Source organism: Dipodomys merriami, unplaced genomic scaffold (assembly GCF_024711535.1).
Source record: "Dipodomys merriami isolate MVZ:Mamm:240054 unplaced genomic scaffold, mDipMer1.0.p SCAF_35, whole genome shotgun sequence".
Lineage (NCBI taxonomy): Eukaryota > Metazoa > Chordata > Mammalia > Rodentia > Heteromyidae > Dipodomys > Dipodomys merriami.
The window spans coordinates 9,218,211-9,362,389 of NW_027205048.1; positions in this window are offsets into that span (position 1 = coordinate 9,218,211).

Here is a 144,179-nt window from a genome sequence, read left to right on the forward strand (position 1 = left end):
TTTTCTTCTCTAACTCTGAGCAGGGTGACAGTAATCCTATGCTTGGTATGTAAGACATTGCAGTGTTTTCTTTTTCTTTATAATAGCAAAGCAACAAGTTTATTGAATTGAAAGTAGAATAGACATTCCATAAAGAAGGGACCGGGAGCTGAGAGGCCTTCCAGAAAAAGCAACATTGTATCATTGGAACATGCTTTCTTCTTACTCTTCCCAGGTATGACCACATTTGTATTAAAATACACATTGCCAGTAATTGCCAAGATAGGCAGAGATGGCCTAAAATGGGGCTGGTGGGTTCACTATTCAATGAAGAGCCTCTGTGGGCATGATGGCTGCCTTTGTTTACTGCATGGTCTGTGGATGTTGGTGTGGAGCCCAGGCAGAGTCATATCCAGACCCTGAGGATCTAATGAGCTAAGCAGAAAATTGGTCCTTACTGGCAAACCCCATGCTAGCCTGGTGGCCTCCTGCCTACACCGGTGTTTTACTTTCTAAGAAACTATTGCTTTTTAATGTTTTCTTTTTCTTTTCTTTTTTTTTTTTTGACCAACATGCATTAATCACTGAATGGGGTTAAATGTGTCATTTCTATCTACGCTTCTAGTGTTCAGTGATCAAACCCCACCTCTTCTTATGCCCCCCCCCAATATTTCCCAAGCTCTGATCAACTTGCTAAGGGAATTATTTTAATAGAATGTCAATTTGGGACTTCTGGCTAAATGTCTATCACCTAGGATGACTTGGGATGCATGATTTTCTTTCTTTCTTTTTTTTTTGGGTCCGGTCATGGGGCCTGAACTCTGGGCCTGGGCACTGTCCCTCAGCTCGTCAGCTGAAGGCTAGCACTCTACCACTTGAGCCACAGCGCCACTTCTGGCTTTTTTCTTTTTGCTTATGTGGTTCTGAGGAATTGAACCCAAGGCCTCAGGCATGCAAGGCAAGCGCTCTACCACTGAGCCACCTTCCCAGCCCCGGATGCATGATTTTCTTTCCTTCCTTCTGTCTGTCTGTCTTTTCTTTCTGTTGACAGAGCTAGGGAGAAAAATCACTGGATATGTTGGGCAAGCACTGTACCAGGGGTTCATGTCCCCAGTTCCTGCTGGGACATTTTTTGGGGGGACAAAAATAGCACCAGCTAATCAATCAGAGACAGTGCTGAATCTTGGTACTGTCTCTCACAGCTCTACGACCTAGAGTAAGACACTTAACATCCCTGAGCTTTGATTCCTATCTCTAGAATTGGTAAGAAATGGCAGCAACTCCCCCTGGGTTGTGTGGTTGAGGTGGTGTATTCAGATTCCCAGCAGAGGGACTGGCACGTAAAGTGGTTAGTAATGGCTGTGAGCATCGCCACTGACCTGTGTTATGCTACGGTAACACACAGGTTGCTCTGCAGACCTGAGGTTAGATGCACCGGTCCCTGGCTGTCTCTGCCCACTGAGGCGCATGCTCGCCTGTTGGCCAGCGCGCCTGTGCAGGCACTGCATCTCTGACCCTGATGTTGGCCACATTGCCTGGGGCAGCTCAGATTTCTCTCTCTCACTCCCCAGGTACCTGCTCCCCCTCGGCACGTTATCACCTTGGATCCTTCTGATGATTGTAGCTCATTCTTACCTCTCCTTCTCCCTCCCCTCTGCCCGTGCTGGCTCTCAGCAGCCCATAATCTTCCCCTCACACTTCATCTGTTGTCCACCTCTTCTCCACACGCCTCTGTGAGGTGTTCTCCCAACTCGCTCCAACTTTCCTTCTTCCTGGAGCTCCCTCTTCCCGGTCCTGTCTTCTCACCCACTCCATCACAGCAAGCCGGCCTCTGGAAGCCTTTTCCTTGCACACCCTGCAAGGGGCCAGCCAGCCCCTCTCTCCTGGGAGCTCCTTGCGCTGAGTCGCCCCTCCTTGGCTCAGCTGGACTGAAGGCGCCGCCATTGCACTTTGCTGGCAGAAGTCTGTGGTGTGGGTCCAGCAGATCAGTCTGAAGCTTTTAAAGAGCCAGCTTGCTACTGGAACCAAACATTGCTTGTGCTTACTAAATCCCAGAAGTTGTCAGTGGTGGAAACAGGGAGCTCTACCTGGTGGGTCTGGCTCCAGTCCTTCACTCTCAATCCCAGACAAAACCCACACTCCGGTAGATAGACTAGTCAGGGTATTGGCTGCCTTTGTTCCCTGCTCATGAGCCAGACGTTCTGGGAAGGCAGGAAAGGAACTCAGGTGACTTCCTCCAGGAAGTCCTTCTTGTCACCTTCTTGGCGGTCTATTAGTGAAATCACTACTTCCTTTTCTTATGATTGTAATTAGTTGTTGACTAGCCTTTCTTTCTTTCCCAACAAGGGCCTCTCTAGCAGGTAATTACTTGAGAAAGACTCGACAAGAATGAGTGAATCTATTAAAGCACAACATAAAAATACAAAACCCAGTAAGTGTGCGCCCCTCCTGTCCTCACCTTCAGCTGGGCCAGAGCTGCCATTAAGCTCCTACAATGGGGACCACAGAAATTGTCAATGTGGGATTTCCTTTGGGAATTCCCCCAGGGTGGCTTTCACAGGTGTCACTCAGCAGGTGACTTTCCTTCTAGTTCTTGCTACCCAGACCTGACAGCAGCCCATCCCTCTGTGGCCTTCCCTTCTTCCTGGCCTGGAAACCAAAGCTGCAACAATATAGAGCTTCTGAGCTGGGCAAGGTGGAAGACAGACAGAGCTATGGGCCATGGGTTGGGTGTGGCAGGGTTCTGTGGGTTCTGGGTCACGCTTCCTAGAGGGATAGGATGACCACTCAGTCCACTGGGATTTCCTGAGGGGCATGGTGGTTCAAATAATGCAAATATCCATGATCTATAAGGCCCAAGTTCTTGCTTTATTTACACGGCTTTCCTTTATCCTCCCAACACAGAGACAAGGTGTCATTATGCCTGTTTTGCCATTGAGAAAACCAGCAAAGGGCAAAGCAGAGACCAAGTCTAGCTTGGGCACATGCAAAGGCCATGACACATGCAAAGGCCGTGCCACACGGGCTCCATGAAGAGATGAACAAGCGAGAGCTGAAGGTACAGGCTACTCCACTGGTGCTTAGATGCCATGTGATGTCATACCGAGGCACTGTTGGCAGTGCTAGGCAGGAAAATGGCGTCACTCTGTCTGCAAGGGATGGACTTGTGTCTGATTCCTGAGATGGAGTCACAGAATGGTTTTATCCCCCTGGTGAGCCAAGGTGGGAACAGGGAAGCCGCTGAGTGGGGATTGAAAAGATGGCCAGTTTGGGACCATTTATTACAGAACCTTTTATTCCACTGGCTCTTGGAGGCCCCATGTCCAGAGAAAGATGTCAGGGCACAACCAACAATTTCATGTATGCCAGGTCTTCCTCCTGACAGTTGATAACTAGATCAAGTACCTTCTAAGCCTTCCTAGCTGTGCCTTGCTTTGTGCCTCAGTTTCTATATCTATACCATGAGCCCAGGGCTTGTGCTCTTGTCAAGATACATAGTGAATGCTGATTAAGCCAGAGAATTTTCACCCTGACTTGTCATTAGCATTTCCATAGCCAGTGGCCTGGCAGGAATGAGGAAGCTTCTTTGATCTCCTGAGTGTATGTCTGGATCTATGTGATTGTAATTAGTTGTTTATTGGCCTTTCTTGCTTTCCCAATGAGGATATATGTGACATATAGGAACTTGAGAAAGACTTATGACAAGAATGAGTGAATCTATTAGACCCATCATGAAAACAAAACCCAGAAAGAGTACTTCTTCTAGGGTGCATTGTGGGTGCTCCATAGGAGGTCTGTGTCTGAAGGCAGCTGAGGGGGAGGGAGCACAATATGCAAATGAATGCCTGCTCAGCCAGTAGGAGTTTGTTTTAAAAATATATATGCAACATCATCAATAAATCTGCTGTCAGCTCTGTGCTTAGCAGCTGAGCAACTTCAGGTACTCTACATCATTTTTGCTAGCTTTAGTTTCCTCTTGACTATAAGGGTTGGGGGAGGCCATCACAAATAAGATACATGTCGATTTCTAGCATGGTATACTGCATATAAAAAGCACTTAGATTAGTAGTTCCTGTCTGCCATCTTTTTTTTCCTTTTGGGGGAGGGACTGTACCAGGGTTTGAACTCAGAGCCTTGTACTCTCACTCAGCTGTCTTGTTCTTGGCTGGTGCTCTACCACTTGAGCCTTGGCTCCACTTTGGCATTTTTCTGGCTAATTAAAGATAAAGTGTTACAGATTTTTGCTGCTGGTGCTGCTCTTGAACCTCAATCCTCCAGGTCTCAGCCTCCTGAGTAGCTTGGATTACAGATGTGAGCCACCCATGTCCTTTCTCCTTCCTCTTGCTTCTTCAGCTTTCCCATCCTGGATAGGTTAAGAAGGTCAGTATGTCATGTCAGTCAGCTATTGGCTGACCTATTTCACTCACAAGAGGTGATCTCCATGTCTGACCATCTGCTTAGAGGAAGAGGACCCTGAAAGACCCATGGGTGGATACAGGGTTGCACAGACCTAAAATGGAGTCTATCAGGGCTGTACCTTGTGTAGGGGAGCTCTAGTCACCCCCAGAAAGATGCTGCAAGCTGCTATGGTGCCACGCTCCTGTCTGCAGCCGGCAGTGATGTCAGAAGCTTGCAGGACCATGTTGGAAGGCTTTACAGTTCCGCCCAGCACAGGACCGTGCAGGTGCTGTCAGAGGCAGAGTCCCTCTGTGCTGGCTGCTCTCCCAGCCCACAGCGATGTCAGCATGGCTTTTTTTCTTATCCATTCATCAGATGCCTAACTGGTGACCATGGTAAGTGAAAATAAACTAAACCCCCAATGGGCATAAATCCTGACCCCATGGGAATATTTATCTAGTGGGATGAAGTGGACAACAACCACTGCTACCAAGAATACAAACACATGACTACATAATTACAGGCAGTAATAAATGTTATCAGGGACATGGACTAGAGGTTAAACAGTTGAGGCAGGTAAGGTGACATTTGGACATTTTGATTTTCTAATGCTTAAGCCAAGAACTAAAGGAGGGGCAGGTAGGACAGACTGAGCGAGAGGGGAATGGCCTATGCAGAGGCCTGTGCAGGAGTCTGTATACGCGATGACTGAGAGAGCACAGAGGCCCAGCACAGGCAGGCCAGAGGACCACAGGCAGAAAACGCAGGAGCCACACAAGGTCTTGAGGGTGAGGGCAAAGTGTCTGCCTGCCAGCCCACGTACATGGGGACATGTTTATTGATGAACAAACAGCTGCTCACAAGACATAGAAACTGAATTTCCCAGAAACTTTTTTTTTAGTAATTTCCAAACTTTCCTGAATTAAAAAAAAATTATTGTAAAGATACTGAACAGAGGGGTTACAGTTACACGAGTAAGGTAATGAGTCCATTTCCTGTTGATTTCCTGAAGTTTTTCTGAAGGGGTCTCGTCAGCATCTATTTAGTGCAATGGGGAGATGGGGAGATGGAAAGGCCCAATCAGCGGGCAAGATCTTGGCAGGAGTATTCTATCAGCCATGTGATCTCACCTATCAGAGGGAGGTGCTGGGGGTGAGGCGGCCACCTGTGCGACCTAACTTGCATGGTGACTTGGAATGCTGAAACCCCAGCACGGGTGTGTTAATTAAGCTCTTGAGCAGCACTTTCTCCTGGCTATAACCACCTTTCCAGGCTGGTAGGTTTCTAGCAAGTGCTGTCATTTGCCTCAGAGAAATAAAAACAGCATAAACCTTAATTTTGAGGCTTACCTACTTGGCATCGACTATGGTTCTCTTAAAGGTTCTGTGATGCTAACATGAAGTAATAAATACCGTGTCCTAAACACATAGTAGGGTCTTAAGCATAAGTTGTTTCCCACCCCTTCACTTTTGTCTCTAGAAAATAGCTGTTCCAAGCAGGAGGGGGGAAATACCCCATATAATTAGAATTATAGGCACTTTTCAACTTGGGTTAGGCACACATTTCAATCATGTTGGAAACACCTATTCAGCACAATGGCTGGGCTAATTATAAATCACTCCTTCTGATTCATTAAGCCAGAGTCCCCAGGGCCCCCACAAAGGTGTGTTCTCCTGGACTAATTCAAGGCCCTCAGTGTCTGGCAGGCCTCCTTTGTCATCCTGGTGTTGGGGGCCAAGCCCGACAGGTGTTCCACAGCTCATTCGGGTCATATCAGGTTCTTCCTGAAAATGCTTAAATTTCAGAAAACACTCTCAATCTCAGGTGAGGTGAATCCATTCAAGGCAAGAGATATTGAATAGGGCTCCTCTGAACGCCACAGGCTAGAATGTAGCTTTCTTTAACAGCAGTGCAAACTGGAGAGATTTGAAAGATAAAGGATTTTCAAGGCTTTTTCTGTTGCACAAGGAGAGGTCTTCCTTTAGAATGGGCTCCTTGGGGTAGAATTGCTTAACCTGACTAGATTCTGTGGCCTCAGATGGTAACTGAGTTGCCCAGTAGGTGCAATCAGGCATAGCTGAAAAAAGTATGAAAAAAACGATAGGAGTATGGTGTTGCATTAAATTGTAAAATAGTGTCTTTTTCAGTGGGATAAAACAACTCCTATTCCTATAAACAGTGTCTTAAATAAGCAAAGCTGTATTCAATGTGAACGTTTCTATTCTTCAGCCAGCCAGATGGATTCAGATGAGTTTATGTTGGTCTTGATATTTCAATTTGAAATGGCCAATTTCTCATATGCAATAATGATGTCAAAAAGAGCATGTTGAGTCTTTGGGGGATATTTTTCCCCCTCACCAATACATCTGAGTAAGTGCTTTAATCAAGACTTCTTGAAGGAGACAAGGACAGCTGTGAACCAGCCCTGGCAGGGATGTGGCTCTTACTGATACGTTGGCAGGCAGTAGACTCTGTAGTCAGGGTGTCCAGTGGCCTGGGAAGGGAAGCCAGAGAGAGTGGACACAGAGTACTCTTTCCGCTTACTCCCAGACCACTCCGTGTGGATTACAGTGTCAAAGACTTTACTGGTGTTGCTTTGTTTTAACCCAGGCCTTTTGGGGCTCCAGTGAGTGAGTGCTCATTTTACCTGAAATTTAGACAGATCTCCACCACAGCTCAGGATGACAGAGAGAATTTGCTGAGTGGGTCTTGGCTCAGGAGTAGACTTCAGCTTGTGTCAGCTAGGTTTGCTTTTCTGTCAAGGGGCTAAGTGAGCTTAGACCAGAGGCAAATAAATAAAACAGAAACAAGAAGAGAGAAGGGACAAACAGCAGGATGGATGAGGAGCAAGGCAAAATATAGAACCCAGCTCTGGGGTCTTTTGACAAAAATGTAAAGGTGTTTCAGTGGTAATGAATAGAAGGCTCTCTTTGTCAGGGATAATCCAATATCCATGTTTTGAAACTGAACCTCAATCTATATTTCACATTCACTCTAGAAATAGGCTCAAGATTACTCATAGAGCCTGGTACCAGTGGTGCATACCTGTAATCCTAGCTAAACAAGAAGCTGAGATCTGAGCCAACCTGGGCAGGAAAGTCCATGAGACTCCTATTCCTAATCCCTGATTAATCAGCAAAAAGCTGGAAGTGAAGCATTAGCCTTGAGCAAAAAAGCAAAGAGACATTGTACAGGTGCTTAGCTCAAGCCCCATTACTGGGACAAAAAGCAGAAGAAAAAAATTACACCTAGATATAGAGAATAAAATTGAAAGATACATTGTAGAAATTATATTTGTGATGTTGGGTAGCAATTGTATTTTTGGTTGTAATACAAAAAAGTATAATCCACATAAGATAAAAATTGCTGAATTTTTGCTAAATTAGGGGGAAAAAACCCTTTAACTATACATTAGGAAAGATATTTTCAAAACACATACCTAAGAAAGGACTTCTAGGAACAACATACATGAGGGACTTTCAAATCCAGATAGATAGATAGATAGATAGATAGTCTGGATATATATATATATATATATATATATATATATATATATATACATATATATATACATATATATATGTATATATATATATATATATGTATGTATATATAGCCATTCCGGACTAGGAACTGTCCCTGAATTCTTTTTGCTCAAGGATAGCATTCTATCACTTGAGTCACAGTGCCACTTCTACCTTTTTCTGAGTAGTTTATCGGAGACAAGGGTCTCATTGACTTTCTTGCCTGGGCTGACTCTGAACTGTGATGTTCAGACCTCAGCCTCATGAGTAGCTAGGTTATAGGTATGAGCCACTATACTGTTCAAAAAGAAATGTACTTGTGAACTTACCTATGTAACTATAACCCTTTTGTATATGACCTTTACAATAAATTCTAATAAAAAGAAATACAGTACAAAGAAGGTCAAAAATGTTGCTCAATATCATAGGAAAATGCAAACTAAAACTATAATTTAGGTATTTTCACACACTTGCTAGAATGGCTAAAAGGAAAAAGCAGACAATAGCAAATACCATCTGAGATCATAGAAAATTGCAGCTCTCATACCTCATAAGTTAGAATACAAAAGGTTACATCCACTTTGAAAACACAAGGGTGGCAGTATCTTTTCATGTTAGATATATACTCATCACTTATTCTACTCTAAGTAAAAGAAATAAAGATCACATAAAAACCATATGTATGTGTTTATGGGGGATTTATTTATAATCCCCAACAGCTGAAAGTAAGTCAAATGTCCCAAACTATGGGATGGGTAATTGGAGTGGATCCATGTAATGTGGCCACACATTATAGGTGTGCCAGGCAGCATCATTTGCTGGATCAATAGGCTGAGAGAGCTCAGCTAAGTGCCTTGTTCCTCGAAATAATGGTCATGAAAAACAAGAACAGGCTGAGAAATGGACTCAGATTTGGGAGGAGCAGGAGAAGGGCATTAATGACAGATAAATAAAGTCTAGGGTTTAACCGGCAGTCATCCAGACCTCGGCTCATGCTCATACAGCTTCTGATTTGGGAGCATTTCAGATTTTGGGTTTAAGGACCTGTGCGAGCTGTATGTCTATGTGGGTTTTTCAGGTTGAGTGACGGTAGGCATGGATCCTGGAACCTAGGAAAGGTGATTCCATGACTCTGAACTCTCTGTAGTGTTGTTGCAAATCTATATCAAACTAGAAAATTAAAAAAAAAATAAGCCTGTCAGGTGCATGGCAGACATCTAACCAGTGTGATTCTTACTGTTCTTTTGAGGAAAAGGCACTGGTAGGAAAAGCAATTTGGGGAGCTGCCGTCTTGGATTGCCAGGCATTTGTAGACAGTAAGAGGCTCCCATAAGCATGATTTTACATAGCAAGTCACCATTGGATGACTTTGAGCAAGAAGGGATGGAGGTATGGCCCAGTCTGATCCTGTCATTGTCCAGAGGAAGAAGTAGAAGACCAAGAACAAGAACCAAGAAGAGGAAGAGTGACAACAAAGCTGAAGTAACAGAAGTAATAGTATGAGTTTAAAAACACACACACACACACCAAAAAACAGTGTAGTAATAGCTGGCCTCAGTGGTTCATACCTGTACTCTTAGCATCTCAGGAGATAGAAATAGAGAGGGATTGAGATTCTAGGCCACATGGGTAAAAATTCACAAGATTCCTTCTCAACAAATACACTTGGGCTTGGTGGTGTGTGTCTGCCATTCCAGAATTGTGGGAAGGCTGACCTCTGGAAAAACGTGTCAGATATTATTTGAAGAATAGCAAAAGCCAAAGGGAATGGCAGTATAGCTCAAATGGTAGAGTACCTGTCTAGGAAACAAGAGATCCTGGGTTGAAATCCCAGTACTATCAACAAAACCAAAACAATGTGACAGCAATGCTGGTGACTCGTGATGCCTATTGTGTTCTGGACACCATGCTAGGTGCCTTTATTCCCAATAATCTTATTCATGGCAGCCCTACAAGATACATTTGACAAAAGACTTTAATTTACATGGGGGGGGGGATTCAAGGAGCTGAAGTCCAGAGAGTTGAAATAACAGGTTCAGGATCACCCAGCTAGCAAGTTGCAAAGCTAGACTTAGAACCCAGGGAAAAGAAAGGGAATGGACACATTGGGATGGTCATTCATAGCAGGAAAGGTGCTAATGACTCCTGAACTTGAGCTCATAGAGTCTTTTAACAATCATGCTACCAGATCAGCAATCCTATCCCGTATTTACCAATGAGGAGCTCAAAGATGAATGTAATCATTGCTACACAGCTGTCAGATGGAGAGCTGGGATTTGAACTTGGATCTTATTGGACTCTAATTTTGTGTCTGCCACCATTATCATCTCATCTATGTATGAGTAGGAGGGGCCAGCAAGGTTAGAATAGAGGCTCTGTCTTCTCGTTTCCCCTTTGGTCTATAGCCAGACAGCTTAGCTTCTCTGTCTAGCTTCTTCTGTTTTATACCTAGAAAGGATGTTTTCTAGCCATCATTCTTGAGGAGTTGGGGTGCCGACCTAGGGCTTCGATGAGACTTGGGATTCGGGATGACAAAGCTACCCATTCTGTAAATTTCCAAATTCATCCAATACGTAGAAGGCATCTGCAGAGTCAGTACGATTTTAACAGATGACAAAATGAGCTGAGGCTGACATCTGATGCATCGGCCGAGCCCTTCCTGTCTGCGACCAAGAGGGTATGAAAAGTAGAACATACATTTAGACATATTGGGGAAAGTACAAAGCAATCATCTGTTTGTATCCTTCTCCCACATGTGGCCACAAATGGAATGCATTGAGAGGTCATGAGAGATCAAGAGATTTAGTGAACTGGACACAATGCAGCTTTGTGATCCGGTTTATTTTCCACTGACAATGTAAAATACAGATTGAGATCCATGAAAAATCCTTGATATTTGGTTTTATAGCCTCAATTCATAAATTCTCCTCATTCATTAGAAAGTGATGTACTATCTACACCCACTTGAAAAGAGCATCCCAAGGGACAGAAACAAGAATATTAAAAAAAAGTTCTTGATCAAAGAAATATTGCTTCTTTCCTCCTTTCACTGAGCAGATGTGCAATGCGTCCAGAGAAAGAAATAGAAAAATTCCTGAGTGATTTATTTGATGAACCTAGTTTTAACTGAGGTTATTGCACGCTTGATATCATGACGGGAGTTATTAGTTTCTAGTTGAAAATGACCAGAGAGAGTCTTGTTCACTTCATCAATATGGCGCATTTATAGGTTGTCAGAAAAGGTGACATCGGTCAACCCTGGCATTTTGTCTTGTAGTTATTTCTCTATTAGATGGCTGCTTGTCTTTATCATGGAGACTTCTGGCTATTTAAGAAAACCCAGACCATGGAAGATATGTCAGTTCTATCCCAGCACATAAGACATTAAAAGCAGATGCACTGCTTAGAAAAAAATGAGTCTTTTACTCCAAGAGGCATCTGTTAAACTCTATTTGCCATAGAAAAATGAAAACAGACTCTCAAATACATGTTTTCTTTTTGTTTCTTCCTTCCTTTTCTTCTTTCTCTCTCTCCTTCCTTCCCCTTCTTTTCTTCCTTCCCCCTCTTTTTCCTTTTTTCTTTCTTTACCTTTCTTCCTTATCAACTTACCTACCTTCCGTTATGTTTCTTCCTTCCTTCCCTCCCTCCTTTCCTTTCCCTTCCTTTTCTTCCCCCTCCCTTTCCCCTTCTCTTCCCTTTCCCTTCTCTTCCCTTCCCCTTCCCTTCCCTTCCCCTTCTCTTCCGTTCCCTTCCCCTTCTCTTCCCTTCCCCTTCCCTTCCCTTCCCCTCCCCTTCCCTTCCCTTCCCCTCCCCTTTCCTTCCCTTTCCTTCCCTTCCCTTTCCTTTCCTTTCCTTTTGTGTGAATACTGGACTTGAACTCAGTGCCTGGGCGCTGTCCCTTAGCTTTTTCCCTCAAGGCTAGCACTCTACCACTGGAACTATGGCTTCACTTCCAGCTCTTTGGTGGTTAATTAGTGATAAAAAAAAAAAAGTTGCATGACTTTCCTGGGTGGGCTGCCTTCAAACCATGATCCTCAGATCTCAGCCTCCTATGTAGCTAGGATTGCAGATGTGAGCAACCACTTCAAATAAACATTTTCCAAAATGCAAGTTTGATTCCTGGAGTTTGTGAGAAAATGATTTTTTAAAAAAAGAAATTAGGGGCTGGGAAGTTGGCTCAGTGGTAGAGCGCTTGCCTTGCATGCATGAGGCCCTGGGTTCGATTCCTCAGCACCACATAAGCAAAAAGAAAAAAGCCGGAAGTGGCGCTGTGGCTCAAGTGGTAGAGCACTGGCCTTGAGCTGAAGAGCTGAGGGACAGTGCTCAGGCCCAGAGTTCAGGCCCCACAACCGGACCAAAAAATAAAAAATAAAAAAATAAAAAAAATAAAAAAAGAAATTAGACAAGGTGGAGGATTCTACAGAGATCTGTTTAATACATTTGCTAATGGCCTTCTGAAAATGTTAACATGATTTTCATTGTATAAAACAAGGACATTTAGGGGCTGGGAATGTGGCTTAGTAGTAGAGTGCTTGCCTAGCATGCATGATTCCTCAGTGCCACATAAACAGAAAATGCCGGAAGTGGCTCTGTAGCTCAAGTGGTAGAGTGCTAGCCTTGAGCACAGAGAGGCTCAGCGACAGTGCCCAGGTCGTGAGTTCAAGCCCCAGGAATAGGGGGGAGAGAAGACAGTTTAGCACACCTGTGAAATTTAAAGAGAACATTCAGCATTAAGAAATGCATAATTTCAGAAAGAAAAGCAAGCATAGCTCCCAGGAGAGTGGAAGCAGGCGGTGACCTTCTACAGCCTGCAGAAGCTGCCATCACTCATCAGCTCTGATGCCGATGACCTTTGGCAACTACAGGAAAATCTAGAACAATCTGTGAGGAGCGAGATTGATATGAAGGTGGAAACTTCTTGTTCTGGCATCTTCTTGTAATTCTATAATGGTTTCCTAGATTGTTACAAGACGAAAAGTAATGATCATGAGCAGGTGGTAGCATTTATCCTGGACCTGGTAGATATCCATTCCTAACTACGTGGGTGACAAGGGGCTATCCTTGCAACAGTCAGTGGAGTCAGTATGAGGACTGCCATGTTACGGATGGGCACCCAGACCCAGGGAAGTGACAGTGTCTCCAGAGACCTGCAGTGGGAGTGGCAGAGCTGGGATTCCCCGCTCTGGTCCTCTGAAGCAGAGTCGGTGGGCCCTCTGCACGCGGATCCCCATTTGTTCTATTCAATTCGCCCTTGGACCCATTTTTCCCACATGCATTCAGAGGTTTTCACCACTCCAAATCTTCAACACCAGGGCAGCGTCTGACCAATAACAGGGACTTAATCAATGCCTGTTTCTACAAAACTGAGAAAAAAAAATGGAAACTTCTAGTTTGGGAAATTTTGCTTCCTGGGTAGGATAGTATGAGCATTAATTGAGCTCACTGATGTAAAGCACCTAAAATGGCCAGCTAGCACAAGAAGGCTGGGATACACCAGCATGGTTGGCCTTATTAGTGTTAAGAAAATCAGCTCACATTGGAGAGAGCTATTTTGTCTGCTGTTGAAGAATTCCCAGCAGCCCTAAAGCTGAACCATCTTGCAAGGATATGGCCACAGAAGAACTTGAAAAACGAATTTGAAGTGACATTTTTTTTTGTCGGTCGTGGGGCTTGAACTGTGGGCCTTGGTGCTGTCCCTGCACTCTTCAGCTCAAGGTGAGCGCTCTACCGCTTGAGCCACAGTGCCAATTCTGGTTTTCTGAATGGTTTATTGGAGATAAGAGTCTCATAGACTTTCCTGCCTGGGCTGGCTTTGAACTGTAATCCTCAGGTCTCAGCCCACTGAGTAGCTAGGATTACAGGCATGAGCCACCAACACCTGCCTGATGATGTTGATTTTATAAAGAGATTATATATCACACCATATATACCACAATGCCCTTTCTCTTGCAAGCAAAAAATAAATTGCTGTGTAATAAAAAATAAATAAAAGTAATTCGCAGACTCTACTTGAAAGGAAGATTCATAAAACCAATCTTGCTTTGATGAATCCTAAAAGGGAAGTGATAAAGGCTTGAGAAATGGATTGTCCTGTGCATAAGATTCCAAGTACAACATTATCTTTATTTTCCAAAGCAGACTTGCATGCTGATATTTAGAAGGAAGCCTCCAGCCTTTACAGTGAATGTGCTGTAAGATCCAGTGTGAAACTCAGCTCAGACATTTGCTTCTCATTCACTTCTATGACGCTATAATATTGGGATTGGGAGCTGGACCGCGTTACTAGCATCAGGGGTATCGTGTTGTTTTCCCAGACCTTTGCTGGCAATTTCCCAAGATGGTAATGAGAAAACGATTACAACAAGATCTGCTTGTCTTTGATTTCTGCACCCTAAATTACAAGGGGTCCGGGGACAATCATTCCCAAGGCACAATCCAGGCACAGATCGAGAAGGCAATGTCCTTCCTGTATTTGGTTTCTGATAACTCCTTGCTTTGTCTGCCTCCCCTGGACAGATGTTCCTCTGAGCAAAGCAGCTACAGCGGCTGAGATAGTTTCTGCCTCTCCCTTGGTCAGGACTGGGGATAAGGAGATGGGTTGCTTCTCAGCCCTTTAGATGAATGCACTCATGGCAAGTTAAGGTTACCATTACGAAATCTCAATTTATAAATGCCTGCAGTCCGCAAGCTTGCATGGTTATAAAGCCGCCATTGCATTTGCCTTATGAGATAATCAGAAATGACCAAACTCAAAAGCACAAGAAAACTTGGGATGAACAGACTCATATAAGCTGATTTTTCCCCCAGCCAGAAACAGACTAATTGCTGGCACACAGTGCCTGTATTCAGGCTCACGGTGATTAATATAATGAGTTTCACTCTGCACTGAGAGGTAAAGAATCTATTTTCCAACTTTGTAGGTGGAAGAAAAAGATAAATAGATTGAAAATAGTGAACAGTTATATATGGCTTGTAATATGCCTGTTGATGCCTCATGTCTGATTGAGGTTTAAAAAAATAATTCCACAGATGATTCTATATTTTAAGAAGTACCTTTTAAAATCTTTCTCTCATATATATATATATATATATATATATATATATATATGCATATATATATATATTTCTTTTCTTCATTAGTCTTTTCCACAACTGGTTCATGAACATGGTTTGTGAACAAACCATGTAGAAAAATCCCTTAGCAGTAAAAACTGCTATCTTTGCATACTCTGTCAAGAAGACAATGACATGCCCCAGAGACTCTGTCACCTGCATACTGTATAGGTCTCAGAGGATGTTTTTATACCCGAATCCTTACTTGAGTAAGATATTCAAAAGCCACTGGGAACAAAGATGGTACTTAATTTTGTTGTTTTCAAGATAGATTCTCAAAGACTAGGTGGCTGTCAAGCTCTGGGTTTTTACTGACAAATAAAAACATCAAAACCAAATCATAACAAACCCATCTTCTCTCTAGCAGACAGGTCCTGAGGGTTGTATCGTTTGCTTGTTTGTTTGTTTTGCTTCTTGGTTCAGAATCTGCTTCCTCTCTCTGTCCACTTTTCAGCTTGTTTTAGTGGTTTTTATTTTTGTTACTGCTGTTTTTTCCCCCTTTCGAGCCAATTTTATTTGCACTTGTGAATGATAATGAATTGGTGCTTTAGAGGAACTTGAACTTCTCAGATAAAAGATGTGTTCACTCTATTTAAGTTGTTAGCATTGACATGATTATCTTCAGAGTTCAGCCTTATTAACTTGACCACTGTTTATTGTCATTGTCACAATGCTTAACTGCAAAGGTCAGAGCAGAACAAAACAACCCAACTGACACAGACAGCGTGATGGATGTCCTTTTGCTGAAAGAGCTCAGCTCATCTGCTCTCATTTCAGAGTGAATGACACAAAACGCTGCTGACGTTAACACCGAGAAATAAAAAATCAAAAAATAAAAAGAAAGAAGGAAAGAAAAAAAGCAAGCAAGAAAGATTTTAAAATGAGGTTGAAAATCTGCAAATTTGACTGGGTATCAGCAGCCTCAAAAAAAAAAAAAAGCCTGTGTCCTTGAGCCAGAAATTCTGCTTTTAATTCTAACTCTGCTAAGGAAGTGGTAAACTATATGTACAGAGAGTTATTTGCAGGGCTGAACCTTTTAGTCAAACTCGACTATGAGGTATTAGAAACCATGTTCTCATAGATAATGCCACAATTCAAAATCAGATCTTCAAGTAATAGTTTCGAACTGCAGAAAAAATCCACGATTTATTACATCAACTGAACATTATTTAAAACTACAAGGAGTGAGCTTTATCTTACAAGAAATTACATATTTGTATGTGGCTAAGAACAAAACCTACAAGGCTTTCTCCATGTTTACCACTGGGTAGAGGAAGGATTATTGTTTATTCCCTCTTAATATTTTGATGTATCTCCTAAAATTGCTACCACAAGTGCCTATTCCCCTTGATAACTTAAAAAAGCCCACAAATCAATAAATGCTATATATATATGTGTATATATATATATATAGATATATATAGATATAGATATATATTTTACACTGGCAAAGCCCTGGTGGTTGTATGTTCCTCTGAGCTACACATCCACAGTCAAGTACATTGACTAGAGCAAATTGCAAACCTGTCTCCCAGCTCTGCAGTTCCAAGACCCGTATACAGTTGTCAAAAGGGAGTCCCATAACATGGCTTTAGAGCTCCTAGCTCTTGATTAATGCCACATGTGCTCTCGTAAGGTTGAGTTATTAAGTGATATACAATAATTGTCTCTAGTCCAAAGTCGACATTTATTCCCCTCCATTCATGCGGCTCTATTTTGGCGTCATTTATCACAACCGCTTTGTAAGAATCATCGCAGTGGGTAGCTTCTCTCGGACCTCCCTTTGAATGCAAGCCGACCTAAATGCCCCGGTAAGAAATTAAATATAATTACCTATGGACTCGCACAGGGCAAATGAGATGGCACTGACTCCCGAAGTGGAACAAGGCGCTTGGGAGGCCCCTGGCCCTCCATCTTCCCCAGAGTTAATTTCCTCCCTCACTTGAGAACGCTACATACAGTGCAGCTTCACAATGACCTGTTTCGTTGGCGGTGGAAAATGATGTCATTTGCAAGCCAGCTTTTCAGCTGTGATATTTTATAATTGTTAAGATGAAAACGCGATAATCCTCTCCCCCCTTCACACCGACTGCAATCCATCTTTAAACCTGTGATAATTCCTAAAACCTGCCGCTTAATAAACTAACAAACCCCAGGCCTATGTGATTTTTATGGGGAGTCAATCTTTGATCAGCCAAGCTGAAATGGGTCTGATAAAGGCCCGCCCTTCCACTCTGGAGTTGCCACTTGAGTGGGTTATTGCGATTTCCTTCCCATCCTCGAGTGCCAAATAAGCAGAAGTCGTCCCGCGCTTCTTATCTCTGTCACTTTCTTCTTGAGATCTCTGTCGCTTTAATCCGGCATGTCTGCTGCTGGTTAACAAGGAAATTCTATGTCAATTATCGCCAACAACTTCCTGCTGCGAAGCAGTGGGGAATCAAAGCGTTTGAGAGTCTTTTCACACCAGAGAGTGGTGCAGGGCCTAATTAAATGGCCCTCATATCCTGCAGCCTGGTGGAGGTCACATGATAGATAGCTAATGAAAGATAGCCTCGTTTTGTGAAGAACGGGCGGGCTGCAGGTGTGTGTCCTCAACCGGGGCTGTGTGGGCTTGTGCCACTTTCGCTCCGTTTGCGGGGGGCTGTGCCCGGGGCAGGAGGGTAGGAGAGGAGTAGACCTCACAGTTGCATCTTTTTCGAGGTGCTCTATGAATGAGTGGGAGAGAGCTGTCAGGGAGAAATGGACAGACATTAACTTCCATGGAGAACATGCCCCTGCCCATGGTGCCAACATGAGATATTTCCCCTCCCGTCCAGGAATTCTCACCTAGTGTGATGCTGCCATAAAACATACGTGTGTAGAAGTCCAGGAGCCTGAGGCTCAAGCCTGTAATCCTAGCTACTCAGAAGGCTGAGATTTGAGGATCCTGGTTTAAAGCCAGTGCCAGCAGGGAAGTCCCGAGAGACTCATCTCCAATTAACTACTCAAAAAAAAAGCAGGATGTGGAACTGAGGCTCAAGCAGTAGGGTGCTAGCCTTCATTGAAAAAGCTCAGAGACAGCAACCAGGCTGAGATGACACCCCAGAACAGGCACTATATATAGATATCTACCTGCATACATATGATTATGCATGCATGTATGTGTGTATGTATGTATGTATGTATGTATGTATCTATGTATATAGATAGATCTGAGTATACTCACATATATCCATATATAGATTTCTCTCTCTATAACCTTACATATAGCTACTCATGTGTATCTATATATACTCATTCTGAGTATAGAGTACATCTAATATACTCTATAGACAAACTAATCTAAAAATATACTTTTGTTTTGCAAGAAATACCTTTAAGAGTTACATGTGTCCAGCAGTTTTGCTTTATCTGCAGTGGTGATTCTCACAGTCTGGTAAAATGAGGTAGGACACCCCCCCCCCGCCCCAACAGTGACAGGAATTAGCTGTGCGTGAAGATGACAAAGGACAGCCCTGGACAATAACAGAACTACCTGTGGTGCTCCAGTAGCTGAACGTGTTCTAAGCCAGAATGTCCAAGGAGCACACATTTGAAACAGCAGTGGTATTTGACTGCCTGAGTCCTTCATACTGGGATTTGAACTCTTGTCCTTGAGCTTGCTCAGCTTGTCTGCTCAGCTGTTGCTCTACCACTTGAAACATTTAGAGATGGAGTCTCATAGACTTTTCTACCCATTCTGGCTTTGAACTTCAATCTTTTGGTGCTCAGCTTCCTGAGTAGCTAGGATTATAGGCGTGAGCCTCCAGTGCCTGGCTCCTTCATTAGTGTTTAATCACTGGGGCAATTTTAAATTAATATTAGTTATAATTTTGGTTTTCTGATTACATCAAAAGGTGAAAAAAGACTCACTCAATAATAGTAGTGTAATTCAGGGTATTCGAATGCTTGATAGCCTTCATATAAAACATTTATGGCAAATTACACATACACCATTTCCTTAAAGGTGGGATGTGGAGTAGTTTTGAAATTGAGAACAATTTATAGTCCCCTGTTTTGTAGCCAAAGATGATTTTAAGATAGTATTTCTTTCACTGATGCCAATGATGCTAGTAATTGGGTGTCTAAATCAGCTGCCTTTATTGTCTGTGGTATCTGAAATGTTTCAGGATTTTGAACTAAGTTCATGAGCAACTACAGAGTTCTTGTTTGTTTTTGTTTTGTTTTGTTTTTAGGTGGTGCCTGCATTATTGGTTAAAAAAAGAAAAGTTCTCCAGGGATCTGTGGGGAACACTCAAATCCAGAGCACCTGGAAAGGAATGTCAAGAACAAGTGAGAAGGGAGGAACCACAATTGGGGGCGCAATCAGCCCTCACAGGGCAGATGGCATTTGGCAATCCCGTCCACGCAGTGAAGCTCTTTTCAGCATTGCTGGTGCAGAGCGCAGTGAATTCCTGGCTGGACAGCAAGCCGCCTCTCTCTGGCACCAGTGGCTCTCAGTAGAACAGGGGCTCTCAAGCGAACTTCATCTCCGACTCTAACTTAAGCCCAGTCACTCTCCCATTTAAGATGACTCAGTGATTTTTTTCCTCTCTGTTGAATGCAGCACACCTCCTCATCACACACAGTACATTTTAGGTTAGCCCTTTGCTTCCTTCAGGACTACGACTGTTATCACTGAGAGTCCTCCATGATTGCCTCTGTTCCTCCTATTTCTGTATTCCAGCAGACTTTCACTGTGCAAGCTCTTTTAGGTCAGAACTTCCTGTATGGGTGCTATTGCTATCGGACCTTTACAAATGAGGAAACTCGGGCAACAACAAGTTAGATTCATTGCTCTCCTAATAACCGAGAGAACCCAGGCTGCACTGGCAGATGTTCAAATGGCAAACACAACAGACTGGCTGCAACAGGGCCAGCTATCACATCTGCATTCCGGGAAAAAGAAATTTAACCATGTGACTGTGTGGCTTCTTCCTGGAAGCCACAATTCCTTCCTCAGGAAAGGCTGGGAAATATAATTGTATTTGTTTATAAAGGAGAATATTGGGTAAGCAGAGGCATGCCATTCTCCTTTATTCCGAGAGACAGCCTCACTCATTGCCAGTATGGCTAGGGGAGCTCCTGAAAGCTTCTTGCTTCTCAGAAACACAAGCTGCAAGTCACATTTCTCACTTCTCCAGGAAAGTGAGGGGTGACTTACGAAAAGGGCACAAACATGGTCACCTGATTGAATTGTCAAAAAAATGAACCCAGCTCAGCTCTGTGAAACTGACATTTGACTATGATCCCATCTGGTCACTGCAGTATAAAAACCATTGAATTCTCATCAAAATGGAAGAGGACTTCTTTTCCAGACAGCTCATTCACCCTCCCTTTGCTTTTGGTGAGGTTCACAAGAAAGCAATAGATTTACATCGTCCCCTCCCCCACCCCCAGTCTCTGTGGTATTCTGCCTCCTCATTCACACTAGAATGTTGATGTCTACACAATCCCAAGTGAGCTTACCCACTGGCTTTTATCTGAAAACAAAACAAAACATTGTGATGCCGTGGATTAGCAATTGTTGCAAACTTCTAAGATGTTTTCTCTTGCGTCAGTTTTCAGTTGATGTCTACCCAGCATTCTCAGCAATAAGACTATTTCAAGGACTACAATGAGAATTTTCTGGAACCCTTGTTTCTGCATTGAGATCATAACCAATTGCCATTCGGATATTTTAATAGTGAGTTGGGCATTGGTAGCTCACACTTGTAATCCTAGCTCCTCAGAAGGCTGAGACCTGGAGAATCACAGTTAAAAGCCAACCTGGGAAGAAAAGTCCTTGAGACTTTTCCAAAAAACCAGCACAAAGCAGAGTCGGAGGTATGGCTCAAGTGGTAGAGCACCACCAGCAGAACAAGCATGAGATCCTTAGTTCAAGTCCTGGGACTTACGAAAAACTGTAAGAATAATAGCAGATAACTATTTGCAGAAAATGTAAAGTTTATCTCAAAACTCTAATTTGAGCATTTCCATTTGAAATGAATAACTGTCATTTTTTTTCTTTCTGTGTGAATAGATGGAAATACGTAAATAGTCACACTGTCAGCTTTCAATAAAAATTTGTTCCGGGTTTGGGAGAGGAGAGGTGAAGGGTGAAATCGGGCCCCACTGTATTGCTCTTTCAACTGTGGCACATTCAGTTAGCATTGAGTGCCAAGATGGCAGAGGAAAATTGGGGCTGGCTCAGCTGTGGGCTGCCCAACTCCCTACTCTCTGGACCTCTGTGTCCTTCTCCCTTACACATGAGATGACCAGAGGATGACAATGGCGCGGGGGCGGGGACAACTGGCAGTTATGGGACATTTCTCCACTGCGGAACATGCTGCACGTATTATCTTATTAGTTCCCATCATAATCCAATTATGTGATTACCATTAGTATTTTCATAATGCTATCTGTGGCCGTTATCTGTCATTCTTTAATAGCTCCTGAAAGCTGAACAGAATGGCATTTCTGTAGCTCATTGCAAGCTGGGCTCAGCCAAGCCCGTTGTTAGTCTCTGACCCACTCCTTCACGTCTACTGTGGGTCTGAGGTTTGGCAGCTGGGCCGACAAGTGTGCCTTGGGTCACAGGCTTCTCTCCTCAGGAGCTTGGAGTTATTCATACGGTGGAAGCATTATTTGGGGGAAAGAGAAGAGAATAAGACAAGCTGGATGAGATACAGACTTGACACTGGCCCATTGTTACTGGCCAAAGGATATCTCCCATAGCCAACCTTGAGTGGAAGGATGAGAAAACATACTCCGTCTTTCAATGAGAAGAAGTGGGAAAGCCACAAAGCAAGAAATGTGGATCCAGGAGGCTCTGCAGTGAATCTCCCACGTATCTGCCTCATGGCGTTGCTGTTCCCAGGCACAAATAACAGTCGCTTATTTCATTACATTCTCACCAAAGCACCATAGAGTAAGGAATCTTCTTGTGCCCATTTCCGAAGTGAATGAGCGAAAGCAGAGAGAAGGCAGACATCTTCCTGAAGTTGCACAGAGCTCTCGAAGAACAGAACCAGAAGCAGATGGGCATCCAATCCCAGAAGGCCAGGTGGAATCAGCCCTCCTGAAGAGGTGCCTTCTGGTTTTGATCATTTATGATGGCTAGGAAGAGTTGATGGTTGCGGGAAGATGGGGGAAGAGTCTTTGGAGTCTTCTTACGGATTTTCAAACTACTTCAGAACAAGAGGTTATATCTCCAAAGTCCAGACTGTTCAAACACGTAGCTGATGGTCTACGCACGTCACAAGAATGGACTCCCGGATACTCTGGAGCTGATGGTTTCCTCCATTTAAGACAGAAAAGACAGTGCAGGAGTAGGGCATGACCTCCTACAGCTGGGAAGCGACCTCTCAGTATGGCCTGGAGGAAGTGTGGCAAACACCAGACCACAGCCCTTCTCCCATTAGGTCAAGCTCTGCAGGGCTGGTGCAGATACAGATGTGTTTCAGGATTTCTGCTTTTCTAAGATTACTTTCTGAGAAATCTTTTTTTTTCCAGATCTCACAGATCCCTGAGGAGTCTCAGCTTAGAGCTGGGAAAACTGTAGGGACATCTAATTAAGAGAGTACAATGTGATATGGGGATTAGTCTAACTTAATAGGGTCAGACCAGGCATTGTTTCTTACCTTTCTGAGTAGAGAACACGTCTTTCACAGAAAAAAAATGCATTCGCCAGCGATAGGCTCCCAGTAGGTCTCGTTGGGTTGGATTTGCACAAAGAGTGAAGTAATAGCCTTTAAAAAGCATGATCAAGGAAAGCTAACGGTCACCTGCCATCCATCATGGGGCCAGCAGAGCAAGGATGCTGAGCAGACCCAGTGCTGAAGGCAGGTATTGCTGCTGCTGCTGGCCGTAGGCAAACACTTCCAGGGAGGAGAGCCCGGGTGTCCGTGGGCACATGGCAAGCTGTCATGGCCACACAATGATCATGGGAATGACCCGTTGACTTTCCCTGGCTCTCTAGGATGAAGGCAAAGACTGCACAAATCACAACGAGAAAATCCTAGTAGCCATCATTTGCTGGCTGGAATTTTGAATTGTTACTACCTTTGTCATCTCCTTGAATCTCCACCATCTTCCCAGGGTGAGGACATTGAGGTCTGGAGATATTGAAAAACTTTCTAAACTTCCTTGAGCAAGCTGGGATGCAACAAACATGCACTGGTCCCCTTGAGAACATAGTACCCACTGCCCCAGTCATTGGAGTTGACCAGCAAAAGGAGGGACTGTTGAATCTTCCAGTACTTAACTCAAATTTGTCTACTTCACACTGGAAGGCCCTTCCCCAGCTCTCAAGGGGAAAGGAAACAGACTCCAAACTAGTGGCTTTGCATAATTCAGGTGAATTTATTTTTTGTTTATAATGTAAGGTTTGAGTGACAGCCATTCTCTCCAATCCCTGTATTCCTGGCCATTTGGTATTACATGATCCAGTTCATGTTGAATCAAAGAGCCCTCATTTACATGTAATTTGTCCCCATGTGGATTGTTAATCTCTTTCTGGGTCTATCTTGTTCTGATGTGACTTTCTCTGGCAATGACATTGTTTAGCTTATGGTATAGTTTAATATTATATATGTGTGTGTACACATATCTATATATACATATATGGAAATATGGAGAGACTATATTAGAGTAGTTTCATAATTTTGCAAGAGAATCCTCAAAATAGTTTGCTCATTCTAAACTTATTCATTCTCAAATAGCTCTCACTCTATAAAACCTCTAAAGTACTTTTATCAACTCTCAAACCTTCAGCAAAATTAGTATCATTCTACTTAATTGCTCTGCATTGCCTTTCTTTTCTTTCTTTTGTTTTCTTTAGGTCCAAGACCAGGTGTTGAACTCGGTACCTGCCACCACTTTCCTTCATTAGCTAGGGCTTCAATTAAAAGAGCCATTCCTCCAACCCTCCCATTGTCTAAGTTGATTGGAGGGCTGTGATTTTATGGTGTGTATGGTATAACTTTCCAGATTTGGGCATCTAATCTAATTTTTTGGGGGGGTCCGGTCATAGGGCCTGGGCACTGTCCCTCAGCTCTTCAGCTCAAGGCTAGCGCTCTACCACTTGAGCCACAGCGCCACTTCCAGCTTTTTTTTCCCTGCTTATGTGGTGCTGAGGAATCGAACCCAGGGCCTCATGCATGCAAGGCAAGCACTCTACCACTGAGCCACCTTCCCAGCCCTTGGGGATCTAATTTTAAGGTCTCCAGTAAGATTTTATAGATTTCTTCACATATATTGTTAAATATGCTTGCCATTTCCATTTTGAAGTTATGTTTTGGTACAGACCCTAAGGGGCTGGGTACCGTCATTTAAGATGTGCTGAGTGCTGGAAATCAATAGTTACTAGGTGGTGCTGCAATCCAGGAAAAGTACACAGTCTGGACCCTCTCATCTTCATTCCTGGAGAATGAGGCTGAAGCTTCTACTTCCAAGCTTCTACTTCCATTGCATCTCTTTAACCAAGAGATGCAATGAGACTCTTACCTAAAGTTACCACCTCCCTGTGTCCGATTCCAGTCAGAAGATAGGTGACAAAGGGATTTGTGCACTGGGAGGGATGACGAAGCCTAATCATCCTGGGCAGCTTGGATCTGCCTCATGTCAGGGACAATGAAGATAATGTCTAGGCTTCGAGACATCATATCTGGTGATAACTATCAATGAGCAAGTTCAGAGTTTAACAGGCAGATAAAGCAAGATAGCCAGGGGCCCGAACACACAGCTATGAGTGTTTGGGTTACCCTACTGTGAGAGAAACTGACATGCTCACAGGGGAAGGGAATGGAGACCCGTTGAAAAGCAGTGATATGGTGAAGACAATCTCCCATCAGTCTCTTGGACAGGCGACTGTAGGTTGTTCCATTAGTCATTTATTTGAAGTCTGTTCTTAATTTTAAAACTCAACAATGACCAGCAACTCCCTACTAGTGTTTACACGAATGACCTTTCCCTGTCTCAGTCCTACCCAAGATCCCATATTACACGTAGTTATCTCTTCAGCAGTTCTATGGTCTTTCTAGCAGTTCATTATTTCCTTGTCTTTCAAGACAAGGAAATATTGTTATCAATTATTTTGTCAAATGCTCTTTAATATTTTTCCTTGATAATCCTTTTATAATTCAGTTGAAATTACACACTTTTTGCAAGAATACCAGAAAAATACTATGGTGTGTCATTCTAACTACTTCACATTTGTGTTTTCTTTAACCTTGATTACTTGATTACTGTGATTTATTTTGGGTTTCTCTACTGGAAAGTTACTATTCTTTCTACTGGAGTTAATCAGTACCTTAGGATATTTTGAAACTATACAAATTCTATTTCTTCTAAAAGTCTTGCCCACTAAATTTAATCATTTTTGCTGATGTATTTAGCATTCAGTCATATCACCAACTTCTGCTAATTTGAAAAGTTTTTAGTGAAATCTCTTATGTATGTATACATTCATGTACACATATATACTCTTCTCAATACACATTCACATGTATATACATATATATACTTACATCAAATGTACGTAATTATAGCTTTACCCATTTTCATCACATATGGCAACTATTTCATTTCCTTGTCTTATCACAATAAACTTGTAAAAGCATTTTGGTAATAAAGATCCTGCATTGTTTATATCATACAAATGAGTATTTTATCATATGACAAATGTGGGTCTGGGGAAAATGACATCTACTATATTTAAATCATTTCCTTCTACTTTCACTTTGTTTGGTTTTTGTTCAAAATGCCTGCTAAATTTCATCAAATGCTAATGTAATAATGTCTTTTTCTTTTTTTATTCATTGACATAATGAATTATGTTGTCAGATTTCCTAACATTAGATCGTCTTCCCACTCATAGAACAAATCTAGCTATTCATGATGTATTAATTTTTAAATTATGCTGGATTTAGTTTGCATCTATAACTATAAAGGGCTTGGGTCTATAGTTTCCTCTCTTGGAATTATTTTATGAAAAATTAGAGTTTTTAATCTGATGTTGAAAAGTAGATTGGAGTGGTTTTAATTTTTTTCCTATGGCTTGGATTTATTGTGATCTTGATTCAAACAATTCCATTTCTAATACTTCCTTTCAAAATGTTTTTCAGGGCCAAACATCTCTACCAATTCAAACAAAACCTCCATCAGAGAGGCTGTGCTTGTGTGGGTGAGAATATGTAGGAACTCCGTATTTTCCCCTCACTTTTTCTGTAAACTCCAAACTGTTCCAAAAAATAAAATTTACTGAAACAATAACTCCACTGGCACACTGTCAGCTTGAGACTCCTGACAAAATTGTGTTTCCTAATGCATTTCTCCAAACTGGGAAAGGACACCACAAATAGAAAGAGCAAAGGGTACAAGGTCAACAGTGGGTCAGGGAAAACTGAGTTCAGTTCCTTTGGATATTAAATGAATGATATGCTAATTATATGCAAAGCGATGCTCATTGCTTGAAGCCAAGAATTGAAGCATTATTTGAAAAAAAAGGCATACAATTACTGTTGTTACTGTTTAATAAAACCTAAACAGACAGCAAATTTACCATGTCGGAGAACATGGCGAATCCAAAAAGTATGTATTCATCAGTTTTCCAACTTTAGAAGTCTAAGACAATAAATATTATGAGTTCAATTTCTGCTAGTGTATAACATTGATTATTGTAGGGGATATGGTTTTTAAAAACAAATTTCTGAGTCACTTAAGTGTTTCTTCTATTTGACCAGTCTATTAAAAGTGATTACACTGAGTGTAAATTGTTTCTTATGGCTTTGTTCCAAGTGTCTTCCATAGTGCATTATGCATGCAAGGGGACAAAGAGGTATTTGTTGAAATGAATAAACAAATCAAAAGCCATAATCCAAGTTAATCAATCATTTTAGTTAGTTGATGTTAGGGATGTATTTGGATGGAAGGTTGTTCACTAAGTAATAAGCTTAAACCATACGAAGTTACCCCTTTATAGATCAAAACTCATTGCCGATTAGCAATTTTATATGATTCCACCTAACATGAAGCTTGTCCAGAACATTTCAGGACCCAGGCTTTATGGAGTATTATTTTACAAGCCCTTCAAATTCCACCCAGTATGGCACTTTTTGGTGACAGCAGTCTTCAGAGCTCAGCTTCCAATAGACAAATCCATTGTTCAAATCTTGACGCTCCCCCACCCCCTACCAGAGTTGTGTGACCTTGAGTGAATTATATAATTCCTCTGAGCTGAAATTCCCTCATCTTATTAAATGAGATTACTTTTTTCCTCACAGTGTTGATAGGCCATTAAACTACTATGTGGAATTAGAACTTACCCTGTACAGGGTAAGTGATTACTAAAGAGTTTCTATTACTAGTATTATTGTTAGTCAATTTATTTTGGGTTCTCTCACACAGGAAAATGATGAGTATTACAACTGGTTGCTACAGCTCTTACTAAAATTTAAGATGAGGTCTTGTGACATGCCCAGGCTGGTCTTGGATGCCTGGGCTCAATTGGTCCTCCCACCTCAGCTTCTTGAGATGCTGGGTCTCTAGGCATGTCATGTCACACTTGGTTTGATTGTATTTGATAATTTATTTAGGTGGTCCCTCTCAAGAATACTCCTCATTTTCCCATTATTTCAACATCAGCTTACAGGTGTCACAATAATATTTTGTTTCTGGACATACCATTTTCTGGAAATATTGACTGGGAGGAGGCTTTTAGCCTCTTTGGGGAGCTGAACATGTTTCTTGAGCCATCCAAGTGAAGGGCACACACCTACGTAGAATGTCATGGAGCTCTTTGTCATTACTATTGTGTGTGTGTGTGTGTGTGTGTGTGTGTGTGTGTGTGTGTGTGTGTGTTTGTGTGTGCGTTGGTACTGAGGCTTTGTCTCAGGGTCTCTACCCTCACCTGGCTTTTTTTGCTTCAGTCTGATGCTCTACAACTTGAGTCACATGTCTAGCTTTCTACCCGTTAACTGGAGAGAAGTACCTCAAGGCTGGCTTTGAACCATGATCCTCAGATCTCAGCTTTCTGAGTAGCTAGGATTATAGACATGGGTGATTATCTAATATTAAACTCACTTCTGATTCTGCATGATAACCTGGCATTTGTTTGAGGTACGTGTGTGTGTGTGTGTGTGTGTGTGTGTGTGTGTGCGTGCGTGCGTGCACGCATGTGTGCATGCACTAAAAATGGGGAGAAACCAAAAACCATACAGAAGAGATTAGGCACTGCATCCTATTTTATTTTAACCTCTATAACTTCATGTAAAATGCTCCATCTTACCCTCTGCCTCTGTTCCCTCTGTCTCTCTTCTGCATCCAGTCTCACACATGAAACCTAGCATGACAGGCTGAAGTGGTCATGGATGGCAGAAGACAGGAACGCTTATGGTTAATAATGTGATGTACACATGCACAGTCATGCATCACTAATGACAGGGTCACATTCTGTGGTTCTCACAATGAGTGAGAACCCAGAGCACACGTACACAAATCCAGATGGTCTAGCCTACCACACTTCAGGATGTATGGTACTGTTCCTATACTGTAGGCCGCTGTTAACAATGTGTCAAGTATTTTTGTGTCTAAACCTGGAAAAGTGTGTTAGTCAAATTTTGGTTGCTATGACAAAATACCTCAGGAAATCAGCTTATAGGGAGGAAAGGTTTATTTTTGCTCATGGGTTCAGAGATTCTAGTCCATGGTGACTTGGCCCTATTGCTTCATGGCTATGGTGGCAAAGTATATCACGACAGGAACACACAAAGAAGTTGGCTTGTTACCTCAGAGTGGCTGGGAAAGAAGAGAGAGGAGAAGTAGATGGGGGTCCTGACATCCCCTTCAAGGCCACACCCCCAATGACCTAACTCCCTTCCATTAGGCTCCACCTTCCAAAGGCTGTGACACCTCCTGGTGCCACCATAGCTGGAGACTCAGCCTTGAACATCCAAGACATTCAGAGATAGAATAATTCCAAACAGTAAAAATATTAGGCAGCAGGATTTTTTTCAGCTCTATGTGAATCTTATACTGTTATATATGTGCTCTCTGGTGATTATTTGGTGTAGGAGGGGTGTCCGCACAGGCTTTGGCCTGTCTGTGTCTCGGTTGGCGAGCTCTCTGTTGCTGATAAAAGAGTCAGTCAGCCTGGAATATTAACTTAGTTGAGTGTTTTTCTTCATTGTGTAGCCTTATTGGTGCATCATAGTAAGAACACACACACACACACACGCACAGCAATATTTAGAATATTCCCTTTAATTTCCTTCTACCAGAGTCAAGAATCTCACTCACTACATTGTCTGCAACATCTGTGTCCATAGAAACTCTCACATTTTCCATCTGCTGCTGCATCCGTCGGGGCAGTGCACACATGGAGAACCAGCCTGGACTTTTCCATGGAAGGCAGCAAAACAGTCAGCAGCATCAGCACATGTGAACATGTTCAAAGACCAAAGTTCTCACACAGCTAAAACATGTCAAGGTAGAGGGAGGAAATGGAGCTATGAGTGAATAAAAAAAGCTATCAAATGGGCCCTTATGGCAGTTGCATGGATAATACATGGTCTGAACTTTCTGGAACCTTTTGTGGCCTGATGCAGCAGAGTGAAAGACAGTCTTTAATCAGAGCTTGTTCCCTGCGCCCCCTCCACGCCCATCAAAGGCAGCCTTGGCAGTGTGGTGGATGATCGATCACCCCAAATTGTTTTTCAACTTGTCTCTTCCTCAGAAGAAAGGGAATATTTGTTTCAATTCACACCATACACCACTTTATGAATATGATTTCAGTCATGATTTCCTATGTGCCTGTGTAAAGGAAAGAGTGGAAATAAAGAACAAAACCAATAAAGACCCAAACCAAAAGCACATGTCTTGAAGAGGTGCACACCAGGCGAACAATGGCTGCTCCACAGATGAATCCACTGAAATGTAAAATATTCTGCAACGCTCTGGCAGCTTTGAAATGCTACACTTTCTACTCTCATCTGTGAATCATCTGAGGGACTCTGCCAGCTCACCAGAAGGGGCCATTTTTCCTCTCTACATTCACACAACTGGAAGTACATATGACTTCCCAGTCAGTGAGAAATAGGATGGAAAGACAACCAGGAAACTACTAAAAGAGGAGGGAGGGGGAGTGAGAGACTGAGAGACAGAGACAGAGACACAGAGAGAAAACACTCTCTTTTCCTTCACCTTTTCCTATGACCCCAGTCACACTGAGTGTACGTCTAGAATGTCAGTGTTTCAGCTACTTTCAAAAAAAGTCATAAATCTATAATCACATCGATGATTAACAACATCAAGGAAGCAATGTGACAATAAAAAGAGTTTAAAGTTCTACACACAAACACATCCTAAAATTTTCCTAGGAAATCCATGTACTTTGGATACTAGTTTAAAGGCAAAGAAACCATGTACCACTCATTTTTACCACTATAGAGAACATGTGTCTCTGGCCATTGTTCTAGTAAATTCCCACTAATGGTATCACTCTAGTGCCTAGAAATCATTGCTTTCTAGGAAATGACAGGGACTCCAGCAGAGTCATCTCATACTGCAAATCTCACACTGTCACGTGAAAGGCATGGTGTTTGAGCTAAATTGGACCTGCCCATCCTTATTAGGTGTGAAGTCACTTCAAAAGCAACTAACTCTACTGTGGCTTAGGCCAATTCATGTGACCAGGAAGTCAGCCAAGGAGGCTTAGATGACCTCCAAGGAAGACCAAGGAACATCTAACAGAATACCAGTGCTCTTGACTGCCACCTGAAAGAGTTGGGTTGCTGCTGTTGGCATGGCTCAGGCAGAGACTGAGGCATGGGCCATGTCACGCTAATGAGTCATATTAGTAGTTCTTAAAACTTAGCTGTGCAATAGAATCCATTGAAGGGAGGGGGAGGACTTTTAAAGCAATTCCTATTTACTGGCTGGACTTGTCTGGGATGTATGTGGGCATCAGGAGATTGAAAACCTCCAAAGAGATCAGGTTCACATCAGGTGGATGTGTGAGAGGCCCAAGGAAAACTCGTGCCTCCCGCATGCAAATTGCATGTCTAGCACTAGGGAATGTTGGCAGATCTGGTTTGGTGAGTGTGGAGAGGGTCTGAGATCTACTTTTCTAACAAGGGATGCTGCTCAACCCGGGAGTTATATATAGAATAAAGAGGATGACTTCAAGTCCTCTTCAACCTTCCAAGTGAGGGAGAGCAAACCTAAATATTTTGAGGAAAGAGAGAGGGGACTGTGAGCAAGTAGAAGCTCACTGTGTACAGAAATCAGATCACTTCCCTTTCCTGAGCGTCAGTTTCTCTACGTGAACAAAGAAGGGATTTGTAAAGTCTGCAGGGTTCCTCCTAGGTCTGCCTCACTGAGTCGCTGCTATGAAAATCTACAAATTCTCTGGAGCAGCACAGAGAGAGCCCCTCAATGCTCCAGCCCCTCAGAGAAAGCTGACCAGCATGCAGCATTACCTCATGGGTATTTTCTTGCAGACTCCTGGGTTCCAGATTCAGACCTGGGTCTTTGCCCCTAGGGACCTGCCTTTGTCCTCATATGCATTCATTTGAGATGGCTTTGAGAAAGCAGTAGGCCACCTTTGGGAACAGGTGTTCATACCTCCATTGATTGGTGCGTGCCTGCAGAGCTGGGGAGTGGGGAACAAACCAGCCTTGCATTGGGGTTTCTCATCCAGACAGAGTGGCAGCCTCAGAAACAGCCCAGGTGAGGAGGTGGTCAGTTCCCCCAGGAAGAGGCATGTGCTTTCTGGAGAGTGCTTTCTGGGGAGGTGACCTTGCTCAACGTGAATGTAGACAGTGGGAAATAGAGTGACCAGGGCGAGGGTCAGTGTGAGCCTTAGGAACAGCCTGAGGTCTGTGAATGGGGTTGTGGGGTGAAGGCATCAGCAGGGAACTGGATCAACACCATGAAAGATGGGTGGAAGGCAAGAAAAGTTTGACTTTCTTTCAATGCCATGGTCATGGGCCCAGGTTAGGCATTCCTTTGGCCGAGAGGCTGACTGGCAGCCACAGAGCAGAGGAGGGAGGCCCAGTCTACAGTCCCAAGGGGCAGCACACTCCTTGTTCCAGCAGCTCAGGGCCGACCCAGTCATGACAGAGAAGTAGAGGCTAAGTGAGCTCATCCCCTGGCCGGGGGGCCATGCCTTGGCTGCTCTCAGCCATGTCAATAGACACTGTGGGACCTTCCATTTCTAGGGTGACCCACGGCCTTAGTGTTCTTGGAGAGGGTTCCCTGGGGTGCCACTATGGGCAAAGCTCTGAACAGACTGGCTGAGGTGGGCATCTCCTTGGCTGTTCCCGGCTGCCGCTGCAGCTGTGGTGCACAGACCTTGTGGGTATAGACAGGGGTACTTATCACTGTATTTTCTATCTCAAGATTCTCTCCAAAGTTCCAAGACGCAAGCTTTTCAAAGCTTGGCTCGCTACAGATGGAGAAACCAAGGGTCCAGACTGAGAGAAGGCTGCCTTTTCTGAACAGCTGAGTGGCCCGCTTTCCTCTCCGGAGAGAATTGTGAGGTGTTTTCTATGTGGCTCCTGAGAACACCTCCGTGGGGTGTACCCAGCTGCCCATAGTATAGGAGGAAAGAGCAGAGTATGTGTTTGTTACCTGCCATCTGATTTTGCTTCTCCTAACCCTAGGGGATGCTAACACTGAGAGTCTTCCAGAGAGATGGGCGGTATTTCCTGCTCTCAGCCCTTACTTCCTCTTAGCAAGAGGAGCTGACTGCAGCTTTGGGAGTGCGGCTTTGCCCTCCCCTCCCCCCTCCCCCAGAACCTAGCAGCATTTAAAATTCAGTCACTGTCCTTCTCAAGCTCCTCTGAGCAGAGACAATCCCATCATTCTCTTCCTACTTGCAAAGGTGTTTAAGATATCTAAATATTTTAAAGGTATCTACGAGGATTGGATTCTTTTCTTAGTGATGGCTTGATGAATAAATGATGCCTTAATTTCAGTTTAATTATTGTCTAATGCTCTCTAATTCATTTCAGATTGATGTTTAACTTCTTTCCAACTTGACAACCTTTCAGGCAAAACTGATCCAAAAAAAAAGAAAGAAAAGCCAAGACTCTTCAACACAAGAACAGATTAGTTGTCTATAGATCTCAATGAAAAGAAGAAAAGAGCTGTTCAAATCCCTAATATTATTTTCTGGCACTCTGTAAATTTAAACTCATCCAAGACACATCTTTAAAAAATATTTTAAAAGAAGGGAGGGATTCTGAATTCAGAGTCTGAGATTTTGTTCTGCCAAGTTCGAGCGTGGAACAGATTTTTACGGTTGAATTCTAAATCCCCGAAAATAGGTTTATTATGGAAGTGTGAACACACACCGATCGCCTATAGCCACATGAATGGCCTTGTTCTCATAATGATTGGATCCTCTTCTTTGTGCTGAGTCAAGGACAGCAAGACACCTCCCTTGGCCTTTTTGCTAATACACGTCAAAGTCAGTTAAGAACTTGTGTCCCTCTTAAGAAACATGTCCCAAAGATTTTAGTAATCCTTTTGGACTTCCGTGTCTCCCTGTGAGGAATGAATCCATCAATGATAGTAGAATCCTTGGTGACATTAGAAATGTACTCGGGTGGAAGGAGACATGGGGGCTCTTGGAGGAGAATTGGGTTGGTGCAGCTGGGGCTACATTTCTTGCCTGGGTAGACGAGAGCAGCCAGGAGCAAGGTGATCTGCAGACAGAAGTGGGAAGGGTCAGTTCCCCAGAAGGCTCAGTTTGAGATACTGTCACATGCCCAAAGTTCAAATGCCTTGTATTCCTTGGGCATGCCCCTCACCGGTCCCCTCCCGCCCCAAGAAGCATCCATACTTATTTTCTGGTACTACTTAACCCCTTCCTTACTACAAAGTAAAACACTTGAAAATGCTATTGCATGGTACATCCACAGTTCTCGTCACTGAATGAAAATGATATTCAGCTGTGGAGTAAGTGCGGCTTGATCAGCTGCAATAGTCAGGCCCACAGCAGGAGCCTGCGCTCCCAGGCTCCACACACTGGCCTCCAACACCTGCCCAGAGCAGTTTGACAGAAGAATGTTTGACATCTGACGACTCAATATAGTCAAGTGTCATTGAGCCAGAAACCTGCTCATTAGAACACTCAATTAATTGGGTTCTGGCTTCCTGATCCCCTTCTCCAGCCTCCAGCCCAAGGAGGATGAGATCATGAAGTTCTTGGCATTTACTGAGTACTTACTGTGTGCTGGGCACTTCTATAAGAGCCTTCGTGTACTGATTCATAAAATCCTCCCCATAGCTCTGTAGGAAGTTAGTGTTATTAGGAATACTAACATCCCCATTTCATATGCAAAGAAATAAGTTTAGCAGAAAGCAGACACACTGCAAGGCAGGGTATGCTGACTGACTTCTTGAGGCCTGCTTTCCAGAGTTTGACACGTCAGAGCTGTGTGGCATTAGGCACATTCCATAGGCTTTCTGTATGTCAGTTGCCAGACATAAAGTATTATTCTGGCAATCAATGTATGATTTCTCGAAAATTTGGTTAGCAGTGTGAAATTATAGCTAATGGTATTTGAGGTTCAAAACAATCTCTTTCATTATGCAAGAGTGTTCTGCATTTTGATTGCTAGACACATTCTGAAATTATCTTTTTCAGTTTATTGCCCAGGATTGTATGCTGTCATAACATTTTTGAAACAACATGTCATATTTCCCAAGGGGACCATGGTGAATCCATATGCGTTCCCCGGACAGAAGTAAGGAGGGGAGGAGCCGGGAGAAAACACTGGGAAGACTATGGAAACCTGAACCTGAGAGTCTCAGAGGGAAGCCAACATGGAGGGAAATAAGAAAGGAAGAAAGTAGATGACGAAGCCGGTAACTGCTGTTCTAAAACCTTGATTAAGCCCTGCCAGAAACAGATCCTATTTCATGGACTTCAGAGTTACATAACCTATGTAAACTTTATCTCCTTCTCTCTCTCTCTCTTTCTCGCCCTCCCTCTATCTTTCTTTCTTTCTTTCTTTCTTTCTTTCTTTCTTTCTTTCTTTCTTTCTTTCTTTCTTTCTTTCATTCTTATATCTAGCTATTTCAAATGGATATCTGTTACAAGAAATCAAAAGAATATGAAATAAGAGCTGGGAAGTTGGCTCAGTGGTAGAGCGCTTGCCTTGCATGCATGAGGCCTTAGGTTCGATTCCTCAGCACCACATAAGCAGAAAAAGCCAGAAGTGGCGCTATGGCTCAAGTGGTAGAGTGCTAGCCTTGAGCTGAAGAGCTGAGGGACAGCGCCCAGGCCCAGAGTTCAGGCCTCATGACCACCACCCCTTGAAATGAATGATGCCATACATTTTTGAATGAATAGTTTGTCAAATATTAGGCCCCTTCCAAATGCACAAATCATCTGATCTGCATCCATCTCCCTTGAGAATCCAGCCTGAGGTTAGGGAAGAAGAGTATCAAGGCTCAATGTCTCGATAATTTGCAACTCCTACCATCTTCTTGTCAGATACAGATTTAGTTCCTGATAGGCTAGAGACAGGGCTTTTGGAAACTCTCTAATAGAAATCTGCCAATCACAGGTAGAGACACAGGTAGAGACCCATCTTCTAATAGATGTTATCTACAGCATGGGCTCAAAACATGAGAGAAGAACATGCCTTCTCCATCTGGCAAGTTATTTTTCAGCCCATTTCCCTCTGCACCTAAACCTTACCACACAAGTGACTGCATATAATGCAGATTTATTAGGAACATGTCTTTGATTTGTTTTCATTTGATATGATTGTGGACTCATGTGTTTATTCTTTTTCAAATAAACCCTGAAAGACCTCTCTGGTGAAATATTATTTTGTAATGACTTTGTGATTTGAATTTCACATTGAGCATAGTAGGCTATCAGAGAAAATGTCACATCTGCATCTTTTGTGTGGTGTGTGGGAAATGTCTAAACTAGTGACAAATTTGGTTAAATGGAGACTCTACACGTAAGAAGGAATGTGCGAAAGATTGTTGCTTGATGTTCAGACAACAGGGGCAGCTTATAAACCGTTTGTTTCCTTTCTCCGTGTTGTAAGTAATATTAGAAGGATCGGAAGTCATGGATTATTTATAAAACACTGCTCAAATATTAGATGACATTTACACAGATAGATTGTAATTTTTGTTAGTTTTATACCATAAGGCAAGATGTGATAGCCACATTTCCAGTGAGTATTGCTTATTTTTCTTTTTGTTGTTAGTCATGGGACTTGAACTCAGGGCACTGTCCCGGAGCTTTTATGCTCAACGCTAGCTAGCACTCTACAATTTTGAGCCACAATACCACTTCTGGTTTCCTGGTAGTCAATTGGAGATAAACGTCTCATGGACTTTCCTGCCCAATCTGGCTGTGAACCAAGATCCTCAGATCTCAGCCTCTTAAGTAGCTAGGATTACAGGTGTGAACCACTGGCACTGGGCTTCATTTATTTTTCATAACCACAAGTTTTGGGGGTGTGAAAGTAGGGACCCCTTTTAGTTTGGTGATGATCAAAAACATCTAAGGAGGGTCATTCAGTCAGTCTTTAGAGTGATGGGGTTGAAATTGGAGCTACAGAGGGGAGGGGAGGAGAAGACAGGGGAGAGGAGAGAAGGGGAAGAGACAAGAGGAGAAGAGAGGAGAGGAGAGAGGAGGGGAGGGGAGAGGAGGAGAGGGGAGGAGAGGGGAGGGGAGGGAAGGGAAGGGCAGAGAAGAAAGGAAGGGAGGAAAGAAAAAGCAAGATAGGAAGAGAAGATGAGAAAGAAAAGAAGGAAGGGAAAGAGAAAGAAGAGCTTCACTACTTGCTTTTCTGTCATCCCATATCACTATGGTCTCCTGGCCTACTCCGCAATCCCTAACCCATATCTTCCTACCTACTAGCTGCCCAAGGTCTCCAGCTCCAACAACACCCTAGGGAGCAGGAAGTCCTTTCTCCCTACACCCCTGGCTCCAGCTGTTTGCTGCAGGTCTCCACAGAGCAGTGGAAGTGGGAGGGGCATCCCTGGGTAGCACTTTCCGCAGGGCTGTGATCTGACCTTGGAACAGGCTGGCATGGGCAGGCTCTGAAGCAATGCTTCTCAGACTTGAACACTGAGTTGTAGGAATCACTCACCAACCTGTTCTTTGTCATGTGGAGAGCAGATTCTGAGCCAGCAGGTGCAGGGCGGAAACACAGGCCCTGGTGTTCACTCCGGCTCCCGCACCCAACACTGAGATAGCGTCAAAGGGCGAGGCTGGTGGGGGAATGGTCGTCTCTCTCTTACTCACTTCTACTCCAATTTATTCCAGTAAATAACCTGGCCCAAGAAACATTTTTGAGTCCTCAAAAGGTGTTGGGCATAGCCGGGTGCTGGTGGCTCACAGCTGTCATCCTAGCTACTCAGGAGGCTGAGATCTGAGGATTGTGGTTCAAAACCAGCTTGGGCAGGAAAGTCCGTGAGACTCTTATCTCCAGTAAACCACTAGAAAACCAGAAGTGGTGCTGTGGCTCAAGTGGTAGAGCGTTAACCTTGAGCTGAAGAGCTGTGGGACAGTGCCCAGGCCCAGAGTTCAAGTCCCACAACCAACAACAACAACAAAAAGTGTTGGGCATGGTGAGATACCGTCTGTAGTTGTACACCCCATCGTAGAGACGAGGCACAGAAAAGGTTTCACCCACTGGCCCAGAACTAGTCACAGAGATAGGACATTTGGACACAATCTGCTGAAATCTGTATTGTGCATCCTTCCTTCAGGAATATTCCAGGTCTTTCTACCTCAAGACCTTTGTATAGTTGTTTTCTCTCCCACATTTTACCTCAGCATTCAGCCTTCAGCTGAATGTTCAGATGTCACTTGTTCTAGAAGCTTTGTTGAGTCTTGCCCCACATAGGGTAACTCTGCTCTGCTTTTCTCTCAAGTCTCCTGTTTCTTTCCGCCATAGGCCCGCCCACTGTCTTCAATTATTCCATCATCATCTATGAAGCCAGGGCTAGGCGCTATTTATTCCCATGCCTTTCACATCATGTGTATTTACCTGATGGATGGATGGGCAGGAGGAGTGAATGAATGAAATGGATTTACAGCCTGCAAATCACCAGTAGGCCACTAGAGGGCAAATATACTCACCACAGGGACTACATATTTCCTGCATACCACATACAGTTGGCATGCCTAAGAAAATACATTCAAACAGTATTGCACCTTTCATACACATCATTGGCCGTCCAACATGTAGAATGAAAAACTCATTTTGACTGTGTTATAAACAATGAAGGTATGGATTTCAAAAGTCCACCATTTAAAAAGAAAAACTAAAAAGGAGACTTGAGATGATTCAGGTTTTCAGGACACCTGTCTATGTAGGTTTAGTCTTCTCTGCTCCACTTTGGAGCAGATTTAATGGCATTCTTTTGTTCCCGTGGTGTGTCGGGCACTTGGGGAAACTGACGGGGATGATCCAGATTTGGAGGCTAGCCTGTGGTGGTGGCTGAACAAGGAGTCACTGGGGCATCCAGGCCAGGATGGCATGTTAGAGAGCCCATGAATTCTCCTAGAAACAGCCTAAGATGAGAATTCAGGGCATATTCCCACAATAACAGGTGGCAGGCGTAAGAACCAGCTCTAACACGCGTGGAGCTCAACCAGCAGTGTCGTGGGGGGGGGGGCTCTAGCTTGTTCCCAGGGGGAGCTCTGAGGATGGCCCGCACCTTCCTTCCAATGGTTCTATCCCCCAACTGTGAACTCTTGACACTCACCCCAACTCCATCCTCTGTCTGCAACTCATACACAGGCACTTCCAGAGCCTGTCACGTGTGGTCAGCTTCCCCCCAGGACTTCAGTGAGAGTCCACGGCGCAAAGACACAGAGTCATGTCACAGGAACCCAGGGAGAAGCTGTCTACTTTAAGGTCATGTGGACCATCATTCACTTCCAGTTGAGAGAAGGAATTTGGGACCGAGGAGCTGTGTGATTGGCTCCTAATGACATTTCTTGCTTTCTTCCCACGTCAGACACCCTCAGACCTTCCCCATGAAGGGAAGCTGCCCAACAAAGGAAATAGTGCAGTGGAGAGAGATCATTATGCTCTCCTCCCTCACAAGTGTGGTCATTTGCCTGCTGTTCCTGTCTCCCCTGATTGTTCAGCAGACTTCTCTGTGGAACATAAACACTAGGGTGGTCCTGACTTTTGTATACCATCTCATGTGAGGATGGACTCGGAAATTCTCTGGTCCTTTATTGCCCTGTCTACGGGAGGCACAGAAGGACACCATACCTCGGTCACCAGGATATTATGAGAAGCGATGCGATAGTATCTGAAAAAACTTCTTTGAGCTCTGAAGAAAAGTACTCTTAGGAGCTCTATAAATATAAGTTATTACACAGTATTATTTTAACCTGGCCCAAGTTTAGATTAGTTGTATGAATCATTCATCAACCTTTACTTTGTATAATTAAAAGCGTGTGCTTCTTGGGATCTTGGGGAGGTGAGTGAAGGTGGAGGGACTGGGGTCGGTGACTCACAGAAGCCATCATCCACTTCCATTTCACAGGCGTGCGAGCCAGCGGCTGGCCGACCTCTGGCCAGCTCTCACCTGGAACATGCTCTCACTCCGCAGCATGGCAGAAGTCTCGCCCCGTGTTTCCCCTTACTCCTACCAGCCTTCCCCAGCACTCCCAGCATCTAGCAGAAGACACTTGGAGAATCCTTCCAGCTTCCATCCCTGCTTTTGCCTATAAAACCAAGCCATGTGTCTGAAACTGAGTTCTGGCATGAAGATGTCCCGTCACTGGTTCTCAGAGGCTGATTCATTTCTAGTGTCTCCATTTGGACAAACTTCCTCTCAACTAAAGAAGCGTCAGTTTTAAAATAAATCCTCCTTCCAGGGCAGTGGCTCATGGCTTGTGCCTGTCATCTTAAGATGAGGATGAGGAGGTTAGGAGGATTGCTGTTTGAGGTCAGCCTGGGCATAAAGTCAACAGATAAAGCTGGGTGCAATGGTGTATGCCTAGCATCCCAACTAGAGGAGGCTTGAGATCCAGGTTGACCTGGACACAAAATGAGACCCCATTTCAAAAATAACCAAATCAAGCCAAGGGCAGATAGCTCATGCATGTAATCCCAACTACCCAGAGGCTGTCATCTAAGGAGCAGAGTTCAGAACCAGCCCGGTTAGGAGACTCTTATCCCCAATAAACTACCCCAAAAGCTGGAAGTGGAGCTTTGGCTTAAGTGATAGAGTGCTTGCAAAGCAAGTGCTTGCTGAGCAAAGGAAGCTCAGAGATAGCACCCAGGCCCTGTATTCATACCCTAGGATGGGTACATGCGTGCGCACGTGTGTACGCGCACGCACACACACACACACACACACACACACACACACACACACACACACACACACACACACACACACACACACAACCAAAGCAAAAAAGGGCTAAGAGTATGGCTCAAGTTTGCCTTACAAACATGAGGCCCTGAATTCAATCACCAATATGGACAAAAATAATAACAACAATAACAACCATGAACTGTCTTTAACATGCATGGAATTGATGGCAACAATCACGAAATCAAGCACCAGTACAGCATTGAGAGCCTGTGGGGTTTGTGTGAGCAGGAGCTATAAAGCACTCTCATCCTGGTATCTTCAATGCCCAGCTCAGCACCTGGCATTCAGCAGAGGCCCCTTAGATTGTTAATTGGGAGAGTGAGCACTAATAAAAAGGGGAAAAAGAAATAGAAACACAATGAACCCAAGGACATCATTAGCTAGGGTCTGCCATGTGTTAGTTATTAGCTATTAGTAGCGTGGGTGGTCTGGGAAGGATGGACGAATTCTTCTGTTAGCATACAGTGGTGTCAAACACTATATTAACTGTCAGGAAGAGTGCTGACGGGGGGGGGGGGGCGGCGAGGGGAGGGGTGTTGGTGGTGGGAAGACTCCAGTGAATTAGACAATGAAGTAGACAATGCCCCAGGGGCCCTGGCTGGTCCCAGCTGCTCATGGACTCAGCAGAAGAAGCTGATAGGACAAAAGGATATCAGGTGAGGTGTGCAGGGAGCATCCACCTGCACAAACACAGGGGGAAGCAGGCTGTTGGCAAATCCCACCCAAGAACTGCTAAGGATGGGTTGTAGAATAACAGGCAGCGGATCACTGGCAGATTACAGGGATCTGTGCAAGTAGCTGCTCTGCTACTTGTTTTTTCTTGAAAGCCTCATGGCGATCTGTTTGCCTAGACCATGGTCACATTCACTTATGACAAAGACATTATGAAGCTGGGTGCCAGTAGCTCATGCCTGCAATCCTAGCTACTCAGGATCTGAGGATCATGGTTTGAAGCCAGCCTGAGCAGAAAAATTGGTGAGACTCTTATCTCCAATAAACTCCTCAGAAAAAGTCAGAAGTGGCACTGTGGCTCAATGGTAAAGCGCTAGCCTTGAGCACAGAGAGGCTCAGGAATGGTGCTCAGGCCCAAAGTTCAGGCCCCAGGACCAGCCCCCCCCTCCCAAAAAAAGACATTATGATTCCATCACAAATGAGCCAAACTGAACAGGTAAACAAATATGTGCAATAATCCCTTTAGTATCTGTTGGAAGAATCAATATCTATGATGAGCTTAATCTTCACTTTTTGCTAATTGTTTCTGTAGGATGACTTCACTTTTTCAAGAATTGCTTTTATATAATTTTTAACTTCAACTGTTTCTCTTCTTAGTTCAGCCTGAGAAATACATGGCTCATTTCCTGGATCCAAACTTTTATCAACTGGTATACTCTTTTCTCTTTTACTTCAAGATTTAGGGGGGTTTTGACCTCTGCCTCCCTCCACCTCCGCAGAGCACCATTTTTAGTGGTTTGTTGTTTAAAAGAAATCAGTAAATCATAAAGGGTCCTTTAAACTTCTAGGACACCAGTTCACTTTTTCAGAAGATCATCCTGAAGAGACAGGGTAAATGAAGTAGAAACACTCATATTAAATTTCCTTTGAAATCCATGGGTTTGAAAATTAAGGGAAAGGGATTGGCAAAACATGTTTTGGTTTTTTGCCGAAACTGAAATGTTTGAAAAATAGTTCAAGATGTTCTTGCACACCCAACAACCTCCATCTGGGATGGTCCCATCTCTACTTTAAATCTATTTTTATATAGCCACTAGGCACACAAAGCAGCTTTCCATAGCAGCCCGAGGGCCACTTTACTGTTCTAAGAGAGAATGTGTTAGAAACTAAAGGATATGTACATCTACAAGGAAGAAGTTCTAGACCAGGTGAGTGTGAAGAAGTACTTCTGCTGAATTTTGAATTAGGACAGCATGCAAAAATGGAGCAAGAGATTCCTTCCCTCTTCCCTCCCTCCGTCCCTCCCTTGTTTCCTTCCTTCTTCCCTTCTTCCCTCCTTCCTTCCTTCCTACCTTCCTTCATTCCTTCCTCCCTTTCCTCTCTCCCTTCCTCCCTCCCTTCTCTTCTTTCTTCCTTCCTCCCTCCCTCTCCCTCCCCCTCCCTCCCTTTCTCCCTTCTTCCCTTCCTTCCCTTCTTCCCTCCTTTCCTTTCTTCCCTCCCTCCCTCCCTCCTTCCTTCCCTCCCTCCCTCCATTTCTTCCTTCTTTTCTCCCACCCATGTACTGTGGGTTGTATGAAGACAAAAGTAATTCAAAGCCAGTCCATGGTCTTAGGGATCTGACCATGTTGTAAGGCTGGACATACTACTACTTTTAGTGGTCTCCCCAGCTGCATACCTCCTGCCGGTCCTGGGGCTTGAACTCTGGGCACTCTCCTGAGTCTCTCTGTGCTCAAGGCTAGTACTCTATCATTTGAACTACAGCACCACTTCTGGCTTTCTTTGAGTAGTTTATTGGAGGTAAGTCTCATGGACTTTTCTGGCTTTGAACCATGATCCTTAGATCTCAGCCTCCTGAGTAGCTAGGATTACAGGTGTGAGCCATTGGCACCCAGTTACTTTTAGTTTTTGGAGGAACCTCCGTACTGACTTCCATAGTGGATGGATTCCTTTCTGAAATGTATGAAAATTCCTTTTCCCCACATCCTAACCAGCATTTCTTATAGATTGTTTTCTTGTTAACAGCCACATTTGAAACAAAACACACATTTCCACCATGTTTTATTTCAAATATCAGAGTGAGAAAATGTGGTTCAGAAAATCTGTGCCTCTCTAGCTTTGCAGCCTTGGAATTCTGGTACTTGGCTGGCCTGGTCTCTGTAAGCCTCTTGATGACATAGAATTTTCCTCCCTCAGCCCACAGTCGGGGCCCTGGAGGTGCCTTTGCCTTGGTGACCGACAAGTATGCTTGCATGAAACTCAACGTTCACTCCAGCTGTTTGGTTATGGTTTGCTTTGGAATGTGATAAAAATAGCTGTTTCCTCCTATTGTACTGCAATTGCCAGTTAATTTGTAGCTGTGCGTTCATCCCATCCAGGGTTGAAAAGCTAGCTGTCCTTTGCATACATGAAAATGGTGCTATTAGCAATTGGGTTGTCATGTGTGGTGTAATATGTGGTTTGGAAACCATTATAGGATTAGAGGCAATTTGGAGATTATCCTCTCCATGACATCACCAGGGGTCGGGGCGGGGGAGCTAAGACCACTGACAGTTACATGCTGTCTGGGGTTCAGACCTGTGGTTGACATACCTATAGGAGAGGTTTTCTGCTGGATTGAGCAAGACCTTATACAAATTATACGTGGGGTGGGAGGAGTGTCTGTATGTGTATGTTCTAGGGAAATTTTATGTTTTTCTTTCACATTACTGAATTACTTGACAGCCTTCTGATGAGCACTGGATTATTTCTTAAGTCCAAAAATGAAAACAGTGAAGGCTATACCTGCATAGGCAGATCTAACTTAAAAGCCAGTCCTTTCTCTATTTCTGGTTTTGGAGGAGAGAACACTTTGCCATAATCTTTTCTGTCATTTGTTCATGTGTCAATAAGGGGCTTGAGGGGTCTCTTTTTGACTTTCCAAGTGGGAAGGGAGGGGTGTCCACTCAGGATTAGCTTCACTTTTGGCCCGAGATCTTCATCTGTCTGGACTTTACTTTCTAACTACCCCTCCCCTCTTCCTGTTTTTTGACCTAATACTTTCTCAATAGATTGAAAGTGGCTGGGAGAGGACTTTCTTCCTGAGTTTGATGACAGATGGAAGGGACAAGCTGAAGCCACTTTAGGGTGCAATCTACCTGGGTTTTATTTTCAAGTCCAAACCTCCTAACCTTTGTGACTTTGGACATGCCAACCTAACTTCGCTGAGCCTCCAATGAGAATGAGAAATGAGAACAATGTCACTTCATCCCAGAACTCTTTCTGACGCTACAGTTCTCCTAGATTCTTCCATGATACCCTTGCATGGGATAATCTATTTGTCCAGCTGTCTTATTCATCCACTGGTGACTCTGTGAGCTCAAGGGCTGTGTAGCTGACATCAGGCACTGTATACTAGACAATAAGCATACCCAAAGAAAACCAGGCTTGTAATCCCTAGCAATTAGCAGCTAAAGGCAGTGGGGGCTGAGAGTTTTAGATCAGCCTTGGCTACTCAGGAAGACCTTTTCCCAAAAAGCAAAAGTATTGGGGTGTGGGGGAGACTAGTGACAGATTTTGTGAGGTTTAAATGTAGTTAACACATGTAAACTCCTAGGACATGCAGGAAATATTGTAGGCATCAAAAAACCTAATTGTCCAGAACTGGTCTGTGAAAGAGCCAGAATCATTGAAGGTACTCAAGAGATACCTCAGGAGGACTGTGCTGATACAAATAACAAACTGTCCATCTCCAGAGTCAATGAAAGAATTCTAACACACCAGACAATCATGTCGCAATAAACCTCTCCATCATGATGATGGGGTCCCCTAGTATCCCACGGAATCATTCCAATGGGGACACCAAACTCCAAAGCTGTCATTTGTAAATGTCCTGAAATGAACACAAGTAAATCAGACTATATGTCAATAACCCTACAGTAGACAGTAATAAGACTGAATGGCTTAGAAACACACATAAAATATGGTTGACTCTTACACATATAATATAGAACAAAAGATACCAGATGCAAAAAGTCCCTAGTATACAATTCCACCTAATAAAGCATGAAGGTAGCTAACGTAACCTATGGTGTCTGAAGTGAAGAGAGTAGCTACTGTGGGAGGGTGTATGTGCTTGGATGAGCACTGTGAGGGGTTGTGCTTCTTGTTCTGAGCATTATTTACTTGGGTGATCACAAGTGTGAGCCACTGACATTCAGCTTTATTTATTTATTTATGTGTTGGTTGTGGGGGTTAAACTCTGGGCCTGGGTGCTGTCCCTCAGCTCTTCAGCTCAAGGCAAGTACTCTACCACTTGAGCCACAGTGCCACTTCTGGTTTTCTGGGGGTTAGTTGGCGATCAGAGTCTCACAGACTTACCTGCCTGGGCTGGCTTTGAACCATGATCCTCAGATCTCAGCCTCCTGAGTAGCTAGGATTATAAGCATGAACCACTGGTGCCTGGCCAACTTTTACTTTTTTAATATAAGATATAGCATAACTCAATGGCAAGTTAAAAACTGAGGAGTCGTGAAAAAGAGCATAGTGTTTACCAAGCAGTAAGTGACACCATTGTTTCTCAAAATGTGAAGTAATTTGAACACAAAGGGTATGACAAACATATTATTCATGAACAGGACTCTAAGTGCCATTTGTTTTTGCTTCCATCTGTGGTCATTCATTCTTACCTATTAATAATTATTTTTAATGCGAATATTTAGGGAGAGCTTACTATTGCTATAATTCTTCCCCTTTTTACAGAGTTGAGGACTGTAGAGTTTGTGTGATGGACAAGGATCTTTTTGAGACAGTAGAAGAAAGTTTCCTCTGCCTTGGCAATGCCCCCTAGGAGACAGCAAGATCCCAGAGAAGAGCAATGTAGTGTGCCTAGGAAAAAGGACCAGAGAAATCTGGTAAGATTTCTTATGTGCCACGTACGGTGTACAAGCAACAGAGAACTCAGGTATGAAGGACCCATTCAGACAGGGCCAGTAGATGCTTCAGCTATAAACATCTGTAGGCTAAGATGAGGTAGACCAGATGTTTCCTGGCTCCCTATTCACTGAAGTTGTTGGGGTAAAATAAGGCCAGAAATTATGTAGTATAGAGAATGAATATTTTAAATATATTAAGTATCAATGTAGTCACTCTATTTCTTTACACTCTTGAATTTAAGGTCTGAGATTCACACCTACTTTGTTGGCAGAATATATCCATTGATAGGGCTCATACCTTGGCACCTTCTCAGATCATATGCAAACCCGTGGATGGAGGGAGAGAGAGAGAGAGAGAGAGAGAGAGAGAGAGAGAGAGAGAGAGAGAGAGAGAGAAAGAGAGAGAGAGAGAGAGAGAGAGAGAGAGAGAGAGAGAGAAAGAGAGAGAGAGAGAGAGAGAGAGAGAGAGAGAGAGAGAGAGAGAGAGAAAGAGAGAGAGAGAGAGAGAGAGAGAGAGAGACGAGACGAGACACAGCAAGAGAGAAAGAGAGCGTGTCTTGGTGTGATTTTAGAGCAGGGTCTGCCTCAGTGTAAGGCTTGTGTAAGGCCATGTGTTTTCACTTTGAGACCATGTATCCCATAGTCCCCCAAAGTCTGCCTTCAGATGTTAGCACTATCAGTTCTTGAATTTTCTGAAGAACCACATTTCATGTGGTTCCCTAAATGTTAGAACTTCTTTTACCCCCAGACCCAGCAGAACACTTTCATAGGGTTTCCATTAAATGACCACAAATAAAATGTGCATCAGACTCTATTTGCGTCTCCCTCCTTTAACAGTGGCATATTCTCCCGCTGCCGGCTAGGCATCAGAGTCGCTGGAGTATGTCTCTAATTTGTGCTGCTCTCGGGAGAAGTATCAATCGTAAGCTATCACTTTCATAAGCGATATCATATCCTGATTGAACTTTGCCAGGGAGTCTAGGGCCACTTGGTGGTTGCATTTGCCTTAGATCCAATTACAGCTGTAAAAGTGGTTTACATTAGAAGTTCTGACTCTAGGATTTGATCATTAAAAGTAGGATAAACCACCAAAAGAATGCCAATTGCTTTCACTAAAAGGATGTAATAGCCCAGAGAATTTCTTTCATATTTCAAATTATGAGAGCCCAGTACTGCCTTCTTCCCTGCAACTGACCTTCATGGGGCTGGTTAAGTTCTTCCTATGGTGAATCTGCTGGGATCTTTTGGTCAGAGATTTTTTAAAAATTTTTCTTTTTTCTTTTTTTTCCCTTTTTTTTTGTCAGTTGTAGGGCCTGACCTCTGGGCCTGGCACTGTCCCTCAGCTCAGCTCTTCAGCTCAAGGTTAGTGCTCTACCACTTGAGCCACAGCTCCACTTCTGGCTTTTTTTCCTGCTTATGTGGTGCTGAGGAATTGAACCCAGGACCTCTTGCATGTGATGCAAGCGCTCTACCACTGAGTCACCTTCCCAGCTTTTTAATTTTTTTAATTAAAAAAATTTCCTTCCCTCCCTCCCTCCCTCTCTCTTTCTCTGGACTTCATATTCAGGGCCTCACACTCACTAGGTAGGCACTCTTCTGATGAGCACACCTCCATCCCTGTCTTGCATTTTTTATTTTGAGATAGGGTCTTGGGTTTTTTCATGTGTCTACAACTGTATTACCATCTATTTTATGCCTTCTGCTTTAGCTGGGATGATAGGGATCTCCACCATGCCCAGCTTCTTCCATTAAGATAATCTTTCCAGCAATTTTTGCCCAGTCTGGCCTGGAGCTGGAGCTAGATCATAGCTTACACCACACCCAACTATTTCTCAAGAAAGAGTCTCACTAACTCTCTGGATTAGCCTTGAATCTTGGTCTTCCCAATCTCAGCCTCCTTGAGTATCTAGAATTACAGACATGAGCCACTGCGCCCAGTTAAGTAGGGTTTTAGTTCTTGAATAATCAAAAAAGGCCTTTTGCAGTCCAGTCTCTGAGACGTGAAGTTTACGGATGTTGTATCTAAAGGTGGTTTTGCTATGTTTTTATTTTTTTCTTTCTAGTACTATAGAGACTTCTAAATGATGGTCTCACATATCTTCCACTCCAACTGAGCTCTTCATGAATGTTATTTTCCTGCCTAACTGCAAAAGCATCTGTGGTCAAGATGCTCCATTAAGGTGGTCCATATGAAGCTATGGATTCTGTGCATGGAAGAAATGGGGCTCTGTACAACCTTTGGAAGGTCACAGTCCTCGCTGGCAGCTATGGCTGCTTCATAGAGCCTGCAGACATATGTGACTTGCAAAGGGCCTTTTCCCCCCTCAAGTTCAGGGTAATTTATGGAGCAACAGTGCAAATCCTTATTGCTTTCTGGTTTGGAGTCTCCAATTGAGCAGAACAATGGACATTATAGGGAGAAAGGTGTGAATCTCAACCTTCCCTACAAGCCTCGTTACCCAGCCACACAAGACTCCAGTTCTGTTGTATCAGTAAGCTGTTCATCTGCTTTCAGAAGATTGCCTTCTGAGAGGACACAGAGAAGAGTGAGCAGTAAAAATGAGGAGCAAGAGCATGAGCAAAATGAGCCTTTCCATATGCCATCTTGCCTACCTCTCCACCTTCGTAGGAAATTCATGACTCATTGCAACAAGTAGGTCTCTCAGACTGACCCATGGTGGGCGAAACTCTTAGCTCGATGTCCTTTGTAGAGGAACCAATGTTGGTTTTCTTTTCTTCAAAAAGAAAATTCACTTTCATAACCAGTTCATGCTGGATTTACTTTAGGGGCACAATTATTTTAAAGAGAAGCCAATCTACAGACTAATAAAGTGGCTCATGGTAGAAAGTAGCTCATAGTAGTGCCTTTGCTTTTCAAAAGAGATTTCATCAGATATATTTGCTGCAAACCGTGTGTGTGTGTGTGTGTGTGTGTGTGTGTGTGTGTGTGTGTGTGTGTGAATGAATAACAAGTCTCATTTAGTTGATTTTTTCACAGCATTTCAAAATCTTTTTTACCTCCCAGATGCTCTCTCTCCTTCCATTTTCCCTCTCCTTCCTTTCTTCTTTTTCTGTGTTCCTGCCTCCTTCCCTCTCCCTTATTTCTTTCCTTCTTTCTCTCCTTCTGTTCTTCAAATTCTCCTTGCCCTCATCTTCTTAATCTTACAACAACTGAAATCATATTCTATCATATACCTTCTAAGTAACATCACTTAAAAACCACAGTTGAGTAGCAATTCTTTGTTACATCCTGTACATAGAAAGTGTAATGACGTTGGGGATGCTAATGAAACTTAAAAAATTTATTTGCCAATTATTATTTTTTTCACCACAGAATATTATTTCTTAGGAAATAGCTCATTTCAGAGAAAGAGACAGACAAGGAATGAGAGTCTTTTCCAGTTTGCTAATAAAACCCTTTATTCTAAAGTTTGACCTATTGCTTCCTACACAAATTGCTGTGACGATACTGAACTCAGCCGGTTGAGAGCCTCACTCTAGCCAGACACAGAGCATCGAAGAAATCTCAGTATGTGCACCTTCTAGTCTGCTTCCTGCTCGCTGAGCGTGGGGAATTCTCATGCTGGTAACAGCCCTCTGGGGGCCTCTCCCCTCATCCAGCGTGACAATGAGGGACTCAAGAAAGCCAAGGAGCCCCTCTCACTTCCCCGCTGTAATGCTGAGGCATTACACAGACAAATCAGGCCCCCCAAAGTAATATGTTTTCACCTCACAGCAAGCAGCGTTTGAGTTCAGGGAGAGGAAATATGTATTAAGAGAGCGGGTTAAAAATCGACATTATCCCAGACTTTCATGAAATCAAAATTATGGCCATGATGCTAAGTTATTATAATGTATTTATTACCAAGATGGCTTTCATATTTAACCAATTTGGCCCATCTCGAGACCTGTTTTAAAATGCACCACCTTGCCCACCTTTCCCATTTTCATATGAAAAACAGGAAAGCAAAAACTAATTTACTCAGAGAGACACAGCGCCTGTTTGCCCGTTTATCTCTTACAGACCACCCCTCAGTCCAATGTTGACAGTACATGATATTCCATTAATCTGCCTAATGAAAATTTAACCAGTGTTATAAACAAATAATTGGCTATTATCCTCTCAAAGATCCCGAATAAATTACTTCTGCTTATTTCCCCCCCCACACTCCCAGTGCTCAAAAGCCAGCCCTTTCTGATGGATGTCACAGGGAGAGGGAAGGGGGGAGGCTCGGCTCCATTCTACTCTGCTGCCTCCCTGGGAGACTGCTGTCACTGTCATGAGCAGACTCCGCTCTGAGAGCACTGGGGGAGCCATCATGAGATGGGAGATGGGGTGGAAATGAGTTAGCCTCATCTGTGGGTCAACACGGGGTCCATCTTTGAAAGTGACTCCCTACAACTTCTTTCTCTCCGTATCTCCCAACTTTCTATCTTCCAGCCTTGCCTTCCAGTCGTTCATTCTGCCTTCCAGAATATATTTCTTCTCTCCCCCATTCCTGCTCTCAATGTTTTGTGTATGTGTGTATATGTGTATAGCTGGACATCAAACTTAGGTCTCATATATGCTAAGCCAATGCTCTGCCACTAAACTCAAGTCTCAACTCAGAGTTCTTAAAGAGTCCCTATCGCCCATTCTCAACTCAGCCACCTTCCCAACATCCTGTCCACATGTTCTATTTGGTGGCTGTGATTGCAATTCCTCAAATGCAGAATCTGATTTAAGCTGGAACACATTGTGGTGGGCATACACTACATGGAATAACTAAAGTATACCACTTCAATAAGGCACAGACTCTGTAGAATTATACTGATTGGGACAAAATTGAGAGGATCTATTTTGTGGTTCATAGTTGCATTACAAAGTTTCACATCAAAGTTGGAACAGTGTGACCCAGGGCAGATATCCACAGGGGACATCAAAACAATGCTTAGGATTCACACTGACCTGCCTTTCTTAACTTAGTCACCTTTCTTCTTTACTAGATTAAAAACTGTTGGTTTTAAGACAAGGTGAATATGTGCATGCATGCATGAATGAATGAATGAATGAATGCAAGCACTCTTGAGGTCCTTTGAGGAAAAGTCCTCTCAGGAGTAAATGGAATAAAACCAGGATCCATATGAAGATTTCATATTATATAATGAATCCCTTTCCTCAAAACCCATCAATTTCCTAACATTTTCCAGTTCCGCAATTTAGGCAAGTTACAAAACTGAACTTAAACACCACTTACATTATTTTAAATGCCTCTTATATCACCGGGTGCCTGTGGCTCATGCCTGTAATCCTGCCTACTCAGGAGGCTTAGATCTGAGGATCATGATTCAAAGCCAGCCCAGGCAGGAAAGTCTGTGAGACTCTTATCTCCAATTAACCACCAGAAAACCGGAAGTGGCACTGTGGCTCCAGTGGTAGAGCTCTTGCCTTGAGCTGAAGAGCTCAGGGACAATGCCTAGGCCCAGAGTTCAAGCCTCATAACCAACAAAAAAATAAAAATAAAAAAATGCCTCTTATAAATCTGACTCCTGTTCATTGATGAGGGTCAGTACAGAAGAACAGATAGTGTGGTAATTCTCACATCATGTTCTCAACTTTTAGAATGAAAAACAAAATCTGGCCCTCCTGGATTTAGGAATCTGTTACTGTATCTGGCATTGAATATCTGATGCAGATGTCTGGTACATCATTAAGAAAGCTGATGTGATGAGAGCTTGACCCTTACTTTGGATCTTCTACAGCTTCTTTGGTTGAGACCTTCACATGTTATCAGCAAAGGGTTAATGTCTTCAAAGCCCCTGGTCTCTGCCTTGGATGAGAGGAGGGAAAGCAGGATCTGGCCTCTGGGTGCAACAACTGGGTGGTTATTCTCCTTCATCAAGAGGATCATTGACCAATGTTGTTCATTCCTTCCTGGGGCCACTTCAGCTTGTAGTTGGATGTTTGACTCTGGAGGAGAGCATTAGGGCTAGAAGTCTGGAATTAGCCTCATTTGTGTTACTTTCTTCCAGAGACTAAGTATCCAGTAGGCAGTGGCTCAGATGTAAGCCTGATTAGGCCTCTGCCCCCGTGGGAAGTTAATATCAGTGGCCAGCATTGGACTGGTGTTTCACACTCTCACTCAGCTTCCTTTATCTTTGCAGTAATCTTTTCACGATATTGTGCAGGAGCTCAATTTCCCCTTTCAACCCACGTGAGAACAGTCATGTGCAAAGCTACATGACAATTCTGAGATAAGGGTGTCACATGGAGATCATGGGGCTACTAGGACTTCAGGACATCAGAGCAGTCCTAGAGAGAGTGAGCTAACGTGGTTGCCTTCTCAGATACTAAGGACCTATGTGGATGGACATCAGTAGACCCATCGAGTTGAGTTAGACTTTACCACAGCTATATTACTAGAGTCAGAAGCTGTAATAGCTATCCATGCCAGAATCCTCCATGAAGGCAAACTTTCCCGAGCTATCTCACAGGGACAGCCCTAACCCAAGAGAGCAGATGTAAAGCATGTGGTCTGATCAGAGAAAGGGGCTGGATTCTGATAGCTCCTATTATGGTAATTACCATTCTGACCCCAGAAATATGTACCCTGCCCTCTGGGATAGTCCAGCCTGACCTAGCTCAAGGCACAATTGTAAAGCAGGTGCGATAATTCCACCAAAGCAGCTTTTGGTGCCCTCAGACCCCACATCTGGGGTTGTAGCCCCAATGAGGCTTTATGAAGCTCAAATCAATAAGAACACAGGGGGAGCTGTGCTCTAAAATGGAGAGAAAAGTCTGACAGGTATTTGACATTGGCTTATAACTGTGGGTTATTTTTTGTCTGTGTCTTTTCTTTTTGGTACTGGGGTTCAAACCCAGGATGTTGCACTTGCTAGGCACACTTTGTCACTGAGCTACATCCCAGCCCTCAAGGTTGACTTATAAACATCTGAAGTTGCTCTATGTTTGACAGACAAGCTAATAAACAGAAGTATGTATTTGGATTGGTTCAAGCTCAATAGAAAAGATCTGGAGTTCACCAGAAAACACATGATTTCCTCTTGTGACTCAAAATACAAAAAGGAGACTGAATGTGTATCTAAGAATTGTTTTCAATGTATATCCTACAAAATTAAGAAGAGTAAGGAAGGGGCTGGGAAGGTGGCTCAGTGGTAGAGCGCTTGCCTTGCATGCATGAGGCCCTGGGTTCGATTCCTCAGCACCACATAAGCAAAAAGAAAAAAAGCCAGAAGTGGCGCTGTGGCTCAAGTGGTAGAGTGCTAGCCTTGAGCTGAAGAGCTGAGGGACAGCGCCCAGGCCCAGAGTTCAGGCCCCACAACTGGACCCCCCCCCCAAAAAAAAAGAAGAGTAAGGGAAGGACTGGAGAAGGGAAGGATGGGTGAGAATGTTAAAAGGGATGACACTGATCCAGATATATTGTATTTATAAACTGCTTTGTTAAGAGGCAAGTCGTTTGTACCAACTACTGAAATAATAAAAAGAAATAAAGAACTTTTTTTTCTTTAAAAAAAGGGTTTTATAAAATCTAATGCCAACTCAGACAGCCTGACCCCAGTGTCAATAAGTCATGACATGAAGCTGCTTACTCATGAAGTTGGAATCCCCTGCACTCGGACACCATGTCCTCCCGTGTCTCCTTCTGTGCCTCAGATTCCCTGGGAGCACAGGCCTCCAAAATGCCCACACTGGAGTTTTCCTCCAGTTTTGGTTTTGGGAACGGAATGTCAAGCCTACATCAAGAGCACACGATGATTGTTCCCAAACCACATGGCCAATATATGTCAACTCTCATCACTTATTTTTATGAGAGGAGTATGTGGGATCAGCATTTTATAATCGTGTATTTATAGTTGTTCATTTAATTTATGCAAATGTTTCATTTATGTAAATCATACACAGATCCGCCATCAGGATATCTTTAGCATGATCGCATGATCAAGATATTCAGGAATCTGACACACGTAATCAGAGAATGTGAATTATTTCAACGCGTGTTCTTTCTGCCGTGAAGTTTATGACATGCCAACAGGCTGGCTTCCTGAAGCTGGGGCTGTAGCATTTCTGCTGGTTCCAAGCGTCCTAGAAGACCAGATCAGGCCAGGTGCTGCAGGACCTCAGCTCCCTTCCTTGCTTCTGCGGCATGAGGTTATGGTGTGTAAACACAATTTCATAGCAATCCCAGGGCTTGGGCCTTGATCCCTTTGTGATAGTGGCATTCTCATTATCGATGCAGACCTTGGCCAAGCACTCTCCCTGAATAATAAGCTTGACCCAATCTATACCATTCATTCAGACTTTCTGACATGTTACTTCAACAGGAGACATTTAAAAAAAATCTCATTCCTAGTTGTGGATAACTTCCAGTTCTGGGACTAAAGGTCACTTATTGTAGTGGTGAAGGGCTGATGTTTGACACCCAGGCTGACAAAGACATGAAACTTGGTGCTGGCAGACCTCCCATACTCTTCCAGAAACCAGGTTGAAGTCTCTAGAATGTTTTATTCCACAGCCTTTCCAATCATCCAATCACAGATGGCATTACTTTTGTTTTTGCTGGTTCTGGGGCTTGAATTCAGGGTCTGGGTGCTAGTGCCCTACCACTTGAGCCACAGTGCCACTTCTGGCTTTCTTTGAGTAGTTTATTGGAGATAAGAGTCTCACTGACTTTCCTGCCCAGGCAGGCTTAGAACTGTGATCCTCAGATCTCAGCCTCCTGAGTAGCTAAGATTACAGGCATGAGCCACTGATGCCTGGCAGCATTGGCTTTTATGATGAAGGCTGAAATGTCATCTTCATAAATGCTGATGTAGATAGCCATCATCTTCCCAGTGCTGTGTTGCTCAGGACCTTTGGCCAAGACAAAGTGCATAAAGAAACTTGATTGGTCCCTACCCCCAGCCTGAGTTACGGTAGGGCAGTTGGGTCCTGGCGACCTTCTATTTTCAGCTCATGTTTTAACATGTTGTTTCTTACCTGTATTATCATAATAGATACAAGACAGCTCTCTGGGTTTTCCAGAGATTCTGGTTTAGAAGACAGGCCCTGGTGTTCAGGACAATGACTGACTATACCTTTGGGATGCCTCCCCCCACCATGCTTAGAAAACTTAATCTTTCTGTGACCTACATGGCTTGTATTTTTTAAAATTAATTTATTTTTTTAATTGTGAAAATACCTTACAGAGGGGTTACAATTACATGGGCAAGGTAATGAGTACATTTCTTATCAAGCATTGTTATCTCCTCCTTTGTTTCCCTTTCCACCCCTTTCCATCTCCCCCTTCTCTTCTCCTCCCCCCTCCCTGCGCCAAAGTTGTAAAGTTCATTTTTCGACATAACGTCTTGTACATCTCATTGTTGCAATGGGTCTACCTGTATCCCTGTTTAAATGATTTGTTTTTCCCTTCCCCTCCACAAATTATACCAACATCAAATACAGTGAAAACAGGGGTTATACCATGGGGGAGGGACATACAAAGCAACAAAGAAATCATCTTATAAATATGTTAGAAACAAGCAAGCAAGAAAAAACATTAAGTCCTTATCTTGGGGTTCATTTTGCCTAACATCAACTTATCTGACCTTTTCTGCTTGTCTCAGACATATAGTAATTATTGCAAATAAGGGAAACCATGAGACCAATGTTACTTTGGGCCTGACTTACTTCACTTAATATAACCTTTTCCAAGTCTTTCCATTTCCTAACAAATGGGACAATATCATTCTTTCTGATGGAGGCATAGAATTCCATTGTGTATATATATCACATTTTCTTGATCCATTCATCTACTGAGGGGCATCTGGGTTGGTTCCATATCTTAGCTATGGTAAATAATGCTGCAATAAACATACTTGTGCTGGTAGCTTTAGTATGGTCTTGTTTGTGATCATTTGGGTAAATGCCCAAAAGTGGGATTGCTGGGACAGAGGGGAGCTCTATGTGGAGTTTTTTGAGGAACCTCCATACTACTTTCCAAAGTGGTTGAACAAGTTTACACTCCCACCAACAATGCAGGAGGGTTCCCTTCTGTCTACATCCCCTGCAGGATCTGTTGTTATTAGAGTTCTTGATTATAGCCATTCTAACTGGAGTGAGGTGCTATCTCAATGTTGTTTTGATTTGCATTTCTTTTATGGCTAGGGAGGTTGAGCATTTCTTTATGTGTCTATTGGAATGGCTTGTATTTTAAATGGGTCCATCCCTTATGTACTTTTCAAATCTGGAAATATACCTAAGTAGGATTCTATACTATAGATTGAATCACTACTATTCTAGGAGAATTTTTGGGGAGAAGTGGGGAGCTAGGATGGTCTCTAGGTCTCCCTGCATGCTATGTAGATACTCTACCACTGTGTTTCACCCTCAGAACCATGCAAACATTTTTAGTCACTTGACCACCATGTAAGTGGTTGAAAAACATTTTAATGCAGTGTCTAACTTACTCCTGGGGTCAAGTGGAGCTCACATGAGCGGATCTTGGGGCATTTGGAAGAAACGACTGAGGACTTCCCTCAGTGGGGTGAAGGGAAGGTTGCTTTACAAAATAGGTGCTCATTGTTTTCACAATACTTGATTGGGAAGCCTATGGTACATGCCTGTGATCTTAGGTCACAGGAGGCTAAGATCAGGAGGACTGTAGCTCTAGATTGGCCCCAGGTAGAAAAATCCTGTGATTTAGTTATGAAGCAACTGGGCATAGTAATGCACACCTATCATCCAACCTCCAATGGGAAGCTGAAAATAGGTGGCTAGTGGTCCAGATGCGCAGGACTATTCTTCTCAGGTCTGGTTTCCTCCTTAGCATCAGCTCCACATGAGCTCCTTCAGCTTACCTTATTGAAACCCAAGCTATGTCATGACCACCTTGCAGCCTGTTTCAGAGACAGAGACACCATCCTCTGGGCAGTTGCCAGTGTGCAGAGCAACGCCCAAGACATCCCCACTCTGGGCTGCGATTTTGTTATCACGATGCTTCTCAAACAAGTCCCTTCCTGTTACCACCTCCTTCCTGGAGCACCCTGACTTCACCTCAGGCTGCGTGGTCGCATTTGATGGCGTTGAACTTAGGTCTAACTCCATCAGCTCCGTAAGTGGTCAGATGTGCTGAGCAGTGGCTCTCACTTCCCGCCTATGTCCCTTATCTATTCTCTCTACACGGTCACTACAGTGGTCTAGTAAACAACCAACTCACTATGAGACTCCTTTTGCTAAAGCTTGTGTTGCTTTCTTGTGCTTGTGTTTGGGTCACCATCTCATTCCTTTCACCTGCCTTCATTATGTTCTGTGCAGCATGGAAGACCTCAGCACAGAACAAAGAGCACAGACAAGCCCTGTCTTGATGGTACATATACTCTACAGGGATAGAAAAAACTAATCACCGTGGAAATTAAGGCAGAGTCCTATATACATGGTGGGGGCTGCCAGGTGGATTCGTGGCAGGTTACATTCCTGAAGATGGCCATGTTCAGGAAGTCCTTGGAGACTGGGCTGCTCCCTGGCTTCCCCACACCATGGCCTCCAAACCCTGCCTTGTCATTGATGGTTCAGAAAGATGCCAATGCTGTCTTTCATGTGCTTTCTTTTGTGCTTCGTGTTCTGCCAATCCTATTCTGTGCAATTCTCTTCCTCGCCACTTTCCTCGAGTAGCTCCCATTCCCCAGCCAAATGTCACCTTCTTGAGGCACCCGGCTCACTCCTTTCCCTCTTCCTCTGCTTCCTGTGCTTCCTCTTGGAACACTAGACACACCACTATGCTGTAATTACCTGTGCAATGCTAGGCACACTGAAGACATAATAAACCTTGACTGAGTAAATGAATCCATCTACAGGGCTTCTCCCTCCTCACCAGGCTGTGGCTTCCTCAAAGGCAGGGGGAGTGTCAGCCAACTGGGTATCTTCCGCATCCTGCATATATTTGGGGCAGAAAGTATGTCTCTATAAGTGAATGAGTTCCCTTAAGGAAGAAATTAGAATCCCCAAAGAAAATTCATTCACAGAGTATTTGTGTTACAAAGGTTTATTGGCAGGGAATTCAGTAACTTTTCTCCAATGACAATGGGAACTAAATTCCAGTGACACCTAGACTTTAGCAAAATGGTGCATTGAAACCAGGTATGCCTGGGGAGGAGTCAATGACTTTGTCAAGACCTGTCCTGAACTGTAGCCAGGGCTATTGGTGTGTAACCAAATGCATGCATCGTGTATTTTGGCCTTTCATAGCTACCTTTGGGCTCTGCCTCTTAGACAAAGGTCAGAAAGAAGGAAATACGTGCTATCCAGGGAGCCAATTCTCTACCCTCACGTCGCGAGTAATGTCTCATCATTCCACCTCTTGGTGACTATTTAATGATCCCCATACAAATTTATGAATCCCAGGGGCTAGGTCCAGCTATTGTAAAGTGATTAAGTGTGACCAGAACATTTCTATTTCAAGGAGACATGCTTTCTAACTAAAACAGAGTTTACAAACGCCACATTTGAGCCTGAGGTAAGCTCCCTCTCAGTTTTACTCGCCTTCTTTTCTCTGTTCACTCACCTTTCCCCTCCCTCTTTCCTTCTCTCCATTTCTCCCTCCCTCATCTCCTCCCTTTCTCCCTCCTTCCCTTCTTCCCTTTTCCCCTCCCTTGCTTCCTTTCCTCCTTCCTTTCTTTTCTTCGTTTACTTCCTCCTTCCTTTTTACTTTCTTTCTTACTTATTTCTTTTTCTCTCTCTGGTGGAAAGAACTTATTTCTGCTAACCTTTTGACTACAGGCTAAAGAGAGAACTGGAATTTTTAAATATATTGTCAATAGGAGAAAAGGCAAGTTTGACACCAGTAAGTGCTTGGTTTGGGGCCAACTTGTAATGCACAGGCTAGCAGGGTTTAGAAAGCATTGGCAGCTCATCCAGAGCAGTGTTAATCCACGGAGAGATGTGAGGTCCAAACCCGGGTCCCACTGCCAGTCCCTCAACTGCCTGGTACACTTGGACTTGACCACAGCTTAGTCAGTTGCTTCAGGAAGAGGAACTGGCTAGGAGCTGTGGGCATTCAAACTCCAAAGGTGTTTCTGCTTGGAAGAAACCAACAGAAGGCAGAAGGGAAGATGAAAAGAAGGAAGGAAGGAAAGAGAAGGGAATGGGAGGAAATGGAAGGGAAAGGAAGGCACAGACCAAATAAAATGAATACTAACTCCAGGGCTGGGAAGGTGGCTCAGTGGTAGAACGCTTGCCTTGCATGCATGAGGCCCTGGGTTCGATTCCTCAACACCACCTAAGCAAAAAAGAAAAAAGCCGGAAGAGGTGCTGTGGCTCAAGTGGTAGAGCGCTAGCCTTGAGCTGAAGAGCTGAGGGACAGTGCCCAGGCCCAGAGTTCAGGCCCCACAACCAGACCTCCACCCCCAAAAAACAATACTAACTCCATAAAAACAAGCTAATTCAGACGTATCTTACAGCTTTTACATAATGTAATCAAGATCATGTCATTTGCATTTCATCTTTTGTACCAAATAGCCTGAAAAGGGAACATCCCTTTCTCCAAGATGAGAGACACCTGCTTCTACCACACAGGACACTTACTGCTCTACCAGAAGGCAAGTCCCCAAGGATTGTTTGCTATTATGCAGTACCCAAAGTGACTCCCTGGATGGTGGGCACCAGCTGGCACAGAACTCAGCCTGAGGTTCTCCTCGATATTCTCCCCAAATGGGGGCCCATTTGGAACAGATTGTGCTCATAGGATGGGTCCCCTATGGCCAGATAAGTAGGCCCACTGTGACATACTGCTGGATACGCTCTCTGTCCACACAGCGTGTAGCATCAACATCAGGCATCATTTCTGATCATGACAGAAGCAGTTCTCTTATCCATGGTGTTTCACGAATTCACTGCTATTAAAATACCCACATGGCTGCCTGCCATGTCTTACACCTAGAGTCCATTTCAAATAACGCACAGAGTTCATTTTTAAATTTCCTATATTCCAGTGCTGCTCAAACAGATTTATACAGATGGATCACCTGGAACCTGTGAACTGTGCAGCCTGACGCAGTAGGTGTGGGGAAGGCCCCAATGTTCTATATTGCTAGTCAAGCAACCCAGTGATCTAATGGTGGTCCACTGACCTTTGAGTTTTCTGACAGCAAGTGCAGCAATAGGTTGATCCAATAGGACAAAACGCAGCAGTTCCACATTGAGCTCCTGATGAGAAAAGAAACAATGAGGACTCAGGTAGGACCCCATGGGAAACTGTGAATTTAGAAAGAACCAGTGAGTCATTATTCCTCCTGTCCAGTCAGACTCCATAAGGTGAAGACACTGAAGGGAAGGGTCTTGGAAGGCCAGATGGAATTTGTTCCATGGGGAAATGTGGTAGCCTTGGACAAGACTTGGCAAACTACAACCAGTGAACCAAACCCAGGTACTATCTTTTCTTCTAAATGAAGTTTTATTGGGACACAGATAAGCCTGTGGTGCTACTAGAGCAGAATTGTGTGGTTGCAGTAGAGTCTATAAGGAGGACAAAGGGTAAACAGTTTACTCTCTGGTCCTTTTCATAAACATGGCCAACTTCTGATCCTATACATACAAGCAGCCAGGGCTGTGGAAGCAGCAAGGTCAACCAGCTGTGTCATCTCAAGAAATGAACCAGTTCCCTCTTTTGTAACAACAACAACAACAATGATGTCTGTGTTATCCAGAATTCAACTATGCATCAAAATCCTCATCACAGTGTACTCTTATTTTCATTAGTGATGATAAAGGACCCTAGAATCATCCTTGCAAGCCTTCCTCTCTTCTTTGCATTTAGATATGCTTTGAAGAGATGCTATTAAAAACCTGTAACCCTAGGCAGGTCATTGGCCAAGTAGAAGGACTGTAGAATTGTGGTCCAGTGTCAGGGGTCCTAAGAGCTAGCCCTTACTTAGCCTTCTGTGGCTGTCTGGTTGTTAAATGCTTTGAAGATTAATTTTGGCCCAATTCATATTAACCCCAGTCAGGAAAGGGGACTCCCTGAGCCTTCAAGAAAGGACTCAAGTGGCTTCTGCTGAAACAATAATCCCCACAATTCCAATCCAGTTTCCTTTCCCAGAAAGGTCAGCACAGGGATGGGGCATGATGTTCTTGCTGCAAGGAGCTACGATGCCAAATGACAATGCTGGAGTAAAGTGCCATAATAGATCCATGGGGCAGAGTGCCACCTCTGGCTTCATGGAGTCGTGAAATCATTTCCTGAAGACCTGCGTGTGAGGAACTGTGTGGGAAACAACTCCCAAAACCTCTCATCCTCTGCCGGGGTCATCAGTCATTGCCCACAGATGGTTTCTCTTTGATTTGCATAGCATTTAAATTCTTTTGGATAAATATTGAAGACTCAGGAGACTTTCTAGAAAACTCCAAGTTTCCAATTTTTGTGTGTGGAGTAAATCCAAAGCCCAGATGATTTTATAATGCTGGCCCCTTGTCTTCCCCAGCCATACTTCTTTGGGGGTAGTCCCTGGTCCACCTGGACAGGGAAGAAGCTCTCAGGATCACTACTGTCCTCATCCCACGCATCCATCCCCCATCATGTCACAGAGTCCAAGCTTTTGTAGGAAGGAAGGCTCAGAGAGGACAGCTGACATTTCTCATGTGTCTCCTCTTATAACTTACATAGTGTCTGCCCCTGACAATGGGGACATTAGATTGTCCTTGCCACATATACTTGTTACAAAGATTAAAAGAAGTGATAATAACCATGTGTTTACAACAGTGGCTCAGTAACCAGGCCTTCTCCTAAGAATCTAGACGATAGGAACAATTTGGGACTTATCCTTACACAGATAAGGGCTTGACAAAGCTGGGTCATTTGTATCAACCAAAAATGTAAACCAAGCCCAGCGCCAGTAACTGATATCTATAACACTAACTGAGGCTTCCAGTTCAACCTAAGCAAATCCATGAGACAATTACCTCCAATTAACCAGCGAAAATCCAGAACTGGAAGTATTGCTCAAGTAGTAGTCTCAGGTGAAAAAGTAGTCTTAGGTGAAAAAGCCAAAGGAGAGGTTCTAGTTCAAATTATAGTAGCAGGACAGAGAGAGAGAGAGAGAGAGAGAGAGAGAGAGAGAGAGAGAGAGAGAGAGAGAGAGAGAGAGAGAGAGAGAGGAAAATATAAACTAAAGCCTTAAGTTTAGAGAAAAGTCACATGGCTCCCCTGATCTCCTGTCCTCATTCTGTTTGTTGGGAGAGCATTGTACATAAGCAGCACAGGGAAACAGGAAACAGAGCAGAGCAAAGTAGATGAGTTCTTTTCTCATGGTAGTTCTGCCTGTGGGTCTCCCGAAGGTCACAAACTTCAGGGCTCTTAGGACCAGCCTTGCTCTCCGCCAGAGCCAGATCCTATCATCAAAATGATTTAGGGGCCGGGTGCTGATGGCTCACATCTGTAATCCTAGCTACTTAGGAGGCTGAGATCTGAGAATCATGGTTTAAAGTTGGCAGGAAAGTCTGGGAGACTTTCATCTCAAATAAGCTACTCAAAATAGCTACAAGTAAAGCTGTGGCTCAAGTGCTAGAGTGCTAGCCTGGAGCAAAAAAGAAGCTCAGGGGCAGTGTCCAGGCTCTGAGTTCCAGCTCTGGCACCAAGGACCTGCGCGCGCACATGCACACACACACACACACACACACACACACACACACACACACACACACACACACACACACACACACAATTAAAATGACTCAGGGTGAAAAAAAGCCCTGAATGAACAGTGTTACACATCAACTAATCTATGATTCATACATATTCAGAAGGAAAATGAGTGAAAAACCAGCATTTAGGACAGCTTTACATTTTCAAATTAAGTTAATAAAATAAGATTTCCAATGTAATGACAAATTAATTCTTCTTTTCATAAGTTTATTAAAATAAGCGTCTCCTATCTTCTAACTAGCGCTGACATATGCTTACATAGATACATCCCACCCCAGTAACCTAATCTCCCCACAATCTTGAAGCAATTAACTCCTTCTAATCTTGAGCTAACAAAGCGGACCATACTGAAGGCCCCTGAGAATGCTAAGGAAAGTTGTGCCACCGCCTTTTCCTACTCCAAGCACCCTAGCTGGGTGTACCCCAAGTGGTCCAGTGTGATGATCAGATCTAAAGAGCCAGATGAGTCATCCCAGATCAGAAGATCTTCATTAACTCCTTCTTTCTCTGCTAATTAACACAAAAAGAATGAGCTGAATGTCTGACAGGCAATGACTGACCCACTGCTTGACAGTTAATGGAATGCAAATGACGTCTAATGAGGGCCCTCTCCTTATAGAGTGGGCAGCTGGCCTACTATTTCTGTTGTGCATTTTTGAAAGTGTTGAAGCTCCACGACAAGGTTGGCTCCATCATTGAAACTGCAGCTGAGCTTGTAATATAAAGTCCATGCATCCGTGTATGTCCTGCACATGGCAAGATTAACTTATGCCGTTAACCACAAGGGTCTAGCTGAAAATACCATAATACCAGAAGGGGAGGAGCTAGAGCTCTGAGCCTTTCCAAATGGAGTACAGTATTTGTTGATAGGATTGACTTATGTGATGCGTTTGGGATTTTAATGACACAGTGGCAAGCATATTAGCAAAAATAATGCTTTCTTTTCAGTCCCAACTACAGTGTTTGCAATTTATTATAGCTTAAAAATATTGGCTGCCAAAAAACCAAAGTTTCATCATCTAAGATTTATCATAGACTACGAGTAGAAAAAAACCAGCTCAAATATGATTTGTGTATTCTCAATAACATTGCTGATTCAATTAAGGGAGACTTCAGCAACGAGGTCGATAATATTACTCAAAGGAGGGAGTTTTATCATAGATTGCAAGTTCATAATTAAGTGACAGATTAAAAAAACCAAGGCATGATGGTTACAATAGTCTTTGTTTTAAATTAAGATACATATATCTTTACGCTCTCTACTACCATTCTCTTGACCAGGGTGGGACAGGGTTTCCTTGGTTGAAATCCTAACTTCTCCAACCAGATCTTTTAAAGCCCTTCCTCCTCCTTATCAATCATTTGGATTTGTAAGTCACTCAGTGAAGAGATGGAGAATTTCTGTCACCATCTCTGTTTCCTTACTAGTTGAAACCTCTGGAGCCTAACTTGTGATGCTTTATATATTTCTCTATCACCTTGAACTCATAGAGACCAGAATCCTTGTTTCATTCTATTTTGAGTCTCTTATACCAAGCACAGGGCCAGGGAAATAAAAGTCTTCAAAAAGAAATAGGATGAGCAATTAAGCTATCTTTCTATCATGAGAAGATGACCGGGTCTTACATACTGGCACTCCAGTGTAAGTAAACGTAACTGGAACCCTCTCAGAGAGATAGTCACACAAGCAATATACTCTACCTCCAGCCTTCAGTGTTCTTTAAAAGATTCCCATTTTACAGATTACAAAACTGAAGCTCGAGGAAAGAATTCACATATCTACTCTCCCACCCATGATACTCTTGCCTGACTTAAGTATGTTCTGTTGGGCTTTCACACAAGTCACTGTTTTATTGGTGCCTTGTGAGAAGTTCTTGTCCATTTCTATATTAATTCTGTATTGACTGTACAACTAGTATGTGTATTTAAACTATCCAGGTTTCCACAAACTTCCAGCTCCACATGAGACAAAACAGGACAAAATGAGAGAGAAATAATCGAAATGGAAGAGAAAGTGAGCCACCAGCAGAGTTTTAATATTGCACAGCTCTGCATGAGATCACTGGAGATACTTGAAATTGTATTATATTCTATCCACAGCCCACTTACAAGGCCTTAGCACTGGCTCCACTCAGTTCTCTGGAAATTTAGAAGAGAACATTTAAGATAAATATGGCGACGATCCATCATACCATGATCACTAGTTGGGTAACCCTTTCCAAATCTTTCCAAAACAGTAGTTTGTTTCCACATGAGAAACCCAGTTCAACCCCACATGGCCCTGGTGAGTAGATGTCCTGCTAGATACAGTTCAGAGTCTCTGAGAGAGAAGCCACCTTAGTGATAGCATGAGCTGTCCAGAAGCAGGATTAAGGTGTGATAAGGATACAATATGGATGAGTCTGAACCCTTCTCATCTGATAGTTTATCACATGGTATTCAGAAGCACCAGAAAATGCATTTCACCATTGGATGTTCTAGCTGGGCCTATTTTTTTTGCCAGTCCTATGGCTTGAACTCAGGGCCTAGGCACTGACCCTGAGCTTCTTTTGCTCAAGGCTAACACTCTACCACTTGAACCACAACACCACTTCCAGCCTTTTCTGTTTATGTGGTACTGAGGAATCAAACCCAGGGCTTTATGCATTCTAGGCAAGCACTCTACCACTCAGCCACATTCCCAGCCCTAGCTGGGCCTATTTTAAAGATCAAACAGGCACTGTAAATGCGCAGAGCTTTGGGTGTCAAGGTCTTAATCATGAACTCTCTTATACGCCAGCTGACTAAAGGTGTGACTGTGGTATCCAGGTTTATCACACCTCAGAGGAATTTCTCAATCCCCTCCTGACTCAGCCTTGGCCCGCTGATAGTCATGTGATGCCCAAATGGGATAATTAGGAAGTACCTCTGCTGGCTCCTGTACTTTCTATGCATAAAGTCTCAGAGTGGTCAGAATGCAGTTGATTGCAGAGACCAGTAGCCTCTTCCTCTACAAACAATAAAAAACCACTATTGTTATAGATAGGTAAATAACTACTCCATACTAAATATGAGAAAGAATGACATCAAGGTCTATAATGCTTAGAGGAGAAAGAAACTAAATATGTGAAAAGCATTCATTCTCAGCATACAAACATTCTGACAATTGCTTTTTATAGTCATACCCTGCTGTTGAGAGAGCTGGAAAAAAATCACAGTGATTCAACAGAAATATTTCCCCCCTCTTTTTATTTAAATGAAAACATCGTGGTAAATTATATATACTTCGGATGTCACCAATTTTGGAGGTAATCTTTTAGGTTAAGTATGTTCCCACATTAAACTGATAATTATCCTTCCTTCTCTTCTTCTATCCCCCTGACACTCAACACAGTGGATTTTTGCTTCATGTTTTATTTATGGGATAGAATTAATATGCGGATTCACAAAAACTTAAAAACTCATAATTATTCATAAAGGGCTTTAAGGTTATTTACTACATTTTTTATGAAACTCTGAGTTTGTGGGAATGCGTACTTGAAAGTTGTTGGAAGTAGAATAAGGTTAAGTCCTAGTATGAGAAGCAATCTGAAAATGATCAAACCTTTTGAATGAAAGTATTTGTCAGTATTTCTAATCTATATTTAAGTGAATACTGGACTTCAATAGTCTCATTAATATATTCAAGACTGGCCTAGCAAGAGAGATTTGCATAGTCAATGCAGACAAGCAATGTAATAAGAAATATCTAGGAAGGAATCCTTAATCACTAAACAAATGTAATAAAGGCACATAGATTTTTCTTGGTTTTTGGCCATCTGTATGATTCTATGCTCCAATCTAGAAATGAAAAACCAACACCAGTTGGAAATGGATGCATTCTGTTTTTTCTTGCAGCAAATAGAAAGAAGAGGATGCTCCCTGACCTCTGCCTCTCAAGTAGCTGGGATTGCAGGCATGAGCCACTTCGCTCAGTCTTAAGTGATTTTTAATTTCACAGCCCACACCTGAGTCCATTTTCCTTAAGAAAACTACAAGAATGAAAATGACCAAAGTCCTCTGTGAACCTTAGTTCTCTTCGAATGCCTGCTGCAAATCTACTGATGCTGCTTTTATATCTATGTGTTCGTGGGGGGTGTGGCAAGGCCTGTATTTCCTTCTACATGTATATACTGCTCAGGTTTTAGGTACAGCTGTCGCTCTAATACAGATAATACTGCTGAGGTGATGGATTTCACAGCTTGAACAACTTTCTGCCTGAAAAATAGGAAGTTCTCTTATTCACTAGCTTTCTCTATAGGACCTTCCCTTCAGCTTTGCTCTGAACACTCATCCTAATCCAGTGTTTAAAACTGTGTTTAGCCGAGGCATTTTGTTATTATTTGCTCTTTGGTGTTGTTTTTTTTTTTTTAAGGAGAGTGTCCTCCTTTAATCATCAACCCCTGGAAGGGTTCGATGGACGTCCAACCCTACCCATCCCCCCACTTCCCAGCACATTGTTAGAAAGCTGATCAGCTTGTGTTTACCCTGATGAAGTGCTCAATATTGCTGTGGTTGGAACCAGAGCTCTGGATCCCAGAATCAGCTGTCTCATATGCATCCCTTCTCTCTAACCAACAGCAGGGTCTTGGAATTTAATATACTTTCAAGTGAGTTTTAGTATGTGTGACATTTTTGAGCCCCAAACTAAGTTTAGAGGAATGTCAATTTGGTGAGACGAGTCTCAAGATGTGCTGGTGATTCTTGCTGAGATCCTGACCTCAGAGGCAGTGTGGTAGCTACCTCCCATTTAAGAATGTAAATCCTCTCATTGCCTTTAAAAGTATGGAAGCTAATGAATTTGACCAAGGGGTGAAGCTCCCTCAATCCCAAAGGTCCAGCATACCATTGGCTAAGCAGAACTCAATATGCTAATAACAAATTACCTGGTACTTTTCCTATCAAAAGTAGTCAAGTTACTCCATTGGCCCCAGAGTCACAAGCACCCCAAGGGAAGGGGTTGACAGTGATTATATCATTCCCCTGGAAGTGTTGGGTTTCTGTTTATTTTCAACACAGGCAGCTAGTCAGTAAATTTACCCTTAAAAGGAGTGATCCTTTTAGAGGTTTACTTTATCTGAAATAAAGAGTGACTCTCTTACGCTTGTTTTGCCTCTGCTCCCAGCTCCCAGTCCCAGTTGCCTCACCTGGGAAATGGTTCTCATTTGCCTTGTTATGCCCAGTTCACTGGTGGTGGCTGCCTGGTTTGAGATGGGATCTGGGGCCAGACAGGGGCTCAAAGGAAATGAGTGCCTTTAGTTGATTAATACTGTCTGAGACTATGAATGGTGATCTCTGCTAGGGAAAGGGGCTGGGAAGAACTCTTCCCTTTATATCAACAATCTCTGTTATCATGTGATTCCTCCATGAAGTCAGGCACCCCTTCAGACCTTCTCTGGTTATTCTGGATGGCAGAGAAAAGGGATCCTGGCATTTCTGAGTTTCTCTGGAGGGAATCTCCAGATTCCCTCCAGGCCAGGGCTTCTGAGTTTTTTCTCTCTCCAACACTCCACTTTTCCTAAGAAAATATTTTTCAGTACAAGGAAGGAAAGTTTCAACTCCCTGTGTCTGCTAAGTAAGTCTATAGTTAGCATTAGGGCAAACATTTGGTTGTTTATAAAGGAATTATCTGACTGGGTGCTAGAAATAAAGATTCTGAGACCTATAAATCAGATGCTCTGCTACAGGGCCTCACCAACTCCCATAGGCAGGAACAATGATATAATTTGTAGGAATTCATGCAAAATGAAACTTTGGAGTTCCTTGTTAAAAATCATTTAGAGAGTGACAGCAAAGCACTAAACTAAGTAGTGGTGAGGTAGGGTTCTAAAACATGTGGTTCAGTTCTGATAGGCATGAAAGTTTCAAAGCCTTATGGTCTATCTAGACTATTGAGTTTATCCATCCAAGTGGAGGTGATGGGGAGGGAGAGAGAACATTAGGCAAGTGTTTAGACCCAACTTTTCTGGGTGTATATGGTAACTAGGGGTTAAACCCAGGACTTCATGTCTGCTAGGCAAGTACTCTACACTTGTGCCATGCTCCCAGATCTTCTGTTTTACATTTTGTGTTTGAAGTAAGTTCTGGATAACTTTGTCTGGACTGGCCTTCAATTTTCAATTCTTCTGCTTCTGCCCCTGGATAACCAGGATTATAGGCATGTAATTCTTAGCTCAGACTCCAATCTTATAAAGAAAGCACTGTAGGCCTAGAATTTCCTAACTCCATACACTACCCTGCAGGAGCCCAATACATATATCAGTGAATAATTTCTGGTCTCACTCCCCACTAAATGTTCCCAAAGTTGATAACATGAAAAAGTCATAGCCATTTCCATAGGATTTTCTCTGTCTCTTGATCCATACTCAGTGAATTACTCAGCTAAGGGTCAAAACTAAATAAACCTGTAAACAAGACAACTCAAGAATTAGTAGCAAATCACAGATACATCAAATCCCAAGGCTCCTTGCTAAACTCTACAGTATCATCTGCTATCACTGAAGCCATTTGCCACGATGCTACTCTCCATAATGCTCTGGGAGAAGTTTGAAATTCAAGGCTTACTCATCACTTCCCTCAAGGGCAACATTGTGTTGGCTAAGCTGATGTCATCTTCTTGATCATGGAAGCAGGAGACCCACACTTCTAAGACATGCATGTACTTTGCTTACTACATGTCTCCATTTGAATATCTTATCACTACTGTAGTTTTTTCTGTTTGGAGCAAGCTCATATTTGCCTATTGCATGTGCATATCCCCTCATTGGCATACTAGTTCCTATCAAATGACAGATCTTACTTAGTTTGTGATTCTCAATATATCATCTTGCTTACATCTTACAATGAGACACACACAACAGACACATTAATTCCAATAAAATTGCAAGTTGGAGGTATAGTTACTATATAATGCCAGTCTGCCAAGAGTGTAATAAAAGAGGTGGGCAGTTCCCTTAGGTGTGGTTGGCAGAAGCGTCTTCTTCCAGGAAGCTCACCATCAGCCTATATGACTTAACTTGTCAGCGACAAATTAAGCTCAAACTAGTTAAAGGGGATGATGGAAAGAGAGATAGAAAGCAGGAAGTGGCACTGTGAGTCAAGTGGTAGAGCGCTTGTCTTGAGCCGAAGAGTGCAAGGACAACGCCCAAGCCCAGAGTTCAAGCCCCGCAACTCACACACACACACAAAAGAAAGCAGTTGTGCCTCTTCTCTCAAAGAGTCAAGAAGGACTTCAGGTGTTGATTTTCATTGACCAGTCACAAGTCACATACCAATTCTTGAGCCAATCATTACATTCATAGCTAGGTCATGTGATTTCCAGATTCCTGGAAAGGATCTGGCTTCTGCCTACAAAACTCTCAAGGACCAAAGGTAGGACAGAACGGTTTCTCTGAAGGAAAATTTAAATTTTACTATCAAAAGATAGGTGAAGACATAATGTGTGTGCATGCACACACATACGCGTGCACGCACGCACACACACACACACACACACACACACAGCTTTAAAAAGCCAGCTATCACAAAGACAATGTGTCTGAAAGTTGCTGGACCAGAACACTGAGTGCTTTCAGATGACTTCGGAGTGGTATTCAGGAGTTAGATGCTAGAATATTCTAGATCAACTGCACAGCCCACATTATTATTCCTATTTTTCATATTGCAACAAATTTCTCTACAAATCCTTTTGTTTAGCATCTTCTGCATATCTAGATTTGTGTGTGTGTGTGTGTGTGTGTGTGTGTGTGTGTGTGTGTGTGTGTGTGCGCGCGCGCGCCAGTACTGGAGCTTGAACTTAAGTCCTGGAGATCTTGCTTGGCTTTTTCATCCAAGGCTGGTGATCTACAACTTGAGCCACACCTTCACTTCCAGCTTTTTGTTGGTTAATTGAGGATAAGTGTCCCATGAACCTTTCTGCCTGGGCTGGCTTCAGAGTGTGGTCCTCAGCTCTTGGGCTTGAGCAGCTAGGATTACAAGTGTGAGCCACGAGTGCCAGGCTAGATTCACTAAAGTTTGAGATTGCATCTACTGTGTTCCAAAGGGATGTACTATGGTTCCATTCAGGGTGGTGAAACACTGCGTGGTCACATTTGACTTGAAGATGTTTGATGCACATTAGCCCAATAAAAAGCTTTTGTTTTTAAGGCATGAAGTATGTATCAAGTTGTTTCTGATCCATCTAGATCTTCCCCGGTCCAATCTTTAGCATTTACACAAAAATTCTAAATGCATTATGTGTTGCTAAGATTGCTCGATACAACCAGAAGCAGGGCATTTAGTTTCCTGAGGACGTGGATGTGTGCCTTCCATGCAAACTGGCTTCAGTTAGATAATTTATTCACAAACTGCTTTATAAATCAGATTGAGCCAATCTGGATTTTCAACACTTGCTATGATTTTAGCATTTCATCTGTTTATTTCTCTATATCTAGCCAGATTAAAGTCTTTTCATCTCCAATGGCATGGCTATGCATTAAAATGAATGGAGGAAAAGTGAGTTGATGTGTGTGTGTGTGTGTGTGTGTGTGTGTGTGTGTGTGTTTTGTTACCAATCAGATCTGACTGTTCTTATTTTTTAATGCTTATATTGAAAACAATGAAGAAAATATGAAAGAACAAAGTTGTCTGTGACTGACAGCTGGATTCCTTGGGAGCTGGCTGTAGTAACTTAGGCTTCACTGCACAAATATGCCAGGCACGAGAGGGCCGAGCTCACAGGCCCTGCAAGCTGGCATGACTTCATTCAGACCATATTATTACTTTCGCTTCATTTCATTGGTTTTGCCAGTTTCCCTTTAAACCAGGCAGAAGCCCCACAATGATCTATTACGAGTTTTCTTTCTTTCTTTTTTTCTTCACTAGAGATTTATTTTGGTTTTGTTGTTGTTATACTTAACATAACAGATGTTTCGGCATTTTTCGCATAATACCGCTGTGAGTCTCATGTTATCCTTAAAACCCTACAAAATTTTCGACAGTCCCTCTGAAATAATTCCCTGCTCCTTTGGAATTTTAGCTGGAGAAGGCCTTTTTTCTCTCACTCCCAGTAATGGGATGTTAAAAGGAAGGCAATACAGAAAAGGCACTTTTTACTCCTCTTTTATAACCTCAGAATTAGCTGCTATTGACAGATAATTACCCCCATAATGGAGTCAGAGATTCCACACATCTGCTAGAAGGAAATAAAACCATTCCTTTTGATTTTTCCACTTCTGCCCCTAATTAGCAAGCAGGACTATGTGGCAATAATAACACTCACTTAGGAACATTCTAAAGACAAGTTGCAGGTCTGGTTTGAATCAAGGTATATTTGAACCACAAATACCTAAAGCACAGCATCTATGGTTAGGGAGCATGGTAGTGAGAAGCCCTTATTAGATTTAAGATCCCTACCTGGTCATTTCTCTGACTGATGTCATCTTAGATTCATTGTCAGTGCTCCACGGTCAGACGTGAACTCCCCCACAGCAGCCCAGACGGCCACCAACAGGTAGCGGCCATCTTCCTCAGCTTGGTCACAGTGGCTTGATTCTTTGTCTTAGGTGGGGTGAGAGGAGGTCTCTTTCTGGTATTTGCTTTTCTGTCACCAAAGAAAAGCAGTACAATTTAAAATACCTTCTGACATGCTAAAATCACTCCCCCCTCCAAGAAAAGAGGTGGTTAAATAACAAAGCCTTCTCTTGCCTCACAAGCCAGCCTGCTTGTCTCTCCTAGTTGTAAGGAGAGCTGACTGACATTGATGATGCCTAGGGATCTGTTTCTTCTTTGGCAGGTCATTCCTCACAGAAGATTCAAAGGCTCCAAGTCCAATTCAAACTCACCTATTCTGTCATTCCATGAACGGCTTCAGCCTTAACGTAATTCCCACCTCTGCCCGCTAAGGTGTCCCTCAGTCACCTAGCTGAGCTCACATTCCCTTTCTGCAAGTCCCCCCTCCCCTATCACTACATCTATGGCTCATACTGGCTGCTCTTCTGGTCTGTGGCATTTGGTGCTAATATCATTTTGATAGTTAAGCTTTTCTTGGTTGCAAAGTGATAGAAAATGCATGTCAACTTAGTTTAACCTCAAAAGAAAGGATAAGGGATTGGTTGGTTCTTTCTTATACCTGAACTAAGTCCAGATGGCTTGTTGATTTTAGGCAAGGCTTGATCTAGGGTTCAAGAATTGTGCTCAAGACTTAATTTTCCTCTCTCCGTTTCTCAAGCCCACACTTTGGCTTTGATAGAATTCAATTATCCCTTCTGGCAATAAGGTGGCTGCCTTATTCCACTGCAGATCCTGTGGTTCTATCCTCCCCGCTTCCCATGGGACAGGAGATCTCGGAACCATGTTTCCACAGACAGGACAAGGATGCATTGATTGGCTTGACTTAAACCAATGTATACTATTTGAGCATAAGGTATAATCCAGTTGGCCAGAAGGAGTAGCCAATTTCCTGAAGGGGAGAGAAAGAAGACAGAAAGAATACTGTTAGCAGCAATGCAAATGTCCTCAAGACACTAATTTCCCCCACCCCCATATACTTAGAAGCAAGCAAACTCAAGGACAGGAATCCCAGCGCCAGTGTCTGGAGCTTTCCTGGACTGAGGGCTGCCCTCTTGTTTCCAATAGGTGCTTCCCATAAGCCTCTAGTAAATGGCACTTACGCACATCACCTTTTTAACTAATGTTACACAAGCCATCAAAAATTAAAAGATTTTTAGAACTGGCACATCAAAACCTTGTCTTGATGCTTTTTTCCTCTCAACTGGCAAACACCAATGGTTGTGTGTGTAGACACAGGCTCTGTTTAGGACCCACATGTTCTAACAGGTGCCTGAAGCTGCCAAAGCAGATGGGCCTGGCAGGATGCTGGCGGCTGCCCGAGATGAAGTTTCTTTTTACTGTGAAGAAGCCAGACCCTGCTTCTGCCTACTGGCCTCACCTTTATACCATGTCCTAGAGAATGGGGCTGTCCTTGGAGACAACTGATTGCTGGGTACTTAGATGCTGGCTTGCCCATCCTCTCTGATACTGGGAAAAGATCTCTCTCTCTCTCTCTCTCTCTCTCTCTCTCTCTCTCTCTCTCTCTCTCTCTCTCTCTCTCTTTCTCTCTCTCTCTCTCTCTCTCTCTCTCACCATCATCATCATCACTAGGCCCTCTAAGGTCTGTCCTTGGCTCACAGTCCTCATCTTGTTTTCTGACGCCAACATCCTGTCTTCCTGGCTTCCTATAACCCAGACCTTCCCCAGCCTCCTATGCCCCATGACCCAAGGGACTTGGTGCTGGGTCCTAGTACCCTGGGCCAGCTAGGTTCCGACAGAGGGAAAGCCATACCAATGACCCAATGCCAGTGACTACTCAGTGAATGTTCTTAAAACCTGGCAAAACTTGTCACCTGGAGGCCTTAACAAATTGTATTTAATGCCTGTAGCTTCAAAGGTGAGAAATAACTCAAGAAATATTATAGCAGGGGATGATGAGCTTCTGATGGGTTCTTTGATACTGTGCTACATTTACAAATTGAAAAAAGGCAGACACAAATCTGAAGAAATCATCCACAAAACGGAGAAGTAGGAAGAAGCTATGATCAAATGGAAGCTCCCATGGCCTGACACTGAGATGCTAGATAAATTAGGCACCCACATCAGCTGTGGACCTCTCACCTAATTTAGCGAAGTGATATTCACAAACATTGTCAATATTTCCGAGTTTACAATCACACCTTTGACTGTTGACTCAAAGCATCTAGTTTGGTTCAGGCTACTGGTGATGTTTACACTTTGAAATCTATTATGCATAGAAAAATTAGGGATTATCTTTGACCTGGGTACCACTTATTCTTATGCAAAACTAAGTAGGGTTATTTATTCATTTAATCAATTCCATATGTTTGCTATCATCGTCGCCATGTAGAGCAGATCTGATTTCTGCTGAGGTCAAAGCCACACCGTCCCCGGTGTGGGGACTGCAGGCCTGATTGGGAGCCTGGATGGCCTGGTTGTCATGCAGACTGCATTGAGACTTCCTGACTTTGGCCACACAATGACATCTTTATTCCCGCCCCCCCCCCCAGGGGTCACCGCCATTTACAAGCAGAAACAAGACTACTCTCCTTTGTAAAAATACGATGCTAGGGCTTGTATGTGGAAAAGATTTGATGCTATATATTGACTTTTTAGCTTAAGCTGAGGCATGTGGGGAAAGGGAACATAGACACTGGGACAGAATCTGTGAGCACTGCTGCAGGTGACACGGTGACCCAAGGGATTCCATTCCATGGTACAAATCCACACAATGCCAAGCTCCATGCCAACTGTGTGACAGGCTCTGCATCAGGCCCCTATGGTGAAAGACTAACATCAATCTGGTCGTCACAAAACTCTGAAACAGACACAGAGAATACAAACAGAGAATGGGGTACATATACCTGAGGTGGAGGAGAGTTGCTGGGGAACAGCTGACTCAGGGGGGTTGAGGCTATGATGGAATTGAGGAGGGGAAAAGAGGAGAATGTAGAAGACTATCAGGCTGCCAACTTGGTAACCTGGTAGGTAGAATGTGCCATCTAGGCGGAAGATGTGAGCCAGGCCAGGAAGCATTTGGTGGGCCGCATTCTCAGTTGTCTGTCCATGTGGCCAGACTGTGGGGCTCTAGAGGCAAGGACTGGGAGACAGGCGATAGGGCAATGACTTGGTGAAGAACCAAAGTGAGGAAGTGAAGGAGAATTGTGAAGGTCTGCTGAGAAAAACTGTGACTAGAGAGCTCTTCCCGCAGGTCGTAGAGAAGCAGGAGAGAGCTTAGGTGAAGCAAGAATAAATTCCCATGGGGCCAAAGGGCTAAGTTAAAAGTGATAATGAAGCAGAAAGAGACTAATCTTGTGACGGACTTCCTAACGATTCCAGTAGCTTTTGAGTTTTTCCAAATGACTTCACCCAAGTACTAAGAAGCTTGCGCCTCTGTGATTGGAGCTCCTTTGTTCCTGTCTGCTTCCTGCCCCAGTACAGCCTTTATTCAGTACTGACCAGGGGCCCACCTCCTGGGCACTTGGGAGACATTCTTGCTATGTTTGGGAAATTCTTAGTTTCCTGAGATCTACCTCCCTACGCAGAAACTAGGGTTCCCCTCCGCAGCCCCATCTCCAGTGGAAGTAGGGTTGGACGCTGGCCTTTCCTAGTCTAATCCCAACTTTAGAATCACAGGACGCCCCACATGTCCATACCACTCATTGGGTCAAGTCCTCAGGAAAGTGGACAGTAGGAGAGCAGTAGCAGGGCAGTGGACCGCCCCCTCCCCCCAGGCTGCTTCCTGATCATCCCTAGGGGGTTGGCAGCCCAGTCTCTCGCATTAAGGCAAATGCATGTTGGGCATTTGGGGAACAGATTAGGGAATCATTATGTCCTTCAGTAGGAGGGGATCTCACAGAGCCAGGACACCAAGAATTTTGAAAACCGCACGCTAGTGTAGAAAAGGATAGTCTAGTGTCATGTCGAATTCGCTCGGTATGGTAGATCAATGGGCATATTATCCCATGGCAGGCCAAATGTATATCTGCAAAAGGTTTTCTCAAAATGAAAAACTAGCTTATAATGGTTGAGCTATTTAAATTGTTTTCATCTTAGAAAGACACTGTCTTTGAAGACCAACCTTCCCTTGGCCTCCACACCTGCACTGGCAGGAGAGAAAAGAGGAAAAAACGAATGAGGAGCTGCCAGAGGTGCCTCTCTGCCCCTCCCACCAGCCAGCATCTCAGCCTGGCCACTGCTATCTTCTCTGGAACCTTCAGCACAGATCTCTGCGGGCCCCAAAGCCGGGACTTTCAGGCTTCCCTTCACCTCAGCAATCACATTGGAGGCTGGATCTGTATCTTTCCTGGCTGATATCACCTCCTCTTGGCTCTTGCTAGTTAGTCCCTGAGGAACTCCACAGAGAGGACGTTTCCTCCTCCTCAGCATCTACACCATGAGGTAGAGTTGACAGGTAGCTGGGAGGATGGAAAGGAAATTCTCTTGTTCCTCGGCAAGTGACAGCAAAGAGGGTAGAGAAGGAGAGGGAAGTCTGACAGAGGAGAAGATGATGAGAAAAGTTGGAGTCTTTTGTTTAAAATTAAAGCTCCTTGAGGCACACGGACACGTGGGTGTACATGCATGCACACCTGTATGATCTCAGGGAATCTTCAGGTGTCCTGTGTGTACATGCATGCACACCTGTATGATCTCAGGGAATCTTCAGGTGCCCTGATATTCATGACTCTCTGAAAACTACAATTAAAGCCTCATTCTTAGGGAAAAAAAAAAGATTATCTAAAAGTCAGAGCAGAAAGAAGCTTCCCAAAAGAAAAGAACAAAAGGCCCAGGATGGCATAGGTATCAGAGTGGGCAACTTAAGTCAGAAGTGAGGGGTTTAACCCACCTGCCAAAGTTAAAGCCTTGGACTGGGTTGAAAATAAGATCTGCTGCTTCCTTATATAAAACATACCCCTACCATCTCCCCAAAGCTGTTTAAAAATACGATGAGAAGCAAAAATGCAACAAGCAAATGGCAAAGAAAAGAAAGCCAAGGGGAAATATTAGCTTTAGTTATGGCACAACTTAATCCAAAAACAGCAAATGAGTCAGCAGAGATCAGTCTAAGATGACAAAAGTAACTACTTAATAGAACTTTCTCCATCTTCTTGTTCTCCAAATGTTTTCTTTACTCAACAGACAAGAAAAATAATGTTAAAGCCTTTGTATTTTGTGAAGTACTTTCAGTATTTTTATAGATAGATGCATAAGAAATGTACATCAGTTAAAGAATTCAAATTATTAAAAATTAAAATGTGAAGAATAAAAGCTATTAAAATGCAAGCAGAAAATGATGGACAAATTTTTGGATTGAGTATTTTTAATATATTACTTTGGTCCTTGTCTGATTAACTGCATTAAAAATCAAGTAGGAAATAAAGTGTTTGAATAATAAATTAGATCAAGCTGAATCCACAGCTAAAAATCTGGTACCTAAAGCACAATATTCAATCAAACATAATTTAAAATATCTGTCTTTTGTGTGTGAGAAAATGTATAGCCAAATGTTAAGGGTTATCTCTGGGTGATATGATTACATAAAGTGAATATTCTCTATTTTTTTTTAAAAACCTCTACTTTCTAAATACTTTTACAACTTGTAGACCATTTTGACAATCAGAATTTTTTTTTAAAAAAAAGCTAAATTTAAGAAAAGAAGTTCCAGAGAACATTCTCTAAGATCCCTCTTCTCAGTTCCAGAGCCCTCAGTACAAATACTTTTTCCCTCAGTTCCAGGAGCCACGTGAAAGTTCTATGGAAATTTTTGCCAGCACACCTGCACTGGAGGCTTAAGTTGTTTTCCAGTTTATTTTTCTCTTTGTGGCATGTCCAGTTGTATTTGGAAAATTCTTCGCTTTGGTCTGATGCAGAAATTATTCAAAGATGCCAATTTCATGGGACTGCTCTCTGTGTCTATATCCCAGGCAGATTTTTCAAAACCCTAAATAGCTATCCAAAAGAAGAATGGTGGCTGTTTTTGAATCATCTGGCGGTTTGTAGGTGGACAGGGAGTTGCGATCCCGAAGAAAATTCTCATGGGTGAAGGACATGTGTAGGATATCATATGGCATAACCAATAGTGTAAGAAAATTCCTGAGACGGAGGAAAAGGTAAGCAGCGGGAAGAACTGAGAATTCTCCTCCTCATCCTTGCTTCCTTTGTGGCTGGTCTTTACCCAAAGAAAAGACCAGGTGCAGGGGGGAGTGTCTCCTCCAAACGTACTGCTTGTATTCAGCCAGCACCAATGAAAGGAGCTGGGTGTAGGGCACATTCAAAAGCAGAAAAGAAAATAACATGATAGAATATTTCTCAAAAGACTTAAGAACAAAGATCCTCCTCCTTCCCTCCTCCCAAGCAGGGATGATAAATTACAGATAAACATTCGGAAAGTAATAAATAACTTCTTAATTTCAAATTAATCGTTACCAAATTGACCACAGAGATTTAGGTAGGTAGATTAGACATATAACGACAGGTGATCTCAGCCAAAAGATACAAAGAGCAGTTACATAGTTCATGATAAGGAGTTTATGTGCTTCTCTGACACACAATTTCAAGAACAACTCTATATTCAGGTAGATTCTGAAAGATATGAGAGGAATCGATGAATTAAAGGGTCAGGTACAATTTACATGGTAGCTGCAGTGAAGTATCGTATGAAGGCTGAGCGTGCATTTTAAACTAATTCCTAATAGTCATGAGACATTTGACTCAGATTTCTAGTACAACCTGGATGCTGGAAGGAAATGACCTAAGTAAGACATGTTTGTGACTCACTGGCCTGAATCAGTGGCTCCCAACTTTTTTTTTTCAGACAGGGTCACTTTGCTAAACTTCAGAACCCTTCTCTAATTGAATCTAGGGTCTGACATACGGTAGGTAAGTACTCTACCATCAGTCTATACCCTCTAAAGCAAGAACTGTAATTTTGATACACGTTCTTTGGAAAGAGATACATCACAACTGAAAGCGACTCTGAGTTTAATACTAATTTAAACATTTAGCACAAGCACATTTGGAGCTATTTAAAGAAGAATTGTACTTCCCTAACATATAGTCATTTGGCACAGGGGAGGTCTGTAGATAATGTTTTTAGCCATTGTGGATTCGATTCATGAAGTCCTTGCAGTATTGCTGTGGCCCTATAGAAGTCTGTTCTCAGGGAGGCACTGGACTCAATCTATGTGGTGGCTACTAGTACTGGTTGCCCCAAATACCAGTTCTCATCTTCTGTTAAGGTGTAAATATGAAATGTCTCTCATGGGTTCTTGTTCTAAAGGCTAGATTCCTAGCTGGTAGTGCCAAGTTGTTAGGTGGCAGACACTTCCCAAGGTGGAGCCTGGTTGGAGGAAGTTAAGTCTAGGGAAATGCCCTTGAAGGGTGTTTGCCCCTCACCCCTTTCTGCCTCTCACTCTGCTTCCTGGCTGCCACCAGGTGAGAAGCTCTTCAGTGCCCTTTGGCCAAGATACTGTTTCCCTATGGCCATTCAACCATACACTGAAACTGTGAGAAGAAAGACTTAACACCAATAATAAAACATGCTAGACTAAATTTGGGAGCCACAGGGAAGAAGAGCATGATCAAACTGCTTAGATAGAAGCAGTTTTGAGAGTGACTTGACCTGCACTGGAGAATTTACCAAAAAAGTGCTAGACAACAGGAGGCCTTCAGGATCAATCAACAGCCTCTGGGCCTCCCACGAGAATTTTTCTGGGCTGTTTCCTCTTACCTGCACGTTCATCCTCCATTTATCGAACACCTCCAGATGTATGCTGGCACATCTGACACACTGAACATGCCCATACAGTCATGACACTGAATTTTCTAGAGCTTACTTTGAAGACACATGGCTTTGGGAGACTCACATTAGAGTGACACATCTACCGGTTCAAGAAGGGACACAGTGACTAACAACCCTGATCTGTGCCTTAGAATCTCCTGGGCAACTTTGCAATCTCTTGGTGCTAAAAGGCCACCCCAAAGCAATTAAATCTCACCCTCTGGGAATCAAGGACTATGGAAAAAAATTGGTGAAAACATTTCTTTGTTTGCTCATCTGTCGTTTTGGAAAACAAAGTGATAATTTTGCTCTTAAAAGCTTTCAGAGTTATCTCTACCAAGTAATCTCTGATTCATGACCAAATGCCTCGTACCACTCATGTTAATATCACTTTGGTTGTCCTTTGTATGAGGTATCTTTTGGCATAGAGCAAATTACCACAGATCTGTCATGTTAAAAAAAAATCCTATCTTTATTTTCTCACAGTTTCTGTGTGTCAGGAGGGGTCTTGTGTTCAGGAGCTAAAAAGAATACTATTCAGGAATCTTTCCAGTTATTTTCTCCTGTGGAGCTCAGAGTCCTCCTTCAAGCTCCTGGGTTGCTGACAGAATTTTCTTTCTTTCTTTCTTTCTTTCTTTCTTTCTTTCTTTCTTTCTTTCTTTCTTTCTTTCTTTCTTTCTTTCTTTCTTTTTTCTTTCCTTCCTTCCTTCCTTCTCTTCCTTCCTTCCTTCTCTTTCTTTTTCTTTCCTTTCTTTCTTTCTTTTTGCTATTGCAAGACAGAATTCACTTTTTTATTAGCTCTCAGCTGGGGGCAGTGGTCACTCAGCTTGTGGGGACCACTTCCCATGCTTTGCACACAGACTTATGAACCAATTTTACATGCAACCCTCCTGGCAACAAGTGTGTGGTTGGTTTTTCCTCACACTGACTGACCCTTCTACTCTGCTGACACTGAGTGGTCAATAATTCTATACAACTCTGACCCCATCTAGCAACTCCCACCCATTAAAGACTCAGCCCCTCAAGACTGCCCCATTTCAGAAGCCAATGCAAGCTGAGGGCCACGGGGACTCCTAATAGGCTGTACTGTCATCCTCCCCACATACGATGATTTGCTCACTGAATTCAGGAGAACACTTTGTTTATGTTAATGTGCCTTGGTGAAAGAGACGAATAAGCAGAAGTTAAGGTCTGGAAGGACTCCAAGCTCAAGAAACTCTAAGCAAGGGAGTTGGGTGCCCCTCCTTCTCATAGAAAGTTGCATCAAACTTAATTTCCAGCATACCATTCCTTTCTGGAGGTCAGTGGAACTGAAAACTCCGATGCTTCAATTAGTTGATCTTCCTGGTGTCCAGACACATCCCTGAGTTTATCTAGAAGCCCTACCCTAAGTCATCATCCTTTTAGGGTATCTTTATCAATAATACATCATCCAGGATATTCAGAGGTCTTAGAAGTCGTTGTGTCAAATATCAAATAACAAAAGATGTACCTATCCTCCTATCATTTAGGAAATTATAGATGTTTTAGTAGCTGTATGCTAGAAAGTTGGGATAAAAACCCAATAGGCTTTTGTTTTGTTTTGTTTTGGGCCTGTCATGGGGCTTGAACTCAGGGCCTGTGCACTGTCCCTAAGCTTTTAGGCTCAAGGATAGAGCTCTACCATGGTGAGCCACAGCTTCACTTCTGGTTTTCTGGTGATTAACTGGAGATTAGTCTCTCACAGAATTTCCTTCCTGGGCTGGCTTTGCACCACGATCCTCAGATCTCAGCCCCTGTAGCTAGGATTACAGGCATGAGTTACCGGCACCAGTACCAAAAAGTCTTTCTTATTTTGCAGAATCCCAGGTTCCTCACGGAGATTCCCTCTGCAGGGCAGCTGGCTTCTCCCAGGCCAGAAATGGACTCTGTTCTTTTTTCAGGTTTTTACCTAATTAAGTCAGACCCACCCAGGATAATTATCCTTTTCACTAACTTATAATCAAGTGATTTGGAGCCTTAATTACCTCTGGAAATTTCCTTCACCTTTGTCATAGTCTACACACTGAAAACAAATTGCAGGTCTCACCTTCATTCAAAGAGAGGGGATTACTGGGGGTGGGGAATGGCTCATAAAGATCTTTCAGTGTGTCTACAGCATATATTTTTGTCAATTTGAAAAGTTTAAAACTATAATTTTATGCATTGTCTTCATCTTGTCAATGGCTTAGACAATATTGTCGTCATCATCATCATCATCATCATCATCATCAACACTAACTCCATCTTCATTATCACTCAAAGCCTTTCTTGGTGGCAAAAGTCTTGTAAGTCTAGATGAGCCTCTTCACTTCCCACCCCTGGCCCGATTCCTACCCCTGGCACGCTGCATTGGGTTTATGGTCCACAGCTGTACATTTCTGGCTCATATTCAGCCTGTTCTCAATTATGACTTCCACCCCCGCTCCAGGTCTTGTGAAAGTTCATATTTAAGTTCCATGTGTAAGAATCAAAGATATTTCTCCAACTAAGAACTCCGTTGCCTGATCAGACCCCAACAGGCTCTCATCCAACTGATTATGGAAATAAATCTAAGTTCAATAACACAGATATAGAAACAATATTATCTCCTAAGATAACAAAAGGGCTGGCTGTAACTGCTAGGCATAAAAGCTATTTAGTGACTTTCTGCAAGAAAGCCATAGATGAAGGTCTGGGAAGGTCTCCCTGGATGGATTTTAGACGCTAAGCAATAAGAGGGGAAACATACCTGGTGCCTTTTGCATCCTTTTGTTCTTTTCAACTACTGTTTCCAACAAAATACAAAGCAAAAGAGGAAATACTGGATTACTGATGATTTGACAAGGATGAAATAGCTTGTAGCCACCGCAGCATCGGGTAAGGGAGCAAGCAGGGTCAAAGTAAAGATACAGCAGCCTGACAGACATGACAGGTACATGTCTCAAAAAATTAACACCCAGGGAGTTTTCTTTTAAGTTTTTACTTTTCTCAGATTCAACATGGATATGTTTTTCTCATTTTGGTTCACTAAGTAATGTTTATTATTAATTCAGCTTCTCAATATTGAAGGAGAGATATTTCCCATATGGTTGATATGCTGCTCTGTAGGTTCATAAATTTGGAAGAGTTTTGATTAACACTGACAGAAAACCCTTTGAAAACATATGGCTGTGTATACATCATGTCATTTCTAATGAGATGACATATCTTGCCTAGCTTTTCCCTAATAAGATGACTTTCAGTTGTATTTAAGAAACATGATAATACATTGTTAGTTTTTCTTTATGGGAGAGGAAAATGGAGTAAAAATAAACAACTCTGTTGCAGCAGACGCTGAAAGCACAGCAGATAGTGGGAATTTGTTATTTAAAAAAAACCAGTGCTATCTCAAAGCACTTTTTATAGACCCAATTAACATGTTGTAAACTTAAAGTGTTTTTTGACACCTCATATTTCCTCCTTGGTGATTCTGTTTCTGAATCCCACCTAACTGGGAATCTGTCTTGTTCTTACCAGGCTTGAGACCTGGTCTCTTCAGGACTTACTGATTATAATTTTTATATATTTTGGCCCCCGAGATGTGATCATCCTTGGCAGCTGACAGCTTCAGAGGAACAAATAACTAGTTTTCTGGATGATTTGTTTCCCTTTTGACATCTATTCCAACAAATTACTTTTTAAAAAATTTAGTTACATGCTATTTGAAAAAATCATTTTACAATGTAACAAATAAGGAAAGCAAATTGGCCATTTGTATTAAGAATCAGAAAATAAAAACTAAAAGCCCATGGCTTTTGAACCAGAAAATCCCCATTTAGCATTCCACCATAAGGAAGAAATTCCATATGTGAAGAAAAATTTATCATCAAGGATATTGATAATAGTATTAGTTATTATAGCAAAACGTTCAGGGAAACTTCAAATTGCCAGCAAATGGAAGATGGTTAAGTTGGTCACTCACAGAATGAGAGCCATTACAAATCGTTGACAGTCTATAGGATAAGAAAAGATTGAAGTCAAATTACTTGAGGATATCCAACTCCAGTATGTATGACAGATACATCCACATCCTTAGTTTTTATAAAACTAAAAATTCATCAGCATCAACTAAGGAAAGGAAGGGAATAAGCTCATATCCTAAACTACTAAAGTTGGAAAACAAAGAATAAAGCCAACAATTCTGTGTGCCAGGGCCCATGTGCCCCCATCCAGCACTGAAGAAATGTCTCCCTCATTTGGGGAGAAGGCTGGAAGACCAAATAGGTGACACAGAAAAGATTTAATCCCCGTAATACCACAGGGGTATCAGTAGAGAGAGCAAGGAAATCTAAGCTCAGCTACACTGTATACTGAATCAATCTAGAACAACAACAAGACTCGTAGTAAGACTTCAGAAGAAAGAATAGTATTAAATGCCTCAAGAAGAGCATTCTACGTCTTCCCAGTGCCAGAAGAGGGAGGAAGAAAGCTATGAGTCTGCTGTGGTTAGAATTCATGTGCTGGAAAATTGTAAGTTTCAACAGTGCCAAGTGGTGAGACATTTAGGAAAGGATTAGGTCATGAGGACCCTGTTCTCATGAACACATTGATAACTTATCCACAGAGAGAGTTGGCTATTGAGAGGGTGGGTGCTCTACAAAAAGCAGAGTTCAGTCCCCTTTTCTTCCCTCTCTTGTCCTTCCACCTTCCATCGCAAGGTGATGTATCCAGAAAGCCCTGTGAAGATGCAGTCACTTCACTGTATGCTTGATACACATCAGGACTGTAACAAATGAATCTATGCATTTTTCAACTCAGTCTCAGGCAATCTGTTCTAGCAGCACAAAATGGAACAAGGGTAGCTAACAGCAAGATTCCAGTCTATTTTCAAACTCAGACTACATGAAGAGGCCACAGAAATACTAGGGAGATTATAAAGGAAGTATCATCTATACCTTATTGTGAAAGTAGAAAGGTCTAGAGAACCACACAAATGTGCCTTTGAAATGGGGTGGGGCCGGGAGGGAACAGAAAAATCCAGTCTGGGAGAAAACAGCTTAAAGTTATCAGAGGAACTTGTTCTGAATGACTAAGTGCTTCAGGCTACAAGGGAAGTTGATAAAAAATGAAGTTAATAAAACAAAGCAGCAATGTGAGAATAAAAAAATGAGAGAATAACAAGAAAGAATATTGGAGAAATAGTTAAAATGCTGGAAATAAGAACAATAATATTGCAACAGACAAAAGTGAAGTCATTGAGAATGAAAAAAAAATCTTTAGATAATCATTGTGAACACAGAGGGAAAAGCCCAAAAAGACAAAGCAAAGTAGTGAAAGAGAGAAGGTAGAGGATTCTAATGATCAAGTACAGGGATAAATGATGTCTTTTGAGAAATAATAGAATAACAAAGACTGCAACAAAAGAATGAGGTGTGCAAATTGAAAGGACACAGTATATTCCAGAAACACAAAACAAAACAACTACCACCAACAGAGATGAGCCCATAAATAGCAACATCCTGGTGAAAGTGGTAAACTCAAGAACAAAAGAATTCCTCATGGGCTGGGAAGTTGGCTAGTGGTAGAGCGCTTGCCTTGCATGCATGAGGCCCTGGGTTCAATTCCTCAGCACCACATAAGCAAAATGAAAAAAGCCAGAAGTGGCACTGTGGCTCAAGTGGTAGAGAGCTAGCCTTGATCTGAAGAGCTGAGGGACAGCGCCCAGGCCCAGAGTTCAGGCCCCACGACCGGACCAAAAAAAAAAAAGAATTCCTCACACTGTCAGGGTGCCAGAACCAGTCTCTAGCAAAGTGGGGAATGTCATTTGCTTAGCATGTCATCATTTTCAGTGTCAGATGATGATGGGGCCATTTTTACCAAGGGCGGGAAAAATGATTTGTTAAGATGTTCTAGAATACCCTTCTGTGTTGGACTTCAAAGGTCATAAGTAGACATTCTCAAACATAGAAACATCAGTACAACAGCAGCCATGAACCATGTTTTGAAATGAATTTCTAACCAAGTGAGCCAGACAGCCAAGAGATGGGACCAAATATAGAACTCAGGACTAGAGATATTGCATCTTATAGACTGAGGAAAATTGCAATTAAATATAGGCTAAGGTCAAAAGTAAGAATTGGACTGCAGGTTTGTTTTACAAACCTGAAAGAAGTCTATGTAGCAGTATAACCAAGAACTAGGGAGATGAAAAGAAATATGAGTTGGACATTGATGGCTCATGCCTGTAATTCTAGTTCATCAGAAGGCTGAGATCTGAGGAGTGTGGTTCGAAGCCTGTCCAGGCAAGAAAGTTCATGAGATTTTTTTTTTATCTCCAATAAACTACTCAGAAAAAGCCAGAAATGGCACTATGGAGCATTGGGCAAAAGCAGCTCAAAGATAACACCCAGGCCCCGAGTTCAAGTCCTAAAACTGGCAAAAACTAAACTAAACTAAAATAAAAATAAATCAGTCCTCACAGATGAATATTGTTCAAAGATATCTTATAAGTAGAGTATGTAATAACTAACTTAATGTGCTCCATATTTATTTTAAATATATAGAGCTCATTAAGGAAATGGATTTCTCTTATGGTAGAGAAATATTTCTCTGTGGTTTGGGAGCTCTGTGTTTATTCCAATTCTTTTTATTCTATTACACATGTATTTTAAAACAGTATGCTAGCCAGGTACTATAATCCTAGCTATTCAGGAGGCTGAGATCTGAGGATCATGATTCAAAGCCAGCCTGGGGAAGAAGTCCATGAGAATGGTCTTACCTCCAATTCACCAGCAAAAGAGCTGTAAATGGAGCTGTGACTCAACTGATAGAGAACCAGAATTGAACAAAAAAGGTAAGGGAGAGAACAAAGGCCCTGAGTTCAAGTCCCAATCCTGACACAAAACAAAACAAAAAGCAGCTTAGAAAACATTGAGAAGAACTTGAGTGGAAAATCTGCTGAAATTCAAATCAAGTCTGGAGATTAGTGACTAGTAACATCCTAGTGTGAATTTTTGGATATGATATGCACATGGTAATGTCTGTGCTACTATTAGCAGAATCTGAGTGGGGAATAAGTGGGAATATTAAGTATTTATTATATTTGCAACTTTTCAGCAAATTTAAAATAATTCCAATAACAAAGCTTCCAAAAACCATATCATATCACAGCAATATATCATTTCATCTACATCTCTGTCAAAAGTTAACACTAGTTAACAGCAGTATTCCCTCCTTTCCCTCCAGCCCAGTAGTTAGTCCAGGGTGACTTGGTGCTTTCTTCTTGTATATTTTTGGTATTAATAGGAATTATAGAAAAAAAACCAATTACTATTTCTATTACTGAATTTTTATTCTAAATTTTAAAAAGAAATCAATAAAATACTGTTGATGAATATTCATGTGATAAATGCTTACGACCTAGCATGAAAAATAAAACAGGAAAATAAAATGGCTATAATTTGATTTTTTTGAGAAGAGCAACATTAAAATATTGCTTGCATTTGTCTCTGGATTAATAATTTTTTTCATGTATTAAAATTTTTACTGTTTCAAGAATGGGTACACCATTTTTCTAACTGAAAAAATAAACACTAGAATTTGACTTATCCAGTGAACTTGGAACTGGCAGTTGGCGAGTCCACTGGAAAAGTTAATTAAAGCAGTGAATCATAAAATGTGATACATACATACCTTAAAGATTTAATTTTAACTTAAAACAGATGGATGTTCATTCACTTGCCACTCTTTTGATGTGGAGCCAAGGCCCTTTCTTTGTGTTGGGATCTGCTGATCTGACTTCTTTCCTTCAAAGCTACCCATAATGCACCATCCAGAAAGTCTTTCTTTAAGGGACAATCAGCTCTTCAAGACACTTAGGTTTCTGCAGTTTTATTCTTCTCCCAGTCTGAAATGCATGGTTTGCACATTTTCTTTAGTGGTAATCTGATGAACAATTTTCTGGTTTACATATAATAGCAGCATGACCTATTGTTTAGAAACTAGCATAAAGAGGTGTGGTGATCCAAAGCCAACTCAGTCATCACAGCTGGCAGGAATGGTAATATTGGGACATAAAGAAGAGCATCCTTAGGTACAAACTCTCAGCATGCCTTAGAAATCTACAAGAAGGCATTATAGAGGAAAGAAGGTCCAAGAAGGTCACTAGAGTTCCTGTATAAACATAAAAATGGCAGACTGCAATACAAATATTACTGCTGGAAGTGTGGCAGGAACAAGGTCATACTATTTCCTCTTCTTTTACTCACATCTCCACCCACACTGGATCACTATGATTTCTTTTCCTCCTGTACCTCCTTTATGGTTCTTTGGAGATAAGGTACCAATCAATGACCATTGGTAATTTGGGATTTTCCAAGTTCATCCCACTTTATCAGCTGACAATGGCACTTCTGTTATAGAGGGAAGGGAACTAAGATCTTTTTTTTTCTCTTTCCTGGTACTTAGTATACTGCTTCCATGATCTACCACAGTGACCTTGACTAGTGGCGGAAGTTTCATGATCAAGAAACTATGTGAAGGTACTTCAAAAATTGTCTACTTGATAAAAATGTCAGATGAGCTAGATGTCAGTAGTTCACCCCTGTAATCCTACCTTCTCTAGAGGCTGAGATCTGAGATTTGGATTTCTTTCTTTCTTTTTTCTTTTTTGTCGGTCCTGAGGCTTGAACTCTGGGCCTGGGAGCTGTTCCTCCACTCTTTAGCTCAAGGAGAGCATTCTACCACTTGAGCCATAGCACTACTTCCAGTTTTATTGTGGTTAATTGGAGATAAGAGTCTCACGTACTTTCCTGCCCCAGCTGTCTTTGAACAGTGATCCTCAGATCTTAGCCTCCTAAGTAGCTAGGATTATGGGCTTGAGCCACCAGCGCTTGGCTGAGATTTGGATTTTACTGTCAGCCCAAGGAGGAAAGTCTGTGAGACTCTTATCTCCAATTAACCATCAAGAGCTGGAACTGGAGCTGTGGTTCAGGTGGTAGAGTGCTGGATCAGGGACAGCACCCAGGTCCTCAGTTCAAGCCCAAGGACAGACATCAAAAATAAATAAATAAAAAGACAGTTCACTTAAAAAATTGTCTACTTGGTTGAACACTTTTTTGGGGGTCTGTGATGGGGCTTGAACTCAGGGCCTGGGCACTGTCCCTAAGCTTTTTGGCTCAAGGTAGATTCCCTAACACTTTGAACCACAGCACCACTTCTTGTTTTCTGGTGGTTAATTGGAGATAAGAATCTCATGGACTTTCTTGCCTGGGCTAGCTTTGAACCATGATCCTCAGATCTCAGCCTCCTGAGTAGTTAGGATTACAGGTGTGAGCCACTAGCACCAGCCTGTCAAACACCTTTGATCCCATAGTATCTCATGATATGTCCTTACTTTTTCTGAGTCTTATGATCATAGTTCTTAAAAATAGTATGTTATGCTCTATATCTCTGTTGTATATATTTAGGATAATACATGTCCATTTTCCAATCCAAAGCTCCAGTCACAAAAATCCCTTCATGACTGCTCACCTCTAGGTATACTCAGTTTCACAAGGACTACATGTAGTTGTAACTTACACCACCTACTTACTGATGCTCAACAGAGTAAGCCTGGTTCCATACTGCCATCTCCACGGTCTTCTTCCTAGACATACAGCTTTTACTAGCACAGCTGTTATCCCTTTGTGTCTTATATCCATTTATACTGATTTTCCCAGGTTCCTTTCTCGATATTATTTGCTTAGATTATTTCTCCTTCTTGCAATTTAGCCACTCCAAGAAGTTGTCCAAATATGGTCTCTACTTCTTAACTTCATCATCTCTCCCTCTCATCATCTCTCCCTCCCAGCATCTCACTTCTTATCAAGGACAAGATGGCTGCCATCTTTCCCAGCCCAATGCTCTTCTCATCTCACTGAACTACTTCTTCCTCTATGGTATTCTTTTTCCTCTACCACTCCAAGACATGCATTTTCCATGTTTTTTTTTTCCCATCTCAAGTCAATCTACCTTTTCTCCTTCCATGGGTTCTCTTCTACACAGCCTCTATGTACTGAAGGAACCTTAAAGCTCTATGCTTCATTCCTTCCATTGGCCTCATTATTAAACACAACTCTATATTGATGACTCTTTCATTTACTGCTTCTCCCTAGCCCCACCCCCTTGAGTTTTAAATTCATCCATTAACCTACTTGATATTTCCATTTGACTGGATACAAGTATTTCCAGTGTTACATAGACAATAAACCAATCAGAATCTACTCATCTTTCCACATCTTATTCAGTGAATAAATGACAGCATGATTTTTGTTGCTCAAGGAAAATCAATCTAGATAACACTGATTTCTCTGTTAGCTTTGATTTCTCTTTTTCTCACCTGCAATCACATTCAAACATCTTCAAATTCTATTTGCTCTCCTAAAGTGTCCACTTCTTTCTGTAGCTCCTATTATCCCTCTGGCCAAAGTCACTATTATCTCTTGCCAATATATTGATTAAAAGGCCTAAAGGAAGGCTCAGTATTCTGTGGGACCTTGACATCTAGTGAAACTGGAACGGTATCAAAGGGCCTGTCCAGAGGTTCTCTTTGCTCTGCTCCTCTGAGTACTCTCTCCCATGAAAATAATTCCCTTGTAGCAAGCCAAGCCAAGCAGTTTCTACTTATCCCTGAGTAGAAGATTTTAGTTCACTAGCCTACAGAATTGTTCAAACCAACCAACTCCATTCCTGGGCAGGAAACCATTGGGTACCCCACCCCTTTGCTCCTCCAAAGCCTGCCTCCCACTGTCCTTAAATACAACCTCAGGAACATGGACATGGTAGCCTCTTCTCCTAAGCTGTCGGCACAGGTAATAATAAATTGTGGTCTCTATTATCTGTTGGGCATCTGCTTTGCTTCCTAACCCTAGGCTGGGACTCCCATGCCCACCAATGATTTGCATAGGAGGTGACTACAATATCAAGGTGCCAGCAGGTTACAAGTGGCTCCTGCTTATAATCCTAGCTCCTTAGGAGGCTAAAGTGGGAGGTTTGTCGTTCAAGTCCAGCCCAGGCAGAAAAGTTTATGAGGCCCTATATAAAAAATAACCAATAAAAACAGGGCTGTAGATGTGGTTCACGTTGTAAACAGTTGCCTACATAATATAAAGCCAAATATGGCCAAAAAATACTTTGTACTCCTGCTATCCCATTACACTCCATCATTACCTAAATTATCTTTTGTGTGTGTGTGTGTGTGTGTGTGTGTGTGTGTGGCAGTACTAGAGTTTGAACTCAGAGGCATATGCCTGCTAGGCAAGTGCTCTACCAGTTGAACCACATCCCCAGCCCTTTTTTGCTTTATTTTTTTCCAGACAGGATGTCAGGTGTATACCCAGGGCTGGGCTAGGACTGTGATCTTTCTATCTGTTCCTTGCGGCTGGTATGATAAGGGCATGCTACTTCTAGCTTATTTATTGAGATGGAATCTTGCTAGATGGTTGCCTGGGCTGTACTTGAGCCACAGTCCATCTGATCTCTGCCTCTGTGGTAGATAGTATTAACAGATGTGAGCAGCCATGCTTGGCCCTGAACATACATGAGGGTTTTGTTGCTATTGGTGTTATTATGTCTTAGTCCCTGCCCTGTATTCTGCCTTCTCTCCTTTATCACTATTCTCCAGGACCCTGGATCTGCTTCCTATTGAGACATTTGCACTGTCACTGTCCGGTGTCTTCTACTTAGAATACTCATCCCTCCACATACTTCCTTCTACTCAGACATCACTGGATTAGTCAGCACTTTGCTACCATCACAAATGTCTGCAGCAGGTTAGGAAGTGGTTTCTTTAGCTCACAATTTGGTTGATGAAGGGTATACTACAGGCATTGGCTGGTTCTGCTGGGGGCCTCATCAGGAAGTTCGCTTTTCTGAGACATCATTCCAGAACAGAATTTCCAAGGGCAGCACCCACAATGACCTGGGGCATCCACTGGATCCCTCCTCTTATAGGTTCTCCAATATAACCACCTGGGGCTTAAGCTTCCAATCTGAGGATTCTAGAGGAAAAACCTTCATCTCAACTGTCACAGCCACCCAGTCAGAAAAGCTCTGACTTATGCCCTTCACTCTGTCCTGTTACCCTTCTATATTCTTGGTGTTGCCACTTTTTTATGTGACTGATTTGTTTACCCTCCATCTACTCTGCTACACTGCTAAGAATCAATAGGGACTCTCTCCAGCTCACACTGTATTCCCTAGACCCTAGGTCCTAGGTTACATACTTGAAATACATTGTGTGTGTGTGTGTGTGTGTGTGTGTGTGTGTGTGTGTGTGTGTGTGTGTGTGTGTGTGTGAGAGAGAGAGAGAGAGAGAGTGTGTGTGTCTGTGTGTCTGTGTGTCTGTGTGTCTGTGTGTGTGTGTCTGTGTCTGTTTGTCTGTGTCTGTCTGTCCTGTGATTTGAACTTGGGCTTAATAAGCACTGTCCTTGAGTTTTTTTGCTTGAAGGAAGCACTCTACCACTTAAGCCATAGCTTCACTTCCAGCTTTTTGACAGTTAATTTGAGATAAGAGTCTTACGGGTTTTTCTTCCTGGGCTGGCCTTGAACCTTGGTCCTCAGACCACAGCTTCCTGAGTAGCTAGAATTACTGGCTTGAGCCACCAATGCCTGGTTTTTAAATACATTTTTATTGAATTAATAAGTTTGGGGTTTTCTTGCCATTGTATCTCCTGCAGCTCAAACAGTATGTGATAAAAATGAAAATAATATTTAAAATTTTCAAATAGTTAGAAAATGACAGAATAGTTGAAACTTATCTAGCAGTTACCATATATTGTATGCTGCTTTTAACTATTGATATATGTTTTCATTACTTATCACACAATTTTATAGGATAGGTACTTTTTTTGCAGTGCTGGGAATTGAACCCAGGGTGTCTTACATGCTAGGCAAGTGTTATACCACTGAGCTATACCCTCAGCCCCCGGGAAGGTGTATAAATATCCCAATTAAAAGATTAAGAAAGCGAGGCAGGAAGAGGCTGGATAACATGCCCAAGTCACATGCATAAGAAGTAGAGTCATCAGGATTCAGAACCAGATGGTCTAATTTCAGAGTGTGAACTCTTAACCACTATAAATAAATGGATGACATAGAGCAGTTATCAACCACTTCTCCTGGCAACATCCTCTTATACCCATCTATACACAGGCAAAGGTAGTGGCTACCCAGGTTAGTAGCTCTATTTCCTGCCATAGAGGGAGAAAGCAACCAGTAATACTAAATTATTTTAAAAAGTACTACCTGAAACAGCAATAAATATCACAGCAGGACTTGTGAAACAAATTTTAAAGGAAGGTTATATATCTTTTAGTTGCTTGCTTAACCCGTAGGACTTGCAAACCTAAAAAAAAAAATTAAAGATTATATTATCTTTTAGTTGCTTCCATAATCCTCAGAAGGGTTAAAAGCTGCTGCTTTTTCAAAAAAGGAAACTCCTGTATCCTAATTTATGCCTATCTATCTTTTAACTGTCAGCAGGAATGCGGCAGGTCAGCACAGGCTGCACCAATAGGTGTTTCATAAGCTAAATGGTGATAAAGAATTAGATCAGCCCCAAAGCCAGTGCAGAAATGGAAGTGGATATGTATTTCCAGCCAGCCAGTCCTTGCAGGATGTAAATTACAGCCACTCCAAGACATAGTGGGCGTTCACTCAAGTTTCTCTGTGGGTTTTCAGAGACTTCTACTCTTGTGTTTGAAGTAAAAGTTAATAAAAGTCCAGAAACAAATTTGAAAAGGTATTGGTACCAAGAGATTAATTCAAGAGTCTTTAGAGGAAGTACCCTCCTCCATGAATGACTTTGGAATGAAAGAGGAGACTTACTCCACATATGGTCATTGGGAAAGCTCTAATGAACAGTCTGGCCACAAGCACTTGGGCCTTACCACCTTCCTCCATGGGGGGATGGTTGGGGGCGGGGGGAGCTGTGTTCTGTTATTGGCTCTTAGCTGCAGGTAAAGCTTAGCTTAAGTGTCTCTCCTGCCTGCCATGAGGCTCACCGCCTGCAGTCCATCTGGAAAATCTGTTTTTCCAACTCAATCTGGGTCCACAAAGGGAAGAGGCAGAAAGCAGTGATTTTTGACCTTTAAAGGCCTTAAGACTATCAGCAAGTTTTGTCAACAGAGACCAATGCGAGGAGGAGTTGAGACAATGGCTAAGATCATTCAAGTCCAGTGCAGCACTTGACCCTGAGCTCTGGACCAATAGTGACTTCCCCTCCCCACTCCCTGAAAACTACTCAGTAAGGAACAAAACATTGACTTGAATAGTTCACATCATCTACACCAGTTGGCCATCTCAGGAACTCTAGGAACAATCATCCCCAGGACTTCACAGATGACACAAAGTACGTTACTGAATGATTGGTTTGGAACCGAACGGAAGTAGCTGAGACCCCACAGGAAGTTTCACTGTGAGTAAAGTTGACATTCACATTGAATTAGCTTAGAGAAGTCATATTATGTCTTGGAACCAGGTAAGTAACCATAACTGAAGAGCTTTGAGGGGCAATTTTCACTTCATTCTTTTCCAATAGAGAGCAAATGATCCAGAATAACATGAGATTTAAACCTTACAACACAAGACAATGCAAACAAATGCAGGACAGCAGGGATTTCCCAAAGGGAGCTACAAAGAGGTCAAGTGTGGAACTGTGGACAGGTTGATCTACAGCTACCTTGCTACAGATTTCTGATTGCTATTCCTTAAATCCCCAAATTGCTACATCCATAGTTTGAAGAAATTCATCACTGGGACACACAAGGTTCTTAGTGAGTCAGTAAAGACCTATGAAATTGTGTCTACATTTAAAGCAGGATAAAATGTGTTTAGAACTTGGTTGATAGGGTGGCTCTAAGGTCAACATTAGAGTGGCATTCTGAAATTATTACATAAGGCTCAGAATTTAGAATCTATGCTAATGGACTCTGGATACTGATTTTATTTTATTTTTTTATTTTTTTGGGGGTCCGGTTGTGGGGCCTGAACTCTGGGCCTGGGCGCTGTCCCTCAGCTCTTCAGATCAAGGCTAGCGCTCTACCACTTGAGCCACAATGCCACTTCCGGCTTTTTTCATTTTGCTTATGTGGTGCTGAGGAATCGAACCCAGGGCCTCAGGCATGCAAGGCAAGCGCTCTACCACTGAGCCACCTTCCCAGCCCTGGATACTGATTTTAAACAAAAGGCTTGCTCAAGGCAGGTGTTGGAGGCTCACATCTGTATTCCTACCTATAGAGGAGGCTGAGATCTGAGGATTGTGGTTCGAAGCCAGCCTGGGCAAGAAAAGCCAAGAGATCTTTGTCTCTAATTAACCACCTGAAAACTGGAAGTGGAACTATGGCTCAAAGTGGTAGAACACTAGCCTTGAGCAAAAAACAAAAAACTCAGGGACAGAGCCCAGGCCTTGAGTTCAAGCCCCACAACAACCACCACCACCACCACCAACAACAGAACTTACTCTCTTCGTCTTCCTACCCATCCCGGAAGCTCCTGCCTCCCCTCCACCCCCAGGCTACTAACCCTTGGCATGAAGACAGGACTGAAGTCCGCACCAAGGAAAATCCAACTTGACAGGGATTTATGGTGGATCTCCGCATCTCACCTGTCCTGAGGACAATTTATCTGCTCGTTGCAGGGTCTTGTGTCAATGTGCCATATAGGTACTCAAGCACACCCCTGAAGTATGAAAGCATTAATGGCTACAGAGATAAACCTTATCAATAGGAGACTGGGATCTGCAGAAGGTGCCCTAGCCTCTCTCATCTTCAGGAAAATTCTCTTGAGATTCTCTAGAGATGCTCTCTGATCCTCCAAGAAAATGAGCTCCAGTGGTCCATAGCAGTGTTGACCATGTATTGCAGTACACCTTGGCTTTTCTTCCTTCTCTGCTGCTTTTCCTGCTCCTCTGGTCTACTTCCAGGAATTACTCCCAAATAAGCTCCTTGCACCAAAGCTATGCTTCAAGAGAATTCAAATAGGTAGTTAGAAAGAAAGAGGTAAATACATATGCATACACACATGTATACACACACAGTCCTGTGGACTCAGAAGCATCTATCCTGGACCCTTTCCATTATTTGAGCCAATGAATCTCCTTCCCATTTCCTGTTTTGAGTCCAGTGATCAGTATTGGATTTTTCCATCACGGGCAACTAAAGAAGCCCCACCTAAGACAAGTGCTTGGACATGTTGAATCATGGAAGGACAGGTCGAATCATGTCCACCTTTTCTTCATATCCTAGGGCTAGCTAGCATTAGGCCTCGCACAGAGTAGATGGATAGAACATACACTGAATAAGTACATCTCTATCAGAACCATATGATACATTACTTCTGTTGGGAAGATTCAAGGGGAGCGCCTGATATTTTTGCATCTCTTACCGTGAGGACTCACAATTAGCTGGTTCACATTGGTATGACTACCATGCTATGAACAGCTGCTCCCTTAGCTCCTCATTCCCTACCAGCACTTCTGACCACCCCAGCATACATCTTCCAGATCCCCAGCTCTCTCCATGGTCTAGCAAGTGAGAATAAAATAGGCAGCACAGCAGAAGCTCCAGGACTGTATCTGTTCTGATTGGTCAGCACCAGTCTTGCCCCTTGTATAATATTTGGAATATTACCCATGCATAAAGCCTAATATTTTCACTCTTAATGCTCTTTTAAAATTAATCCCCATAAAGCTCTAAAGTAATGCAACACAAAGTCCTTAACACAAAAGAAATGTTTTTCTTCCAGACCCACCATACTGCTAAAAATTCAGAGGAAACAGCTTTCTAGATAGTCTCCACATGAATATTAATACTGGTACAATATGCCTGCAGATGTAGCTTAGGCTTTTCATCTGGCCACATGATGCTCTGAGAAACCAACTGATCTGCAAAACTTTCCCCTCCCTCCTCCATGCAGCTCCTCCCGTAAATGGCAATGTGTGATTCTTTCAAATTCTCTTTACCCCACAGCTGGTGCTGTTCAATGGATTTTTTTTTTGGCACAAGAGAGCCTCCCATCTGTGTCTCAAGTCCAAAATAATCAAGAGATTTTTCACGATTATTTTTCCACGCATTTTCCCTTCTTAAGGATAAGGATTTCTTATGGGAGGCATTTCTTCACCTTTAAGAGCCAGTTCTAATTACTAGCCCTTTGAAAGCAACACATGAGACAGTACTTTCCCTACAAAGTCTGAGGGAATCTCAGGTAGAGGTTTAAAAGTGAGTGCTCCCACTCGGTTATAACCCAGGTGGAATTCTTCAACAGGTGGACTCAGGAATGGAAGAAAATATACACATGTTCCATGTGTGCCGATGGAAAGCCTCCAAAGAATGCAGAAAAAGATAGCTCATGAGTCTAGTGTCGCATAGACATATGCAGAAAGCCTAAGAACATTTCAACTGATGAAAGAAATAGGTCCAGCCATCAAGTGTAGAGGTGCCTGATGAGAAAAAGACTGTGAAAGACACTTTGCAGAAAGTAGCGTCATGGGAGAAAAAGAAAAGAAGATACGGGAGTGATGCACAATGGATTTGAGTTTTGGATGAAACAATCCATGCCCACAGACTCTCCTACAGCTGCTAAAAACAACCGATTTCAAACTTGGTGGCTTAAAAATAACATTCTATGTTGGTACTGGAGGATAGAGGTGGTACCAACGTCCACAGCCACTGGGTGAAGAGGAGATGTCAGCGGGGCCACACTGCTTCTGGACTCTAGCATCCATTGCTTGCCTCCTCCAGCTTCTGTTAACCACAAACATTCTTTGTGACACCATCACTACAGCCTCTGCCTCTGAGGTCACAATGCTTTTCCCTTTCTGTCTCAACTCACCATCTGGTTACCTCTATAAGACATTTGTGATTGCATCTCAGGCTCACTCAGATCATGTAAGATGATGCCTCTGTTTTGAGACCTTTAATTGAATCATATTGGCAAGAGATTTTCTATGTAAGGTAATGTTTCTGGGGATCCGGATGTGGACATATTTTGGAGGGCATTCCTCAGCCTGCCACAGACTCTTTAGTAGAATGGGACCTACCAGACACGCAGTGCACACATGCTGAGGTGTCTCTACAAGTAAGTCTGTCCACAGGGCGCTCTGTCTCCGCTGGGCCCAGGCCGGACCAAAGATCCAGGAACTTGATGCCTCAGAGCACAGCCTTCAGAGGAAGCCAGATGGGACTTGGAGGATAAATACCCCAGCTCCTTAGCTAGAACAATGCTGGGAATCCTCCAAGAGACAGAGTTCTGGCTCCCCCCACGGTAGGCAGCTTCCCTTCTCCGGCTCCCCTCAGAGGCCTCTGGTCCTGTTTCATAGACCGGCCTCCTCCATATACTGCTTGTGGGCACATCCTTCTTCCAGGGTCTACTTCCAGAGCAAGCTACCTATCTCCTATCTGTTCCTCTGTACTCAACATCATTTACAGGAAGTACAGGTTGCGGAACTCTCCAAAGCAATGGACACATTTCCTCTCCCTTTTCACCTGCCAGGGTCGGGTGAAATGAGAGGAAGAAAAGGCAAAACCGCCTTCACAAATCATTACTTAGAGGACGCATGGTCTGAGGCTCTAAAGTCACATGATGCAGCCCTTGAAAGGCAGATGGGGTTAGAGCTGGGGATGAAGGATCAAATTCTTTGCCAGCAAGATCTTAAGAGTTGTCATATTAAGAATTCAGGGCACTCTCCCCCCAAATTCCTTTCATGTGGGGGAGTCTTACTGCTCTGTCTGAATGCAGACTATAATGGTGTTAATCTCATAGAAATAGAAAACAGCCCCAAATTGTATAATAATTTCATATACTACTTTCTTTGTCAACTTTTTGATTTAGCACAACTTGCTGTGGAACTGGGTTTCATTGTATTATGATATGACAGTAATCTTTGCGGAGGCTTTCACTTTATTTTGTTACATTTATCTAGCACGCCAGATTCACACTCCCACAGAACCATATGGGGAAAAGCCACAAAAGCTGTTAAGTACATTTAATTACTGTTTTGATGAGCTCATATTTTAATTATGTTTATTGATTCTGTGTATATTGAAATCGTTTTAGCATTTCCAGAAAAAAAGGGAATCAATATGCAGTCATTACTGAACATTTTCTGATTCTGTGTGTAATTAAAACTTTCATAAACTATTTTTGAAGAACACATCCCCTTAATCCTGTAGTGGTGATTAGCTGAGTTTCTCCCGGTGCTTAGGTAAGCTTTGCTTTTCCTTCTTTGTGGAAGGGAAATCAGGTTCAGTACAAAATATGTTTACTGTCAAATATTTCTGACTTTAAATGTCTCCCTTCCAAAACAGCAGAGTGCACATATTGTACCTTACATGATTTGCTAAAACACCGCTAACAATGATAAAACACAAATTTAAACTTCCTAACAATCCAATGTTGCCAACTCAAAGATTGCTCCAACTGTCAGCTATGCATATGTTGTTGCTAACAGACAGATCCAACCCCCACCCCCAGACCCAATCCTTCAATGCCTGCCTGTATCCTCTACATATACCCTCAACATTTTTTTACAGTTCTGAGGGAATTTTTACTCAAAAAAACCTGTCTAAGTAAGCCCCACCATGTGCAGAGAATTAGAGTCATTTTATTGTGGAGATTTCATTAAACTCAGCCTTTCTGTGAAAAAGAAAAAAAAAAGCAGCAGAAATAAGGAATCTTCTCTTTAATAGGTGATGCGAGCCCATCTGTTCTGGGATAAATATTTCTAGCCCAGATGATCCACCTGGCTTTGTGTTTCTAGAAGGACCATTCTTCCTACCTGCCTTCATCACTACCTCCAAAAGCCAACAAGAACCTGCCATTTCTCCAGGCCCCAAAGCCTCTAGAGAGAGCCCAGGAATCTGAATTGTAAATTCAGGTTACTTCCTGGTTACTGTTGTGTGCATCATCCACCCAGGACATGCAAAAGCCTTCCATTCACCTCGTTCTGTTATTCTCTAGTGGGCTCTTCACCTGGCTCTAGAAACAAATGTAGCTTTGGGCTGCAGGTGCTACTGGCAGACTATACACCAAGATGCTCTGGGTGGAGCTTCATTCCCCCAATGGGATCTATAGGGTCCCATTCTCCCAAGCAGTAATAGGCTGACCTCCAACAAGAGCACAGAACATCTGTCCTGAGGAGCTCTCCTTACTAAAGAATCGTGCATGGCCCTTACTCAAAGCAGATTTAGCTGAACATAGTGTTTCCAGGGCTGCTAGGACAAAGGACCACAAGAAGCTAGATGGTTTTTAGCAACAGATACTTATTCTCACGTGTGTGTGTGTGTGTATGTGTGTGTGTGTGTGTGTGTGGTAAGAGACATATATATGTACATATATATCATATATATGGGACATATATGTAGATATATGTCTATGGTCATATAAAATGTCCATAGACCCCCCCTCACACACACATACACAAACACATACACCCATGTGTGTGTCTCCTATAAAGAGAGATATGTTATAAGGAATTGGATCACATGATTAGAGAGGCTGTGAAGTTTCAGGATCTACAATAACCAAGTTGGAGACCCAGGAGGGCCAGGGATATAATTTCCAGTCTGAATCTGAAGGCTTGAGAGTAATTATTCTCCCAAGGGCACTAAAAGACCCATGTCGCAGCGTAAGCAGTCAGGCCACAAGGAGGCCACAAGTCAGGACATCTGCCTCTGTGCTCCCATGGGCCCTCTGTGGTTGGATGATGCCCTTTCAACATTGCAGAAAGCAACCTACTTTATTCAGTGTTAACAGTTCAAGTGCTAATCTCTTCCAGAAATATCCTCCACAAACACACTCAGAGGTAATGCTTAATCAGCTATGTGGGCATCCCATGGCCCAGTCAAGTTGACACATAAAATTACCCATTCCAGATCTCTTGAATAGCATCACCTCCTCAGGTGCTAGGATCTAGGTCTTAAACATATCTTTGGGGGGACACAACAATGAATAATGTAGATTGGAGAGGCTGAAGTGCCTTTTCTGCTTCCTCTTGAATCCCTCATATTCCATGTTTCATCTTTATATCCAGCCAGACCCAAAAAGGCTGATTCCCCAGCCTTACTGAAATACTTACAGAAATACTTTTCCTGAGACATCTTTGGCAATTACTTGCTGACTCTTGTTAAGGGACGCTGAAGTAACTCCAAGTGTAGTCTATAGATAGGGCACTGTCCTTAGACTCCCTGCGTATCCCCAAAGATAGACATAGCAAGCTATTTCCTCTGCAAGTATGGCTGTAAAGGGCACTGTTACTCTAGTTTCCAAGGAGCTCCTTGGAGGAAATGATTCACTTTCCCAGCTTCATGATTTTGTTAGACTTAAGGAATCATGGGGATTAGCACTCCTACTCCACTCAACCCTTACTAAGAACAGACTCGGCGTCCAGCACTGGATGAGAGCATCAAGAACCCAGGAAATTCCACAACAAGGTAGACTGAATGACTCATCATGAAAGGTGCCCAGTTAGGGGCAGCAAGGAGAAGAAAGCTTATTTGTTTTCTCATTCATGTCTTTGCAATTAACAAGGAAGGAATGCATAGTGGTTATGCCGATGCTAGACTTGGCTGGACAGTCGTAGTATATCTACTGCATGTCTTCTTTGTGGTCTTGACTCTGTATTTCATTTGCCACTTCTCTCTAACGCTACTTCTCTCTAAACCATTCTGGACCTGGGTTGAGGAGCCTAAGGGAGAGAAGAAGAAACTAACTCCCAAGGAGACAAAACTGATGACCACACACTCAGGGAACAAGATGGAGAATGACATCAGCACCAGGATCACTAGGTGGCTGACCTTGTGCTGTAGCCCCAAGTGCCGGCCTCCTACTTTTCTGGCTTCTGTTCCTTCCTCACTTTTATCTGCCTCTCTCCATTAGAGAGGGGGCTAGTTAAGGCTTCCCAGAGCAACTTCATCCTCTAAACGACACTCACTCAGGTCTCGACTTAGGCTGTTGACAGCCACTGACTTTGCCACTTGACTCCAGCTCTTTAAGAGCCTGATTTCATAACGGAGTGATGCAATCCCAGAGGCATTTGTGAGGTGTGGCTGCCTGAGCATAATCAGGTCCAGACCAGTGCAGTGTGTATATGTGTGTGTGCATAAGCATTCTATCCCAATGTTTCTAACAGCTCCTTGAATACTATCAGCCTGGTATTAAAAGGAAGTAACACTGTGGTGCTGTGGCTCAAGTGGTAGAGCGCTCGCCTTGAGCTGAAGAGCTGAGGGACAGCACCCAGGCCCAGAGTTCAAGCCCCATGACCAACCAAAAAAAATAAAAATAAAAGGAAGTAACACTAAGCTCTTGCAGGTTGAGATAAGAGTAGGAGATGACAGAAAACTCAAATATCTGCTAAATGCCAATTCTGTGTTCCGAGACTATATTCTGCCCATCCCTCAAATCCACCTCTGGTCCCTGAACATCACTGTGAATCCCATACACAGCAAACCCAATACAGGCAACTAAATGCGCTGGAAGCTTTCATCAGAGGTCTGGTGCCCCAGACCCTCTTCTTGAGAATGGCCAAGGACACATAGGGCCTTCTTCGGATATGAAGAGCCATGAGGAACAAGGTTTAGGAGAGCAGGGTTTGGAGAATGGTGACGTCTCAGAATTTGGCTCTATACCAAGAGAAATAACCCTTGAGATAGAAAAGAATATCAGAACTCTCTGTGGCTCAGTCTTCTTGCTTGCTCTTGAAGTTATTTTCATCCCACAAAAGATGAAAAGATAACTAGAATAGACCAGCTTTCTCTCCAACATAGCACTGGCCAACATCCTTCATTTAAATCTACTCTACTCATCTCTACTCATCGACAAGAGATTGTGACCTCAGAGCTGATGTATGCTCTTCTCAGTCTATTTTCTGTACCAAACATAGCAGCTGCCTTTTCTGAACTATGTCTAGAACTAAGAACCTTGCATCATGTCACTCAAGGCCAACGGAAGGAATGTTATACTGTGAACATGACATTATTATATGAAATAAAAAAAACCATTGTCAATATTTTATAGAGGAAAAAGATAAGTTCAGGAAGGTGAACAACAGCTCCATAGAGAAGGAATGAAGGATTCAAATGACAATATTTTTCCCTCAAAGGATTTATTCTACTACAAACTATTCAAAGCATAGTTTGTGTAAGCAAAAGTGGTCCAATGCCACGAATATGCTGTGTAAAGGCTTGTAACTCACCAGGCCATTGAAAAAAACTCAACCTCTCAGTAAGTTCCATCCTTTTGCCATGTATGGGTTATATATCCATGGGTTTGGCTGTTTTTTCCTACCACAGAGAGGTTGTACACATTTATTTAAAAATGAAAGAAACCCTAATTCTCTTGCATCTGCCCCCCCCCAAGTGCAGCTCTTCCCTTGACTCAGTTCTATGCCTCCATATTCCATAAGATCTCTAGCTCCATTCAGAGCAAGAGCTCACATGTACAAAAGACCCACAAGTACAGATATTTGTGCAGAGAGCATCCGGGTGTGATCCCAGGATGTGTGGCCCAGTGAAATGAAAGCAGATGGATGGGAGCTTTTCTCCTTGGTAAAATGAGAAGGCTCAGTGCCTGCTATATCTCCTCCTGCTTCCCTCCCCTAATAGGCTGTGACCTGTGTCTGTGTTCTAGTCTCCTCTTCCTACCTGGCTCCCTCAGCCCCCTCTCCTCCTCCTTGTCTACTGCCATGGAAACACATCCTTGGGCTTCTGCCTCTATTATACTCTTCTCATCTGTCATTTCCTAAGCCCTCCTCAAACTCACCTATTGCCATAGATTTCAGCATCAGCCTTGGGAGTCATTCCTTGTGCATTTTTGCTTGTAGAACCCCTTCCCAGAACATGTGAACTCTTAGGCCTTCTTGGTTCAGGTGCCAGGATCATTTGTGACATGATCCCTCTATAATTGTAATGTGCCTGGACTTGCACTCTCTGTATGATTAATCAAGTTATGACCTCAGTAACACAGACCTGTTCCAAATTTTATAAGATGGCTGAGAGTTCCAATGCTACTTGTGGGGGGGGGGGAGATATAAATAGGAATCCCTCATTTAAAAGTCCTCCCAGGTGTTGAAAAGCAATCACCCAGAAACACCAAAGAACAGCAATTTTTTTGCCAGAAAGACTCTTTCTACTTGCAGATTTGAAGAGTTCCTACTTTACAAACCTGGATAGAAATCTTCATACATCAATCAACACTTATCTTTCAAACAGCCTTCTCGAACCTGGGTCAATGGAAAATTAATTTCATAATAAAACTACAGCTTTCTTCTGGGGAATTTGAGATGTTTGCTCATTGCCAAGAGCATGTGGCTATAAAAGATACTCCCTCCTGTAACAGATCCTGCTTCATAAGCTCAAGATCAGGGTAATCCTGTAGAATTTGGGGAGGCAGTTCCAAAGTGGTGAGACTGAGAATCACTGTGGTCTCTTTCCTTGGGTGATTGCCTCAGGCAAATGGCCTAGAACATTTTGTCTACATTTGACCCTTTCCGTCCATCACCAGCTTCTCTTGGGAGGCTCTTGAATATTTATTGAGAACCTACCAGGTGCCCAAGATAGTCTTAAGCATCTGATCAGCAAGTCCTGTGGCTTCTACACTAGCAGGAGGGCTCCTCCTCCAGCTTGCTACCTGCCATAAGGACATTTACATGTCGTCCTCCAGTTGTCACCAATGGTATGATAAAATGAGCTTAAAATCTGAAGCTTCCCCATAACCTTCCTGACACAATCTAAACTCCCAAACACTGCTCTTTCCTCCTCCTTACCTGGCCTTCCCCAGCTAGCACCCTCCCTGCTACAGTCAAAGGCGTAATCAGTAAGTGAACCATAGAATACCTTTATTTACCTTCCCAGCCTTTGTCTAGGCTATCTACCCACTTGCAATGCCTGTGTCCCCTTCTCTACCTTCTATATTCAAGATTCACTTCAAATTTAACTTCTTGAGTCCATGTGGGAAGATGATAAAGACCTGTAAGCCAAGGGTCCCATGTCTACAATTCACTAGGTATATGACACAAAATTAGTCATTTCTTACATGTTGGCCTATGACCATATTTAAAGACTTTGGAAGCTATGGGTGGTGATCTCCTGTCTTCCTGGGTTCTATCAACGCCTTTCACTGTTTTCTAAATCCCCTAAATCCATCTTCACAAACACTGACTTTTTAAAAATATGCGCACAGCCAGGTGCCGGTGGCTCATGGCTGTGATCCTAGCTACTCAGGAGGCTGAGATCTGAGGATCACAGTTCAAAGCCAGCCCAGGCAGGAAAGTCCATGAGACTCTCATCTCCAATAAACCACTAGAAAACCAGAAGTGGCACTGTGGCTAAAGCTTGCCTTGAGATGAAGAGTGCAGGGACAGCTCCCAAGCCCAGAGTTCAAGCACACAACCGACCAAAAAAAAAATACACACACACACACACACACACACACACACACACACACACACACACACACACACACACACACACAATCAGAACTTCTGGGTTCTAATTATGAGATCGTACACAGGGAGACAAAGTCAGTATATATCAGTGTCATAATAGTTAGATGAATGGTAGAACCATGAAATATTAGAGAACTACTAGAAAGAGAGAATCAGATCCACTACAAGTTGTTTCCGAGGAATGTTGGGCTATGTTTTAAGTCAGGAGGAAGTAAAACCTATACACTCATATACAGAGAAACAGGAAAACACATTTTACCAAAATAGCGAGCCCTGAAGGCCTCTTATGTTTGTTAAGATTACAAGAACATTAAAAGAGATGGGCATCAGTGCTGGTGACCTAGATTCAAGGGTACACAGAGACAAGAAAGAAGTAAACCCCCCAAATATATTTAAAAATAATAATAAACTCCCTAATTTTAGAGAATTATATTCACTTACATGAAGTGGTATTTCTGGGCACATTACACTCAACAGGAGATGTGTCTCAAGAACAGGAGAATCTTGTGTGTTCCAGATGCTTTATACAAAGTCCTTGCTGACCCTCACAGCTGCCATGGTCTCATTGCTACCCCAGTTTTAGATGAGGAACCAGGCCACAGAGCAGGGCATTAGCTAGCTCCACTCATGCAACTCGTAAATGCTAACACCCACTGGATCCAGAGTCCAGCATCGATAGAACCATGATGCAATCCTGGCCTTGCTAACTACAAAGACATAAATGCCATCTTCATGATGGGAAATGAATGCCCTTCCTGTGCCCTCCTGTCCTTAACTGGACACCTTTCACGATGAATTGTTGCAGCCCACCTGCCAGATTCCTCATTGGAGTCTCCACAGGGCACCTTCCTGAGTTCTTTACTGTCCCATCCAGGGCTGGACACTGAGTCTGTTCTTAGTAAGGGTTGAGTGAAGTAGGATTGCTAATCCCCATGATTCCTTTCCAACAAAATCATGAAGCTGGGAAAGAGTTTGAAACATAATAGCTCTTGCTTTCCGAGAGCTGATGTATATATGGAGAGAGTAAAAAATAAATATGAACTTTATTAAAGTCATTACTGGGTATTAAATTGCAGTTTGAAAACAAAATCTAATGAGATGAGAAAACGATCGAGCCTTTTTATGGAATAGATATTATTTTTTTAAGTGCACACCCAGTGTAATATACATCCTAAATTGAACCTGCCAAGAAAAATGACTTACAGTTACCATTTGGACTGCCTGCAAAGGAAAGCTAACTTTCTGCAGATCCAGCCTCACTGGAACTTACGTTCTCCTGTAACTCATAATTAACATTAAAATAGGTCTAAATTATCATAACTTATATGGTGGTAAATGAGCAGAGAAGTGATAGACTCTTTGCGACCATCTGGGAGATTATGTTTGCACCACTCGCATTGTCAGTTGGAAGGGGCTTGGGAAACTGGCCCCACTGAATCCCCATTTCATGAGAAGTAGCAAACTCAAGCATACAACAACCTACAACTTGAGCCACTTGGAAGATTCATTGAAAAGTTCTTGACCTTGAAGAGTGATACTTCTGATTGTTCATTCTTAATTGTTCTTCTCAGCCATGGTTTCTGATTCTCTTTTGGTTACTTTCATGCATTTCCTCTCTTAATTCCTTGTTGCTCTATTTAGTACCATCACCATATAGACTCGTAATGTTAATGAGTGGAGTAATGAGGCAGCACAGGGCTAGGCACTTTATCTGCATTGGTTCTCTCCACAGGACAGGTCAATTGGCTGGAAAGGAACAAGGAAGGGCAGGCAAGTTAGGTGACCCGGTCAGAACCATTCACTTCATCTGTGTCCACAGACATAGTCCTACAGCCAGGTTCACCTAACTGCTGCAGGTCACTACCCAAAAGCAAACAGGAAACAAAGCTTCATCATCCAGATAGCCTTCAAGCTCTTGATTTTTAAAAAAGCCATCTAAAGTAGCAAGTAGCTCTCATTCTGTTGGTCCTCTGTCTTTTTTTTAAACAAGAAGTAAAAGACGAAGAGGCTGACCAAGAGGGTGGGGTGCTCCTGGGTGGAACTGGTGTCCCTGTGAAGGAGGCCCCAGGGGGCTCTCTTTCCTTCTCTCAGCGACCCTGGCTGGCTGCAACCCAGAAGAAAGCCCTCATCACCATCCCTGCTTGCTTGGACTTGTTATTCACAGGACTATGAGAAATAAGGTTCTATTGTTTCTAATAGGACTCGAGGATGGTGCCTGGTTATCTGGGCCCATACTGACAAAGATGTCAGGAAACAGTCCCATGTGGATAACAGGCATGTGTGCTAGGCCACCAGTGAGTGACAACGGAATGATAACTGCCAAATCAAATCTCCCTGATTGGAAGGCAGGGAAAATGGGTTTGGAGGGGTGGACCAGAATGGACCTTTCCCTAACACTGATATTTGTCCCAGACTGGACAGAAGGGTGTGCATGCAAACTCAAGAATGGGCTCAATTTCAGAAGACTGTAGCTCAAGACAGGGTTGTAGTATCCTCAGGAAATCTACAACCATGTTGTCAATAAGTATGGGACAGAAGTACCTAAGTGTTACTCTCAGAAAGCCAATATCTGTGGTACCACATCAGGACAGGTATGTGTGCTTTGAGTTGTCTTGGGTGTGTTAGCCTCATTGTGCATATAGGTGCATGTGTGTACACAGGTGTGTGTGTGTGTGTGTGTGTGTGTGTGTGTGTGTGTGTGTGTGTGTGTGCCCCACCTACTGGATTATCATAGGAGCTGAATTCTGATTGTCTGGAGGTACTTTTTTTTCTCCCCCAAGCCTTCAAGCAGGTCACTAGGGGAAGGCAACCAGAGCACTCAGGATGCTGGAGAGGAACCAGGCGGATACAGGGGTGCATTCAGCTTCAGATTAGTCTCAATTAAGTAGCATGGCCTGCAGAGGGGTCCCAGCTTGAAAGCAACCTGATAGTGAAGCTAGAATCTCAGTCTATCGATGTACTCAATTGATGGCAATGAAAAGAATCCTTCCTGGACACAAAAGTACACTTGTTTTCAGATTAATATATCCTGAATGTAAGCTTTTCAGCCTGCTCTGAAGGAGTTAACGCGTGCCTGCTCAAGGCCACAGGTAGAACCGGTAGTATTATTTGGTAAAGTATTTGCTTGCAGGGGTGACCTGGCCACTTGCTCATGAATACACTGAAGGTCTATTCTTTCCTAACATCTCATGATGCAAACTCACAAGGACACTAAAGAGTTTGTTTAAATTGGGGGCGACAAGGACAGCCCTGGATTCATGCTGGATGGACCTTACATGCTTTCTCCTCCCCTCAATCCCACCCCCAGCAGAGTCGAAGTCCTCTCACTAGACCCCCCGCTTTTCCTTCTTGCTGCCCAGCAGCTCAGTTACCTGCTGTTAAGCATCTTGGCCTTATCTTTCTGTAACCAATGCCTGTTTCTCCTTTCAAAGAAATGACTAACAGGAATTCAGGCTATTGTGTTGAATTTTAATGGGTTATTTTGTTTCTCATATGCTAGCTTTCTAAAAGCCCCCAAAGTGGTTTCCTCTCTTCCATTCCTTTAAAAAACAGATCAGGAATCTTCATCTTTGATGACAGGGAGAAGTAGCATCTTTCTAATAGCTAGGAAGGCTTAGTGGTATAAGATTGGGTTGGGGGAGGGAAACTCTCATAGAAATCAGTATTGTAGATTATGGCAATTCTGATCTGGAACTTGCTTGAAGTTAGGAGATGAACAAAGTTAGGGTATGGGGGAAGCTACCTCCAATGTGTGCAAATATGTCAGTTGCTTTCTTGGCAAATGGTGTTCAACTGATGCCAAAGTAACACGACGAGCCATTGCACACTTTGCAGTAAAGCCATCTCTAAGTCTGGGAACACTGGGGAACAGAAGTTGTTGTAGGAATGCAGAGCCACAGAGCTGGACTGGGTCTGCCTGCCTGCCTGCCTGCCTGCCTGCCTGCCTTCCTTCCTTTCTTCCTCCATTCTTTCTTTCCTCCCTTCCTTTCTTCCTGTCCTCTCCTCCTTTCCTCTTTCCCTCCTTCTCTTTCTCTCGTTCCCTTCTTCCTTTTGTGCCTCTCTTCCTCACATTATTTCTTTCTGAAACACTCAATCCAGAATTCCACCTTTAAATTTCAATTAATCATTTTTATTCCATGTCAGGAAAAATATTCTATATTCAATCCATTGGTTTAGACTGAACTTCCTGTAAGAATGCCAACATTCCCTTGGATGCTGTTGACTGAGCTCATCAAAAGGAATTATGCTCAGTTGGCATATTTTTGTTTTCATATGAAGGGCATCTATTTTAGAGAAGTTCTGCTTTCCTGGTTTTGCAAAACAAGGGTAGGGCAGTACACTTGGCTCTTCCCCACTGAGGCTTTGCCATAGCTAGGAATTTCCTGAACAAAGAGTATTTATTGCAAGCCATTTGGATTTTTGTCTTTATTTGTAATGTTTCTAAGCATGCCATAATGTCATCAATGCATGCACAACTTTTCTGGTAGCTAAAAACCTTGTATGGATAATCAATACTTTGGACAAGAACTTTGGGCATCTTTCATTCCTTCAACTATTCACTAGGAACATGCCATTCACAGGCCCTCTTTGCCATCACCCTTCTTCCTGCAAAGTTATATTACATCCATTTCTACTACAGAGGAGTAGTGGGAACAAAGTTGGTTACCTGGGCTCTCGTTGCAGCCAAATTTTGTCTTCTGGTCCCAGTCAGAGATCCGTGTCATGCAACAGGCCACATACTCCTTCTCCAGTTGAGATCAGATTTATTTTGTAGCAAAAACTACTTAATAAGTTCCGTCTCTTTGCAGAAAATTGTCTTGAGCTTGCATTTCACAGTTTTGGTAACAGGGTCCCAAACTACAATTCCATCATCATCTCTCTTCTCTTACACTCTACAACTGAACGCTATCCCTTCCCTCAAATGTACCTGGTAATTTCAATCTGCAGGCTTTGGACTGCAGCAGTCCTACTAGGGGTCTGCTTTTCGCCTCTAGCTTCTGCTTGGTAAAATCCAATCACCTATCCCATCCATCCATGAACACTGCTTAATTCTCCTGAGAAATGTGACCCTTCCTATTTATGGACCCTATATGGACCCTGTCCATATAGCTTTTCTTTGATACTGCCCCTCATTATAGCCATTGATACACTGGAGATGTCATTCCACACTAATTTTATATTTCCAAAAGGCAAAGTCAGTATCAACTTAGCAACCCAACAATATCTTGCATTTGGTAGACACTGTCTCTTTGTTGCATTGAACTAAAGACTGTTAAGTGCCATCTTGGGAGCCAAATACTAGGCTAAGGTATGAAGAGATCTAGCCTAACCCAACGTTTGATGCCTGAACTGGATGAAAATCACTTAGGATCTTTTTTCAACATAAATTTCCTGAAGTCCTCCTCCTAACCTTTTACAACAGAACTTCATTAAAAAATATGGGGGGGGCCCTCAATGAGATTTTTTTTTTTTTGGTCGGTCATGGGGCTTGAACTCTGGGCCTGAACACTGTCCCTCAGCTCTTCAGCTCAAGGCTAGCACTCTATCACTTGAGCCACTGTGCCATTTCTGGTTTTCTGAGTGATTTATTGGAGATAAGAGTCTCACAGGACTTTCCTGCCCGGCTGACTTTGAACCCGATCCTCAGATCCCGGCCTCCTGAGTAGCTAGGATTATAGGCGTGAGCCACCAGCGCCCAGCTCAATAAGATTCCTTATCCCCATCTTCTAATCAAGTGAATAAATGGTTATTTCTCATTTTAAAATATGGGATAGTGTGGAATAAAGGTCTGATCAGTGTTGCCTCTTCGACCATCACTAGTGTGAAATAACAAAGACAACAAGCTCTGGAACATCACATGGATATGAACTGAAATCTTGTCCCTGAGCAAGTCTCTCAACATCTTCAAACTTTGGCTCTTTCCCTTACAAATGACTGACACTGCTTGAGTTGCAGAATTCAGTGAGAGGACACATGGAGATCATCCAGTGTGCTACAGCTTAAGGCATATGATAGATACTCTAATGCTCTAACAACTTTGCTCTTTCTTTTCTCCCATGACTCCACACTGATGTCTGACCACATCATCCTCTAACACTCAATTCAGTAAAATTCATTCATTCATCAAAATGTATGCAGAGCTCCCATGAGCCAGGTACTACATTACACAAACTTAGTCTACCCTACTTAAACCCAAACCTCTCCCACCATCACTTTACAACAGATCTGAAAGTATTGCATTAAAGTATTTTGTGCTATGCCACCTTTTGCAAACAAATGTCAGATTTAATATCAATCACCATCCACTCTATAAAGGGGTGAAATACCATCAGTTATTTCTGTGGGTGGATGTGCTGTTCTTCAGGTGTTTCAACTCATAAGTGAATGGCTTTTGACAGAAATGAAGGCTTGATATTAATTCTAACATTATAGGATAATATTATTATTTTCACTACTGGGGTTTGAACTCAGAGTCTCACGTTCACTGGGCAGATGTTTACTACTTCTGTCATGCCTCTAACCCTTTTTCCTCTGGATATTTTTGATACAGGGTCTCGCTTTTTTCTGGGCCAGCCTAGATACTGATCCTCTTAATTTGCTTTCCTCATAGCTGGGATGACAGAAACATACCACTGCATCCAGCTTTTTCTATTGGGATGGAGATCTTATGAACTTTTTGCTGGAGCTGGTCTCAGATCCCAATCCTCCCAATCTCAGACTCCCAAGAAAACTAGGATTGTAGCATGAGCCAGTACTCCTGGCAAATCATTTGATTTTATCAACTTCAACTGAGCCAGATTTTTGCTCAAGCATCTTTCTTCCTTTCTTTGGTGGTATTTAATAAAAATTGTATGAATTTCATGTTTTTCTTAACCGGGAGAAAATGGAATTACCACTTACATAATCTAACATGGGATATGTAAATAGAATACATACCTTATGACACTGCTAGGCTTTATAATCTTTATATCTACTTTTTACATTTCTCTATCTCCCTGTTAGAAAATTTAATCTATTTTTCCTAGAACCCAGTTGTCAAGGATATATTGATTTCATAAATGTATACTTTATTCAATGGTTATACGTAACTTGAAGAACCAGTACAACATTTTCAGTTAACTGTTTCACTACACAGATAGCTGAGAAGTGAGAATTGTTAATATAGTTATTTAGCCATGGGGTCTGTTCCAAAAGTTGTCCAGTACAGTTATAAAATAGTGCTGAGTTTGACAAGTAAAAATTTCTTGCCACGAGAAACTTGTTAAAGTAGAACAGGCTGAACTATCACTGCATGTAAGGAGAAGTAACTAAGGACCAGTAAGTCAAGGACAGCAACAATCACAATAATATCTATATCTATATCTTATCTATATACACATATATATCTTTGCATTTTACAAATGCTTTCATAAGATTATTAAGTTGGTTGTTAAACCTTTCAACAAATATCTGAGCATTTAACTAGGTTTCATAGAGTGTGCTGGATGCTAAGATTTGACAGTGGGAAAACAAAAACAAGGGGTTAAAAAAAAAGCCCAATGTGGTGGTCCATACCCATAATACCAGCTACTGAGGAAGATCACATAGATGGAGGCTAGCCAAGGGGAAATTAGTGAGACCTTATCTCCAAGCCCAAATTCAATCAAAAGGTTTGGAGGCATGGTTCAAGTGGTAGAATGCTTGTCTAGTTCAAGGCCCTGAGTTCAACCCTAACACAATAAATAAATAAATAAATAAGCCTTGTCCTCTAATGGGGAAGAAACAAAGTAATCAAAATGTTACAAAAGTTCCATGAGAGAATGACAGATTGATTTTTGACAGTCATAAAAGGAATTCAGTAGAAGAAGGATATTGAGTTCAAGTGAGCCCTCAAATAACTTCAACCTAAAATCATATTTCACCCAAAAATTAACTCAGAAGGAGCCATAGGTCTATAGCTGTAAAATCTTTAGAAAAATAAAATATCCCTTCATTAGGATTGGATGCCATATTCTTAGATAAAACAAAATGCATTAAACATAAAAGACAATACAGATAAATTAACCAAATTAATAAATATTTCTCAAAAAAGCCCCACATCAGCTGCCAGTGGCCTGTAATCCGTTATTCAGGAGGCTGAGATCTGAGGTTCTTGGTTTGAAGCCAGACCAGACAGTAAAATCTGTAAGACTCTTATCTGCAAAAAACTACTCAAAAAAAATGATTCCAGAAGTAGAGCTGTAACTCTAGTGGCAGAGCAATAGTCTTGAGCAAAAAGCAGCTCAGGAACAGCACCCAGACCCTGAGTCCAAGCCCCAGGACTGGCACAAAAACAAACAAACAAACAACCAAACAAATTCTACCCTTAGTATGCTAGGAAGACAAGTATCAGACTGTAATAAAATACTTCTACCCCATGTATATGATAAAGAACTCGTATTCAGACTACCTAAAGAACACACTAAATTCATCAGCCACACAACAACCCAAATTAGAAAGTTGGCAAACTTGATTATACATTTCACCAAGGAGATATATATCTATAGATAGATAGATAGGTAGGGGAGAGAGAGAGAGAGAGAGAGAGAGAGAGAGAGAGAGAGAGAGAGAGAGAGAGAGAGAGAGAGAGAGAGAGAGAGAGAGAGAGAGAGAGAGAGAGAGAGAGAGAGAGAGAGAGAGAGAGAGAGAGAGAGGAGAGAGAGAGAGAGAGAGAGAGAGAGAGAGAGAGAGAGAGAGAAGATATCAAAAAGTCATCAGCACTATTAAGCACTATAGGTAGGCAAATAAAATAAGCACGAGTCATCACTATGGACCTATGAGAATTGTCCTTTGAGAATTGCTAAAAATAAAATGTGCTGACAAAACCAAGTGCTGACAAGGACACAGAACCACTGGGCCATGCCAGAACTCAGTCAAGCACTTCTCCTAAGCATGCTCTACCATATAACCAAGTGATACACTTGTGAAATCTAAGAAAGAGCATGTTCATACAAAACTGGCATGCTTGGAGTTTTACTTGTAATAGCCCCCAATGATAAAGAACTCAAATGACCTTCAACAGTGAGTAGACGAGCAGATCTGTTAAATCCATAGCAAGGAAATTGCTCTGCAACGAAAGGAAGCAATGTACTGATTCACACTAAGAACTTGGATGTGTCTTGAGAAGTTACCTGAGTTTTTACGAAAGGCCCTGCCCAAGGGGTGCAAATCTTAATTGCATTTATTATAACATGCCCATTTACACAATTACTTCCCAGGAGTTAGGGCCGTGAAAAGGCAAAACTAGATAGAGGAAAGAGAAAGTGTCTTTGCTATAAAGGAACAGTCGGGACCTAGTGTAGTTGCCAGAAGCTCACTCCTGTAATCCTAGCTACTCAGGAGGCTGAGATCTGAGGATCGTGGTTCAAAGCCAACCTAGCAGGTAAGTCCATGAGACTCTTTTCTTCAATTAATTGTCAGAAGCCAGAAGTAGAGCTGTGGCTCAAGTGGTAGAATGCTAGTCTTGGGCACAAAAACTCAGGGATTGTGCCCAGGCCTTAAGTTGTAAAACCACCCCCATAAAAAAAAATCAAAGTATAAGTCAACACCCTTCTCCCCAAATGAATCGAAGTATACACATCCTTAGGCTTTACCAGAATAAATGGCATGGCACCACAATCGGCTCCTGGTTTGGAAGCTACACAGTGGTTAGGTCTCTTGTGCTTTTCTAGAGGATAGTGGGAGACACACAGGAGCCCTCAGTGCTTGTGTTGTCTTTGCTGTTTCAAAGAACAAAGAAGTAGCATGTGTTGCATATAACACGACAACTTTGTTGAGTGCCACCGGGAAGGGACTGGAGCTATGGAAGCTCTGATGCAGGGACTGACCTGGTCCCCAGGGCCAGGGATGCTTGTAAAGGGGCCGAGATTAAAGGGAAGGGTAGACGTTCATGAGGTGAAAAGGACTGGATGTCGAATCCAATTTTCTCGACTTTGGAAAAGTTCAATAAAGAAGATAGTCCTTCCCCTGGACCTCCAGAGCGGAACACACTTGGAGATGCTGATAAACAGCGATGGGCTCTTTAAGGTGGGTGGGGAAGGAACAGCGTGGGGGGGAGGGCTGGAAACCGCCAGACCTCTGGGAAAATGAGGAAGGCATAAGGACACAAAGAGGAGGAGGAGATTGATGGACGCCAATAACACAAGTCCAGGAGCTCTTAGAGTAAGATTGGGAGTAGCTTGCTGGGCGACTGGAATGGAGGATGATCTCTAAATCCCCAGCTGTGTATGGGGATGGCCCCTATTCACACACGTTTGTGGCAGGCAGAGGGGAGCTGGAAGGGGTGATCTAGAAGGTTCTTCAGATGTACCATATTTGAAGAGAAAGAAGAGCAGAAGTCACACTCTTCTGTCATCATCTCCTTCCCCTACCACCCCAACTCTCACAGAACTCCTTCTCCCCAGCTGGCCATCTGCCCAGGTCTCTGGTGCTGGATGAAACCCAGATTCTCTATTTCCCCCGCAGAAAGTCACTTCAGCTCCTCAGGCTACATCTTTCTATAAAGTGAACTTAGGCCAAATGAGCAGGCAGCGGCCTCAGCCTGGTATCAGTGAGTGTCTCTCCCTCTGGCACCTGTATTCAAATCACACTTTCATTTTTGCCTCACAACTCATCTCTGTGAGATACCTAAAGACCCAGGGAAAGCGTGTTCCAGAGAGATGCTGTCTTTCCAGACCCAGCCCCCCACCACCTTTTGCTGGAGAGGCTTCAGTTAGGATCTGGAAATTCCATAGGAAGCACACCCAGGAAACTATCTTGTTTCACTCACTCAGTACCAGTGAAAAATGAGGAATTGGATGTACCAGGAGAGTCTTCCAATTTTTTGTCTTCACAAGTGATTTGACTGAGCTAATATTTATACATTTAATTCAAGTTTCAACATCTTAGTTAAAATGCTACTTTGTAACAGTAGTCCTCTGATCAGAATGATTGGAATTACATTCATTAGTGATGTCATGTTCCACTGACTGAAGTCATAACATTAGAGTGAATCCAGCTGATGGGCAGAAATATATTTGCCTAACAAAAAAAATAGCTATTGAGACAAAGGAAGGAATTTTTTTTTCTTGGAAAGCTGTCATTTTTTTTCCTATTGACATTGCCCCCCCCCACCCAAGGAAATGATTATTTGATTATTCACCTTTCCACCCCGTCCAATAAAATAATCACAAATATTTTGAACACTTGCATTGAAAGGTGGATTTAGAACATTCAGGGCTTACAATGGCCAGGTCTAAGGGTGCTGAATGGTTATGTATGGCTTCCTTTTAACTCCCAACCAACCAAAACACAATGTTTATCTTGAAGTCTGTGGAACAGAAGCATCTAATTGATCCCACTTGGGAGACAGACTGTGAATAATGGGCCATTATATTTTGACGAGACACACAATTGCCTTGAACTTGTCAGGAGTTCAGGTGTGGGGATCCCACTACCTGAGGCAGTTGCTGGAATGTGATGCTTTGCGCGCCCCTGATCACGCATCTGCCGGCTGCAGGCCTTGTAGGGTCCGGCTCCATTTCACGGGAATAACTCACCTATTCATGAACAATGAGGTTCAGATTGTACTTTTCCTTAACACAACATTAACTCTCAAAGAGCTGGAAATTCAGCCCTCGGTTCCGTGAGCTTAGATTGCAAATCAGTCACTGAGAACATTATATGAGCCGTAATCCCATTAAATATATCATCTTGCAAATATCTAAATCCAGTTAATTAACTTGTATTGCAAAAGAGCTCAGAGATGGTTTCTCTGAGAGCCACCATACATGTTAGGGCCCTAATACTTAAAGTAAATTTCAGGCTCTAGTTTTTATACAAAAAGCGGTTGGGAAAACTGCTTTCTCAGGGAAAAAGTGGAGTGATGGAGGGCTAAGTTTATGAGATAACTCTGCCCTTATATAAATCTTTTACTTGCATTTTAGGAAGCTTTTTTGTTTAAATAAAAGGATTAAACAAAGTCTGTGGTTTTAATTAAAATTAATAGCAATACACTGTCATCTTTACCCTGGTCATAGAAATTAACCAGCTCATGGATTTCCCTAGCCTTCAGAGTTTATACTAACTTACCTTTAGCACAATCCCAGAACTCACCCTAGATTTTTAAATGATCATAAGGATTTAGAAATTTGAAAAAGCATAATAATTTTATTTCATTAGGTGAAATCTCTCGTATTAAGGTAGAAATAGAGACCAACAATGGCTTAATATTTTTCTAGAGGTCAGTAATTGTCTGGGATATTTACATAGAAATATCACTGAGATGTGACCACATATGTAAACATAAGGATATAAGTGTATTTGTGTGTGTGTGTGTATGTGTGTGTACCAATACTGGGGCTTGAATTCAGGAATTCAGGGCCTGGGTGTTGTCCCTTAGCATTTTTGCTCAAGGTAAGTGCTCTACCACTTGAGCTACAGCTTTACTTCCAGCTTTCTGGTGGTTAATTAAAGATAAGAATCTCACAGACTTTCCTGCCTGAGCTAGACTTGACTGTCGATTCTCAGATCTCAACTTCCTGAGTAACTATGATTATCAGTGTGAGCCACGGGCTCTTGGCTCATAAGTGTCTTTTTTTGCATAAGTGTGTATATACACACTTGCACATGTGCACACACATGCAGCCTCTGATAACACTTGCTCCACAACTGCTACGGAATTGCCTCATACCACCACCACACTGGAACTCCATTGGTATCTGCCAGCAAAATAAATCCTCCCAAGATGTGCTTTTTTGTTCTGCTTCATGAAAAATCCACACCCTTCAAGTGTGAAATTCAAGACTGACTCATTTTGCAATAGTTGAAATGGTTGTTACTCTAGACAATTGTTCAACAACAGACATAGAAAAGAATAGCCATAAAGTATCAGAATACTTCAAATATAAATAAGGCCATTCTTCCAAATAGTTCAAATTCTTACCCTACATGAAAATCCATTTATATGTATGAGGACTATATGAAATAAAATCTTTTCTTGAAATCTCAGTGCCAATTGAAAATCTGGGGCAGATACAGTTTTTAAAAGATGTCAACAGGATTGGATTTATTCGTGCTGAAATCCATGACCCCATTTGAGGCATCATGCTTCATTGTTCTGAAGAATAAAGTCCTGAAAATAATCAGAGATTCTTTCTAACATTATCACTCTCCAAATGTCACCAACATAAAACATATTACTCTTATTAGAAAAATGTGTTTTATTGGATATTTATACCAAAACAGTTTAGGGGAGCTTTTTGTACTCAAAGGCAGACAGGCAGACTTAGAAAAATAGTTTGGTTGATTACTCAGCTTTCTTTAGAGGCATTGAAACTGAAATCTACAGAAAGTGACAAGCATATAACCCCCAAAATACAAACTCCGTCTGTGGGGTTCTTCAGAGTATAAGCTGCTGCTTCTGGTAGTCATGTGACCTCTGTATGTGTGTGTATGTGCACGCATGCATGTACACACATGTATTAAAAAGTGTGTATACTCACAAGTTTAGAGACCACCTCTTTGTCTTTACAACCACCTTCTAACTACTTGCTGTAGATGTGTCAGAATTGTGAGTTAATCAGCCCATTTTCCCCCTAACAGCTTCATGAGGCACCCAATATTAGTTATTCCATTTATACAGATGAGGAAACCTAGGCTTAGAAGCTCTTCTCAGTGCCATAAATCTAGTAAGTTTTATGACACTAAGATTCAAACTTGGACTCATCAGATTCTGAAGCCTGTACCTTCAACCACTAAGCTACACTACTCCTACAGCCAAAATAGGACAGTACTCAAGTCTGTCCTTATAAACTCATGATAATTAGAAATGCTAGACTACTGGTGTTTAGTCATTCATGTGTGGAGCTCAGAACAATTAAAATGATATGCTCCACAGGAAACAGCCTTTGTACACAAACTTTAAGAAGCACCAGCGGGTGCCGATGGATATTGCCTATAATCCTAGCCACTTAGGAGGCTGAGATCTGAGGAACACAACTGAAAAGCAGTGGGGCAGGACAGTCCCTGAGACTCTTACTTCCAATGGACCAACAAAATGCCAGAGGTCGAGCTGTGGCTCAAGTGGTAAAGGGAAAAAAGCTAGACACCAATAAAATCAAGGAAATGAAAGCTGTAAATCCCATTTATGATCCATGATGAATGCACCATAAATGCCTTGCTGATGAGTTTGCCAATGGCAATATCCATACGACTGACGTTGATGCCCTTTACCTGCCATGTGGGAGGAATGGTAACCGTGCAGACTTCCAAACTCAGGGTCTCAGCTTTGACTATAACCATCGTGTTGTGTCTGGTGAAGGGTTAAACGCCATCCAGGCCTCCCGGGGCTCACTGCCTCCTGGATCATGTTGTGGAAAAGCATGGATCCCTGCACCACGGTGAAGCAAGGACGGATCCTAATGATGGCATAATTAGAAGTATCATTGTGGTAATGATTCTTTTCATCTGGAGCACAGGCTGCACAGAAAGAGGCTCTCATTCAGCTAATTCCACCTGTCTCCTTTTTGCCTCTCCCTGGCTTTTCCCCCTAGGTCAGTAACACAGGGTTAATACCAGGTGTTTGACAAGTCCTCAGACTTCAGGCTCATCAAACTAATTAAAGAGAAACACATCCAATTTCTAGTGAATTATCTTACTTTAAAAAATGCTTCCCATTCACTGGGCCTGGTGGGTTTGGTTAATGAAGAGGACAATGGGTCTCTTGTTCCTGTAACCCACAGCCACTTGGTTCAGGTTCAGTGGGCCCAGGGAGAGCCGTCCAGGTCTCACTCTGGTCTGTCTTTCCGACTTAAAAATCCACAGGGTTGAGAAGTTTCTGATTTTATCAGAGCAGCCAAGACAGGAAAGCAAAGACAAAAGTTATCTTGATCCACTACCCTGTCCTAACTAGAATTTTTTTAAAATTTAACTTAAATACCCTTTTTATTTTTGTTAATTGCCACACATAAAATAAGACAAGGCATTAAGAAAATATTAGATTCATCAATATATTTTAATATGCCTAACACAAATAAACCCCAGAAGCCTTTGCAGTATCTGTTGGGTCCACAAGGCCAGCCCAGGACTCTGAGTACACCCTTGAATGTCCTCTTAACCCCAGACCACTAGCAAAGCTCCATAGCTGAACTCAATAAAGACACCCAGGGGCTGAATTTGGGAGAAAAAAAAACCATAGGGTTTTGGGGTTTTTTTTATTCTTAATGGGAAATTTTTTAACTCAAAGGATTTTTTATTCTTATAGATAATTAGGCATCAAAAGTAAATCTTGGATGAAGTTGTTCACTGCACTCACAAAATATGTGTGCATAATTAACTAAAGTATTTGGAGATAAATTTGAGCATTTAGATTAAATTTAGATTAAAATGCATGGGCTCCTGCCAGGTTAAAAATGAAATCCAACAGACAACTATGCTAATAAATCTAATATATTTAACAAAGCACAGATATTTAAGATGTGACTTTTAATAACGTTAGCTAAATTCATCATAAGATTATGGTTTTAAAACCCATAAGCCATAAATACCCTCTTCAAGACTCCAAACCCTAAAATGCCAAATTATCCAATCTAATATCTACCCATCCAGTATTGAGACACTGAATGACATTTTAGCATTTCATTAAAATAATCATGTAAGTGTTTGAACATCATTTATAAACCCATTTTCTTTCCAGAAATTTCTCTGAAAATTTTGAAGTTCTCTTTATGAACTGAAATGTATTATTGATTGCAACTGTTTAATTAAAAACATCTTTTGCCAACGGAATGCAGAGCCAGTCTTTTCAATAGCATCTCACCAGCTTTGACTAATCATGAGAATTATTTTATGTCTGAGAAATGAATTCACACCTGTGATGTACCATGGTTTCCAAGCTGCAAGTTTTCAGATTTAATCAGTAATTCCATATTCAAATGATCCTCTCATTTATCTAAAGAAAAAATGAATGGATAAAATAGGGTCTCCTGGGACATGGCTTCTCATGGGAATTTGAGAAATGCAGGATATTAATAAGGTTTATGAAAATGAAAGTAAAATTATTTTGCTTTAACTCATTACATTTGTGTGTGTGTATGTGTGTGTGTGTGTGTGTGTGTGTGTGTGTGTGTGTGTGTGTCTGTGTGAGTTTATGTCTGTGTCTGTGTGTCAGACCTAGCTAGAGCTTGAACTCAGGGCATGGACACTGTCCCTTAGCGTTTTTGCTCAAGACTGGTGCCCTAACACTTGGGCCACAGCTCCATTTATGGTATTTTGCTGGTTAATTGGAGATAAGAGTCTCATGGATTTTTCTACCCAGGGTGGCTTCAAACCATGATCTTCAGATCTCAACCTCCTGAGTGGCTAGGATTGCAGGCATGAAACTCCAGTACCCAGCTTTAACCTATTATTATAAGCATGTAAAAAATACACAGGAAGGTACAAAACAATAAAAAAGTAAACAACTGCTTTAAGCAAACAAACCAAACTCTAGGTGAATAAAGCTCTGGGTTCCTTCACTATGGACTTCAGAGGCTTAAACTGCAGTGGGTGGTGGGTGTAGCTAACTGCTTAGAGAATATGCATGCTTGGAGCTCCAAACTAACTTGCAGCATCTCAGTTCACCTCTAGTGCCAGGATGTCTCACAGAGTGAGGATGCATCATCTCCATGTAGAATTCTACCCCCCAAAGCAAGGAGCCTGGTATCAAACAGGCATCCATGCCTTATGCCTGTAATTCTAGCTACCCAGGGAGGCTGAAATCTAAGAACGGAGATTCAAAGCAGAGTCCATGATACTCTTATCTCCAATTAACTACCAAAAAGCTGGAAATAGAGCTGAGGCTTAAGTGGTAGAATACCTACTCTGAGTGAACTAGCTGAAGGACATCACCCAGGTTCTGTGTTCAAGCTGCAGTACCAGCACTAGACAGACAGACAGATAGAAACAGATAGATGGAAAAAAAAAAAAAGGTGCCTTGGGGGAAAAAAATCACCATTTGAAAATTCACCAATACTTGACATTAATACAGTGTAAAATTTACAAGTGTTTGGAGGTAGTGAATAGTATTGTTAAGTAAAACCTCCTTTCTCAAATGAGTTCATATTGTTCTACAACCCAGGTGAGGATCTGAAACTGGTGAGAATATAATCCAAAAAGAATAAAGGTCTTGTTTATTCTATCCTTGTCTTAGAAAATTCCTTTAAAATAAAGTTGTAGCAGTTAGACATTACTTTTTGTTTGTTTGCATTTGAAGGGAACAGTGGGAGTGGATTGTCAGCTGGACTTTTCAGCAAGAAATTAGTCCGAAATTCTCACTGAGGTCTTGCTCGACGGGGCAGGATGGGATGCAATCACTGTCAAATGTCAGGGTCTGTGTTGTTCCCTTGCTTCCTTCCAAGGTGAAGAATTGGATTTCAGAATGCATGCGTTTTCACATGTTAATGTCGAAATTGAATTCATTTGGGAGCGCGCTGTCCAGGACAATAAGAAAACTATTACCACAAGGCAGCTGTAAACCTTTCACAAAATTTTAATCTTTTTTTGTTTTAATCCTAGTAACCACAAACTCACCCACTCAGTCAACTCTTAAAGAAATCGCTGTATCTTAAATTTAAAAAAAAATAAAGAAAATCTTATCTTTCCCTCCTCATTTCTCTACCAAAATAGTTCTTTTTTTTTTTTCCAGAGTCTTCTTTTACCACCTAGGGAACAAAAACCTCAGCTATGGATTCAAAATGACAGATTTTGTGGGTTTTACTTTTCAGAGATGATGTCATTTGTGGGGAATTGTTGGGTAAACCATACACCCTTTTCAGAAACCTGCAATTACCTCTCTGAATAAAGAGATCAATGTCATGTTTTTAGAAATAATGGCTAATGATATGTCTCTCGAAAGGAAGTGGCGTTATTAATTACCTCACTGGGAACGCACAGTTTATAGACAGCTCAGAGGGCCACTCGCCCAATTAAATGTAATGACTAAAGCTTCAGTTGGTCCATCTGCACAGCCTCTAGATTAACAAGCCAGCCGCTCTATCAGACTTTGAGGCGGGCATGCGCAATGAGCAGTACCCAGGCCATACCTGGGCTGCCCTGGGAGTGATCATTAGAGCACAGCAGGGGGGAGGCCTGCATCTCTTCCTTTGTGATCACCTGGCCTCCTTTCCAGGTCAGCCAACTCCTAATTGAGTATCTAATGTCCATGCCAAGGTAAGTTCACCTACACTACACCTTTAAATACATGTTTGTGGGTTCAATGTATAAATGAGAGTAAGGACATAAAATTTTAACATTAGATGTGAAATGATCATATTATAAGATACTAATATGCCATTATCATTAATGTAATTATAATCATTTATAAATTACAATTGTTAACCATAATTTGTTATATATAAATTGTGCTGACATGATATATTTAATAAATTTCAGGTTGACATATATGCTGATATATTAATTTATGTAAATAGTTATATAAACTCTATAAGGTTAATACATGCTTTGCATGTGCTTATATAACACACTGATTTGTGAATTATAGTAATTATAGAACTATACCTTTGTATGTTATTTAAAGTATAAAAGAAGATATTAATACTACTAATATATGAAAATGTCAGAAACAAAGCACCATACCTTAAGGGACAGTTACCAGCTACTAGGGAGGCAAAGAAAGAAGGAGTGAAGTTCAAGGCTAGCCCAGGAAAGAAGTAGTGAGACTATTTTAAAATATAAACAAAAAGTTGGGACATGACCTAAGTAGTAGAGTGTTTACCTAGCTTTACCTAGCATTCAAAAGGCTCTGGGATCAATCATATACAACCAAACACATACACAGAATATGGGTATGGTGTAATTCCAACACTCAGGAATTCAAAGCAGGTGAATTCTGAGTTTGAAGCCAGCCTGGGCTATATAATAAGACTGTCTTAAAATCAAAATTTAAGTTGTGCACCAGTGGTTCACACCTGTAATACTAGCTACTTAGGAGGCTGAGATCTGAGGATCACAGTTCAAAGCCAGCCCAGGCAGGAAAGTCCAAGAGTCTCTTATCGCCAATAAACCACCAGAAAACTGGAAGTGATGCTGTGGCTCAAGTGATAGTGTGCTCACCTTGAGCTAAAGAGCTGAGGGGCAGCATTCAGGTCCAGAGTTCAAGCCCCATGAGTGACAAAAAAAAAAATTAAAGGCCTGAGAATTTTCAAATAAGATGTTAACATAGACATCTTTATTATTATAAATCATAATTATTGTTATCTTTCTTCTTATTCAATGTTCTTGTCCTTTCAAGGAGCCGTGGAGACTGGCTGGAGAGTCCTTGCCCATGAATGAGTTTTTAGGATCCCTGAAATCTTTCAGAAACCATCCCACTGCCTCTGCCCAGAGTCAAGAGAATCTGCCCATCTGCGCTGCTCTTGATTTTTGAGTTGAGCTCCAAGAAATGACAGGGACCTTTTAGAATGCATTGCTAGGAATCAAAAGGACGAAGACACCTGACCCCCAGGACCTGGGCCTCATCCTCAGGCTGGTCAAGGGCTGCAAGGGACCATGGGACTCACACGTTAGGCTCTTAGAACAGTGTGTTCTCAGCTCTCCTCAATCACTCCAGGATCTGTGACCCCTACCATGAATCTGCCCGCCACTTGACTTGGTAATACCGCTCACAGGGCTTAGGCAGATTAAGGAAATTTTGTAGAATCAGATGCCCCGTAGTGAGGAGGAAGGATAGGCCTAGCATCTGTGGGCTTCCTGGGCAGAATGATCAAGGGTTTACCACTCTAGGCCATTCTGAAGGTCAGGAAATATGATGATTCTCCAAGGGAGGTGCCCATTCAGAGCTCTGGTTGGTCCCACACTGACACCCAGTTGATTTCTACCTGGCCTCAGCTTTGCTACACAAATCTGGGTGGAGCTCCCTTAGGCAAATGTAGCTTTCAGTGAGCTACAGCCCAACACTGGCAGAGCTCTGGTTTTCAGCCATCTCCCACTCCACATCTTTGCTCCTCCACTCACTCCAATCACATGTCCAGCAACATCCCCTTGAGAAGAATAAGGAATGAGATTACAGTCCCACTGTTGCCAACAACTGGTAATTACCATAGACAAGACTCAACCTCTAAGAGCCTCTATTTGTCCACCTGAAATATGGGGACAATATTACCAATATCAAAGATGTGATAGGCCAAAATACTACCCATAAAGTACCTGACATCTTGCTCAATGCAGTTAGGACCTTCAGTGAATTCGTGTACCCTCCATCCTGTGACAAAGGTTGGTCAAAATATTGTGTCTGTCTGTTACTAAATAAGAAGATGTGTTACTTCCCACTCAGGACATCCTGGCTCTCCTTGGCTCTCACCTGAGTCAAAAAGAAATTCCCTCTTATTGGGGAGGAGGGGCTGACATCACAGAGGAGGAGTTAGGAAACCTGAGTGTCCATTTTCACTGGTGGGTAGGTGGCTGACGTCACAGAGGAGGAGTTTGAAGCCTGAATGTCTATTCAACTGTATAGTTTACTCCAAACTGGATGTCAGAGAAGTCCTGAAATTTTCCTTGACTGCTTTAAATATCCCCATGTTTCTGTGAGAGACTGCCTGGGCTCACTGGATCTTCTATATCTGTATGTATATGGGAGGAATCCACCCAGCTTCACCCCTAGAGAAATACTGATCTGTACCAAAAGCTCACAGAGCATTACTTGTGGATCAAAAATTAGAAATAACTCAGATCTTTGCAGTAAAAATGATAAACCAGGGCATAGCTATTCAAATGAGTACTATACAGGACTAAAAATCAATGCAAAACATTCTTGAAATACTTTTGGAATACATTTTGGAATCTTAGATGCCTAATATTCAGTGAATAGAAGCACATTACATAGGGTATGCGTCTGTTTACATGTGGGTCATGACATGCAAAATAAAAATATGAATCTATGTACATTTTAACCATAAGTGGTTAAAATATGAATAAGGAGATACCAGTAATAGAAGAGTGGTGAGCAATGTATGAGCAATATTTTGATATTTCCTGTTGTATCTGAGTCTTGGAAGTTGTGTTTTCTGGGCACCAATTATGTATACAAAGAAAGATATACATCCAAGAATGTTCATGGTGGTATCACACATAAAAGGAAAAAGAGGAAGGAACCAGATATTCCAATAGGATAAATAAGTTATACTGAAATCATTTTCAAAATGAGTTCTTGGCTACCACTAGAAAAGTAAAACAGTCACGAGGCTCACAACTTCCAAAATACCACTCAGGAAGCTTGCTATACATGTCCTGAAATTGGGAGGTAGCATGCCTCTTGTTTTTGAGACTATTTGTTTAAAAATACATAACTTTGAATTTTGCTTAGACCTCTGTCCACTTGATCACAACTCAAATAACACTAATCTCACATTTTCTTTCTTTTTTTTTGTTGGTCATGGGGCTTGAACTCTGGGCCTGGATGCTGTCCCTCAGCTCTTCAGCTCAATGCCAGCGTTCTACCATTTGAGCCACAGTGCCAATTCTGGTTTTTTCTGTTATGTGGTGCTAAGGAATTGAACCTAGGGCTTCATGCACGCAAGACAAGCACTCTACCACCGAGCCACCTTCCCAGCCCCTAATCTCACATTTTTCTAAACTACATCTTTTTGTTGACAGATTTTTAAAGACTTTTTAGAAAACATGCCTAGCAAAAGAATAGGCTTTGAATCAAAAGTCTTCAACAAAACATGACAGCGGCTCTTCCCACCAGGACAGGGGATACTGAGGCCTGGAGAGGGAGATCACTTTGGTGAAGGGCACTTTATCCTTTCTTCTACCCCCAAGACCTCACTAGGCACTAATAGCTCAGACAGTGCCTCTCCAGGACTGGTGTTCTACACAGGTCTTGGGAGTTCCAGAGTTAGCAGATACACACGTACCAGACTTGGTCATCTCCTTCCAAAAAGCACCAGATCCACTTGCTTGGCATATGGATCTTAAGACTATAATGGGTTCTGACACTTGTTTTTTCCCTGAGGCTGCTTTACACTGTCTGATGGATACCACCTCCTCTGGGCTCTCTTAGTATACCCTCAGTCTAAGAACACCATATAGCAGTACAGAAGAGTAATTTGAGGAGCTGGTCTTTAGAGAAAGGAGTTAGACTGACAGTCCTCCAAACCCCTGATCACTACCATTAATTCCCACTGTGGAAGCTGAGTAGTCAGAGAGCTTTCAAAAATCTGTGACCATCGAAATAGCTTGCTCTGCAGAAAACCTAGTGGAAGTTGAATCTGACTCTCCATCCATCTGGCCAGCTGGGGCTTAGATAATTCCAGAACACTGAGCTGTGAACGGAGGGAAATGAACGGAGCTTGTCTGGCCCTGGGGGCAGATGGAGAAAGTAATGCTTTTCCAGTCACACTCAGACTCTTCTGGTCTCTGGGCTATGGCTAAAATCCAACAGTCATCTGTGGATAAAAAGAGACTCAAGCTAAAAGTTTCTGATGAGGAGATTCTAATAAATGCTTAATGGAAGCTTCAGTTTTCTAATACATCATTTTGTTACACACCACACACACACACACACACACACACACACACACACACACACACACACAATGGTGCCATGAAATAAGAGTACAAGAGAAACTTTCAAACCATCTATAACTTCACTACCCCAACATATTTCTTTCTGTATATAGTTCTAGACTTTTCCCTTTTACATAGTTCCAGTCATATATACACATACTTGTGTTTTTAAATTTTATATGTGTCATAAACACTCTTCCATATTTTTACCATCCTTTATAGTTAACATTTAAAAAGTGATATTACATATGACCAACCAAATGACTATGATTAATCTGAACCTTTCTTTTGGGCATTTACACAATGTTCATATGTTATTATTATGGACAATCCTGCAATTGAAATGTAATGCATCACATTTTTTTCTTTCTCACATTTGGTCAGAAGTTTAATATTCACTTTGACAACATTTCTTCATGCTTCTGTTACCATATCAGCCATGCATTACTTCTCATAGAGACACTTCTAAATTCAAATGATCTAACAGGAAGCTGCCCGTGGGTGAAGAAACATTCCTCACAATGACCTGCGATGCTGAAGATGGAAATGGCACACTCAGAAAGCGTGCCAGCCAGCTCAGCTGGGATGCCCTGTACTTTTGCCTGGTGAGAGAGACCAGGGTGACCATCAGATCCCAGCTCCATTCTGGTAACAAATCTCTCCCTCTTATATCCACCTTTTCTCCCAAAATGAAAAATACGATCCTCCCTTAGAGTGAGAGAGCAGGAAGGGCCTGTCCTCAGACAAGAAGGCTTCTACCTGAAAGGAGCTCAAACCCAGGCCGGACTGGCTTGCAGTGCAGCTAGAAGGCCTGACAGCAGTCTGGTAGGCTCTGCAGAACCTGGTGTCCTCGTTACAAGATGCCGGGTGGCCTACAAACAATACAAATGTATTTCTTGTAGTCATGGAGGTTTGAAATCCAATGTCAAAATCTGAATTTGAGAGGAGCACATTCAAGCCAGACATCTGGGACAAATGGCATTCACATTTTCTTAATCTTGCTGAGTTAGAGGCATTCACCTCCTGGGAGAACAGACTTTAAGGGATCCCAACTTTAAAATCTGTATAAACTGACTAGCACTAGTAAACAAGGGCACCGAAATCAGAAGTGTTGTCTTTGTTTTTCTAAATTCCAATCTAAAACGTTGTTTATGTATTTTAAATGTTTTTATTGTTATTATAAAGGTAATGTCTAGAGGGGTTACAGTTACATAAGTCAGGTAAAAGGTACATTTCTTTTTGGACAATGTCATTGCCCCTTCTCTTGCTTTCTCACAGTTTTTCCCTACCATCCACATCCACACATTGAATAATTTTCAAATTAAGTGTCTAGTGAGTACCACTGCTGCCCTTTGCCCCTCCATTTTGGTGCCCCCCTTTACCCTCCCAAAGACAGATAAACAACAGAAAACAAAAACAACAATAAAGAAAAAACTCTTGTTTTGATCAATATTACTTTATATATGATCAGAGGCACATAGGCATTGAGTCTTTGTGTTCCTTCCCTAAGACTACTCTTCCATCTCACTGTATGTGAATGACTAGAGTCCTGTATAATTTATCATGTCCCTGAGTATTTTAGATCTAACTTTTGCATATGAGAGAAAACATGCTATTTGTCTCTCTGAGCTTGGCTTACCTCACTTAACAAGATTTGTTCTAGGTCCATCTATTTCCCTTCACAGAAGTGTTAATAGAATTGTTTGGTGAAGAAATTTCTAAAGATTGTTTTTTTTCTTTTGGAAGAAGGTTAGGTTTTTTTGTTTAGTTGGATCTTTTGTTTATTAGTTTATTAGTATTGGGCACTGAACTCAGGGTCTAACATTTGTTCTAACACTTGAGCCACAGACCCTAGTACCTTTTGCTTTTAGGTTTGATTTTTTTAGATAGAGTCTTGCTAACTTTACTCAGAGCAGTCTTAAAGCATGATCCTCCTTATGTCGAAAAATGAACTTTACAACTTTGGCCGGGGTGGGGATGGGGGGGTAAAGAGGGGGCGGAGTGGGTGGAGGGGTGGTTGGGAGATGGGAAGGGATGGGAAGGGAAAACAAAGGAGGAGGCAACAATGCTTGATAAGAAATGTACTCATTACCTTGCCCATGTAATTGTAACCCCTCTGTACAGTATTTTCTCACACACACACACACACACACACACACACACACACACACAGCATGATTCTCCAACCTTCCCCTTCCAGCTAGCTGGGATTATACGTGTGACTCATTACACTTGACTGAAGAATAGTTTTTAACAGAGAGGGGAAAGAGGTTAAAAGGCACAAAGGACTGTCTTGAAAAGTTTCACCTTTGACAGCTCTGTGAAAATAACCTACTATAGTTTCTAACTCTTCTAAGCATTAGGGGTTATAGGTGACAGCCCTGACAACTTTGATAAACCTAAAGAATGACATTTCTGAGAATAACTTTTATCAATCTAAGCATAACTATCAATGGAGAATTCATGTTACTATAAAATAAAACAAAATGCCAAGGAATTCACTTCTTTACTGTCAAATTGAGATTTGATGGAAGAAACAGCCAGGCAATTAATTATATTTAGGAACCATGTGTCTTGGCTTTGAAGTTAAATGTATTTCCCTGTGGCTTTATATTGGGAACAGCTTTTATTAAATTCAATTACTTTTCCCTCTGGCCTGCTCCATAAAGGTGCACTCGTAGACGAGGATGGCTCTTAACAGAACTATTTCCATTGGAAAAGATGGTGACTGAGTAGGTTTGGCCATTAAAAAGGTTTGGCCTTTTATAAGAAAAATAACAGATGGAGGGGTGGGCTTCTGGTGGTCTTCAAGTTTCACTACTTTCTCATCAGCCAGCAAAACAAAGGAGCAGCAAAAATGGAAGTATCTTGATTTCCATTTTGCCTGCTCTTGTCTGTATCCACACCTAATGCCCTTTCCTTGCCCCAAAAGATCTACTCAATCCATCTGCAGCCCCCTCCCCCCCCCCAGAGACTAACAGGGGTACCATTTTATTGGCACTGGGAAAAGCCAGAAAGATCACTGGGAAGAAAGTCACCAACTCTAAACCCAGGTCTGTCTGTATCCATGAGGACACTTGATCATTATTTGCCACCATGAACCTATTTTCTTTATCTGACTAGCCAGAAGCCAGGATAACTCTGGACCTCCCTGTCTACAGGGCTGTGGTGAGGATCAAACAAGATAATAAACAGGTGATGAGTACCAGCCATCATTACTCATAATTTATGAACTAAGAAAATGTCTATGTCGGTGCCATTTAAAATAAATGGGGTATCTCTAACATTCTATGTGCTTGGCTGTGTCTTACTATAAATAGTGATTTCCTTTACCTACAATGAACAGTGAAGAGCTTTTTTAATCTAATATATTATGTGGTCAGAACATGACTGCAAAAGTTGTATCAGCCAATCAGGTGCCAGCTCGCAATGAGAGCATTTCTAACTAAAAGTATAATGTATTTTTGTAATAAAATCACCAATTTTACAAGTCCCGGGCATTGCTTAAAAAATGGTTGTATTAGGATCAAAAGCTTTGGTGCCACCTGGGACCAATAAGTGGTCTGTTTCTTCCAGAAACATCACCTCCTTTAGCCCCTATCCTGGCTTAGTGAAATTAAGAAGCACGAAAAAACACAAAGCAAGCTTGAATTATGAAGAATTAGAAGAATTATGTAGGTAAAATTTGATATGATGGGCAGTAATTTTCCTCCCAAGTTTGTCTAAAAAAAAAGCCAAAATTAAACTGCAAATGGCATGCATTCCACCAGCCAAGTCTGTCCGAAGCTGGATTCAAAAGCTCAGCAGCAAAATCCATAGGAAGTGGCAGGGTTTCATGCAAATTGAACGTGGTTGTTCAGACTCTGTGTTGTTCCTTCCTCAGTTTACTTTGTTATGTCATCATGGAAATCAAAAGCAGACTCTAAATGGCTAGCATCCACTTCCACTGAGAAAGAAGACTCCTGATCACAAGAGATCATTAAGCTGCTACATCTGGACTTCAAGTAGATGGACCAAACCTTTTAAAACTCTTCTTTGGGTATATTGTCCCCACCAATTCAGCTGGCTTTTAAAAGAAATGAGAACTTTAGACAGCCACATGTGTTGACATGAGATCACTGAAGAGCTCTGTGTGTTGGTTTATACAATGGGACCAAGCTGGGACACAGAATATAGTCCTGAGCTTAATGCATTTGAATACGGCTTTTCCACCACAGAATATACAAACAGTTGCATAAGTAGTAGAACAATGGTATGGAATGATCACCTTGCTAGTCTACTGAGTGTGGGGAAGTTTGTCTAGACTCCTGGAGAAGGATACAGTAAATCTTCTGGCATGCAAACACAATCTGGTAAAAGGCTGTATCTGTTTTATAGTAAAGGTATTCAACCCTAGGTAAAATTGTAAGTATAAGAAAAGAAAAAGAGCAGAAAGGTGCAATTCAACAGACTAACAGGTCTTATTTGGGATGAAAGTCTGGGAAGAGCAACCATGTCTCCTTCAGCCAGGCTGAGGGGCAAATGGTATGACCCCCCCTCCCCTTGCAACTAAGGTTCCTTTAAATATTAGGTCAAAAAAGTGAAGTCAGAGGGGGCAGATGGAAGCAGGGAGAGATGGAGATGGGGTGGGAGAGCAATCCTATTTTGAGTAGAAGGTTTCAAATTTTCAACAACGTCTGTGTTCCTCCAGGGTGTCAGCCTCAGATCCAGCCTTGGTCTCAAGCTCCCTTCTCCCAGACCATGGGACAGGGTGTGTTTGCTCAGGGGGAAGGGGAGGGGAGAGGATTCAATGGGGTTGGTGGCAAAGACAGTTCTAAGGTATGACAGGTAGGGGGAGAGGTGAATGCTTTCAGTTTAAGTCATTTTCCATTGTGGGGAAGGCAAATTTGCATTGTTTTTGGAAACCTCTAGAAACCTCACCACTAATCACTTAAGTATGTGCAAAATTACTAGATTTGATATTTGTAGTGTTTGAGATGGGATATATCTGCAATGACTGTTGGTGGGAGAATCGGCAAGTTGGGGGAGGGGGCTAGGAGAGGGTGATAGGGTGTGAATATTATAGAGGTACATTTTATATATGCATGAAAATAGTATAATGAAACCCTCCAAAGCCTATTTAAAAAGGGAGGTGGAGGAAGGAGAGGGATTTGAATAAGTAATACAGACAGAGTGGATTTGATCAAAGTGCATTATATACATGTTGTGAATATCAAAACACAGCCCCATTGTACATTAATTTATGCCAATAAAAATTAAAAAGCAGCAGCAAATGTGTATATAATGACATGAGTAAATCCCAAATGTACTTTTAAGTGGCAAATGTAAGCATCTATGTAACCAAGCCCCTCATAAAACAAATAACATTGTCACCGGAGAATTTCCTTGAGGCCCACTTCCAAATCAATCTGCTTTTAACATCCAAAGGTACTACACTGATTTATTTTCTACCATAAGAATAGTTTTGCCTGTTCCGTAATGTCATATAAATGGAATTATATACTAGATACAACTTTGTGCAAGGCTTCTTTTACTCATATAATGTAGTGAGTTCCAACTATAACATTGCTTCTTCCAGTAATTTTGTTACTTTTAATGGCTAAATAGTATTTCATTGTATGAATATCTCCTCTTAGTCTGTGTGTGTGTATACTCATTATTTTAATGAGTACTACATATCTTTAAATTATTTTATTTTGAGATAAGATTCATATGTAGTTCTAAATCCAGTTTGGCTAATTTTTGTGGTGGTTGTTGTTGCTGTTTGTATAGCATTTAAAGTCCTTGGCTGGTGAAGTCTGAAATTTAAATCATCCATGAAGCTTTCTCTTACTATTGGCCATACTGAATGACCTCAGAGTCGAGAAAGCCACAGAGCCATGGACAAAGGTGACAAAGGAGTTTTATTAGCTGGCCGGCCACTGCCTTGTCCTCAGAACTAAGAGCAGCCAAGACCTCCACTGTGGGCACCTCCTACGGGGCAGGGTTTATAAAGGCCAGAAGTACATGCAGCAAGCAAGCAAGCTGATTTACAGAAGCTCAATGAACATTAGGGGCAGGGATATTCTTCAGCTGAGGTCAGGACAAAGCAGATAGCATTCTGCCAAGGTAGCTGGAGGCTAGAGATTTGGGACTTGGGGGGTAGGGAGTTGACAAGAAATGGAAAACTGGGTTCTCACAATACTAGTGAGCCTCTTCGCAAGTCAGGAAGTTTTGCTGCATGATGGTAACATGTATGAAGGACCTATGGCTTCAGATAATGTCTTTCACGGGGGTGGTGGGCTATTTCTCTGTCAGGCAGGTGACTTCCAGGTCTGCTCTCTGAGAACCAGACAAGGCTTGTGGTTCTGAGGTTTGAACTTAGGGCTTTGTGTTTGCTAGAGCTGGCATGCTACCAGTTAAATCACATTTCCACCCTGGTGAACTTTTCTGAGTAGGCTAGCCTTGAGCTGTGATCCTCTGTGCCAGCCTCCCAGCAAGCATTGCCGATGAGAGCAACCATCACCTGCCTCTTTGGAAATGAGGAGAATGCTTTTTGGTCAAACATCTCATGCTTCAACATTTAGCCGCTTTCACAGGTGACATTATTGTCTACAAGGAAAATGTAAAAGAACGGACCAAACTAAAAGCCAATAAAATACATGACCTCTGAGAACTGTTAAATATTAACAGTTTAAATTAAGTTTACAGGAGATAAGGTTAATATACAAACACTAGATTATTCTACATACAAGGAACAAATAATGAAGGCTGAAATAAAAAACACAACATCCTTAAATTAGCACCCAAAGAAATGAAATATATGTATATAAGTCTAAGAAAAGTATGTATAAGATCTATATGAAGAAAATGACAGAACTCTGACAAAAGAAACCAAAAGAGCTAAATAAATGACTTATTCTATGTTCAGGGATAGGAAGATTTGTTACTGTCAAGATGTCAATTTTTCCAAATTTTGTCTATAGGACTCTAATCAAATTCCCAACCCAGCAAGACATTCTGGACTATGAACAAACTAACTCTAAAGTTTATATAGAGAGACAAAAATCCCAGAATACGTGATATTGAAGAAGAAAAGCAAAGCTGAAGGATTGATATGACTAGACTTCAAGAGTGATTACAAAGCCACAAGAATAAAGAGCATGTGTCAATGGAAAGAGAATAGACAAAATAATGGAAGAGAAGAGACAGTCCCAAAAGAGGCCCACATGGAATTGATCTCTGGATGACAATTTCCAAAATAATGGACAAAGACAAATTTCTTCAGAACATGGTACTGGAATAATTGGGCACCCATATTAAAAAAAATTAAGATACTGATCTTACATGTTGCACAAAATTTACTCAAAAGAACCATAGACAAAAATTTGCAGCACAAAGCCGGGCACCAGTGGCTCACGCCTGTAATCCTAGCTACTCAGGAGGCTGAGATCTTAGGATCTTAGTTCAAAGCCAGCCTGGGCAGGAAACTCCATGAGACTCTTATCTCCAATAAACCACTAGAAAACTGAAAGTGGTCCTGTGGCTCAAGCGGTAGAGCGCTCGCCTTGAGCTGAAGAGCTCATGGACAGTGCCCAAGCCCAGAGTTCAAGCCCTATGACCGACAAAAAAAAAAAAATTGCAGCACAATGCTATTCAAATTCTCATAGCAGAAGAAAATCTAGATGATCTTGGGCATGATTATGGCTTTTGGGGTATGATTGTAAAGCCATCAGGTAGCTAAGAAACTAAACTCATTAAATTTTAAAACATGTTTCATGAACACCACAATGACAACAATAAATAAAGGCACAGATTAGGAAAAGTATTGCAAAAGATATATTCTTGTCAAAACCAACAGGTTATAGAATACCCAAAAAACTATAAAAAGGCATATCTGATAAAGGACTGTCACCTAAAATAGACAAGGAACACAATACTACAGCTTAATCAAAAGTTGGGAAAAGGCCTGAACAGATATCTCAATACAGAAAATATATAGATGGCAGATGAGCATATGAAAAGATGTTCAGCATCATTTGTTATTAGAGAATTTTGGATTAAAATAAGGTAGTACTACAGACCTATTAAGATGGTCAAAATCACAAACAGTGACCATGTCAAATCCTGATGAGGCTCTGAGCCCAGGAGCTCTCATTCATTGTTGGTGGAAATCCAACGTGGGGCCGCTACTTGGGAGCATAGTTTGACAGTTTCTTATAAAATAAAGCATTCTTCTTCCAATAAGATACAACAATTTCGCTCCTAGGTATTTACCTAAATCAGATGAAAACTAATATTCACACAGACATTTATGGCAGCTTCATTCATAATTTTTAAAACTTGGAAGCAACCAAGATATCTGTCAGCAAGTACATGGACGAGTAAGTTAGACATTGGAATACTATTCAGTGCTATGTATATAAAACACACACATACACACACACACACACACATAAACACATACACACACACACACACACACACATAAACACACACACACACACACACACACACACACACACACACACACACAAATCTGGTGCCAGTCAGGCACCAGTGGTTCACGCCTCTAATCCTAGTTACTCAGGAGGTGGAGATCTGAGGATCATGGTTCAAAGCCAGCCCAGGCAGGAAAGTCTGTGAGACTCTTATCTCCAATTAACCACCAGAAAGCCAGCAGTGGCGCTGTGGCTTCAGTGGTAGAGTGCTTGCCTTGAGCTGAAGAGCACAGTGACAGTGCCCAGGTCTAGAGTTCAAGCCCCACAACCAAAAACAAACAAACAAAAAGAACTTCAAGCCATAAAATGAACCTTAAATATATCTTAATTAAATTCATGTTACTAAAGGAAATAAGCTGATCGGAAAAGGCTGCAGACCGTATAACTCCAAGGATATGGCATTCTGGAAAAGGCTAAACTACGAAGACCATAAAAAGGATCTATAGTTACTAAGGGCTATAGAAGAGGAAGATCAAACATGAGAAACAGTAGATTTTTAGGACTGTGAAACTCTTCCAGTGGGTGCTACCATGGTGGATACATAAACACATGTGTCATAAGCCCACAGGACCCTCAACCCCAAGAGTGAGCTCCAATGTAAGCTATGGAGGACAATCAGAGGACAACACTGACCCACTGGAGGTTCATTGGTTGTAATACATACACCATTCTGATTATACTGATGGTCACAGAGGAGATGTGTGAGTGACTATGGAAATCTCTATGCCTTTCCATTCCATTTTTCTGTGAAACTACAAACAACTTTTATAATAATAATAATATAAAAAAGCTTACCAAGCTCCCAAGGGGAGGCTGGCTATGTACTTGTGCCTAACGTGCTCCTCTCAGCACTTTGTCCCCTGAGCACCAGGAAATTGTGAAGAGATTTCAGTCTGTCATTTAGAAACGTCACACACCACATCAAAACCTAGCAAATGAGCCTGCCGTGTGTCTGAGTGTTCCTGCAGCTGGCTGGCTGCTCTTCCCCCTGGGGGCTCCCTCTGAACGGAACCCAGGCTCTGTCAGCCCAAGCTCAGCCCCTGGCAAATGCATGTGTGGAGAGTGAGCACTTACCTCGAGTCATGCCAACATGGCGGCAGGCCGTGGTGTCTCTGCCTTCCAAGAGTGGCATCACTGATTAGATAGCATCCTTTACAGTTCATAGTGTCACAATTCCTTTATCTGGAATGTGACAAAATTATTTGAAGACAACTGATGGATCTAACAGTGGGATAATTTTTTTTCAACCATTTTGAGGAAGAGGGGGTGGTGTTAGGAAGTTTGATAGAGTTTTAGACAAGCAAAGGGCTGAACCTTCTCACCAACCATCTTCTCATTGTTCAGGAATTTGGAAGACTATGTTATTTCATGTGAGGTGATGAATCAGAACAGAGATACATAATGTCTTCTAATAAAGACAACATGCCTTCTAGGCTTTCACTATTGGGCTATAACCTAACTCAATCGGTTAATCTCATCAATTATGAGTCAATCACAAAAGGATTTGTGTTACCAGCACAGCAGGAAGGCAAAAGCTGGTCCACAGAGCTTAAAGTGGGAGTAATTAGTTCTATCAAATACCTCAGATTCTGGCTTGTCAGGCATGTGGGCAAATTGTATTTCCTAACTCTGCTGCTGTAGAGCTATTCTATTCATCTAGATCAATAAGTTGTCACCCAAAAGAACGAGTCACTTCTAGGCTGAAGGATTTAACTAGATTCTCTAGAGAGATCTTTCTTTCTTCCCTTATGCAGTGCCTGATCTGTTTACCCAGGGTCCTAGAGGGCAGACATCTCAGAGGAGAGCCCTCAGCCATCCTGGAATGGACAAGTAGCATTCATCAGAATTTCCAGTTTAACTGGCATATTGTATTGGTATCGGTATTGGTATTGGTCTTTGCTCAAGCCTGCAACCCCTCTGATGTCTGAATAACTCGTTATTCTTAACCACATCACCCTATTTTCTACACTCACTAACCCCAATTTTATAGTATATATGGATATATTTGCTTTTTATTGTTTGTGTCCCCACCTATATACTATTTAGCATATACTGAAACCTCAGTGAAGGCCTATTATATAGCCAAAGTCCAATAAATATTCAAGGAATGAATAAAGGATTATTATTTTAGCTTGAGTTAGAATCCTCTTTTTCCCACTTCTTCCTAGGTAAAGTGGTAAGTTTTCACCCTACTGAAAAGACATTTCAAAGACCAAAGCAGTAGCATATGTAATCATAATCCACTTAGTTCAGTAATTATACCTTAATGTGATTAAATCCAGCAGATGGTGAATTGAAGAGACTAGGTGTTGAATAATGTTAAAGTAATGCTAAAATAAGTAATGTTGACACCTTTCCAAATGATAAAACCTCTAGGAAAAATTAAATAAAAGGAAACTAAGGAGAGAGAACAATAGAGAATGATCTGGAAGTTTAATGTCAGGGGTTTGGGGTAGATTTAAAAAATAAATGAATGTCAGTGAAATGAGACAGAAATACCCTGATAGAGATCTCAGGAAAAAAATCTTCAGATAGGCCAGGTAACCCCTGGTGTCCAGTAGGTGATGTGTAATAGATGCATTTTCAACTTGATGTGCTTGTAGCATGCATTGTCCCACATGCAAAGACTACAGAAACACTTTGGAAAAGCTAAAGTCCAAGCATGAACAAACACCCCGCTGTTGACCTAATAAATATGGTGTCGTCACCTCCAAAAGGGAGGTCAACAAGTGATAATGCTCAGAGGTAGAGATGGTCATGCAGGTTGGTAAAAGGAAGGTAAGCGGGATGTCCAATGACAAGAATGCCTCAGGAGTGGCCACCACCTGTTTGCATATCCACAAACAACCAGGAAGAACACAAAATGTGCTCAATTCCTGGTCTCCTTTACTGTAGCTAAGGCCTCTTGAGGCTGAGATGATGCAGAATGTGTGAGCCAAATACTCTGAAATTTGCTTTAGAAATATTATTCTTGCTGTTCTTGGATAGGTAAAGGGGCTGTTTAAAGGGCAGGAAGATGGATTTGCTGAAACCCATGAGGAGTCTGGCAAAGGTGTACTTACCTACTCATTCTTGGGAAGGAATTTCCCAAAAGTCATCTGGCAGGATCAGGTGATGCTCTCCTCCCTACCTTCCAGGCCTAGCCCTTCAACATGGAGTTCAATGCAATTAAGCCTCCTATCTCTGTTGTCTTTGGTGAAGCTTTTAGGTAACTTTGCATCATTGAAAATCAACAGTGTTGTGGTGGCATCTGGAAAGAATTTGTCTAGAAGTGGTTGTTTTGTTTCCAAAGTACTGTATTTCCCAGGAAGGTGTAGAAAAATGTCAGCCCAACCCACACCTTTCCTCTCTCTCTCCTGTAATTTCCCGTGTGAGATCCAGCCGAACTCTGAATAAAAACAAAGTCACCAAAGGCAGCCTGAGGGGAGTGAGGAGGAGAGGAGAGGCCTTGTGTATTTCATAGATGTATATGTGAACATCTACCTAGTGTGCTAATCAGAAACTTTGGGGTGCAATCTCGTCCTCTTTCAATATCTCTTCATAAGTTTCCTTCAATTATTATAACTGTCCCTTAATTATACCCAAAGCATTGAGAAGATTTGCAGTCTCTTCTCTGTGTGTGCGCGCGTGCACACACGTGTATGTGGGTGTGTGTCCATTCTGGGATAGTCAGACTTGAAATGCAGACATTTGAGTTCATTATATTAGGTTCATAGAAAAGTATTATTATTGTTGGATTCATGACCCCCTTTTGCACTGTTGAATTGTGTTATTTCCCGTCGCCATCATTTCATGCTCCCCTTGCTTCCTCTGATCATGTGTCCACTCCAACTCAGTAGATCCTCCATTTGCATGTGTTCTTGTGAAATAATTCTGTTGTTTTACATGCAGATATGCTCATTTATGTACCTGGTGTTTTTATATGGGTCTTAATTATTTCTTGTTTATGGAGGAAGATCAACATTACAGGTTGTTTTTCAAGTCAGTGCATCATGTTGTATATAATGCGTCTATCATGTGACTCTCAGCCACATCTGTAGTACACCTGCTCTATGCCTTACCTCCCCACCCTCCCTGGTGACCTCCCCTATGAGAAACATGGTTTCAATTAGAAGTTACCAGTCCCTTTGGAATCTACTTGCATACCTGCATGGACACATGTTAAGGGCAGTGCACTCCAGCTCTGAGTTTGGCACACACCAGCTAGCTGCCCAGACTCTCCAGCAGGGTAGCAAGATGCCAAGACTCCATTCCCACAGATACCTGGTACCCTTCCAGCCCAATGGAAAGTGGCATCTCATTGCTCTGTGAATCTAACCAGTACTCTCAGGATTAACATGATTTCTCTTGGAAATCTCAAAAGACATTAAAAACTCATCGTGTTCATCCTCAGACCCGGAAGGCAAGTGCCCCTCTTCAGTTTTTAGTTGACTCATTCCACACCAAAAGGCCAGGACCAAAACATTTCCTTCCCTGTGCTGAATGCTTCTGAGATTTGGACCTGTTAAATCCTGTGATTTTTCCACCTGGCCTGAAGGAAAGGGTAGCTTCTACCTTTTCTCTTATTGGAACCCTTCACCTGTTCACCTGCATATCCTAATCACACTTCCTGAGTGGGAATAACAAGCCTTACTTTCTATTATGGCTTCCTGTCAAGTTTGGAAATGTAAGTTACCTAAATAGAAACGCAGAACACTGATGACCGAGGGAAACTTTCAGATGGTTTTGTAAAAGAAAATGTCACAGTCCCTATATAAGAGGAGAAAACAGTCCAGACACAAGAGAAGTTGTCCTAGTTTAGTTGAAGAATGAATAATATTTTATGTTACAGAGTCTTGAGGAAAGCTGTTTTTGTCATTATAGAAGTTCTTCCTTTTTAATATGGCATAATGTAATCCTCCAAAATGTAGGTACTTAGTATGTTTTTTTTCTCCCTCATGCAGCAGGAGTGATTATCATGAATGAGTTTGTCCGAATTAGTGCACCATCAAACAATGGCCAGCAATCTACAGGGCTGGGCCTGGGCGGGGCCTCATTGCCACTTCCCGGCTCCTTCCCCTGGGTGGATATGGTCTTGTAGTTCCTTTCCTGACATTGCAAGTATATTACATGTAATCTAATATTTGCTCAAGTGTTGAAAACTCCTTTTAATTGAATAAATTTACTGAAAATCTTCATAGATTTAAATGGTCTTATGAGTCATTTGCTAGAAAAGATTGAGTTCTTTAATAGTATCCAGTTGTAGCTTGCCTTGAGCATTGTACAAATTCTTCAGGGGGGGTACCAATGGCTTTTTTATTCTTTTGGTTTGGATTTTTTGTCAGTGTAGCTGAAAGTGATACTCAATCATTATATTTATCAGTAGGGAAAACTTGTTTAAACACATTCAGAATGCTGCTCCTGTGTTTTTTTTTTTTTTTATTGAATCTAATCCTTCTGTTTCCCTTGTTAAGAAGGTTTAAACATAAACACAATCAAATTTGTTTTATGCAAGCCCAACAGTAATACAAAGCGGACCAAAATAGCTCTCCCAGAATTCATATTAGGGAGGCAATGCTATTTATTTCTGAGGCAGAGTGATATTAGCTAAAGAGGTCAGGATAAGACTAGGCAGATACTTGGCACAATTGTATAAAAGACAATACGATTTTAGAATCAAAGATATTAGGTCCCTGAGACAGAGACCAAGTCTTACCTTTCTTTCCTGTTGGGTCCCTGAAAATGAGCCGGGCTTCTGAAGGTAAATGTTGACTGCCCCATTATTTTGGAATTGCAGTGGCCAGGATAACTGCTCAGTCTTCCCAGACAAGAAGGCTCAGACAGCTGGAGACTAAAAGTGTCAGCTTGACCAAAAAAAGGTGGATAAGAAGACTCAACTTCATGGTGCAACAGCAGTGGCCTCTCTCCCCCCTCGCTCTCGCTCTCCCTCTCGCTCTCGCTCTCGCTCTCCCTCTCCCTCTCCCTCTCCCTCTCCCTCTCCCTCTCCCTCTCCCTCTCCTCCTTTCTCCCTCTCCCTCCTCTCTCTCTCTCCTCTCTCTCTCTCTCTCTCTCTCTCTCTCTCTCTCTCTCTCTCTCTCTCTCTCTCTCTCTCTCTCTCTCTCTCTCTCTCTCTCTCTCTTTCTCACCACCACCTTATCCATCTGTCTGTCTGTCACTTTTGCACGTACCGGAGCTTGAACTTAGAGCCTGGGTGTTACACCTTAGCTTCTTCACTCCAGGCTTGTGCTCTACCAAATGAGTCACTGCTCCACTTTCAGCTTTTTGTTGGTTAATTGGAGACAGGGGTCTCAGGTGCTTTTTCTGCCTAGGCTGGCTTTAATCCTCAGATCTCAATCTTCTGAGTAGCTAGGATCACAGGCCTACCTTCCAGCACTCAGCAGCAGTGGGCTTTTCTGGATCTTTTATACTGAATTACATGGAGCTAGTCTTCACACTCAAGCATCTCTAGCCAACAAACAGACTCCCTCTACAAGTAGAGGCTGTGCCACTGAGATGCCCTGCCATGCGGGAACCCCTCAAGCAGATTGCCTCTCCAATGGGCCCTTTTTCTTCCTGAATTGGCCCGCAGGTGTGCCATGCTTCTCCTGAGTGGGGATGAGCAGAGCGCTGGCACCTCCCACCTGATTTGCTTCCTGCAGGCAGTGGCCACTGTTGCCTCTCTGTGGAAATACACAACCACGGAGGGAAAATGTATTAAAATGGGGAAAGTGCTTTCAAAATTATATTTTCTTCTTTCTAGAAAGTCTTCATAGGACTAGAATTCTCAACTTTACTCTTATAACTGGAGTAAATTGTAAGCAAACATCACTCCCGACTTCAGAATTCATTCCATTGCTTAAATCCATGTTTGAAATCTGTCTTCTATTTAGTTTAAACCATATTGTCAAAGGAATTACTTGATCATCCTTTTATGAATATGTTCATTTGAATTTTCTTGTCTCCACCACAATTTGGTGAAACTTTTTAGTGATCTGCCACTTGGCAAACTCAAGTCATTTTACATTGAGGCGACTATTGAGCTCGTGAAACTGTTCTTTACGGATCTTCATTGGTTGGAAAGAAAACTCCCTGTCACAGTGTGCCTTCTATTCTGTATTGGGTTTCTGAATTTCCGGATGTGTGACAAATATTAAACAAACAATCTCTTTGATTTGGTGATTTGGGCTCAGATCAAAGGTACCATCATCAAACACTTAGCAAGAGGTGATGACACCTGCAATGGCTGTGCAGTGCAGAATGCAGACAGCAGGCAGGGGCATCCTACAGAGGGCTTCTTGAGATCAATGCGGAAGACCTTGGTGTGGATGTACTGCAGGTGTCTACTCACATGCTAGTCTTTGATTTCCACGGGGCTCTTTTGATTATATGTGAGCCTTGGGTTCAGATCAGGTTTGATTGCTCAAAACAGAACCACTACAACTGTGAAAAATGAGAAGGCCTCCAGTTGAGGTTTCAAAAGTTATTTTCTACACTTAGTGGAGGCATCTAAAGGTGTAAGTAACTCAAAACATCTAAAATTCATATTTATCCAAATGAATTCCAGGAAATGGAAACAGGTTTTGTTTTGTTGTTGTTATGGCTGGTGGTGATATTTATTTTTGCCTTTTGTTTTTGTCTTTTTAGGGGTGGTCCCAAAAGGGAGCATAGAAATGTGAGGGAGGAGGAAAGGTGAACAAAGGCA